Source organism: Piliocolobus tephrosceles, chromosome 14 (assembly GCF_002776525.5).
Source record: "Piliocolobus tephrosceles isolate RC106 chromosome 14, ASM277652v3, whole genome shotgun sequence".
Taxonomy (NCBI): domain Eukaryota; kingdom Metazoa; phylum Chordata; class Mammalia; order Primates; family Cercopithecidae; genus Piliocolobus; species Piliocolobus tephrosceles.
In genome coordinates, this window is record NC_045447.1 from 84,286,594 (window position 1) to 84,415,682 (window position 129,089).

At 37.5% G+C, this 129,089-nt stretch overlaps 1 protein-coding gene across 4 annotated transcripts; it reads left to right on the forward strand.

Annotated features, from left to right (window-relative positions):
- The first annotated feature begins 3,313 nt into the window (after positions 1-3,313).
- On the forward strand, positions 3,314-111,359 carry SMC5 (structural maintenance of chromosomes 5). 4 transcript variants are annotated; one of them, XR_002731819.3, is made up of 25 exons: positions 3,314-3,644; positions 8,735-8,876; positions 12,624-12,676; positions 21,761-21,923; positions 23,271-23,405; positions 25,568-25,708; positions 33,520-33,681; positions 37,301-37,372; positions 51,198-51,453; positions 53,249-53,403; positions 58,512-58,625; positions 68,003-68,097; positions 68,716-68,848; positions 71,803-71,976; positions 72,080-72,249; positions 77,267-77,390; positions 77,796-77,918; positions 97,258-97,383; positions 99,681-99,760; positions 100,182-100,277; positions 100,733-100,837; positions 101,043-101,162; positions 103,689-103,868; positions 103,951-104,046; positions 105,770-106,008. XR_002731819.3 is itself a non-coding variant. In XM_023213253.3 (25 exons), exons 1-25 carry the CDS (start codon positions 3,460-3,462, stop codon positions 111,039-111,041), a joined length of 3,204 nt encoding a protein of 1,067 aa, XP_023069021.1. In that variant the 5' UTR covers positions 3,315-3,459; the 3' UTR covers positions 111,042-111,359. The 4 variants fall into 4 exon arrangements, 3 of the variants coding, with proteins under 3 accessions (XP_023069021.1, XP_023069019.1, XP_023069020.1); XM_023213253.3 differs by lacking the exon at positions 105,770-106,008 and adding an exon at positions 111,003-111,359 and having other exon boundaries at positions 3,315-3,644; positions 99,716-99,760; XM_023213251.3 differs by having other exon boundaries at positions 3,318-3,644; positions 99,716-99,760; positions 105,770-108,443.
- The last annotated feature ends 17,730 nt before the right edge of the window (positions 111,360-129,089 follow it).

Genomic DNA, 129,089 nt, shown 5'->3' on the forward strand with positions numbered 1-129,089 from the left:
CTCCTTACCCCTCTCCTGGGGGATCTAGGAAATAAATGTTGCTATTAATTGCCAAAAAAAGGAAGAAAAAAAAGGGCTGACCATTGTACAAAACTGATGAATAGCTCCCTGCCCTCAGCTCCCATTACTAATGTCTATAATTCTTATTTATCAGGGTAGACTCCCCTAAATGTAATTACTTCATCAAACAATCTGACTTTTCTAGTTCTTGAAACAATCTTTACTTTCCAAAAAATTCATGCTAGCAATGCAGTGAAGGACAGTATTGTGCTCTCCTGAGCACTGAGTTTTTTCATTACTGCCCGCCATTTGAACAGTTTAAAAATTATTCTTTATTTTTGTTGCAGTCTCACTAATGCACCTTAACGTAGCAGTTTCTCATTGTCTGAATTAGTACCCTGGGTTCTTTGTCCTTATGTCCAAGAAAATTAAGGAACATAGACACAAAGGTGGTGTTGGAGCAAAAGTTATTAGAGTGAAAGAAAGAAAAGCTCCTCTCCGCATTGGAGAGGGCAGTCTGAGTGGACTACCAAGTTGTTGTAAAAACGTCAGGGTTTTTATAAACGGACTAGTGAGGAGAGGGTGTCTTATTTTCCTAGGGCCTAAAGATTTAGTTGGGACCAGGTGTGCTATCAGCATAGAGCAGAGTTTCTATCAGCCTTTACCCAATTCCTTGATCACATAAGCAGGCTTTTAGTTTGTGTTGCTCTGTGCTGCTTTGTGTTGCTTAAGTTTCTGTGTCTGTTCCCAAACATTTTTTTGCAGCTGCAGGCCTCCCCCCACCCTCCCTGCATAAGTTTCTAGCTTCCCTATCTTAGTGTGCCTAAAGGGAAAGGAATGTACTTATTAAGGCCCACAGTTTTTACTGGGGCCCATTGTATGAGTATGAAGTCGAGACTCCCCCACTCCTTCTGTGCTTGTTTATCTGTGTTTAAAGCTGTTTATCTGTCCAGGTGCACCCTGAGGTTTTCCCAAGTTTGTTTTATTTTTTTGCCTGTTGCTGTGACTTTTCAGGCAGGCTGCTTCTGCAGTCTGAATTTTTTCAATGATTTTCCTTTCCGTCTCTCTCATTTTCATTTGCATTTAAGAAAATTTCCAGTAACTACAAGTTCATGTGCTTTTTACTTACTCTATCTTTTTCTGTTATAACTTTTGGAGAGAGCAGAGTCCTTGTGTGAGAGGAAGGAGCAGGGACCTGGAAAAGGAGCTTTGTTGTAGGAGTCAGGAATCAGGGTTCTACAGTAATAGCTTTCTAAGTGGCCTTCCACTTCCACATTCGGTCCCCTCTAATCCATTTTCCACGCAGCAACCAGAATGATTATTTTAAAAGTTTAAAGCCAGGCACTGTGGTTCATGCCTGTAATGCCAGCACTTCGGGACGCTGAGGAGGGCGGATCACTCAAGGTCAGGAGTTATAGACCAGCCTGGTCAAAATGGTGAAACCCCCGTCTCTACTGAAAATACAAAAATTAGCCAGACATGGTAGCATGCACCTATAATCCCAGCTACTCAGGAAGTTGAGGCAGGTGAATCGCTTGAACCAGGGAGGCAGTGGTTGCAGTGAGCTGAGGTGGCACTACTGCACTCCAGCCTGGGCAACTGGGTGAGACTGTCTCAAAAAAATCAAATAAAAAAAAAATAAATTAAAAGCTTTAATCAGATCATGGCCCTCTCCTGCTTAAAACTATGCAATGGCTTTCCACTGCTTTAAAAATAAAATTCAGGCTTTTCCACGATGGACAAGGTTCTGCTATGCAACCTTGTTCACTGCTCTGCAGCCACACGGGCCTTCCCACCTCAGAGCTTTCGTCCTTACTGGAATGTTCCAGCAAAATTCTTTTGCCTAGGGTGCTCTTTTCTCAGATGTCACAGTTCTCTCTTGTCATTCAGGGTTTATAAACATCACCACCACCTCTAAGAGACCTTCTGTACCTCCCACCCATCAGGTTCATTTTGTTTTCTTCCTAACACCTGTTACAGTCTGACATTATCCTAATCATTTGTTGTGTCAACCTTAAGTAGTGAAATTTATAAAATAACATTAAGTATAGAGTTTATTCTAACGCAAAGCTTGAGGACAGCCACCTGGAAACACCAACTCCAAACAAGGTCAATGTTCCAAAGTGAAGTTAAGGTTTCATTTACGTAGGCAGAAAGAGAGAAGGTTCAGCAGGAGTACATTTTCAATACAAGACCAATGCATCAAACACAGTGATTAGATTAGTTATAAATATCTACATTCCAAGGAGGATAACTATATTAATTTATGAAGAGGGGTAGTGATCTGAGGGGGTCTTACCTCTGTCTCTGTTTGGTCTTCCTGATTATTTATAGGAAAAAACAAGGCAGACATTGCAGTTGTACGCCATAGGACTCAGGCCCCGTAGCCACATTCTTCGCAAGGCTCAGAATAATATAAAGTTCCAACAGCTTTAAGTTTGAATTTTTTAATTTCAGTTGATTCATTTGTTCTTTTCCTGTCTCCCACAACAGAAAATAAGTTCCCAGCAACCTTGGCAGGCTCCTAAACTGCCACGGCTCCAGTTTCTTGTAATTTAGACACTCATTATTAGTTGAATGAAAGAAGATCCAGGCAGGCCTCGGTGCGCCGCCTCCTCTTTAATGCGAGGGCTTACTAGATGAATGTGAGCAGATGGAAGCAGAACCACCCTGTTAATGAAGGCTGCACATTCTAGCTCAGGGGTTTCTAGAAACCTCGGGGGCGGAAATTTAACCAGAGAATTAGGAGGCAAGGAGCAGAGAAGCAATGAGGATAACCTGTGCAGTGTAGTCGTTTCACGAGTTTGAGAACGCCTAGCACGATGCCTTCACGGAGCCTCGGGCAGAGTCATTGGAGAGTATTTCTTTTTAGGGGTTTTTGAGACAGGGACCTGATTAGAAGCAACGGGGAAGAAAACCAAGAGGACGAAGAGCCAAGAATGGGCGTGCCCGGGAGCTCTCAGGCGGGCACCTGGAAGGGGTGGGAGCAAGCAGGGCCTAACGTACCCCTGGCCTTGGCGGCCCAGGACTCCCCAGGTGCCCCCCACAGCAGCCTCCCACCACACATGACTGAGGCTCAGGAAGCAATAAAGTGGCTTTCAAAATACTAAATGTAATTGACATCTTTTCCTGAGTGAAAAAAACAAAAAAGGATCTGAATGCTGAAATACACAGAGAAGAAACTCCCGTTGCCACGTCCCCCGAGGTCCCCACTCAGCCCCGTCTGCTGCTCAGCCCTCAGTCGGGCCCTAGTTCTGCGCCGCGGAGCGCTGGAGGCGCGGGGTGGGCCTGCTGACGCTGCCGGACCTGAACTGCGCAGGCGCGACGCGAGATCGCGGGAGCGAGGGCGCGGGAGCAGTTCGCGGCAGTTCGCGCGGGAGCCTGGCGCTGGGGCGCTTGGGCGCCTGGGCTGCTGGACGGTGGGAACGGAAGTCGCTGTGGGGCGCTGAGGCAGCCAGGATGGCGACTCCAAGCAAGAAGACGTCAACTCCAACCCCCCAGGCTTCCAAGAGAGCTCTCCCGAGAGACTCTTCGTCGGAGGTCCCGAGCAAGAGGAAGAATCCGGCCCCGCAGCTGCCGCTGGTGCAGTCGTCCGGGCCTTTCGTGGAGGGCTCTATAGTCCGTATCTCGATGGAGAACTTCCTGTGAGTGGCCGGGAGGCCGCGCCGCGGGTGTGGAGGCGTGCGGTCCAGCAGGCCCCGGGGCGCCGGCTGCGCGCGGGCGTGGGCGTGTGGGTGTGTACCTGGCTTGTGGGTCTGGCCTTGAATTCGTGCGGGGGTTCCCATGAGGATTTTTCTACGAAGGCTGTGGAGATTGACGTGTATGATGTAGGAGATGTGTGCCTTATGTGATGTGGTTTTTAAATTTAGTCCGCCAAGGTTTTCCAAAAGCGTCATGTAGCAGGTAGTGGTTGTACGAGGGAGTAGGTCTCTGCCCGCTGGGAGTCGCGATCCATAGCGGCCCTGGTCTGTAATTCACAGAAGTATTGTCCCCGGGAATTTACGAGGAGGCAACAGTTAATTCGGCGTGGTAGTGATGCTGTGGCAGATTCTTAGGGTAGGCATTTGCCACAGAGGAGTAGGTAAGACGGTAAAGGTTGTTTGAGATGGGAGGTTACAGGTACAAAAAAATTAAACCTTACTGGCAGTTGTTAAATCTCCCTAAAAACCCTTGACTCCTCTAAACCCAGCTTTCTTCTCTGGTTCCTCCCTCTCTCCTTCAGACAACTAGTTACCACTTTAGAATTTAGTAAGTTTAAATATATCATGTATTTGCCTAGCACCTCACAGTGTATCTGTTCCAAGTCCTCTTTTTTTTTTTTTTTTTTGAGACGGAGTTTCGCTCTTGTCGCCCACGCTGAATGGAGTGCTGTGGCACTACTTCGGCCCACTGCAATTTCCGCCTCTCGGTTTCACGCTCCTGGGTCAGCCTCCCGAATAGCTGGGACTACAGGTGCGCGCCACCACGCCCGGCTAATTTTTGTTTTTTGAGACGGAATCTCATACTGTCGTCCGGGCTGGAGGGTAATGGCGCAATCTTGGCCCACTGCAACCTCCGCCTCCCAGTTTCAAGCGATTCTCCTGCCTTAGCTTACCGAGTAGCTGGGATTACAGGCACCCGCCACCACGCCCAGCTTTTTTTTTTTTTTTTTTTTTGTATTTTTAGTAGACACGGGGTTTCACCATGCTGACCAGGCTGATCTGGAACTTTTGACCTCAGGGGATCTGCCGCCTCGGCCTCCCGTCGTGCTGTGATTATAGGCGTGAGCCACCGTGTCCTGCAGGAAGTCTTTTTTAAACTTCCACATAGTGGCATAAAGATAACAGAATTGTATTTTAACAATGCTACTTTTTTGTTTTCAAGCACCTATTGTGTGCTGGGTACACAGTGCACTTATTCTTTCTTCATAACAACTCTATCTTGATAATTTCCATTGTGGAAAGAAGCTCAGTAGGTTGTTTTGCCCAGTTTTACACAGCTGTTAAGTAGTTGCATTGCTATTTGAATCCAGATCAGGAAAGATAAATGTAATCAAATGAGTTAGATACCATAACAACATATATATCAGGATCCTTCACAAAGGATGAAGTGGTTAGTTTTGTCCACGAGTATGAGAAAGGGCTTTGTAAAGAAGATATGAAAGTCTTTGTTCTTGCTCTGTTGCCCACTCTGGAGCTCAGTGGCATGATCAGGGCTCAGTGAAGCCTGTACCTTCCCTTCTCAAGTGATCCTCCTACCTCAGCCTTTCAAGCAGCTGGGACTATAGGCACGTACCATACCTGGCTAATGTTTTAAAAATTTTTTGTAGAGATGGGATTTCACCATGTTGCCCAGACTTGTCTCGAACTTCTGGGCTCAAGCAACTCACCTCGGCCTCCCAAAGTGCTGGGGTTACAGGCATGAGCCACTGCACCCGCCTAAGAAGATAGGAAAGTCTTAAAAGAAGTGAAGAGCATTGAAGACAGAAGGAACTGTCTGAAATAGTTTGGTATATTTAGAAAGTGTCAAGTGTTTTAGTAAGGCAAGAGTATAGGATGTGAGTGAGTATTTGGACAGCGGGTAAGCAACCATTGAGAGACCTGTATGTTTACTATGCTAAGAAGTTCCAGCATCATCCTGTAGGCAGCCACGGTGTGTTTTCAACAGGGAATGACATGTGTTTTATGTTATTCTGGAAGCACTGTGGAGGATGATTTAGAAAGGGTGCAAGATTGAAAGCAAAAAGACAATACGAAGGCAAGAGATGATCAGAGTGTGAAGGAATGAGATTTGACAGGATCCAGCTACAGAGTAATTGAGGCATGGGGGAAAGGAAGGAATGCAGCATTTTTCCCAAGTGTTTGCCTTAGCTTATTGGTCAGACGCTATTCAGAAGAGAGAGCAGTTTGAGGAGAATAATAAATGCCTCTTAGATCCTGTGATTTGAAGTTTCCTTTGGAGTATCTAAGAGAGATGTTCTATAGGCAGAATGTAAGAGTCTGGAGCTTAGAGGAAAGTGTGAACAGATGAGAGATTTGGGAGTCATGCACACAGGTGATTGATGAAGTTGCAGAACTGGTTATGATTGCTCAATAGGAATTATAAATTGAAGGACTAGAAGACCATGTACAGGGTCTTGGGAGAATGCCTGCTTTTAAGGGTGAAGCGAAGAAATACTCAAAGTCAGAAGGAACTATTCAGGGAGGTAAGATGAAAACAGTGGGAGACAATTATCAGAGAAGCCAAGGAAAAAGAATGTTTCAAAAATATCACCTGCTACATTGAAGTCAGATAGTGGGGTTGAAAAGAGCCCACTGTATTTAGCAATTGGGGAATCTTTGACCTTTTAATGAAGCAGTGGAAGCAGAAAACTTTGCAGGCCATGGAAGAATGAATGAGGGTGAGAAAGTAGAACTTGGATGCTAGAAGAAAGAAAAAGTAGCTGGAAGTGCAGAGGTTGGTGAGATATTATTGTTTATTTTAATGAGGGGCCTTTGAGTTTTAGGCAAGAGGTAGAGAAAGGTGGGCTTAGAGAATTAGCAAGGAAATAAGAGGGGTAGTCAGATAATTTAAATGGCCTGGAAGAGAGTAGTGAGTGAACCAAGTCAAATGGAGTTGGGAGTGGAGGGAGAGACTTGGAGGCTGAAGGAATAACACACGCAAAGACTTAAGAGAAGTAAGGAATTACAGTCACAAAACTGAAAGAAGTACATTATAGGTAAAATTTAGAGGTCTGAGTAGAAAATAGGGAAGGGAGATAAAAAGATGAAACTCGACTATGATAGGTCCTCCTTTTTCTTTAATTTTTCTTTTTTAACAAGTGACATCAGATTTACAGTTCTACCAGCATTACTTAGTGATTGATTGGATGATGGAGTGGTGGTTTGCGTGGAGTCAAAAGCAATGAAAGAACCAAAGATGATGCAAAACTAATGCCGAGGTTTCTGATTTGGGCAATGGTGCCAATGATAATACCATTCACTAAGAGACCGCAAGAGTGGTTTTGGATAGGAAAGATGGTGGGTTTAGTTTTAAATGTGTTAAGTATAAGTTGACTGTTGTGGGACATTCAGATAGCGTTATTGAGGTGATCATTGCATATAGAGGTCATCTGGACTACTTTCAGCATGTAGATAGTATGCAAAGACTTGGAGAAAGAAGGAATCATTGAGGCCATAGAGAATACATGAGATATCTCGTGAAGTATATGGAATGATAAGAGGGTGGGGCTTTACCAATAGCTCTTTCAGAGGGAGCTCAGAGGAAAGGAAGCTCATAATAAGGGAATTCCCAATAAATACATCATAGAGTCAGAAGAACGATTGTAAACAGTGCAGAGGCTTGATTTGGGTAGCTGAAGGCAAGAAAAATGCCCCCGCCCACCCCTGCCAAAAAAAAAAAAAAAATACAGGAGCTTTGTTTTTGGCTACTCTCCCTATTTATAATATTGATGCATATTTTATAGGCCAGAAATTCTCATGCTTTTTCCTGTTCAGTTTTCTTAAATACCAGTTACATCGTTGTTTTAGTATAACATTCACACAGAGATTTCACAACAGGAAATCCAAGTGTTAAAGAATGGGGCTTCATGTATTGAGAGTAAGAAGTTCTATGTCAGGTAATTTTCTACATTTCTGAAGTTCCCAGACTGGTTTTATTGTAACCATTATAAAGGGCTCTTTTGAGACCCAGGTACTAGCAGAACAAAATGGCTAAAAAGATATAGCACATGCTGTGTAGAGGTGTGGGATTAGCAAACCTACCAGAAAATACTTCTTTTCTACCTGTATTTTGATTACCACCTGACATTTCAAAACCATTAAGTTCTTAAAATATTAATGTGTGCTTGGTTAAGTTATTTATATACTTAGCAGGTGAATAGCAGGCTAAGCATTTATTCATGAGGAATTAGTTGGCAGCTTCCTGAGAGTTAACTGAAATGCTGTGGACAAAGGACACTTTTTATGGGTTCAAATTAAGAGTATTCAAAAGCGAGTTAAAAGAATGTCTGAGTCAGAGTTTGTTTCACATTTTGTCATAATTGTCAATAGTAACTAATGAAGATTAGATGCTAACTGTAATTAGAGTACTAGACAACTTTCAAATTTTGTTTGTTTTGTAGGGCGGTGTGTCTCTATGATACCTAGGCTGGCCTTGACCTCCCAGGCTCAACTGGTCCTCTGACCTCAGCCTCCCTCATAGCTGGGACTGTAGGCACATACCATGGTGCCTGGCTTGGAAAATAATTTTTAAAAGTTAATAAAATGAAACCTTTGGGTTGAGATATGTCTTCAGTTTTGTAATTAAAAATTTGCTTAGATTGTTTGAAATATTAAAATATGAATAACCATTAAGCATTATAATTTAAAAGAAATATGAATGTAAAATTCAGATTTAAGGTAAGCCATGGCCTCTCCTATAAAATTTGTTTTAAAGTTATTTTGTGTAATATCTTTTGATATAGTGTCCAGTGTTTTGTAATTATTAAAAAAGAACAAAGATCAAACTTCACTTTTTTCAGCAAACTTTTGAAGAAACTATATGAAATTATATTCTTTAGTTATGCATTACTGCCTTTTCATTTCTTCTGTTGATAGATTTTCTTTCTAAAGTTGTTCGTTAAAAACCTACTAAAAAATTAAATTTGCAAGGTTAGCTAGTTTTTAAAGGAATTTGAGGAATCTCATAGATAATGTAAAGCAAGGAAAAGTGGTTTTGTATCTCTCCTTAGTAATTTCATCTCTTTATAATTCAGAACATATGATATTTGTGAAGTATCTCCTGGACCCCACTTGAATATGATCATTGGAGCCAATGGAACAGGGAAGTCGAGCATTGTGTGTGCCATTTGCCTTGGTTTAGCTGGGAAACCTGCTTTCATGGGACGAGCGGATAAGGTGAGTTAACATAACTACTTTTTAAGAAAATTCAGAACTATTAATTGCTTTTAGTAACATCAGTTTCTATACCTCAGTTCCTTGGGTATAGCAAACTTAATAGTGCATGAATGTAAGGAATAAATTTGGCAGGTAAAGAAGCTGGAAGGAGATTTTCATTTCTAGAAGTATTTTGGACGATAATACTAGAGGATTCTCCAAGTCCCTTACACCTAAAATGCTAGAAATTATGTAATATGCCTTTTTTTTTTTAATGCAGCACTTGGCTTGTGGAACCGTGGAGTAAATTTAGAAAGGGCAGAAACAAAATCCAGTCATACGTTGCTTAATGATGGGGATATGTTCTGAGAAAATGCATCTTTAGACAATTTTGTCATTGTGTGAGCGTAATAGAGAGTACTTACACAAACCTAGATGGTATAGCCTACTATTCACTTAGGCTATATGGTGTAGCCTATTGCCCTAGACTACACTCCTGTAGAGCATGTTACTGTACTGGATACTGTGGACAGTTGTAACACAATGGCCTACATTGTACTTATGTAAACATCTCTAAATATAGAAAAGGTACAGTAAAAATACAGTGTAAAAGATAAAAATGGTACACCTGTGTAGGGCACTTAATCATATTCATGAGAGTGGGTGGCAGAAAAATATAGGGAGGGAGTCTTGAGAAAGGAGGAGAAGGAGGAGATAAGAAACAGATACAAAAAATGAGATCATTAAAAATGACAAAATGTTGGCTGGGTGTGGTAGCTCATGCCTATAATCCCAGCACTTTGTGAGGCCATGGTCAGGATCTGGCCAACATGGTGAAACCCTGTCTCTACTAAAACTGCAAAAATTAGCCAGGCATGGTGGCGGGTGCCTGTAATTCCAGCTACTTGGGAGGCTGAGGCGAGAGAATTACTTGAACCCAGGAGGCGGAGGTTATAGTGAGCCAAGATCACGCTGTTGCACTCCAGCCTGGGCAACAAGAGCGAGACTCTGTCTCAAGAAAAATAAAATAAAAATCACAAAATGAGATGGTAGAAATACGTGCTGATATAATCACACTAATTATAAATGATCTAAACTCATTACATTATAAAGTCTGTTAGAATGGAGAAATGAAACAATGTTTAGTTCTCTTTTGTTTTTAATAAGCATATCTAAAATAAAGTGTTACAGAAAAATTAAGAGTGAAAGGATGAAAAAAAATACATGCCAGGCAAATATACAAAAGAAAGTAGGTGTAGCTGGATTAATACTAGGCAAGATAGACTTTAGAGCAAAAAGTCTTTTTAGAGATAATAGTGGTCATTAAACACTGACGAAAGTTTTAATTCATTAGAAGATAATTGAGTTCCCAACTCACATTATAATCTAGCTCCAAAATGTGTAGGCAGAATCTGCAGAATGCTAACAAGCAGTTAACATATCCATAACTGTACTGGGAGAGCTATCAATAATAGTAGATCAATCAGATAAAAAGATTAGACTACAAAAGATTTGAACAATAAAGTTAAGCTTGAACTAATGGCTATATTATAAAAAGTATGCCCAACAATTGAAGACTATGCATTCTTTTCAAGCACAAGTTAACATTTCTAAAAATTAATTGTATACTGAGTCATAAAGCAAGTATCAAAAAATTTCAAAAATTGGACACCACATAGACCATATCCTGACTACAATGCTATTAAGATAGAAATAATAACCAAAAAAATAAAATTTAATGGACGGTTACAAAATGGAAGCAAATTCCCCTAAAGATTATAAATTATTTAAAATGTGTATGTGTGTTTAGTGCTATATGGGAGACATTTATTAGGTAGAAGATACTTTTCTCTGTTAATAACTAGCCTTGTGACCTTGAGCAATTATCTGGACTCCAGTTTTTCTTCATTTCAAAAACGGGAGAGTTGGAACAGATAGCATCCAAGGATCAACTGAGATTTTTATGAATATTGTTACATAGTTTTTTAATTGTCAGATCATTTAATCCCTATCTCTTTGTAATGGTCTGTTGGATTGTACTCCAGGGGCTGTACAGTAGGAATGAATTGGCTATAACAATTTTTACTAACTTTTTCATGTTGATTTTTGTCATGAAAACACACCTCTTCTCATCCTTAAGTGATAGGATTTTTTTTTTTTTTTTTTTTGAGATGGAGTCTCGCTCTGTCACCCAGGCTGGAGTGCAGTGGCCTGATCTCAGCTCACTGCAAGCTCCGCCTCCCGGGTTTAGGCCATTCTCCCACCTCAGCCTCCCAAGTAGCTGGGACTATAGGCGACCGCCACCTCGCCCGGCTAGTTTTTTGTATTTTTTTAGTAGAGACGGGGTTTCACTGTGTTTACCAGGATGGCCTCGATCTCCTGACCTCGTGATCTGCCCGTCTCAGCCTCCCAAAGTGCTGGGATTACAGGCTTGAGCCACCGCGCCTGGCTGAGTGATAGGATTTTTAAGGAGGCGGTGGAGTGCAGTGTTTCCTAGATGACAGGTTGCAGCCCTTTGAGTGCACGGATGTATTTATGGGATGCCCAAGTTCTCAGCAAGAATATTTAATGTATTTTTGTTTAAATGCTAATATAAAAATATAACAAAAACATACTCTACACCATCTGTATGGATACTTTATAATAAGAACTGCCTCCTGACTTTTTTTTTTCCTCCTCATTGGTACCAAGTATTTTAATTCTTGCAAGCTAACAGGCAGATAGCATTCCTACATAGATGTCCTTGTTTCCCTGTGAGGAAACAGGCAGGTTCAGCAACTGTTGAATGTCTAGCAACTTGTATGTGATGGAGTTGAGATTTGAACCTAGATAAGTAGATGTTAAAATCTGTACTTTTAAGCATTAGGCTATACCCGGTGGTTAGAAGATAAGGCTTTTTTTTTTTTCTTCATCTTTCTGGAACTCAGCTTTATCATCTATAAAATGAATGTATACTTTAAGGTTGCTTATGAGTGTTAAATGAGAAAATACATGTTTATTGCTTAGCACAACAGTATATAGTAAATGCTTGATAAATGCTAGCTCTTGTCATCACTGTCATCACTACTAAAAAGGTTACTTGCAAGGTGTATTTTCTACCTTTTTAAATATTTATCACTTATTTATAGACTGATTTAAGATCCAGTCTGATTTTTTTAGGCTCAGACTTTGTTTTCGGGCTTAGACTCATAAGCATATAGAAACTGGCACAGATATGTCTACTTTATCATGTAAATTTCAATTATATTGCTCCTTTTAAAACGATGCATGGTGGCAATTATATCATTAAGAGGATAGGTAATATTAGCATGGTTGTTAATATTTAACCTGTGCGACTGTAGGAAGTCTTCAATGGCAATAAGAAGGTTTGAGTGCTCAGTGGTTATACTATAGGACCTGTTTTCCCACAGGCATTTTCTCTTCTCTCTGGGCATTTAATATAGTGGCCAAGTACCCAGGCTGTGGAGCCAGATTTCCTGGGTTCAAATCCTTTTTCTGGCACTTACTGGCTTTGTCACGAAGTTTGTAAGAGGCTATGGAGTGCATAGGAGTTCAATAAATTTTACCTAATATTATTATTGTTGTTATTTGTGGGAGGGAACAATGGAGGAACCCAGATCTGGGAGGGATACCTTAGAAAGTGACAGGAGTGCACATATAAGTGGTACCTGAAAAAATCTTGATTTGACAAATAATAATGACTGCTAAATCTCGGATTGTTAACCTGGGAATGTCATTACACAGCTCACTTTCCTTTTTATGTCTTAGGTTGGTTTTTTTGTGAAGAGAGGATGTTCCAGAGGCATGGTTGAAATTGAATTGTAAGTGTTAAAAGTGCTAAAACTTCTTTTTCCTATAAAATTCTTAGTTTATATTCATATTTTTCTGATGATTAGAAAAGAGTATTAATATAGTATTATGGCATAAATATTGGAAATAATATTTAAAGAATACTTAATCCAGATAAGTAAGTGGTTTAAAAAATATATTTTTAAAACTTAAATTGTAGGCCATCTGTGGTGGCTCACTCCTGTAATCTGAGCACTTTGGGGAGGCTGAGGTGGGTAGATCACCTGAGATTAGGAGTTGGAGACCAGCCTGGCCAACATGAGGAAGCCCCGTTTCTCCTAAAAATAGAAAAATTATCTAGGCATGGTGGTGCATGCCTGTAATCCCAGCTACTGGGGAGTCTGAGGCAGGAGAATTGCTGGAACCTGGGCGGCAAAGGTTACAGTGAGCTGAGATGGTGCCATTGCACTCCAGCCTGGGAGACAGAGCTAGACTCTGCCCCCCCTAAAAAAAACAAAAACAAAAACAAAAAAAACTTGTGAGAGTTTTATTTAAAAAATATTATCAGGGAAATAAGTTTATAGCAGGTAATGAAATAGAACTATACTTCTATTAAGTAGTCATGATGAAGTTGCAATGTTTTTCACAAATTTAAAGTATCTGGGTTTTGTTTTTTGTTTTTTGGCTTTTTTTTTTGGCTGATCTTGAAAGTAATAGTTGCTTGTTTTTAAAAAATGCGAACAATGTAGAAGTGTATAATGTTGAAAATAAAAGCCGCCTTGCCATTATTCCTAATTCTGTAAATAACTACTGTTAATAGTTTGGTGAATCTTATGTATGACAAGGACTTGGTACTTGTGCCACCATTTTTTATTTTCTCCCTTATGACACCAGTAATTCGTCATGGTATTCTTTTCCCTTGAGCTTGGATATTCTCAATTGGCCATTCTAGGCAGCTATTTTTGATGGACTAGAATTGATGTTTATGATGAAACCAGTTGACCGTCCTTGGTATATGTAATTTTAATCCTTTACACGTAAATATGCACATTGTTTAGGTGATTTTTTAGAGACTGTTGCTTTTGGAATATTAGTGGAAAGTTGTGGCATTTTTGAGCTGAAAAGCCTTTAAAGATTATCTGATAGCCCTACCATTTGATATGAGATGAGGAAACGATCTTTTATAAAAATTCACTCAGAAAGTGTTTATTTTTATAGAGATGGGAAAGATACACATGGAAGTAAAAAGAAAATTTTAAAATACCCAACTTATTAAAATATGATAAAATTTTACTGAAGAATATAAAATCAAGACCTGAAGAAATGGAGATGAGTGATATGTTCCTAGAAACATAAAGTTAATGTCATTATTAACATTATTAACATTATTCATATGTTAACATTATTAACATATTATTATTAACATGTCAGACCAGGTGCAGTGGCTCATACATGTAATCCCAGCACTGTGGGTAGCCAAGGCAAGTGATTGTTTGAGTCCAGCAGTTGGAGACCAGCCTGAGCAACATGGCAAAACCCCATCTCTACAAAAAATACAAAAATTAGCCAGGCCTAGTGATGCGCATCTATAGACTCAGGAAACTGAGGTGAGAGAATCACCTGTGCCTGGGGAGGTAGAGGATGTAGTGAGCCATGATTGTGCCACCGCACTCCAGTCTGAGTGTCCGAGTGAGACTTCGTCTGCAAAAAAACAACAAAAAAAAAGGTCAATCCTTTCTAAATTAATACATACATTTGATACAATGAGAGTCTCAACAGGTAAGTTTACAGGTTGATTCTCAACTTCATCTTGAAGAATAAATGTGCCAGAAAACCCAAGGAGATTTTTAAAAAGCAAAGTTGTAAATAAGATTTTTGTCTACCACATGTTGAAGTATACGGTAAAGTTGTTGATTTAAAATAAGTGTGATACTGGTATAGAAGATGAGAGGAGTAGAATGTAGAAACCAGGAACAGATCTAAATGTACATGAGAACTTATTATAAAAGTGGCAGTTTAATTAAGTGTGGGATATTTTAAGAGACAGGAAAAACCAAACTTGTTTTTGCTGTTCTCAAACTCAACACAGTACAGAACACTTCTGCACCAGATGTGTCGGTTTTTTCCCCACACCCTGCAATTCAGTTCAATTCTGACACTAACCAAAAATTAGTGCAGGAGCCATAGTTAGGGGCTCAGTCATACAGGACTGCCCTCCACTTCATAAGCAATTTGCAAGTCTTAGGTTGTGCCCTGTACTTTTGACCAACTAGCTGTAAATTGAGGTTCTCAGGACCCCTTTCTTGGTTCAGTTATTTGCTAGGATGGCTCATGAAACTCAGGGAAGCACTTAGGTTTACCCATATATTATAAAGGATTCTACAGAAGGTGCAGATGATTAGCAAAATACGGGGCGAGGTCTGGAAAAGTCCAGAGTGCAGGAGCTTCTTTCCAGACTTTCCCAGCATATGGATGTGTTCCTCAACCTGGGAGCTCTCTGAAACCCGTGGTTCAGGGAATTTTATGGAGACTTCATCGCATGGGTATAAGAAACTCAATCTCTAGTCCTGCTTCCCTTCCCAGAGGTTTGGGGGTAGGTTGGTGGGGCTGAAGGTTCTAAGCTTCTGTTCATGGCTTTATCTTTCTGGTGACCAGCCTGCATCCAGAAGCCCACCAAGAGTTGCCTCATTAGAAAAAGACACATTTGTCACCTAGGAAATTCCAAGGGATTAGGAGTTATGTGTCAGGAATTGAGGACAGAGACTAACTACATTTTTTTTCTTTTTTTTTTTTGAGATGGAGTGTCACTGTCGCCCAGGCTAGAGTGCAGTGGCGCCATCTCGGCTCACTGCAACCTCTGTTTCCCGGGCTCAAGCGATTCTTCCACTTCAGCCTTCCAGGTAGCTAGGATTACAGGCACCCACCACCACGCCTGGCTACTTTTTGTATTTTTAGTAGAGACGGGGTTTTGCCCTGTTGGCCAGGCTGATCTTGAACTCCTGACCTCAAGTGATCTGCCCGCCTTGGCCTCCCAAAGTGCTAGGATTACAGGCATGAGCCACCATACCCGGCCTACATATTTCTTTATACAGGTTGAGTATCCCTTATCTGCAATGCTTGGGACCAGAAGTGTTTTGGATTTTGGATTTGTTTTGAGTTTAGAATATTTGTGTTACACGTATCGGTTCAACATCCCCAATCTGAAAATCTGAAATATGAAACACCCCAATGACCGTTACCGTTGAATGTCATGTTGGCACGCAGGAAGCTTTGTATTTTGGAGCATTTCAGATTTTTGGACTAGGGATACTCAACCTGTATATCACAGTATCATAGTGTAAATTATTCAAATTGAGCTGTGATAATTATCTGTTAATTTTTTAAAGATAAATTTAGAGCTTTACCTAACACCCTACACTTAAATAAAATTTAAGTATATAAATGTCAAGCACTTTTTCCACGAAGGTTCACATGGCCTTGAGAGTACCAAATGTAAAACAGCTCATCATTAGTTGTTGAAATTATTGCTATTAAACAAATGTACTAACTGGCCATGTATTCCTTGAGTAGAATGGTGGCTAGAATAATCTCTGGCATGTATTTATGTAGTCATTTTCCAGATATTTATTGAGTACCTATACATTGGGGATACGCTTCCCTCATGGAATTTATAGTTGGGGCATAAGGACGGACAGATAGATAAGTAAAATACATATTATGTTAGGTGGTGATAAGTGCTACATAGAAAAATAAAGCAGAAAAGGAGGATAGGAGTGACAGAGTGGAGTTTTACAATTTCGAATAGCCTGATCAGGAAAGATCTCACTGAGAAGATAGCATTTAAGCAAAGACCTGAAGGAAGGAAGGTAATGAGCATGGAGATAAATGGGGAAATAGTGTTTCAGGTATGGAGATTTGCAAATGCCAGGGCTCTAAAGTGGTACCCACAGTGACTGGATCACATTGAAGGAGGAGAATAGTAAAAGATAAGCTGTGAAAATATCAGGAAGTAAAGCCTGTATTCATTGTAAGGACTTGGCATTTATTTTGCATAAGCCATAAAGCCACCTGGTTTTTAGCAGAGGAATGATGTGATGTAACTTAAAAAGTTCAACCAGATTGGGTTGCTGTATGGAAAGTAAACTTTAAGAGAGCAAAGGCAAAAGCAAGAATATCAGTTAAGTGACTAATAGAACAACCCCATGAGAGATGATGGTAGCTTATGATTTGCTTATGAATTATATTATGATTCGCTTATGAATTATATACAGGGTATGGGAGAAGGAGCAAGGCATCAGGGAGGACTCCAAGGTGTCTGGCATGATTAAGGGTAGAGTTTCCATTAACTGAGGTGGACAGACCTACTGTACAAGGTTTTGGCGGTAGATCATACATCGTTGAACTAAGATGCCACCACTGGTAGCTTCCAATTAAAATTAAACTAGCACAGATAGTTTGAAATGTGCATCCCAATTTCAGATATGTTAAAATGTTTTTTAAAAAAAGGAACTTTTCATAATCAAACATGGTAAAGTTTGAGATGCCTAGTAGATACTCGGGCAGAGCTGGGCACGGTGGCTCATACCTGTAATCCCAACACTTAGGGAGGCAGAGGCGGGAGGATTGCTTGAACTCAGGAATTCGACCAACCTGGGCAACATAGCGAGACTCCATCTCCACATACATACAAAAAGGTCTGAGATTCAGGTAGAAATGTTTTTAGTGGGCAGTTAGATATATAAACCTGTCATTCCTGGAGAAGTCTGGGCTGAAGATAACACATTTGGGAAATCATTAGTATTATGATGGATTAAATCACCAGTGAAGCAGAGATAGATAAAACAAGAGTTCTAAGAACATATCTGCTACAGTGCACCGTTTAGAGATAGAACATAGGGAAACCTAGGAAACGAAACTGAGAATTGGCTGGTGAGTCAGGAGAATACAGTACTTAGAAACCAGTACTTGAAACAACTTCAGGAGGAGTCAGTTGTCTATCACCTGTGTGTGATACTGCTGATAGGTCAAGTAAATTGAGAACAAAGAGTTTATTATCAGTATTTATTGAGTTGGTTATATCATTTAAGTTGAAGAATTAATTAATTCCCTGATGTTTGCTCAATTTTGCATTCTTAGAATAACTCAGTTTGGTCGTAGTTTTTTTGATGCGTTGCTAGATTGGTTTTCTAGTATTTTTATTTAGGATTTTGACATCTGTATTTTGTTTGTGAAAGATACTGGTGGTTTGAATGTTTGGTTAATCTTACTGTTAAAAATAATCTGATGTGAATTGTAGGGGGTCTTGCAAAAAAAAATCATCTAGCTTTTTTTTCTAACTATACTGATTTAATTTTTTTCTAACTGCTGATTTCATTTATTTATAGCAATCGGTTGCTTAGATTTTTCTGTTTATTCTTGTATCACTGTGATTATTTATACTTCATAAAGGATTTTCCCATTCTTCTTAGTTTTAAATTTTATAGACATGAATATCATCCTCTTATGAGTTTATTATATGTGTATTATTTTATATAAAACAGTATTTGTCTTCTAAAAATTGAATTGTCAATTTTAGTAGTTTTTTTCGATGAACCAACTTCTGCATTTGTCTTATATCATGGTTTTATATTTCATTAATTTCTATTCGTTACTGATTCTCATTTTTTGAAGTGAATATTTATTGCACTAATTTTAGTCTTTTGTTTACCTTAATATGAACAGTTAAGGTTAAAAATATCCCATTTACTGCTTTAGCTCTATCTCTCAAATTTTAGTATATAGTATTTACTGTTTTTCAGTTCTGAATATTTTCTTTATGAGTTCATAATTACAAGTTGTTTCTAATTCTAATGTAGTGATTTTCTTATTTTTTAGTATTGGTTTCCACTTTGATTGTAGTGAAGTTACATATATAGAGATACTGGTTTTATGTTACTAATCCTTTGAAATTTCTTTCTTTTTGTAGTGAACTTTTGTAATTGTTCTTTGACTGAAAGAATAAGTTTTCTTTTGCAGATACCTGCAGTGTTCTGTATTTGTCCATTAGTGCAAGTTTATTAGTTATATTGTCACATCTTCTATATTTTTGCTGATTTCAGTTGTCCGGTTGATACCTTGATTACTGACAAAGGTGTATTACACTATTCCTCTATGCAGATTTGTTAATTATCCTTGCCCTGTCAATTTTTGCCTTATGTATTTCTAGGACATTATTAGTTGCATCTAAGATTAAAATTGTTTATCTTCCTGGTGAATTCAACTTTCTATTGTTAGATACTGACCTCTTTCTTTTGCCTTAAAGTCCATTTAGTTTACCATTAATGTAGTTAGCAGTTTTTCCCCCCCCCAGTATTTTTCTAGTTGTCTTTTTTCATTCTTTTCATGTTTTTAATATCTTTTGTTATCTCATTTAAACTGGTAGAGCTGTGTTATTTTTTCTGGAATCTTTAAAGCATATAATCAATTTACAAATATATGTTTGAACTTATTTTTACTGTCTTATTCTCTGCTTTTTATTTTTCACACTCTTAAGCATTTCTTTTCTTTCTTATTTTTGTTGGATATTTGTTTCATTTTTCCTTCTCTTTTGTCTTGGAAATTATGCAATCTTTTGTTTTAGTGGTTACTGGAATTTTAGCAGGAATACTTATTGGAGTTCAGACTTAATATCTGTCTTGCTGCTAAACAAAGATTTTACAGTACTTTCTTAATAACTTCTCTGAACTTATATGCTTTTAAATTTCTATCTTTTTAAAACTCCTCAAAACATTATTATTAATATAATATATTAATTATGCTGTCAATGTTTATTTAGAATTACCTCAGATATTTCTGTTTGTTTTGCTTTTCATTCCTTCTTCCATTTCTGATTTTCTTTCTGGGATCACTTTCTGCCAAAAGGATATTCTGTAAAGTTTTCTTTTATGAGAGTTTTCTGTTGGAACACTCAGTTTTTAATCTGAAAATGATATTATTTTGCTCTAAATCTTGAAAGATGTGTTTCATGGACATAACATTCTATATTGACAGGTCTCTTTTCTCATATTCACAGTATAGTATAATATCATTGTTGTCTTGTTGTTTTTGTTTTGGTGACAGGGTCTCACCCTGTCATGATCATGACTTACTGCATCTTTGACCTCCCTGGTTCAAGTGATCCTCCTGCCTCAGCCTACAGACACTCACCACCATGCCCGGCTTTTTTTATTATTACTATTTTTTGTAGAGAATGGGGTCTCACTCACTATGTTGCTTAGACAGCTCTAGAACTCCTAGGCTCAGGTGATCCTCCCACCTTGACCTTCCAGAATACTGAGATTACAGGCATGAGCCACCACATCTGGCCCCATTGTTGTCTTCTGATGTGAATCTAATCTCAGTTTATTTGATAGCAATCATTCTCTTTTTCTCATTGTTGTCTTCTGATGTGAATCTGATCTTAGTTTATTTGATAGTAATCATTCACTTTTTCTGAGATGCTTGTAAACTCATTTCTTTTTTTTAAGTGTTTTAGTTTCATATATATTTAGGTGTGGGTTTATTTTTTATTTACTTTTCTTGGTTTTAATGACACTCTTAAACCTATGGTTTGGTGTCTTTCATCAGTTTTGGAAAGTTCTTATTTATTATTTCTTTAAATATTGCCATTGACCCATTCTCTGTCTCCTGTCCTAGAATTCTTATTAGACATATTATGCTTTCTTAGTCATCCAAATACCTTTCAAATTTTTCATTTATGATTCTGCATTATGTTATTTCTGCTAGTGTTCTTGATGCTTTGTTTTCTTGTGTGTGTGTTTGTAGTGAACTACTCTTATTAGAACTTTATCTGTGTTAATTATTTTAAGATAGCATAGATTCCGGCAGAGTAAATTATTAACTTCTGCCAGAGACCATTGAATACTTTCAATTCAGAATCACAATGTACAGAATTCTCAGCTTGTGGTGGTAGCAATGAAGTATGTCTAGTTTACCCTGACAGCGAGGGTGTATCGCTTAGGTATGGCTTTCTACTGGACTCTCCACTTTGGATAGCTGTGGGCTTTGTCTGTTTTTGTCCTCTACCAGCAGATCATGAAAATGAATCCTCAAGATCACTTGATGAGCGAATGCCTTCAAGATGAAAGCCAATTTTATTTTTCCACTCTTTGAGTTTTCACCTATACTAGGATGTTAGCCAGAATTCCTTACTTTCATGCTAACTGATAAATTGATTTATGAAGATATTTTAATATTTTATTATTTTTAGTTTTTTACAGCAGGAGGATCAGTAAGGGTACTTTATTAGTCATTCTGCTGGAAATGAAAGTTTAAAACTACTTCCTGTAAAGTCCTACAATCTTACTGTTTCAAGTGGTCTGATTACAATGTAATCTGTGTATACAACATTTATAAGTTATTGTCATTTAGCGATTGGATACCAATAATTTATCTTTCTACTACATGCTGCTGAATCCCAGTGAAGAAGATGAATAGATGGGAGGTGTGGAGCAGTAGTACTTCTAAAAGCAAGAAATAAGTAAATACCCTTCTTTCAGATTCTATATTGCTTAATGTACCTTTATATCCATGTGAAGTAATCCTCTCTGAATTCAGAGTCAAGTACGTGGTGAGGAATCCATGGACTACCTGTATGGGTAGTTTTTATTTCCAGAAATGCCTAAGAGTCAGTTTTCATTCATACGTTTTCTAAGCAGGGGGAGTTTCAATGTTTAACAACTCTACCCTTTAATATACTAACACATTTTGAATTGCAGTCAACGCATGTGATTAAAGAATAGCATAATAATTGAAGGATAAACAGCTGCACATATGTGACTCCTCTAGTAGTGTTTATGAATTAGTATTCACATTTGCTTTAATTTTAACAGTTTAAATAATTTTGAATGTTGAGCAAGCAACTCATGTGGTCAATTATGGCATTATGACTAATAAAATTAGTCATAATACCATATGACTAATGTTTCCTTCTTGGAAGTGGCCAAAATATCAAAAGGAATAAAACTCATAATAATAATTCTATCTGGCACCTTTGGCGCAAGAGAATTTCGGAAATTTTATCTCTAAACTAATGTATATATTTGAATGTAAAGATTCTTAAATTATTTTTTAATTAGGTTCAGGGCTTCTGGAAATCTTGTAATCACCCGTGAGATTGATGTGGCAAAAAATCAGTCCTTTTGGTTCATCAACAAAAAATCTACAACCCAGAAAGTAGTGGAAGAGCAAGTTGCAGCCTTAAATATTCAAGTGGGGAATCTTTGCCAGTTTCTCCCTCAGGTATGACAGAAATAAATGTAAAGATGGGAAAATTTTGTATATAGTGTTTCCTTTCTATGCCATAGAAGGGATATTATTTAAATTGAATATGGCACTCTTACAGTTCTTTGTAAAGGTAGCATTTCATCACTTAGAGTATAATGTTATTAATTTGTAGTAATTTGGAAAATTTCAATTAGTAAAAAAAGTCTAAATTAGAGTGTTTTGAAGTAAAGTATTATTTTTTAAGTTCAGAGAATAGCTCAGATAGCTATGTGCTTCTATTTGTAGACCCTTAAAATGTTGTTAATGAACAACTTTTTAGTCAATGTTTTTGTTTGTAGAAGTTATACATATGTAATATTTGATATATTTGAGTCTACAAAATATTTGATATAATAAAACTCCTATAAGTATACCTTCTAAAATCATGTTATAGTTTGTTTATTAAAAATAAAAAATGCTGACAATGTATGTTAAATGTTAGTCATATTACCTCTTAAATTTGACTTTGAATGCTGTCTAGTGACAGCATTAACTAGTTAACTAGTACTTATTGGTTAATTTCTTTTTTCTTTAGAAACATAATGATGATTTCATAATGTGCAAATTAAATAAAACTTAAACATTAAAAAGCTTTTTATTTATTTTAACACTTATCAGCTGATGTCAGATTATCTACAGAAGTAGATGTTTGAAATTGCTTTTTTTTTCTTTTTAAACCCTCTAACGGCCGGGCGCGGTGGCTCAAGCCTGTAATCCCAGCACTTTGGGAGGCCGAGACGGGCGGATCACGAGGTCAGGAGATCAAGACCATCCTGGCTATCACGGTGAAACCCCGTCTCTACTAAAAATACAAAAAACTAGCCGGGCGAGGTGGCGGGCGCCTGTAGTCCCAGCTACTTGGGAGGCTGAGGCAGGAGAATGGCGTGAACCCGGGAGGCGGAGCTTGCAGTGAGCTGAGATCCGGCCACTGCACTCCAGCCTGGGCGACAGAGCAAGACTCCGTCTCAACAAAAAAAAAAATAAATAAATAAACCCTCTAACATTTCAACTGGTATGGAATAAACGGTGATCATTTTCATCTTCAGACTATGTGTTCTTTTATTCCCAAACTTTTATTATACATATGTAAACATTTCAACCTTGAAATATTGGCGCAGAAAATTTTTAAAGATGATCAAAAAGATAACAATTTATACCCTAAGTTTATCTTCATTATTCTAAAGAATAATGCACAGAAGGTTTATATCTCAAAGGTTTTTCTTAATGAGTTTCACCTTGACAAGTGTAAGCATTGGGTGAAATACATTTTGAAGATATTTGTAAATGAATGATAGTTGCTAATATTTAATTTTTGTGCTCTAGGACAAAGTTGGAGAATTTGCTAAACTCAGCAAAATTGAACTCCTCGAAGCCACTGAAAAGTCAATTGGTCCCCCAGAAATGCACAGATATCACTGTGAACTCAAAAACTTCAGGGAGAAAGAAAAACAACTCGAGGTACTTTAAAATAGGCAGCTCATTTGTATTGTTTCTTATTGATTTCTGTATCTCAAAACATGGGAGAGAGAGTAGTAGTATTGATTCATTGAGTCAATTCGCATTTGATTTATTTGCACTTAGAATTGTACTGCTAATATCAGTTAAAGTGACAGAGTGAGAATGGATCTGATAATATGAAGTTTGAAAAGGTTGACTATTTCAGCAGATACATATTATTAATTGAATTTTTAAGGAACCAATAACAATATTATTTAAAAAATTATCTCAGGAAGTTACAGTATTCTTTCATTTATTCAGTATCTATTAAACACCTACTATGTGTCAGACACTGTGTAAGGCTTTCAGTAATAGAAGAGATACCATGTGCCACTTAATATGGCACTTTTGTTGAACCAGTTCTCTCATGTATTTTTTTCAGTCATCTGAGGGTAGACTTCGGAAGAGAATTACACATTTAGTTGGAATGTCGTTGGTTATTTTCACCATTAATAAACATAAAAATGTACTTTTGTAGCATATCCTTTGTAAAGGTGTTTTATTTAATGTATCTTTTTTCTACATCCCAGCAACTAAAATAAATACAGTAAATTTTCATAATAAGAAATTATTAGTCTGGGTATGGTGGCTCAGACCTGCAATCCCAGTACTTTGGGAGACTGAGGCGGGAGAATCGCTTGAGTTCAGGAGTTTGAGACCAGCCTGGGCAACAGGGAGACCCTGTCTCTACATGAAAAGAAATAACAAAAGTTAGCCAGACATGGTGGCGCATGCCTGTATTTCCAGCACTTGGGAGGCTGAGGTGGGAAGATTGCTTGAGCCAAGGAGGTCAAGGTTGCAGTGAGCTGTGATTGCACCACTGCATTCCAGCCTGGGTGACAGAGCGAGACCCTGTCTCAAAAAAAAGGAAATCTGGCTGGGTGTGGTGGCTCACACCTGTCATCCTAGTACTTTAGGAGGCCAACGCAGGTGGATCATCTGAGGTCAGGAGTTTGAGACCAGCCTGGCCAACATGGTGAAACCCTGTCTCTACTAAAAATACAAAAATTAGCCAGGCGTGGTGGTAGGCGCCTGTAATCTGTAATCCCAGCTACTTGGGAGGCTGAGGCAAGAGAATCATTTGAACCTGGGAGACGGAGGTTGGAGTGAGCTGAGAACACCATTACACTCCAGCCTGGGCAACAAGAGCGAAACTCCCATCTCAAAAAAAAAAAAAAGGAAATGTGTTGGTTTTTTTTTTGTTTGTTTTTAACTTTAGATTCAGGGATACATGTGTAGGTTCATTATATAGGCACATTGTGTCACAGGGGTTAGCTGTGTCACCCAGGAAATAAGCATAGAAATCTTGTAACCAATTGCTTTCTCTCAAAGTGTGACTTTCTGTACTTAATAATATATATTTTACTATAATTAAATGTTATTTTTTACCTTTGTCCACCAGACAAGGAAAAACATGTTTTTATTATTCTTATTCAAAGCGAATAATCAAAGGAGTTGTTCTGAGCTTTTTATAGTTATTTTATCTTCAGATATTCTGTTCTTTTACCTTTCTCTATGTCAAGCGATCAAATACTTCCACTTGAAACACTCACCTACACTCTCGACTATCCTCTGAAAGAAAACAAGCATACAAGCATATATTCTACTAGGTTCTGAGTGCATCTTTGTATTTATTAATTCACAACATAAAGGCTAATTCTTAGCTTTCTTTCATCTCGTTTCTAAGACCTTTCAGTCATGAGTGTTCATTTAACATACTAATCCTAGTAATACTACTATTCATTTGTGTATCACTTTTACAGCTTTTGTTTAGCTTTCATCTATATTAAGTGAATTGCTTCTACCCTTCAAGTGGATGCAGCAGATATTTGGGGAAGAAGAGCCCAGGCTCAGATGTGGCAGGGCTTCATTACAGTTAGGACTAATAAATTGTAGACCCTAGACCAGAACTTGGGTGGGAATGTTCCTTTTACACAGGTTTTAGGGGTTTTGTTGAGACGGGGTCTCACTGTTGGCCAACCTGGAGTCCACATAGTTCTTAAGAACTCCTGTGAATTCTCTATTGTGAAATTTTGCTATCGTTGTTTATTTTTCATTGTTAGAAGATGTGACCTGTTGTCATTTTTCTGTTAAAATGATTGTTCAACATATATTTATTGTAGACCTCATGCAAAGAGAAAACTGAATATCTACAGAAAATGGTTCAGAGGAATGAAAGATATAAACAAGATGTGGAGAGATTCTACGAACGGAAGCGACATTTAGATTTAATTGAGATGCTTGAAGCAAAAAGGCCATGGGTGGTGAGTCATAATTTCTGGAGGAAAAATAGGTGTTTCTTTAAGTAGCAGAGTAATTATGATGACAGTATTAGTTGCTATGTATTCAAGTTAGGTGCTTCTTTTTCATTTTTGGGTTTATATGTTATACACAATAAAATTCATGTCTTTTTTTTCTTAATTTTTTATTATACTTTAAGTTCTAGGGTACATGTGCACAACCTGCAGGTTTGTTACATATGTATACATGTGCCATGTTGGTGTGCTGCACCCATTAACTCATTTACATTAGGTATATCTCCTAATGTGATCCTTCCCCTCTCCCCCCTCCCCCGACCCCATGACAAACCCCGGTGTATGACGTCTCCCTTCCTGTGTCCAGGTATTCTCATTGTTCAGTTCCCACCTACGAGTGAGAACATGCGGTGTTTGGTTTTCTGTTCTTGCAATAGTTTGCTGAGAATGATGGTTTCCAGCTGCATCCGTGTCCCCACAAAGGACTCCTTTTTTATGGCTGCATAGTATTCCATGGTGTGTATTTGCCACATTTTCTTAATCCAGTCTGTCATTGATGGACATTTGGGTTGGTTCCAAGTATTTACTGTTGTGAATAGTGCCACAATAAACATACGTGTGCATGTGTCTTTATAGCAGCATGATTTATAATCCTTTGGGTATATACCCAGTAATGGGATGGCTGGGTCAAATGGTATTTCTGGTTCTCGATCCTTGAGGAATCACCACACTGTCTTCCACGATGGTTGAACTAGTTTATAGTCCCACCAACAGTGTAAAAGTGTTTCTATTTCTCCACATCCTCTCTAGCACCTGTTGTTTCCTGACTTTTTAATGATTGCCATTCTAACTGGTGTGAGATGGTATCTCATTGTGGTTTTGATTTGCATTTCTCTAATGACCAGTGATGAGCATTTTTTCATGTGTCTGTTGGCTGCATGAATGTCTTCTTTTGAGAAGTGTCTGTTCATATCCTTTGCTCACTTTTTGATGGAGTTGTATTTTTTTTCTTGTAAATTTGTTTGACTTCTTTGTAGGTTCTGGATATTAGCCCTCTGTCAGATGAGTAGATTGCAAAAATTTTCTCCCATTCTGTAGGTTGCCTGTTCACTCTGATGGTAGTTTCTTTTGCCGTGCAGAAGCTCTTTAGTTTAATGAGATCCCATTTGTCAATTTTGGATTTTGTTGCCATTGCTTTTGGTGTTTTAGACATGAAGTCCTTGCCTATGCCTATGTCCTGAATGGTATTGCCTAGGTTTTCTTCTAGGGCTTTTATGGTTTTAGTATTACATTTAAGTCTCTAATCCATCTTGAATTAATTTTTGTATAAGATGTAAGGAAGGGATCCAGTTTTAGCTTTCTACATATGGCTAGCCAGTTTTCCCAGCACCATTTATTAAATAGGGAATCCTTTCCCCATTTCTTGTTTTCGTCAGGTTTGTCAAAGATCAGATGGCTATAGATGTGTGGTATTATTTCTGAGGCCTCTGTTCTGTTCCATTGGTCTATATCTCTGTTTTAGTACCAGGTACCATGCCGTTTTGGTTACTGGGGTTTTGTAGTATAGTTTGAAGCCAAGTAGTGTGATGCCTCCAGCTTTGTTCTTTTGGCTTAGGATTGTCTTGGCAATTCAGGGCTCTTTTTTGGTTCCATATGAACTTTAAAGTAGTTTTTTCCAATTCTGTGAAGAAAGTCATTGGTAACTTAATGGGAATGGCATTGAATCTATAAATTACTTTGGGCAATATGGCCATTTTCATGATATTGATTCTTCCTATCCATGAGCATGGAATGTTCTTCTATTTGTTTGTGTCCTCTTTTATTTCATTGAGCAGTGGTTTGTAGTTCTCCTTGAAGAGGTCCTTCACATCCCTTGTAAGTTGGATTCCTAGGTATTTTATTCTCTTTGAAGCTATTGTGAATGGGAGTTCACTCCTGATTTGGCTCTCTGTCTGTTAGTGGTGTATAAGAATGCTAGTGACTTCTGCACATTGATTTTTGTATCCTGAGACTTTGCTGAAGTTCCTTATCAGCTTAAGGAGATTTTGGGCTGAGACGATGGGATTGTCTAAATATACAATCGTCATCTGCAAACAGGGACAATTTGACTTCCTCTTTTCCTAATTGAATACCCTTTATTTCTTTCTCCTGCCTGATTGCCTGGCCAGAACTTCAAATACTGTTGAATAGGAGTGATGAGAAAGGGCATCCCTGTAATGTGCCAGTTTTCAAAGGGAATGCTTCCAGGTTTTGCCTATTCAGTGTGATACTGGCTGTGGGTTTGTCATAAATAGCTCTTACTATTTTGAGATACGTTCCATCAGTACTGAATTTATTGAGAGTTTTTAGCATGAAGGACTGTTGAATTTTGTCAAAGGCCTTTTCTCCATGTTTTGAGATCATCATGTGGTTTTTTGTCTTTGGTTCTGTTTATATGCTGGATTATGTTTATTGATTTGTGTGTGTTGAACCAGCCTTGCATCCCAGGTATGAAGCCCACTTGATCATGGTGGATAAATTTTTTGATGTGCTGCTGGATTCGATTTGCCAGTATTTTATTGAGGATTTTTGCCTCAACGTTCATCAGGGATGTTGGTCTAAAATGTTCTCTTTTTGTTGCGTTTCTGCCAGGCTTTGGCATCAGGATGATGCTGGCCTCATAAAATGAGTTAAGGAGGATTCCCTCTTTTTCTATTGATTGGAATAATTTCAGAAGGAATGGTACCAGATCTTGGTTGTAGATTCTGGTAGAATTTGGCTATGAATCCGTCTGGTCCTGAACTTTTTTGGTTGGTAGGCTCTTAATTATTGCCTCAATTTCAGAGCCTGTTATTGGTCTATTCAGGTATTCAGCTTCTTCCTGGTTTAGTCTTGGGAGAGTGTTATGTGTCCAGGAATTTATCCATTTCTTCTAGGTTTTCTAGTTTATTTGCATAGAGGTGTTTATAGTATTCTCTGATGGTAGTTTGTATTTCTGTGAGGTCGGTGGTGATATTCCCTTTATCATTTATTATTGTATCTATTTGATTCTTCTCTCTGTTCTTCTTTATTAGTCTAGCTAGCGGTATGTCAATTTTGTTGATCTGTTCAAAAAGCCAGCTCCTGGATTCATTGATTTTTTGAAGGGTTTTTTGTGTCTCTACCTCCTTCAGTTCTGCTCTGATCTTAGTTATTTCTTGCCTTCTGCTAGCTTTTGAATATGTTTTCTCTTGCTTCTCTAGTTCTTGTAATTGTGATGTTAGGGTGTCAATTTTAGATCTTTCCTGCTTTCTCTTGTGGGCATTTAGTGCTATAAATTTCCCTCTACACACTGCTTTAAATGTGTCCCAGAGATTCTGGTATGTTGTATTTTTGTTCTCATTGGTTTCAAAGAACATCTTTATTTCTGCCTTCATTTCATTATGTACCCAGTAGTCATTCAGGAGCAGGTTGTTGAGTTTCCATGTAGTTGAGTGGTTTTGAGTGAGTTTCTTAATCCTGAGTTCTAGTTTGATTGCACTGTGGTCTGAGAGACAATTTGTTACAATTTCTGTTCTTTTACATTAGCTGAGGAGTGCTTTACTTCCAACTATGTGGTCAGTTTTGGAGTAAGTGTGATGTGTTGCTGAAAAGAATGTAAATTCTGTTTATTTGGGGTGGAGAGTTCTGTAGATGTCTATTAGGTCCGCTTGGTGCAGAGCTGAGTTCAATTCCTGGATATCTTTGTTAACTTTCTGTCTCGTTGATCTGTCTAATGTTGACAGTGGGGTGTTAAAATCTCCCATTATTCTTGTGGCAGAGTCTCAGTCTCTTTGTAAGTCTCTAAGGACTTGCTTTATGAATCTGTGTGCTCCTATATTGGGTGCATATATATTTAGGATAGTTAGCTCTTCCTGTTGAATTGATCCCTTTACTATTATGTAATGACTTGTCTCTTGATTTTTGTTGATTTAAAGTCTGTTATATCAGAGACTAGGATTGCAACCCCTGCCTTTTTTTGTTTTTCATTTGCTTGGTAGATCTTCCTCCATCCCTTTATTTTGAGCCTATGTGTGTCTCTGCATGTGAGATGGGTCTCCTGAATACAGCAGACTGATGGGTCTTGACTGTTTATCCAATTTGCCTGTCTGTGTCTTTTAATTGGAACATTTAGCCCATTTACATTTAAGGTTAATATTGTTAAGTTTGAATTTGATCCTGTCATTATGATGTTAGCTGGTTATTTTGCTCATTAGTTGAAGCAGTTTCTTCCTAGCATCGATGATCTTTACATTTTGACGTGTTTTTGCAGTGACTGGTACCGGTTGTTCCTTTCCATGTTTAATGCTTCCTTCAGGAGCTCTTGTGAGGCAGGCCTGGTGATGACAAAATCTCTCAGCATTTGCTTGTCTGTAAAGGATTTTATTTCTCCTTCACTTGTGAAGCTTAGTTTGGCTGGATATGAAATTCTGGAGTGGAAATTATTTTCTTTAAGAATGTTGAAATTGGCCCCCACTCTCTTCTGGCTTGTAGAGTTTCTGCTGAGAGATTCGCTGTAAGTCTGATGGGCTTCCCTTTGTGGGTAACCTGACCTTTCCTTCTGGCTGACCTTAACATTTTTTCCTTCATTTCAACTTTGTTGAATCTGACAATTACGTGTTTTGAAGTTGCTCTTCTCCAGGAGTATCTTTGTGGCATTCTCTGTATTTCCTGAATTTGAATGTTGACCTTCCTTGCTAGGTTGAGTAAGTCCTCCTGGATAATATCCTGCAGAGTGTTTTCCAACTTGTTTCCATTCTCCCCGTCACTTTCAGGTACACCAATCAGATGTAGATTTGGTCTTTTCACATAGTCCCATATTTCTTGGAGACTTTGTTCATTTCTTTTTACTCTTTTTTCTCTAAACTTCTCTTCTCACTTTATTTCATTAATTTGATCTTCAGTCCCTGATACCGTTTCTTCCACTTGATCAAATCGGTTACTGAAGGTTGTGCATTTGTCATGTAGTTCTCGTGCCATGGTTTTCAGCTCTATCAGGTCTTTTAAGGACTTCTCTACATCTGGTTATTCTAGTTAGCCATTCCTCTAATCTTTTTTCAAGGTTTTTAGCTTCTTTGCGATGGGTTCGAACTTCTTCCTTTAGCTCAGAGAACTTTGATCTTCTGAAGCCTTCTTCTCTCAACTCATCAAAGTCATTCTCCATCCAGCTTTGTTCCATTTCTGGTGAGGAGCTACGTTCCTTTGAAGGGGGAGAGACGCTCTGATTTTTAGAATTTTCAGGTTTCTGCTCTGTTTTTTCCCCATCTTTGTGGTTTTATCTACCTTTGGTTTTTGATGATGGTGACGTACAGATGGGGTTTTGGTGTGGATGTCCTTTGTGTTTGTTAGTTTTCCGTCTAACAGTCAGGACCCTCAGCTGCAGGTCTGTTGGAGTTTACTCGAGGTCCACTCCAGACCCTGTTTGCCTGGGTGTCAGCAGCAGAGGCAGCAGAAGAGTGAATATTGCTGAACAGCAAATGTTGCTGCTCATCGTTCCTCTGGAAGCTTCGTCTTACAGGGGTACCTGGCCTTGTAAGGTGTCTGCCCCTACTGGGGGATGCCTTCTGGTTAGGCTACTCAGGGCTCAGGGACCCACTTGAGGAGGCAGTCTGTCCCTTTTCAGATCTCAAACTCCGTGCTGGAAGAACCACTACTCTCTTCTAAGCTGTCAGACAGGGAGATTTATATCTGCAGAGGTTTCTGCTGCCTTTTGTTTGGCTATGCCCTGTTCCCAGAGGTGGAGTCTACAGAGGCATGGAGGCCTCCTTGATGTGTGGTGGGCTCCACCCAGTTTGAACTTCCTGGCGGATCTGTTTACCTTCTCAAGCCTCAGCAATGGTGGGCGCCCCTCCCCCAGCCTCGCTGGTGCCTTGCAGTTAGATCTCAGACTGCTGTGCTAGCCATGAGGGAGGCCCCGTGGGTGTGGGACCTTTCAAGCCAGGCGCGGGATATAATCTCCTGGTGTGCCTTTTGCTAAGACCCTTGGAAAAGCACAGTATTAGGGTGGGAGTGACCTGATTTTCCGGGTGCTGTGTGTCACGTTTTCCCTTGGCTAGGAAAGGAAATTCCCTTACCCCTTGCGCTTCCCCGGTGAGACGATGCCTCGCCCTGCTTTGGCTCTTGCTCGGTGGCCTGCATCCACTGTCTAGCACCCACTGTCTGATACATCCCAGTGAGATGACCCTGGTACCTCAGTTGGAAATGTCAAATCACCCATCTTCTGTGTCGCTCACGCTGAAAGCGGTAGCCTGGAGTGGTTCCTATTCAGCCATCTTGGAACTGCTCACCCGTGTCTTTTTTTTGAGACGGAGTCTTGCTCTTTCTCCCATGCTGGGGTACAGTGGTGCGATCTTGGCTCGCTGCAACCTCTGCCTCCTGCGTTCAAGCAGTTATCCTGCCTCAGCCTCCCAGTAGTTGGGATTATAGGTATGTGCCACCACACCTGGCTAACTTTTTTTGTGTGTGTTTTTAGTAGAGACAGGGTCTCACCATGTTGGCCAGGCTGGTCTTGAGCTCCTTACCTCAGGTGATCTGCCTCGTTCCGCCTCCCAAAGTACTGGGATTGCAGGCATGAGCTACCACGCCAGGCTTTCTTTTACTAGTATATTACATTAGCTGTGTGCTCATTTTTATTGTTTAATAAATAATAATTAACACAGTGCTCTTAATTCTTCCAGATTTTAGTCCTCAAGAGCTAGTTCTCTGATCATTTTTTTATAGATGTTAATGATCAGAAAATTAAATCTTTGGGTGTCCTCAGTCAGGTCACTGAGAATTTACTTGGGGTTTGCCACTAATATCAGCCTCAGTTACAGATGTGGCTGAAGTGTCTTCACTGTAATTTTCTACTCATATGTTTTATAATTTTTCTGAAGCTAATCTGTTATTTCTAATCATTGTGTAATGTGTATTTTACTAAGACTACAGTTTGGGTTAAAGATTCAGTTCCCTCATTGCATTACTTTATAATTGGTAGAACAAAACAGGTAAGAAAGTTTTGTGGTGTTTGTTCTAAAGTTAGAATGGAAATAATTGTTACTTGCTTGAAAAAATATGTGGCTGTATTTGTGGCATTCTTGTTCTGTCTTCCCCCTTTTCCCTACCCTATTCCATCATCTCATGATTCTTAAATTTTCCTTTCTTCAGTTTTTCTAAATTTCATTTATCCTGTGTCCATTATTACTGCTTCTCTTACTTTGTCTGTTGATTTTCCTTTTTTTTTCTAAGATTGATTTGCTTTTTTCATTTTTCTTCTTTTTTGATTTACTCGTATGTTTGTTTATTTTTTCTTTTCTTACCATGATCCCATTCACTCATATAATGTTGTCTTAGTGTGCCACTTATTTTTTTTTTAACAGATACTCCTATGACATGACAGGCATCACTTTCACCTACATGCTGCTTTTTGTTTTTCTTTTGACCCATTTTCATTTTGTTCTTTGTTTTTTTTTCATTTTTACCCTTCATACTTGAGTTTCTTTTACTTCTTTATACATCCCTGTATCTCTTCTTTATTGACAGATTAGAGGTAAGTCACATTTTCGTAGCCATTAGGATATGTTTCAGAGAACAGGGTGGACATCCGAGAATCTGAACTAGTGATAGACATAAACGCTCAGTGATTATCAACACTGTTATTAAATCGTTACATTAGTATTTACTATTTCTGAAGTTGTCCCAGAGGACAAATTTTATATTAATAAACCTGTTTTGATATCAAAACAGTCTTTTCTTAGATTTGGTTTCTGCCTGTATCTTGATTTTTAGCATATGTGTTAGTTTAAGCTAGGGCATTAACTTCTGTTTGTTGAATTATTTGCAAGGAATATGAAAATGTTCGTCAGGAATATGAAGAAGTAAAACTAGTTCGTGACCGAGTGAAGGAAGAGGTCAGAAAACTCAAAGAAGGGCAGATTCCTATAACACGTCGAATTGAAGAAATGGAAAACGAGCGTCACAATTTGGAGGCTCGAATCAAAGAAAAGGTACTTTTCGGGTTCAATTTTGGATTATCTGAATTTTAGTTTAGCAAATATGAAAATATTTTGCAGGCGTTTGAAAATATTTTCAAGGGTTTCTTGTATCTTTCATTTCTTAAGTTTTTTAACCAGGAATTCTGCCACCATAGGACTTTCAAGGACATACTCATTACTATTGAAGTGTTGCTGCTTTATAGGACTTCCAAGATATAAAGAGAGAAAAGTGAAATACGATTTTTTTTTTTTTTTTTTTTTTAGTTACAAGAGGATTCATAGTGGTATTCCTGGAAACACTGAGCTTTTTTTGTGAATATATTATATATCTGCTTTGTAATTATACACCCTTTTGAAGGAGGGCAATATAGAAAATCTGATGTTTTTGGAATAGGTAATATAATAGAATAATATTCCCTGTATTTTAAAAGAATAGATATTTTTTATGACTGTGGCTTCTAGAAACCTTTGGTGAATTTTGAAGTTAGAGATTATTTGAGAATTGTTTACATTCCTGCTTCTGAAATAACACAATATAGGCAGATCCAAAATTGTGCATGAGATTTTGGAGATTCATGGGTGCACTGAAGTCAAGATATTGACCCCTACTTAAGAAGCTCTGATATGGCTAGGCACAGTGGCTTATGCTAATCCCAGCATTTTGGGAGGCTGAGGTGGGCAGATCATTTGAGCTCAGGAGTTCAAGACCAGCTTGGCCAACATGGTGAAATCCTGTCTCTATGAAAAATACAAAAAAGTTAGTCCAGGCATGGTAGTGCAAGCCTATAAGTCCCTGCTACTCGTGAGGCTGAGACAGGAGGATCACTTGTGCCTATGAGGCAGAGGTTGCAGTGAGCTGAGATTGTGTCACTGCTCTCCAGTGTGGGTGATAGAGCAAGGCCCTATCTCAAAACATATATATGATAAAAATTTAAAAATAAAATTAAAAAAAGAATTTCTGATATCAATTGTCAGTTGGCTCAAGTATGTGGAATTATTTGTAATTAGACCAGTGGAATTTATGCTATATATAGGTTAATTCTATGAAACCAGAAAACCATTCACTGTATACCTCGATGTGGACTGTATACCTCGATGTTGGTCACTGTGCTTGAAGATGGGTGTCAGTGATCATAAAGGGTGAATCTTAGCCTGGCAGTGCTATTGGGAAAAAATTGTGTGAAATGTGATTTCTGCTGTTGAAAGATGATTTAGGAAAGAGTGTGTTACAAACTTAGCAGTATATTTTTTTTAGGCATCTTCTCTATTTTTAAACATTGTGTTTTCTTCTCATGTGAACATGCTACTCCAGGTTTTTTATTACTGAATTTAAGATTGCCATTTATACAGGTTTGATAATATAAGTTTTATCTTTTGTTTGTAAAAAAGAAGTTATGTGGAGCTCTTTGATTTCAAGATGTGATTGTACATTCTCTTTTTAGGCTACTGAAAGTCAGAAAAATGACTTCTTGAGCTAGATTGTACCGGATACTATGTTGAGCAATGCTTACTGAGTGAGAAAGGCCGTATCTAGGAATATAAAGTAAACTTTGTAACAGAGGAAATGAATCAACAGTTTTGACTTTGCTGCTATCATGTCAGAAAAGCTCCACTATATCTTAATTCTAATACAGGTTAAAGTGAGTTAATATTATTGCACTCAAGTCCAGAAAATTAAACAGTTACTAAGATCAGATAAAGGTTTTAAGATTTGATCAAGTCTGATTCTGAAAGAGAGTTGCCATTGGTCATTTTAAATGTGAGGGGGAAAAGGACTTGTAGATATTATCTAGACAAGTCCCCTCATTTTGTTGTTAAAGATACTGAATACCAGTGATAACAAGACTTCCTCAAGGATATGAAACTAATAGTTGGCAGTCATTGTTATGTTAATGATTGTTGGTTGTAGTTAAGTTGTGAATTTGTAATTGCTTTTTTTTTGGTTCTTGAATTTTTCTGTTACTGCAAAACTACTTTTGTAGTGGAAAATATGTACATAATAAATTTCAAATCTCTTAATTAAGGAAACATATTTAACCCTTTCTTTTGTCTATTTATAACAGAAGCCCAGCTATTGTTATATTAGGCTCATTGTCAAACATCCATGAGCCTAATTTATTTATGTGAAAATCTGCATGGCCTAAGATGTTTCAGAATTATTTTCCTAAAGAAGTGATCCTGGATTCTGAAGTGGTACCTTATGTCAGTCTCTAGTAAAAGTAGTTATTAGCACCCATAGCCTTGCAACAGGAACACAATGGTTAATTTTGTTTAATATTCATGCTATTCTTCTTGTTCACTCTGTTCCAGCAGAAAACTTTTTCCAACACTTATAATTTTTTTTTTTTTTTTAATTCCAGGCAGGTGATAAAGTGTTATGGACAGGGCATATAGCCTTTTGGGTCACACAGACTTGTATTTTAAATCCTCACTCAAGTGTCTGACCTTCAGCAAATCATTTAGTCTCTCTGAGTTTTATTCTCCTCAGTCAGGTGAGGACAGTAATAGTAATCTTTATCTTACATGATTAGCATGTATGATTTAAGCATACATACATCAGTGTTACTAGCTTCAGAAAATTAGTTTTCCTCTATGGGAAGAAACTATTGTCTCTTGGCATGAGAGATCCACCAGAGATGGGATTTCCTAGGAGAACTCACAGCTAAGATTTATTACAGCAAAAGGATGCAAAACAGTCAGTAAAGGGAAAATGCCCTGAGGACAAAGTCTAGAAGAAACCAGGCACAAGCTTCTAGGGGTCCTCCTCCAGAGAAGTCACACAGAATGTGCTTAATTCTTCCATCATCAAATTGTGGCAACACTTTTAAAGTCCTGTCTACAGGGGAAGTGCATTACAGACTCGGCACCCAAGGTTTTTATGTGCGTTGGGCAACTAGGCATTCTAGCAGCACGTACTCAACTTCCAGAATGCAAGAAGGAAAGCAGATGTTCTACATCAACCACATTGTTTGTATAGACGTGCACAGTGAGCCACTCTTATCAGTTAGGAAATGGTAGAAACACTCCCAAAATCCAAGTTTCCAGACAACAACAAAGGACCGACCTTGCAAACAAACCTTTCCAAGAATAGTAGTCTTAACCTATAATGTTAATTCTTTTCTGTATAGCCCCGTTCTCTACTATGTTTGAATTACATATTATATGTGTTAATGATGTATGATGTGTCTATAATATGTCATGTATGTATTTTATGTGTTAATGAAAAATATCAAGGAGGTAACATGTGGTATGATAGAACGCTATATTTGAAATCAGACCTGATTTTTTATAATTAGTTTCCATTTTTTTAGCTATGTATACAGGTTACTTGGCCTCTTTTGATCCCTACCAGTCAGTAATATTTGTCCTAATTATCCTGTAAGGTTGTTTTTAGGATCAGATGAAATAAGACAGGAAGATAAATGTAAAGAGAAGAACATGCATGCATGTTTATTAATATTAGGAATAACCCTTTATAGACTTGCAAATAACTGTTGCTATTTTGTTGATAATTATGCATTTTGCTTGAAATAAATTGTTCTGGGTTAACTATTTGAATGGACAGGGCCATATAATTTGCTTGCATGAGTTTTTAACTAACTGTCCCTCTTCCTCTGGTTTAATTTTACAGGCAACAGATATTAAGGAGGCATCTCAAAAATGCAAACAGAAGCAAGATGTTATAGAAAGGAAAGATAAACATGTAAGGTTTCATACTACTAAAATTTTTATTACATTAAAATTTGCTCTAACTTTTGTTTTCAAATACGGATTATGGGACAGATTCTTATTGGGAAATGGCCAAGATCCTCTGCATTCTCTATTTCTTTATCTGAGGGAAAGTAAGATTTGGAAGTATAGTAGTTGCTCAGAGGATTGTGAATAATTTCTCAAAGCTGCTAGTAGCTGTGCCTTACGATCTTTGTAGCTGAGTGGCTGTACTTTTTTAATAGGATAATGGTGGATTTGGTTACCTTAATAGCAAAAATTAAGCTCTAAGGGATTTATTCTGTTTTTTTTTAAAACACAGAAATAGACCTTTTATTTTGAAAAATCCGTGATTACATTTATGTAGAAAATGCATATGTACCTTTATACATGATTGAAATTAATGAGACAAAGTATACTTAAACTATGCAACTTTTCATCTTTTTTTGTTTCGTTTTGTTTTTGTTTTTGTTTTTTGAGACAAAAACAGAGACCTGGGTCTCTGTTACCCAGGTCGGAGTACAGTGGCGTGATCTTGGCTCACTGCAGCCTCCGCCTCCCAGGCTCAAATAATCCTCCCACCTCAGCCCCCTGAGTAGCTGGGACCACAGGTGCATGCCACCACACCCAGGTACTTTTTTGAATTTTTGTAGAGATGAGTTTTTGCCGTGTTGCCCAGGCTGGCCTCGAACTCCTGAGCTCAAGCTATCCACCTGCCTCAGCTTCCCAAAGTGCTGGGATTACAGGCATGAGCCAGTGCCCCTGGCTGGAACTTTTTATTATATTTTTATTGTTGAGTTTTACTCTGTTTTGATATAATCTTGGTTTATAGCTCCAATTTCTAGAAATGAAGACACGTTGTAAAACTTTAACCTACTGCAGGTAAATTATTGCTAAGGAAAAATCTTGTTTTAATTTGTAGTATCCTGTTGTTTTTGATATATGCAGCTTCTCAATCTGAGAATATACATTAAAAGTTTTTAAAGTTTTTTTTCCTTTATAATATTGTTTTCTCTTGGTAGATTTTTGTTTCTTTTCTTATTTTGGTTTCTTGCTTTCTTCCTGGAGTCTTTCCTTGTTTACCTGGGAGTCTTTGGTTCTCTTTATAGTTAAGGGTAAGGCATTGAAAGGCTGATTACAAATTTTTTATGCATGGGTGGGCCTGATGACAAAATTATGTTAGGATATTAGGTAAGAAAGTGGGCTCTTTTGCTAACAGGTGCCCAAATATATGTGTGTTTCTGTTCTTCAGGACCATTCTGAGACTAAATTTTGAAATTACCTGCCTTGGGGTAATTTCAGGCATTTCTGGTGGTTGAAGCATTATGTTAATCTCCTAGTTTTCAGCCTCACGCGTTTTTCTATCCCTTTACTTTAAGTCCCAGGTGGCTCACTTAATTTCTCCAAAGAATCGCAGATGTTCACAGAAGCAGCTTGGTTGTCAGTGTTATGTGCTTAGGGTTGTGTATGATGGGGTAAGCGTATTGGGATAAGAAGGAGGATATAAATAATTGCATTTTATGTGATGTTGTCTGTACTTGGCATTTCCTAGTCCTAAGAATCTCTGGGGTTTTTACTTGTTTTTATTTTTTGGAAGGAATAATCAGTTCTTCACATCCCTTTCTTTTTCACTCACCCTTTACACTATGGTTCCTATAATATAATATATTGCTAAATTAATTATTTGTTTTTCATCTTCTAAGTATTTATTAAACTTTCCATTTACTGATCTCTCTTCCCTTTCTTTTGTCCTGATGGGATGGATCCCTTTTTACTCCATTTTTACTCCATTCCTATTATTTTATTAGAGTTAGGCAGAAAAATACATAAAACTCATCCTGTATCCCCAGACACAAAATACAAGGTTGGTAGATTGCCTCATGTTGAACTTCCCTTGCATTCCTGTCATAAATTTTAATTGATGTTTTAATACATTGCTGTATTCAACTATGAAATTTTGTATATAGGATGTTTTGAACTTTGTGAGATTCGCCTATAATTTTATTTTTGTTCTATTCTTAACTGGTTTTGTTTTCAGGCTTGTGCAGACCTGGTATATAATTTACTACTCCTTGGATCAGTTTCAATCATTTATATTCCTTCTCTTCCTATCACTGATATTTGTGTATCCATTTTTTTCCCCTTACCATATTTGCCAGGGCTTGTCACTTTGATAAGTCTTTTCAACCAATATTTTTTAAATCAACTTTATTTTTTGTTGACTAATAATTTCCTCTTTCTTAATTCATTTTTTCTGCTTTGAGTATTTTTTAATGTTCTCAAATTGTAAAAAGCGTGTTTCTTTTATTTTTCATCTTTCCTAATTTTTAATAAATGCATTGTAGGATATAAATTTTTTTCTGGGCATCATTTGGCTGCATCTCACATGTATTGATTAGTAGGCTCTTCGTTTCAGTTTAAGATACTATAATTTTTATTTGAATATTTTCATTCATTTGAGGTTATCTAGCAGTTGTTACTGTTTTAATTTCCATGGATATGGAATTTTTTAGGCTTTTAAAAAAATGTCTAGTTCTTATACTGCTTTATGGTCAGTAAATGTGGCCTTACGACTCTTTTAAAGAATTTTTTGAGACTTTTTTGGCTTTTATTGTATATTTGATTTTTGTACCTATTCTTCGAAAACAATGTGCATTCTGTCTTCAGTTGTGGAGATAAGTGTACACCCACATACATACATACATTAGAATAGGCTTTCTATAATTATGTATACTCATATGTTCTACTTTTTTGTTAATCTACTTGATTTAGTTTTTGTTGTTGTTGTTGTTGTTGTTATGAGATAGAGTCTTGCTCTATCTCCAAGGCTGGAGTGCAGTAGCACAGTCTCGGCTCACTGCAGTTTCCGCCTCCCTGCAGTTTCCGCCTCCCTGCAGCTTCCGCCTCCCAGGTTCAAGCAGTTCTCCTGCCTGAGCCTCCCAAGTAGCTGAGACTACAGGCATACACCACCACACCTGGCTAATTTTTGTATTTTTAATAGAGACAGAGTTTCATCATATTGGCCAGGCTGGTCTCAAACACCTGACCTCAAGTGATCCACCTGCCTTGAGTGCTGGAATCACAAGTGTGAGCCACTGCACCTGGCCTGATTTAGTTATTTTTAAGGTGTCAGTATCTCTTTCTATGAGTATAGATTTGTCTGTTTTTCCTTGTAATTATATCAGTTTTTGCTTCCTAGATTTTAAAGCTTTCTTATTTTGTTTGTATTTCTGTACCATGTTTTGGTTTATGTGCTGTAAATAATACTGGGTTTGTTTTGAAATTTTTTTCAATTTGATGGGAAATTAAGGAGTTTAAACAGATGAAGAAGTTTAAACAGTTAACATTTACTGTTATGTTTTCTACTTATTATACTTTTTACTTGATTCCTCCTCTCTTTATATTTTCTGTTTCTGTTAACCAAGGTTTTCTCATTCTATTTTTTATTCTATTGGTGGAAAGTTCTATTTAGTCCTATTCTAGTGATTATCTTAAAATTTTAAGTGACACATTTCTAACAAAAGAGTTCATCAGTATCTTTATTCTCCCACCTAATTAAGAAAAAAAATTAGCAAGCTTATATTTTCTCTTTCTTTACTCCCATGTCAGTATCATCAGAAATTTGACTTGTGGTTATTTAAAATGTTATTATTATTATTTTTTACTGCCAGTATTTACATGTTGGGTATTTCTAATATGAAATCTGAAAATACTCCAAAACCCAAAACTGTTTTGAGTGTGTTGGCATGATGCTGAAAGGAAATGCGCTTTAAAGCATTTTGGGTTTCTGAATTAGGGAAGCTGAACCTGTGAGTATAATGCAGATATTCAAAGGTCTTAAAAAATTTGAAATCCAAAACACTTCTGGTCCCAAGCATTTTGGATAAAGGATAATCAACCTGTGTTTAGATTTAATAATATGTTTTGTTGGTTCATTTGATCGTGTTGCTTTTGTATTATACTCCCTCTGGCTTGCTAGGAAAGGAGAAATAAAGAGTTCTCTTTTGACTAAAGTTCCATCCTTTTACTTTATGCCTATATGTGTCTTTGCATCTAAAATGTGCCTCCTGTAAACAGTAGTTGGACCATAATTTTTTAGTCCACATTAGCATAAAATCAGATATTGCAGAAAGGGTCTTGTTATGAATAATAAAAGACACTCCTGTCTCTCAGAAAATTCCAAGGGTTTTAAGAACTCTGTGGCAGAAACCTAGGAACAAAGACTAAATATATATATTTATACCACAACAGTTCTTTTATATTGGATAGGAAGAAAAAAAAGAGTTATAAACAACAAAATACATTTATGTTATATTTTACATTTATCTATTTAATTACCTTTACTGGTTCTCTTGATTTCTTTGTGTAGATTCAGAGTACTGTCTAGGGTCCTTTCATTTCAGCCTTGAAGATGCCTTTTAGTATTTCTTGTAGGGGAGGTCTGCTAGTGACAAATTGTTTTTTTGTTTATCTAGGGATGTCTTAAGTTTTTGTTTGTTTTTGAAGGATAGTTTTGCTGGATATAGAATTCTTGGGTTTTTTTTTTCCAGCACTTTGAATATGTCCTCCCATTGCCCTCTGGCCTCCATGGTTTCTGATAAGTCGGTTGTTAATCTTATTTGAGGATCCTGGTACATGATGAGTCACTTTTTTCTTGCTTTTAAAGTTTTCTCTTTCTTTGTTTTTCAATGGCTGATCATATTTCTAGATGGGAGTCTCCTTGAGTTTATCCTGTTTGGAATTCATTGAGCTTCTTAAATGTGCAGATTAATGTTTTTCATCAAAGTTAAGAAGTCACTTTTCAGTATTTCTTCATGTATTCTTTCTGTCTCTTTTCTTTTTTGAGACTTACATATTTTGATATGCTTGATGGTATCCCACAAATTTCAGAGACTGTTAATTTTTTTTTTTTTTTCTGAGATGGACTTTAACTCTTGTTGCCCAGGCTGGAGTGCAGTGGCGCGACCTTGGCTCACTGCAACCTCCGCTTCCCAGATTCAAGCGATTATCCTGCCTCAGCCTCCTGAGTAGCTGGGATTATAGGCACCCACGATCACACCCAGCTAATTTTTTGCATTTTTAGTAGAGACGGGGTTTCACCATGTTGGCCAGGCTGGTCTCAAACCTCCTAACCTTGGGTAATCCACCCGCCTCGGCCTCCCAAAGTGCTGGGATTGCAGGCGTGAGCCACCACACCCGGCCCTCTGTTTATTTTTCTTGATTCTTTTTTCTTCCTGTCCCTCAAGCTGGATAATGTCAGTCAGCCTGTCTTCAAGTTCACTTATTCTTTCTTCTGCCTGTTTGGATTTGCTGTTAAGACCCTCTGATTAATCTTTCATTTCAGTTACTGCATTTTTCAACTCTAGATTTTTCTAGTTGGCTCTTTTTTATAATTTCTGTACTTTAATTGATACTCCATATTCAGTGAGATACTGTTCTCTTCCTTTCCTTTAGTTTTTTTTGATATGGTTTCTTTTAGTTCATTGAACATATTTAAAATAGCTGTTTTAATCCTTTTCCTATTTAGAAAAAAAGTACATGCAGCTCACTGCCAGCATTCATTTCATTTTACATAAACACACTCTGAGACTTAAGCAAATCTGACTAATTTTCAATGTGAAAGTAAGCACCGCCAGCAAGTATTCTCAGGGCAAGCGAAAAAAGGGTTAAAGCCCCTTTGTCTTATAAATCCATTTCTGTACTTCCTCAGGGACTTTTTCTATTGACTGCTTTTTTCCTGAGTATGGGCCATACTTTTCTCCTTTATTTGAATGTGTTACAAGTTTTTGTTGAAACTGAACAGTTTAAGTCACATACTCTAGCAACTCTGGAAGTCAGTCCCATTCTCCTACCGAGGGCTTGATGTTGTTGCTGTTTCTTTGAATATGTTGTTGGTGTTTGTTTGTTTAGTGACTTTGCTAGTTCTTTAAAGTTCTTATTCTTGGTCATTTGTGGCTACTGAAGTCACTACCAGGTTAGTTTAGTGGTTAGCTAATGACTGAATCTGTATTCCCTTAAATGCCTGGAACCTATATGTTTCCCAGTCTTTGTTGAGGATCTCTGTGTGTATGTTGGGTCATGCCTTCAACATTCAGCCAGGCACTATTCGCACTTTACTGAGATTCAATCATTTTTCTTGAATAAATGCTCCTAAGATTGTTGAAAACTTTGGTTAACTCTGTCTCAACCTTCGCTTCCTATTTGCACACAACCTCAGAGTGAAACAGAGATGAGAACTTAGGGTCTTCTCAGGTGTTTCTGAATCATGTACATAGCCCTGGTCATGCACACAGTTCTGCTAATGGACATGACCTTCTAGAATCCCAGGAGCTTCCAGAACCTCGTATGGTCTGGGGAGAAGCTCATTCCCCAGCCTTTTCTTTTAAGATTTTTGGGTAGCTTATTGTTTGCTGTAACTGTTTTCTGCTTCACGCAGCTGTGTTGTTAAACAGTTGCTTCTGATTGTTTTTGACAAATGCATCCAGGGAAAAGGCTGTTTTGTAATGGTGAGCTGTGAATCAGGTCAAATACAGACAAGGCTTATACAAGTAAGTTTTCCCAGGAAACTGCCAGGTAGATGAGATAATGACATTTCTCTGAGAATGAGGATTTATTAGGTTGATGCAAAAGTAGTTGCATTTTTTGGCCTTATAAAGGAGCTCCAGACCTGTTCATATCTCTCCAGTGGCTGCTAGACTATCAGGGAACCCCACCCCCGATATTCAACGTGGGTTCTTTTCTATTTCCGTAAGTGTCAACTGGTCTGAGAAATAAAGGGAAAGAGTACAAAAGAGAGAAATTTTAAAGCTGGGTATCCAGGGAAGACATCACATGTCGGCAGGTTCCGTGATACTCCCTGAGCCATAAAACCAGCAAGCTTTTATTAGCGATTTTCAAAAGGGGAGGGAGTGCACGAATAGGGTGTGGGTCACAGGGATCACATGCGTCACAAGGTAATAAAGTATCACAAAGCAAATGGAGGCAGGGCGAGATCACAGGACCACAGGAGGGGGTGAAATTAAAAATTGCTAATGAAGTTTCGGGCACACGTTGTCATTGATAACATCTTATCAGGAGATAGGGTTTGAGAGCAGACAACCTGTCTGACCAAAATTTATTAGGCGGGAATTTCCTCGTCCTAATAAGCCTGGGAGCGCTACAGGAGACTGAGGCTTATTTCATCTCTTGGGCTTCGATTGTAAAAGATGTCCGCCCCAACAGGGGCTATTCGTAGGCCTACCCTCAGGGATGCATTCTCTTTCTCAGGGATGTTCCTTGCTGAGAAAAAGAATTCAGTGATATTTCTCCTATTTGCTTTTGAAAGAAAAGAAATATCGCTCTGTTCTGCCTGGCTCACCGGCAGTCAAAGTCCAAGGCCATCTCCCTTGTTCCCTGAACATTGCTGTTATCCTGTTCCTTTTCCAAGGTGCCCAGATTTTATATTGTTCACGCACACATGCTCTACAAACAATTTGTGTAGTTAATGCAATCATCACAGGGTCCTGAGGCCACATACATCCTCCTCAGGTTACGAAGATGATAGGATTGAGAGATTAAAGACAGGCATAGGAAATCACCAAGGTATTGATTGGGGAAGTGATAAATGTCCATGAAATCTTCACAATTTATGTTCAGAGATTGCAGTAAAGACAGGTGTAAGAAATTATAAAAGTATTAATTTGGGGAGCTAATAAATGTCCATGAAATCTTCACAATTTGTGTTCTTCTGGCACGGCTTCAATTGGTCCCTCCGTTCGGGGTGCCTGACTTCCAACACTGTACTGCAGGTTTTCACTATGATTGTGGGCTGTTGCTTTTCAGGGATACCACATGAATGGAACAAGGGGTTTAGGAATGAAGCAAGTTCAAAATTCTACAGAGCTTGCTGTTTTTAACTGAGATTCAGCCATTTTTCTTGAATAAAGGCTTCCCAGATTGTTACAAGCGTTTGGTTAAATTCCAGAGTCCTGAAAGAGTTAATTTTGACAATCTTTGTCAGTGTTCTCATCACTTTTATGGAGGAGAAGATTTCTGGAGTTCCTTACTTCATTCCTGATGACATCCAAATCTTTTCTGTATCTACAGAAAAATGTGGCTGAGATTTTAATAGGAATTTCATTAACATTTGGGAAGAATTGAAATCTTTACTATGTTGAATCTTCTGATCTATGAACATGGTATGTTTCTATTTATTTAGATTTTTGATTTCTTTCATTAGCGTTATGTGGTTTTAGCAACAAGTCCTCTGTGTGTTTTGTTAGATTCATACCTATGACTTAGTTTCTTTTTATTCTTCTTTGGTAGATATTTTGGGAGTTTCTACATAGGCACTCATGTCAGCTACAAATGGGGACAGCTTTCTTTCTGTTTCGTATGCATTTAGTTTTCTTGCCTTATTGCATTGGCTACAACTTCAGCACTCAAATAAGAGTGGTGAACACCGAAATCTTCACCTTATTCTTGATCTTAGGAAGAAAGCATTCAGTTTTTTATTATTCAGTATGTAATAATAGCAGATTTTAAAAATATATATATATGCTGTCAGATTCAGGAAATTCTTATACATATTCCTTTGTTTCTGGGAATTTTTATGTTGAGTGCATATTCAATTTTGTTGAATGCTTTTCTGCATCTATTGGTATGATTGTATACGTTTTTAGGTGGTTAATAAGTGATGGATTATATTGATTGATTTTTGACTACCAAATCAATGTTGCATCCCTCAAATAAACCCCACTTGGTTGTGGTGTATAAGTGTATAATTCTTTTTACATATTGCTGAATTCTGTATTAAAGAATTTTTGTGTCTGTATTCGTGAGTGATACTGTTTTGTAGTGTTTGTATTCTCTGTCTGCTTTGATATTAGGATAATAACTAGCTTCATAAAATGAGTTGGGAAGTGATCCTTCCTCTTCTACTTTCTGAAAGAGATTGTATAGAATTGATGTTTATATACTTTAAACATTTTGTGTAATTCTCAAGTGAAATTCTCTGGGCATAGAAATTTCTTCTTGGAGAGAGTTTTAAAATTATGTTTTCAACGTCCTTAATAGCTATTAGACTAGTCAAATAATCTATTTCTTATTAGGTGAATTGGTCCTTTTGTCTAAGTTGTCAAATTTATGTATGCATAAATTCTCTTATCCTTTGATATGTATAGAATCTGTAGTGATAACCCTATTTCATTCCTGATACTGGCAATTCCCCCTCTCCCCTCCCCACTCTTTTTTTAGTTAATCTTGCCAAAGGTTTGCTAATTGTATTGATTTTTTTCCAGGAGGCAGCTGTTGGTTTTATTGATTTTTCCCTCTGTTTTGTTTCATTGATATCTGTTGTTATCTTTATGATTCCCCTTCTGCCTGATGTAGATGGGCTCGTTTTTTATAGGTTCTTGAGGTGGAAACATAGATTATTGATTTGATGCTTTTATGTGTACACTTAGTGTCATACATTTTCCTGTTATCACTGCATTAGCTGTGCCCCACAAATTTTGATATGTGATATTTTTATTTTCATTCAGTTTATTGTATTTTTCTTTTCATTTTTCTTGAGATCACACAATTTGTTTATTCAGTAACCTGGTATTAGACATTTAGATCATTTCTAAGTTGGAGCTACTACCGGTAGATCTGTCACAGATATTCTTCTACCACTTTTTGTATGGACGTATGCTTTTATTTCTCTTGGATAATTTCCTAGGAGTAGAATATCATAGGTGTGCATTCAGTTTTTTAAGGAATTGCCAAACTTTTCCAGAATTTTTGTAAATTAATTGTAATTAATAAAAGTTGACTTGTGATGGCTTGGAATTTTTGTTTTTAATGGTCCTTCATGAAAAATTACACCTTCTTATGGTGTAATTTGAGAAACATTTCTCTGGAGTAGCCAAACATTTCTCTGGAGTAGCCTTGGAGGGGTTAGATTTAGGTAGCTAAATGGAGTCTCCATAAATTGTACAAAGTAAAACAGAATGAGTAAGGATGTAGGTAAAGTGATAGATTTAAGAGCAAGAGAAGGAGGAATTACTCTCATTATAACTTCTATTAATGGAATGAATATTAGGCAAGGTCATTAGCTGAGTGAGTAGAAGGAAGGCAGCAATAAAGGATCATAGGAGCAAAAGGTATGAACTCATCTCAGAAAGAGAGCACAAGTTTGTTAAAGAAGTGTAATAAGTTTATCTGGTAGTTTTGAGTGTCCATTTAAGTTTTGTGGCCATAGATTTAAAGTGAGACCAGTTTTTGAGGGTTTCTTTCGTTAGTTCGGTTGCTTAGATATAGTTAGAAGGCATATAGATAGGTTTAATTGGAACTGGGCTTTTTCCTGGCCAGTGTGACAAGAAAGGTCAAGGGATCTTTGCAAGGGAGTGGTTATAGTGTTGCATTGTGGAACCTCATCTGATTAAGGAAAACAAATGTAACAAGGTAGTGGGGTTAATGGATTGCACAACCTCGTGGGGTCAAAAGATAGAGTAGGAATACCAGAGTAAGTAAAATGGAAGAAAAGGAAATAGTGACCAAAGAATAGAATTATGGAAATACATTTTTCAGAAGTGATATGATTTGGAGGGCTTTATGATCTAGAACGTAACCCTCCTTAGTTCAGTAGACAGGTGGCTGAGGAAAGGTTAGGGAAAAGATGATTGAAGTTGAAGAAGTAAAGGAACACAGAGGCCAAAGAGTTAGATTGATTTTCTATACATATGTTTAAGTCACATGATGACAGGCATAATGATGGAGAGAGGAAGACAGTGAATCAGGTGCCAAAGTCACCCCTGAATGGGTAAGGTTGGGGAGGATTTTCAGGGAGGTAGTTAACATAGCAAAGGGGTAATGGGTGACAAAGTCTGACCCCATGGTCTTCAGAGGAACCAACGTGGGTATCAATTAAAGGAGGAAGGAGTACAGTGAGGATTAATGAGGACCCTTTCCCCAGCTCTGTGTCCTGAAATAATGGTTTATGGCAGGAAAAGGTCACCACTTGAGAGGGCTCTGGGGAGAACAGGTGTCTTCCAGAAATAGCCAAGTTTCCATTAGAACAAGAAGAGGGAACATTCAGGCTGGGCATGGTGGCTCAAGCCTGTAGTCCCAGCACTTTGGGAGGCCGAGGTGGGTGGATCACGAGGTCAGAAAATGGAGACCATCCTGGCCAACACAGTGAAACCCCATCTCTACTAAAAAAAATACAAAAAATTAGCCAGGCATGGTGGCAGGCGCCTGTAGTCCCAGCTACTCGGGAGGCTGAGGAAGGAGAATGGCGTGAACCCAGGAGGCGGAGCCTGCAGTGAGCTGAGATCACGCCACTGCCCTCCAGCCTGGGCAACAGAGCGAGACTCTGTCTCAAAAAAAAAAAAAAAAAAAAAAAAAAGAAGAGGGAACATTCAGAGAAATTGCAGATAGAGAGCAGTATGGAGACAGTATCCTAGTGAAAGTAGGTGATCTAAGAGGTTTAGACTGACTGTACCTGAGCTAAACATGGATATTAGAGTCGGACTAATGTGATTAGTCATGGTAGTTTCTTGGATGAAGGTGACAAATGAGGTAGTGTTCAGAAAACTTAACTGAAAGGTAAGGGGATCATTGGGCTGCTTTTCAGTTTTTCAGGTCATTATCAGACAAAGACCTTCTCTTGGTACAACTTTATATGGTAGGCCAGTGATTTTCAGTAGTTTGCTGGTCCCTGTTTTGCTGGAATTGCAGAGGTTCTATTTGTTAGTGATTCTTAATTCTGTATCGTCTTTAGTGTTTAGTGATTCTTAATTCTATATTGTCATCTGTGACATGCCCATTTATTTTCCTGAATCCTTTTAATTTCCTGTTACCTACTTTTAGGCCCATTGAACTTTGTTAATGTTCAGTGACAGACATGAATGTATCTTAATTTTTTCAGATATATTTTCTTTTACTTCTGTATGTTTGGTTATAGGAGAGAGGATCTGGGGATATGTGCATTTTGTTACTGCCAAAGCTAAATTTTTAGAAAGGAAAAATCAATACCCACATTTCAATAGGAGATGGGATAAAACGTGGTATATCTGTATCACATCATGCACGAGGTGTTAGAATTTTATTTTGCAAGGACATAAGGGATAATGAAAAATTGTTCTCAATACATTGTTAGTGATGCCATTTAGTAAAAAGAATATATATTCTACAGGCAGATATAAGGAGGCATTAAAATGTAAAAGTTTACCGAGGCAGGCAGATCACCAGCTGGCCAACATGGAGAAAACCCAGCTCTATTAAAATACAAAAATTAGCCAGGCATGGTGGCTGGCACATGCCTGTGGTCCCAGCTACTCAGGAGGCCGAGGCACAAGAATCACTTGAACCCAGGTTACAGTGAACCGAGATCGCACCACTGCACTCCAGCCTGGGCAATAGAGTGAGACTCTGTTTCAAAAAAAAGTGTAAGGACATTAAGATTATAAGTTATTTTTATTTGTTGTAAGTCTCTGTATTTTCAGTAATGAATGGATTATAACTTTTATAATGAGGAAGGAAAGGAAATAAAGCCGGCTTGGAATAAAAGCCGGCTAAAAAGGCTTGGAAATAAAGCCGGCTAAAAAAGATTACATGATGTGTTAAATGTATCTATTTTAATGCAGAATTCTAGTTGTAAAATGTAAATTGGGTGTATAAGTGTATATTTGTTTATATGTGTGAGTCTTAAAATCTTTACTCTGTCTTAGGTAGACCATGGTTTTGATAGAAATTTCACTGACATCAAGTGGCAACTTACATAGCTGGTTTTAAAAATATAATTTACCCTGAATATAAGTGAAGGAATCTAAACACATAGATTGATGATTAAAATCTCACAATATTAGTATGAAGTATTGGTAGGAAATATTTCCATTGGAAGAAAATAGTTTATTTCTGTTTCAAATTACAGGTTGAGTATCTCTTATCCAAAATACTTGAGACCAGAAGTGTTTGGATTTCAGATTTTTTCAGATTTTGGAATGTTTGCATATACATAATGAGGTATCTTGAGAATACGAACCAAGTCTAAACACAAAATTCATTTATATTTCACATATACCTTATACACATAGCCTGAAGGTAATTTTGAATGATTTTTTTACTAATTTTGTGTATAAACCAAAGGTTGTGTATGTTGAACCATCAGGAAATAAAGGTATCACTGTTTCAGCCACCCATGTGGATGATCTGTGGTTGATGGCATCACCGTCATTCCTGACTGTGTTTATATGCTACTCATAAACAATCATTTTTAAATACTTATTCACACATAAATACTTAACAGTAAAAACTGACATACAACTAATATAGTGAAAAAATAATGTGTTCTGGGTAATTTCTGGTGTCATGTCAGCACTAAAAAAATTTCAGATTTTGGAGAATTTTGGGTTTGGGATTTTTGGATTAGGGATATTCAACCTGTAATGGGATGACTTACAATCTTTATTATTTTTATTATTTATGGAAACTGTATCACATATGCCACATGACTGTTTTAATTTTGGTCTTATGGCAGGTAGTATGTACTTCCTGTAAATATTTAGAAATCCGTTAGGCTTTTAAAATATTTTGTTTATTCAGGAAATATTTAATGAGTGCTAATTATATACTGAGCACCACTTGAAGTATTTGAGATGTATTAGTGAATGTGTAAAACAAAGATACAGGTAGTCTGGTAGAACTGGTAATGTGCTAGTCTAATTCTCACAGGACACATTTTAGTGAGGAAAACACCTATGTTAGATTGTTTGCATTTTAAAAGCTATATTACTACAAAAGTCTTATAAACTAAGAGAAAAACAGTCTCAAGTACTAACGTACTTTTGTTTTATTAGATTGAGGAAATTCAGCAGGCTTTAACAGTAAAGCAAAATGAAGAGCTTGACCGACAGAGGAGAATAAGTAATACCCGCAAAATGATAGAGGATTTGCAAAATGAACTAAAGACCACGGAAAACTGCGAGAATCTTCAGCCCCAGATTGATGCCATTACAAATGATCTGAGACGGATTCAGGATGAAAAGGCATTATGTGAAGGCGAGATAATTGATAAGCGAAGAGAGAGGGAAACTCTAGAGAAGGAGAAAAAGAGTAAGTTTTCATAAAGCTAGAATGAAATGTTTATAAAATGTAGATATATCTCTGTTGATGGGCTTTCTTCTTCCGCTGGTAATTATTTCTATAAAATGTTCAAGTTGCCTTCTTGAGGAAGCTCAACTCAGTTCTTCCAGCTTCATACCTTAATTACCTGTATCTGTCGTGTACTGTAATTTGCCATGATAGCTGACCACTGTCTTCTGTCAGATTATGGCAGTTGATTTAATTCTCTATAAATGCCTAGCTTTATTTTCTTTACAAAGTCACTCACTATTACTTATATCAAATTTAAGCTCTTTATTCTAGCCTTCGTAACCTTCTGTTAGCTTAGTTCCTTGAAACCTGTCCAATTTCATCTTTGGTTTTCTTTTTTGTAGACCATGTGAATAGATCTGTGGTATTTGGATAGGGATTTTATATTCTGTCTGCTCAATATATATGACTAAGATCAGTTTAAAAAACATTTTTATATGTTTATCAAAGTGTTAGATGTGTATGGCAAACAAAAAAAAAAAAAAGAAGAACTAGAAGGATTAGAAGGGTGGCACAGCCCCCCCCTTTTTTTTTTTTTACCTCCAAAGCCTATCAAGAGTAAGCACTTTTAACTCTTGAAGCAGATTTTTTCTAGTAGTACTTCTATATATATCATGTTCTTATTTCACTATTGCTTGATTAATCAACTTTAGACACTATCTTTTTGTATTTACTCTAGATGTAGATTTTACCTTATAAAACATCTCTATTACAGTTCTTCAAATGGGATTATTAATAGTGATTTTTATTATTATAAATAATATACATATCTTTTTTTGGTCATTTAGCAATTGTCAGTATTGCTTCAATCCACCCTTCATAAGCTATACATACTCCCTCCCATCCTTGCTTCTTACTTCCCTCCCTTCTCACATTCTAAATTATCTCATTTATACTCCGGTTTTTTTATTTTCAAGGCTGAAAACATTTAGTGTTTTATGTGCTTTATTTATGGGTTAATTCTAGAAGTTTAGAAATACTAAGTATTGTTTATTAAACTTGCTCATGGTTGAACCAAGTAGTGCGTTATAATTAAATTTCGCTTCATTGATAGCTTTTAAAAAGCTTTTAATTTTTTTTTCTTTAATTTGCTTTAGCATTTTCTTAAATGGAAGAGAGGGAAAAAAAGCTGTCTTATCAGGCATTCTCTTGAGTTCTGTAGCCTTCTGTCCTTCTCCTTGCATCTAAACTGGTTGATCTTGAGGCCTGCATGCTTATCATTTGTAATTTTTCTCATGCCTTTTCTGTGTTACAAACCTATTCCTGAATTCCATTTTCTTACATCGTGGCCTTATTTTGTTGGAGTACATTTTCAGGTAACCTTCTAAGAAGACATATTTGGGAATTAACTTCAGAGTCTTTTCACCCTTTAAAATATTCTTATTTCATCATCCCCCTTTTTTAGTTTTGTTGTATATACAATTCTAGAATGAAAATACTAATTTTTCTTCCAGAATTTTGAGGGTCTATTGCTATTTGTCTTTTGATAGGAAATGTAGTGTTTTCCTTGTGGGTTTGTTTGTTTTTGTAGGTTACCTGTTTTTTATATTTGATAGTTTCAGGATTTTGTGTTTTCCCAGGTTTTTGGACATTATAGAATGATTTGTTCAGGTCACATCTTTTCCACTATGTGAAGTACTTGCTGAATGGTGTTTGTAACCTTTAGATCTAGGGTAGTCTTTTGTATTATTATTAGATTATTCCACTAATTAAAATTTTCGGAGAAACAAGACTTTGTTTTGTTTTGCAATTTTAGGTGTGGATGATCATATTGTACGTTTTGACAATCTTATGAATCAGAAGGAAGATAAGCTAAGACAGAGATTCCGTGATACATATGATGCTGTTTTATGGCTAAGAAGTAACAGAGACAAATTTAAACAAAGAGTGTGTGAGCCCATAATGCTCACGGTAAGAAACTTTGTTCATCTTGGTGGTATTTGTTTTATTATTGTAATCATTATAGATTTTTGTTTTAAGACATTTAGTCCCAATATTACCCTGGTTTTACATGCTCTGACTTGTGGCATCTGGCATACTGCTGAATCCATCCATGAGCTTTTTAAAGGTTCCCTGATTAATGAGGGTAATAACTGTCATAAAACCTGTGCTTTTTGCTAGAAAGAGGTATGAAACCAGCAACTTATTGACCTAGAATCATGTAGAAAATTAGTATGGTTAGCTGGTTCCTTTAGGCACTTGTTATTAGATTATAGCAGGGATTAGATTAAAACCTGCTAAAGAGGTAGAAAGCTACTGTAAATATGTTGATTAAAGGAAGAAATCTAAGAGGATAGGCAAGAAAATCACCTGCTACAAAGAAAGGGCATTCTTAGGATTTCGAAAATGAAACCAGTACTTTATCGACATCATAAAATATTTGATAGCTTTTATTGATGATTGTGGGTCATCAAGAATAGGTGAAGCTCTATTTAATAAATCATCTAATGAAGTGTGACCATGGATTTACTAAGATGATTGCCATCCAGACTCTTTAAAATAGTAAGTTTTGGGCACATAAAAAGATAAAATAGTAAAAAACTAACATTCTTTGGTAATGATATGTTAGAGCAAACTTAAAGCTTATCCTAAGATTACATAAGGATTATTTTTGCTAGAGAGTTTTTTTTCATTAGAAAAGAATACATCCTTTCAGGATTCTTGAAAAATTCTATTCTCTGTAACTCATGTTTGTGTTATATTTTATTAAAAATCATTTTATATAGTTTTCCATTTTTTACCATATCTTAAATTAGCAAAGTTAATATTCATAACACTCTCTTATTCACGTATTATTAGAATATTAGAATATTTTTGCTAGATCAAGAAGAGAATTTCTATTTTAGATGCAGACATCTAATATAGCAGACATTTGATTAGTCTGATGAGGATTGAAAGAAAGTTTAAGAAAAAATATTGTGACCCTTTTAAAAGTTATAATGCAGGTGTAATTGTTAACATTTTTACTAAAATGCCAGTGTCAAAATAATACTTCAGAACTGTATTAGATTTGTCTCTTCTTGTCATTTGATTTTCTAATAGTAGCATATATCACCAAGTCAGATTACTAGCTGACATATATTTCCATTTTAAATTACATTCGAATCTTTGAGATAAAGAGATATATTCTGCTTTTTACCCTTTTCAAACTAACCTTTCACCTTTCCTGCCACCTTCCTACATTCATATCTTCCATGCAGTTTACTCACCTTTCTAGGTCTAGTTGAAATACCACTACCATCGTACGCAAGTTGAGCAATACGCAAACTTAAAATGTTAGTCATATAAATGGTTATTTAGCGGTCTATTTCTATGATTTATTTTTAACAATTCCAATCTAGAATTGGAGAAGTGTACAAAGATTTACATATGAACTCCTCACAGTAGTGGTTATCATAGCAAAATGATGGAGCAAAAAAAGAAAATTTATGAAGATACTGATTAAATAAATTACTTTATATCCTTATAATGGAATACTGTGCAGCCCTTAAAATGTTGCTGTAGGTCTCTTTTTACTAATATAAAAATAAATTTGTGACATATTAGTAGATCATAAAATAGGTTATGGAATAGGATGTATGGAAAAATTTTGTTTAAAAAATCATAAAACAGAAAGCTGCCATCAACCACCAGATCATCACAGAGTGCTGCGTCTCCTATATCTACCTATCTCTATCTTGCTACTTTGATTGTGATGATATGACTGTGAGATTCTTTGGAGAACTTTGACAAATACTTTATTCACTGAACTCATGAAGAGAGGGAACATCCCAAGAAACTGGAACCTGCAGAACCAACAAGATGTCTAAATCTTCCTTAAGGGCTGGGCACGATGGCTCACGCCTGTAATCCAGCACTTTGGGAGGCCGAGGTGGGCGGATCACCTAAGGTCAGGAGTTCAAGACCAGCCTGGCTAACATGGTGAAACCTCATCTCTACTGAAAATATAAAAATAGGTCGGGCATGGTGGCTCACGCCTGTAATCCCAGCACTTTGAGAGACTGAAGGGACGGATCATGAGGTCAGAAGATCGAGACCATCCTGGCCAACGTGGTGAAACCCCATCTCTACTAAAAATCCAAAAATTAGTAGGGCATGGTGGTGCATGCCTGTAATCCCAGCTACTCGGGAGACTGAGGCAGGAGAATCGCTTGAACCAAGGAGTTGGAGGTTGCAGTGAGCTGAGATCACACCACTGCAATCCAGGCTGGTGACAGCTAGACTCCGTCTCAAGAAAAAAGAAAATATAAAAATTAGCTGGGCATGGTGGCATGTGCCTGTAGTCCCAGCTACTTGGGAGGCCGAGGCAGGAGAATAGCTTGAACCCGGGAGGCGGAGGTTGCAGTTACCCAAGATCACGCCACTGCACACCAGCCTGGGTGACAGGGTGAGACTCCATCTTATAAAAATAAATAAACAAACAAACAAATAAATAAATCTTCCTTAAGGATATCAGGGAAACCTCCAAACTGTGAATGCAATAGACTGTGTATTACACTTAGAAAAAAAGTGTAAATAAGTCACTACTGGAACCACACAAACTGGCCAGTGACCAAAACGACCCCTACTTGTGTGACTTCCTTGAGTCTTCCTGAGCAGGTAAATTCCGTCAAAGAATTGAATTGTCATGTAAACCAGTTTATATAAGCTGGGGGCCTTGGAATCTGATGTGGCAGAATATTTCTAATAAATATACCTTGGGGCCAGAAGCATTGACTCATGCCTATAATTCCAGCATTTTGGGAGGCCAAGGCAGGAGGACCACTTGAGTCCAAGAGTTTGATACCAGCCCAGGCAACATAGTGAGACCCTGTCTCTACAAAAATAAAAATTAGCTGAGCGTGGTGGCATGCACCTGTAGTCCTAGCAACTCAGGAGGCTGAGGTGAGAGGATTGCTTGAGCCTAGGAGGTCAAGGCTGCGATGAGCCGTGATCACACCACTGCACTCAGCCTGAGCAACACAGAGTGAGACCCTGTCTCAAAATAAAATAGAAAAAAAACAATATAATCTGGGAGAATGTGATCATGAGAGCTAAGTCCTAGACTGGCTTGTCTATAACTTTTTTTTTTTTTTTTTTAAAAGATGACTTTCTGTGGTCATTTTGGGGTTACTTTTACCCTTTCTATAAGTTATCGTAAACATCCACATACATTTTCTTTTATTTGTGTCATTTCTTCCAATAAAGTAATTTAGTACCTCCCGCCCCCCACCTGAAATTGTGAAACAATAGGCTCGTTGTTTATAGTGTTTATGCCTGGATGATAGTTTTCATGTGGTTTTAATTTTTGTGTGTATCTGTTCTCTCATTTTTCTATACTGATTGATATTCTGTCATTTAAAATAGCACTATTGGCCAACAATTATGTGACAAGCACTGTACTATTATTTTAATTATGTTATCTCTTAATCCATATTTAGTTCTGTGAGGTGTAGACTGTTTTACTATGTCCATCTTACAGATGAAAATAATGAACGTTTTTGAGATTTAGGTAGTACTTGAGCAAGATCAAGCATATGATTTGAAAGGACATCTGTCTGACCTCAGAGCCCAAACTCTTAGCTAGTTTGCTTTGTAATAGATTATAGTACATAAATACCTCCCCTTTTAATTATTTTTTCAAGAAAGCTGATTTCCATGTTTTGGAAATAATCAATCTCTAAAATTCCATAGATAGTACTTTTTATATTTATATGCTTCTCTTAATGGGAGTTTTATCATGCTCTGCTTTCGACATACTTATCCATCTGCAATAAATAATAGATTATGTAATTCCAGAAGTAGCTTTTTCCCTAACCTATCTTAGTGTCTTCCATCGCATTGAGCCTCACATGCAGAATTGTCTAATTCATATTTTTACTTTATTTTACTTTTTATAGACAGTTTCCCTCTGTCGCCCAGGATGGAGTGCAGTGTCACCATCATACCTCACTGTAACCTCAAACTCCTGGGCTTATGCGATCTTCCCACCTCAGCCTCTCAGGTAGAGCCATCACACCTGGCTAATTTTTTTTTTTTTTTTTTAATTTTTTTAGAGACAGGGTCTCACTTTGTTTCCTGGGCTGGTCTCAAACTCTGGCTTCCAGTGTTAGTTATCCTCCTGTCTTGGCCTCCCAAAGTGTTGGGGTTATCAGTGCTACCACACCTGACCCAGTTGATGTTTTTAAAATAAATCAATAGGTCGGGCACGGTGGCTCACGCCTGTAATTCCAGCACTTTGGGAGGCCAAGGCATGCCAATCACTTGAGGTCAGGAGTTTGAGACCAGCCTGGCCAACATGATTAAACCCTGTCTCTACTAAAAATACAAAAACTAGCTGGGCATGGTGACATATGCCTGTAGTCCCAGCTACTCAGGAGGCTAAGGCACGGGAATTGCTTGCACCCAGGAGGGAGAGGTTTCAGTGAGCTGAGATCATGCCATTGCATTCCAGCCTTGGTGGCAGAGAAAGACTCTGTCTCAAAAAAGTAAAAAAAATGAAGAAAAAAGTAAAATAGATCAATAAGATTATGTTCCGGTGATGTAAAATTCAAGTGTCTCTTGAGGGCAGTAATAGTTACAAATAAATCATAGCAAGGTTTTTTTTTTCCCATTAGTTTTATAAAGTTTAAAGTTCTTAGTGTTTTTGTACCTATCAGTTATTCCATCTATGAAGTTCTCTTGATTAAGAAAATATGAAAAGTGTAGGGAACGATAAGAAATGTTTACACTCAAGTCACAATCTAAGACTGTTTGAAATATTTTCAATGTGTTGACTAGAAAGGAACTAAAGTTATTTCTTAGATGGTATCAAAATCAATATGCACTGTTCAAATCTTGGCCTTTGTTTAACCATGTACTGTATTAATTGTTTCTGAGTAATGGATTAGATATTTTAAAATAACTCTTTGATACCAACTTCTTTTTTTTATCTTCTCTTTTCTCAAGTATTACAATCTAATTAAATCCAATTTTAATATAAACATGTTTTAATAATCAGTTGGGTTTCATGAAATTCAACCTTTTGTTTGTTTGTTTAGATCAATATGAAAGATAATAAAAATGCCAAATATATTGAAAATCATATTCCATCAAATGACTTAAGAGCCTTTGTATTTGAAAGTCAAGAAGATATGGAGGTTTTCCTCAAAGAGGCAAGTACTAACCAACATAACACTTTGATTCACTTAACTCTTATCTTTCAGCGCTGAAGTTTTAACTTCACTAGAGCAAAATGTGATAGCTAATTTTACCACCAGTTCACTCTCATGCAAAATCACTCTGTTTTGCTAATTTCTTTTCTATTTATGGCATTGTGGGTCAATTGATTTGCTTTATAAAAGGAAACCAGCCCATAATATTCCATCTGTAACGTTTTGAAATTATCATTTGAAATTAATGTGAAGAGTAATTCTGTCATGTTTTAAGAAAACAAAACATAATGGACCTTTGGTCTTGGACATCCTTTTTTTGAAAATGTACTGTAATGAACTCAGTTTTACTTTGAAAGGAAAATCTACAATGTTGCTTGTTAATATAAATAAAACTTCTTTAAAAAGAATGAGAACCCTGTATCTGTCTAGAGAAAGGCCACTGACCAAGAATCTAAGCCACTGAAAGACAGTAAGGCTTAGTAGTTAAGAATGTATACTTCATAGCTGGGCTACCAGGATTTGAATTCTGGGATTGCTTCTAACTTGGGCAAATTGCCTAAATGTTTTATGCCTCAGTTTTCTTTTCTATAAAATGAAGGATAACATTATCTACGTCAAGAGATGGTTGTAAGGATTAAGTCACTTAATAAATGTAAAGGTACTTATAGCAGTAGTTATTAACTTATCATTATTATAATGTTATATAATCCACATAACGTAGTATATCTTGTTAGCTATATATGACATTCTTATATATATAGTTAGCTATATGTTGTATTGTCTGTAAGACTTCCTACTCCTTTTGCATGTCTTCTGTTTCTTTAAAAGGCTTATATAGAAAGGTTAGGTTTAGATTCTTTGGTATATCTTGTTTAAACAATTTTGTTAATTGGTCTAAGTGAGGAGAGGATTCTGAATCAGCTCAAGTGGTCCTGTGTTTCTCTGGTACACAAGTGCTTGGAAAGAGTCTTGACTTGCTTTGGCTTTTATCATATTACCCTACTTCTGATTTGGGAGTGGCAAGTTATGTGAACATAAAGGTGACTGGATGAAAAGGCTGGCTGTATAAAATTATAAAATAGACTCCAAAAAGTTAAAAATTTGTGTATGTTAGAGCTGTTTAAGCCTAACCAGTGATTTATCAATCTGATGAAAGAGCTCAGTGGAGAAGTCAAGTTGCTTGGGTTGCATGTCTTTTAAGACATGATATGTTGTAAAGTGCATGCAGTCAGGTGTAATTAAATGATCTCTATTTTGCAAATGGCCCGCTTAGCCTGTTACTTTTCCTTGTGTCAAAAACTCATTCTGCCTCTGCACTAAGGATTTAAAACATACGTTGATACAATATAGATTCCTGATCATTTGACCTGGATTCATTTTTCTTGTATTTTAACAGTTTTCCATAGCTGCTTATCAGATAGAATCAGAACTTTCTCCTATAATTTGTGTGTATATTTTAAATTGTGAAATTTATTCTATATAACCTTCTCCTGTAATTGTATATACTAGAGTACCATTTCTCATCCTTCAGTAAATTGCAAGTCATCTTCACGATTTTGGCCATTTCTACATACTATTATGTGCAACGTAATTTTTGCCAAATCTGAGTACTACCTATAGTTTTATTTCTTGTTTTTCTTTCAGTCACCTCACTTTTTGTTACTCAAACAAAATATTCTAAAAGGAAATACATCATTACAAAGTTAAAAACAAATAATAGGCCCGGCGTGTTGGCTTATGCCTCTAATCCCAGCACTTTAGGAGGCCAGGGCAGACAGATCACTTGAGGTCAGGAGTTCAAGACCAGCCTGGCCAATGTGGTGAAATCCCATCTCTGTTACAAATACGAAAATTAACCGGGTGGGGTGGTGTGCACTGTTTTTTCCCTTTGTAATTTTTTGTGTGGAGATACTTTGAGATTGCAGATACTCTGTTCCTCATGAAATCTTACCTAGTAGGTTTAAGAGCCATTAGTGATTCTAGCTCTGTCATTCCTTCTGTGTTTATTAGTTAGCATTCTACCTATAAGAAAGAACTTTTTCTTCTCTTCCATTTATTTGTTTGTTGTATCAGTATAGATTCATAGAATTGTTTTACGTATTTTAATTCATTACTTTTTTTTTTTTTTTGAGACGGAGTTTTGCTCTTGTTGCCCAGAATGGAGTGCAATGGCATGCTCTTGGCTCACTCCAACTTCTGCTTCCCATGTTCAAGCAATTATCCTGCCTCAGCATCTCGAGTAGCTGGGATTACAGGCATCCACCACCATGTCCAGCTAATTCTTTATATTTTTAGTGGAGACAGGGTTTCGCCATGTTGTCCAGGCTGGTCTTGAACTCCTGACTTCAAGTGATCCGCCCACCTCGGCCTCCCAAAGTGCTGGAATTACAGACGTGAACCACCACGCCCGGCCAATTCATTACTGTTTTAATGCTCAAATTGCCCCATATTTGGCCAGTGAGACCATTTTCAGGTTGACTCCTGTGTCATTTTGATATGTTGCCATTGTATTTTGAGCATTTCTTTCTTTTTGCCATAGTAAGATGTTACAGCGCATCTTGAATGTATCCTTTTGGGCCTTATAATCAGCCCTTTAACCAAAAATCCTATTTTATTTTAGACACCGAGCTCTGGATACTAGGTGTTTTCATTGCTGCTGGTATCTCATTGCTTCTAGGTCCTAACATGCAAACCCTTATGTCTATATTTATTTCCGTATTTATCTAGAGACCAGATGCCATATGTGCACCATGAATTCACGCTACTGCTTACAGTTGCAGTCCAACTTTGGAGTACCTTCTAGTCTTTCTCCTTTGCATATTTGTAATTCTCTTCTGTATTAGTGAAAAACATAGCTCCCCTTACCATCAGTATATTTAGTAATTTGTTCAAGCCTAGAATCCTCTGAAAATAGTTCAAGAATTGCTCATCTGTGCTACCGTGAAATTCCTCCATCCCACATGCCTCTATTAATGTCTCTCAACATTTTTTCTTTTTCATTGTATAAGTTTTACACATCTCTTGTTAAATGTGTATTTCACTGTCTAATTTTAAAATACATTTTTAACACTATCATAAATGGGTTTCTAAAATGCATTTTCTAATTGTACATTGCTAGGACGTAGACCTATCGATTTTTTTAAACATTGACCTTATATCCTGTGGCACTATTGAATTTACATTAAATTCTAGTACAGACATACAAGAGATACAACAGATTTATAAAGCAAATATTGCTGTAAAGCAAGTCATAACAAACTTTTTGGCTTCCCAGTATATATAAAAGTTATGTTTATACTATTTATGTCTATTAAGTGTGAATAGCATTATGTCTATAAAATGTACATACTTTAAAAGCACTTTCTTGCTAAAAAATATTAACAATCATCTGAGCCTTCAGTGAGTTTAATCTTGTTGGTAGTGGAGGATTTTGCTTTCATGTTGATAGCTGCTGACTGATTAAGGTGGTGGTTACTGAAGTTTGGAGTGGCAGTGGCATTTTCTTAAATAAGATAACAATAAAGTTTACCACATTGATCAACTCTTCCTTTCACAAAAGATTTCTCTGTAGCATGCGATAGCATTTTACCCATAGCAGAATTTTTTTCCTTTTTTTTTTTTTTTTTTTTTTGTGACAGGGTCTTCCTCTGTCACGCAGACTAGAGTGGAATGGCCTCCCAAAGTGCTGGAATTATAGGCATGAGCCACTGCGCCCAGCCTAGAATTTCTTTCAAAATTGGAGTTGATCCTTTCAAACCCTGCCTCTACTTTATCACCTAAATTTATGACATATTCTAAATCATTTGTTGTAATTTCAACAGTGTTCCCAGCATCTTCACCAGAAGTAGTTTCCATCTCAAAAAACCATTTTCTTTGCTCATCCATAAGAAGCTACTCCTCCTCCATTCAAATTTTATCCTGAGATTGCAGCAATTCAGTTACATCTTTGGACTCCACTTCTAATTCTAGTTCTCTTGCTGTTTCCACCACATCTGCTGTTACTTCTTCCAAAGAAGTCTTGAACCTCTCAGAGTCATCCCTGAAGGCTGGAATCACTTTCTTTCAAACTTCTGTTAATGTTGATATCTTGAGACCTCCTCCCATGAATCAAACATGTTCTTAATGGCATCTAGAATGATGAATCTTTTTTTTTTTTTTGGAGACAGGGTCTTGCTCTGTTGCCCAGGCTGGTGTGCAGTGGCACAATCTTGGCTCCCTGCACCTCCACCTCCTGGGTACAAGCAATTCTGCCTCAGCTTCCTGAGTAGCTGGGATTACAGGTGTGCGCTACCACGCCCAGCTGATTTTTGCATTTTTTAGTAGAGATGGGGTTTTGCCATGTTGGTCAGGCTGGTCTCAAACTCCTGACTTTAGGTGATCTGCCCACCTCAGCCTCCCAAAGTGCTGGGATTACAGGTGTGAGCTACTGCACCCGGCCGATGAATCTTTTTTAGAAGGCTTTTTATTTACTTTGCCCAGATCCATCAGAGGAGTCATTATCTGGGGCAGCCATAAGTAGCCTTGTGAAATGTGTTTCTTAATAAGACTTGAAAGTCGTAATTACTCCTTGATCCATGAGCTACAGATTGGATGTTGTGTTAGCAGACATGAAAACAACATTAATCTACATGTACATCTCCATCAGACCTCTTGGGTGACTAGGTACATTGTCAGTGATCAGTAATATTTGGACAGGCGTCTTTTTTTTCTGAGGAGTAGGTCTCAACAGTGGGCTTAAAATACCCAGTAAACCATGCTGTAAATAGATGTGCTGTCATCCAGGCTTTTGTTGTTCAACTTACAGAGCACAGGCAGAGTAGATTTAGCATAATTCTAATGGGCTCTAGGATTTTTTGGAATGGTTAAATAAGCATTGGCTTCAACTTAAAAGTCAGTAGATGTATTCATCCCTAGCAAGAGTCAGCTTTACTTTGAAGTTTTGAATCCAGTCATTGATTTCTTTTCTCTAGTTATAAAGGTCCTAGATGGCATTCCCTTCCAATAGAAGGCTGTTGGTTCTACATTGAAAATCTGTCACTTAGTGTACCACCTTCATCAGTGATCTTAGCTAGATCTTCTGGATAACTTGCTGCAGCTTCTACATCAGCATTTGCTGTTTCAGCTTACACTTTTATGTTATGGAAATGGCTTCTTCCCTTAAACGTCATGAACCAACCTCTGCTAGCTTCAAGCTTTTCTTCTCTCACCTCTTTCAGCCATCAAATAATTGAAAAGAGTTCGGGCTTGCTCTGGATTAGGATTTGGCTTAAAGGGATGTTGTGACTGCTTTGATCGTCTATTCAGACCACTAAAACTTTCTTCAGATCTGCAGTAAGGCAATTTTGCTTTCTTTCTTGTATACACTTGTATACACTGGAGTAGCACTTCTAATTTTCTTCAAGAACTCTTCCTTTGCATTCACATCTTGGCTAGCTTTCAGCCTAGCTCAGCTTTTGTCATGCCTTCCTCACTAAGCTTTATTTTTAGCTTTTGATTTAAAGTGAGAGACATGTGACTCTTCTTTTCCCTTGAACACTTAGAGACCATTGTAGGGTTATTAATTGGTCTGATTTCAGTCAGGGAAATGTGTGTCAGGGAATAGGGAGACCTAAGGAGAGGGAGAGGGACTGGAGAACAGATGGTCATTGGAACAATCAGAACGTACATAGCATTTATCGATTAAGTTCACTGTCTTACCTAGGTGTGGTATGTGGCATTCCAGTTACAATGGCAGTATCAAAGATCATAGATCACTATATAACACATACAACAATAATTAAAAAGTTGGGAGAATTACCAGAATATGACACAGAGACGCAACAAGATGAGCACATCCTGTTGGAAAAATGGCACTATAGACTTTTTTTTGACACAGGGTTGCTGCAAACCTTGAATGTGTTAAAAAAAAAAAAAAAACTGTTTTTAAACCAGTCAAATTTAGTAGTGGGGGGTTGTATAGCAACTTTAATGACACTATGGTAATAACTTCTGATAACCCACTACCATTGGACCAGCCAAAAAAAAAAAATGTTTTTTAACGTGATATCTATGAAGGTCAGTAAAGCAAAGCACAATAAAATGAGGTGTGCCTGTGGTTGCTTTGTAGAGTCCATAGGACTTTCTGTGTAGAAAGTCCTGTCTTTTGCACATAGGTCATTTTACTTTTTTTTCCTAATCTTTTATTTCTTTATTATTGTGCATTATTACATTTACTCATACCTCCAGGACAGTGTTGAGGAGAAATGATGTATTAGTCCATTTTCACACTGCTACAAAGAATTGCCTGTATTAGCCGGGCACGGTGGCGGACACCTGTAATCCCAGCTACGCAAGAGGCTGAGACAGGAGAATCACTTGAACCTGGGAGGCAGAGGTTGCAGCGAGCTGAGATTGTGCTACTGCAGTCCAGCCTGGGTGACAGAGTGAAGACACTATCTTAAAAAAAAAAAAAAAAAAAAAGAACTGCCTGAGACTGGGTAATTTATAAACAAAAGAGGTTTAATTGACTCACAGTTCTGCATGGTTGAGGAGGCCTCAGGAAGCTTACAATCATGGTGGAAAGTGAAGAAGAAGTAAGGCACATCTTACATGGCAGCAGGGGAAAGAGTGTGGGCAGGGAACTGCAACAGACTTTTAAACCATCAGATTGTGTGAGAACTCACTATCACGAGAACAGCGTGGGGGAAACTGTCCCCATGATCCAATCACCTCCCACCAGGTCCCTCCCTCAGCATGTGAGATTGTACTTTGGAATGAGATTTGGATGGGAACACAGAGCCAAACTATATCAAATGACAAGATTAGACACCCTTACTTGTTTCCAGACTTAGGAGGAAAGCACTAAATATTTCATCATTAGGTATGAGGTTTGCTGTAGATTTTCCACAAATGCTCTTTGTTAGGTTGAGAAAGTTCCCTTGTCTACCTGTTTTACTGAGAATTTTTATTATAAATGGATGTCAAGTTTTGTCAGATGGTTTCCTGCATCTGCTAAGATGATCATATGGCTTTTGCATTTTATTTTGTTAATATGATAAATTAGATTGGTTGATTTTTGACTGTTACGTCAGTCTGGCATTCCTGGCATAAACTCCGCTTGGTCATGTATACTGTTCATACATTGCTGGATTCTGTTTACCAGTATTTTACAAAGGATTTTTGCTTTTGTATTCCTGAGGGATATTGGTTTATAGACTTTTTTGTAATGTTTTTGTCAAGAGTTTGGCATAAGAGTTATGTTGGTACAGGCCGGGCGCGGTGGCTCAAGCCTGTAATCCCAGCACTTTGGGAGGCTGAGACGGGCGGATCACGAGGTCAGGAGATCGAGACCATCCTGGCTAACACGGTGAAACCCCGTCTCTACTAAAAACTACAAAAAACTAGCCGGGCGACATGGCGGCGCCTGTAGTCCCAGCTACCCGGGAGGCTGAGGCAGGAGAATGGCGTGAACCCGGGAGGCGGAGCTTGCAGTGAGCTGAGATCCGGCCACACCACTCCAGCCTGGGTGACAGAGCGAGACTCCGTCTCAAAAAAAAAAGAGTTATATTGGTACATAAAATGACTTGGGAAGTGTTTCATCCTTCTGTTTTCTGCAGTCTTGGTATTATTGCTTCCTTAACTGTTTTATCAAATTTATCAGTGAAAACATCTTAGTATAGACTTTTTCTTCATTAGAATTTTTATAGCAAATTGAGTTTCTCTAATACATGTAAAGGCTATTTCAGCCTTTTTTTTTAATCTTGCTTTAAATTTGGCAAAATGTGTTTTTAAGGATTTTTTTCCAATTCATCTAAGTTATTCATGTTTTTGGCATGAAGTTTTTCATGATATTATCTTTTTAATGTTTTAGGATCTTTCATCAGTGAATTTTTCATTTCAGCTACTGCATATTTTAGTTCTAGAATTTTCATTTAATTGTCTTTATTCTGTCTGCTGAGATTCTCCACCTGTTGATGATAATAAACCATAGTTTTCTTGAACATGTGTATATATATATATATAAAATAGCTACGTTAAACTTCTTTGCTAGTTCTAACATCTAGGTCTTTGTGGAATCAGTTCCCCTTAGTTGCTTTTTCTCTTGACTATGGTGGCATTTTATTCTTATGCTTAGTAGTTGGGTTTTTTTGTTTTGTTTTTGTTTTTGTTTTGAGACAGAGTTTCACTCTTGTTGCCCAGGCTGGCGTGTAATGGCGTGATCTCGGCTCACTGCAACCGCTGCCTCCTGGGTTCAAGCAATTCTCCTGCCTCACCCTCCCAAGTCACTGAGATTACTGGCGCCCCATACCACACCCAGCTAATTTTTTTGTATTTTCAGTAGAGATGGGGTTTCACCATGTTGGTCAGGCTGATCTTGAACTCCCGACCTCAGTTGATCCACCCGCCTCAGTCTGCCAAAGTGCTGGGGTTACAGGTGTGAGCTACCGTGCCCGGCCAGTACTTTTTTATTATATTCTGGAATCATAGGTAATAACACTGTAGAGACTGGATTCAATTGTCTTCTTCCAAAGAGACTAGAAGGCAGTTAACTTAGCTGGATTTAAACTCCAAACTCTTGTCTCTCAGGCAATGGACAGCAACTGAAATCTCCGGTCAGTGGAGATGATTGTAGTTGTTGTTGTTGTTGTTTTAGTTTTAGCCTTCCACTTGTTGCTTTCCTCCAGTCCCCTGGAATTTTTGCACTCATAGTTCATGGGGCAGCCAAGGATTTAGATGGGCGTTTATAGGCAGATTTTGAGGCTTCTCACTTTGCAGCTCCCTTCCAAGAATTTACCCTCTCAGTTTACAGTCATTCTAGTCACCCCAAACTCCATCCTTCCATCCTATGATCCCTCCAGCCAGAAAGACTGCAGCTTTCTACTGGAATTCTTTCCCCACTCCTGATGCTCCAGATTGGGGAATGCCCCCAAGCCACAAGCCACAAGCCACATAAACACAAATCTCACCTAGTGCTATTCTTTCAGATGTCAGCTCCTTTCCAACTTCTTTCTTTTGTCCATCTCCAGTGCCTTAAAATAATTGTTTTTAAGATTTTGGCCAGAGTTTACAATCATTGTAGAAAAGTTAGTCCAATACAAGATAATCTACCAATAATGTAAGCATAACTATCTCCCTTCTGTATTATTTTGAAGTAATTCCCAGACATTCTATTTCACCTGTAAATATTTTGGTATGTATCTCTAAAAGAAGTGGACTCTTTTTATGAAAACACATAACTATAGTATTATCACAGGAAAAAAATTTATACTAACATCTAATATGCCATGTTTGAGTTTCTTACCCGTCCCACAAATGTCAGTAGGAATATGGTAACTATAAATCGTTTCAGTAGAGAATATATGGTAATTAAAATAATATTTTCTTTTCCCTATATTCAGGTTCGTGACAACAAAAAATTAAGAGTAAATGCTGTTATTGCTCCCAAGAGTTCATATGCAGACAAAGCACCTTCAAGATCTTTAAATGAACTTAAGTAAGTCTTGAAAAAATTTATTAAGATTTATTTAAATATTGAATTATTCAACATTTATTGTTACATAAATAAGCTATTACAAGCTGTATTATTTCCTTTTAAGATCTCTTAAGTCGAATATAAGGAAAAATTTAGGCACAAGACCATGATATAGTTAGTACACAGCGAGTGTGATGCGATATGATGTTTCAAATCTGCAGAACAATACTAAACTGTTTAATAAAAGATGCTAAAGTAGTTGGTTAGTTATTGGGAAAAATGAAATGATAAATTATCACTTCATAATGCAGAAATAATTTCCAAAAGGACTAAATGTAAAAAATTTTAATTATAAAATAATTATAAGTAAATATCTTAACTTGGAATATAAATAAGCATTCTAAACATAATGGAAGAAATTTAAAAAGAGTAGTTTGTAATCATAAAAAGCTTAAGCTTTTCTGGTAAGCGAATAAGTCATAAGTGATTTGAAAATATAAAAAAAAGAAAAAAGACTTTTCCTGTGTCATTGTTGAAATAATGTGTGTTTTACTTATTGTTTTTTGGTGGTTTATCAACTCTCAGTTTTTTTTAACGATATTTTAAAAAGAAAAATCTAATCAATACTTTTCCTTTCAGACAATACGGATTTTTCTCTTATTTGAGAGAATTATTTGATGCACCTGATCCTGTAATGAGTTACCTTTGCTGTCAGTATCATATTCACGAAGTTCCTGTAGGAACTGAAAAGACCAGAGAAAGAATTGAACGGGTAAGGAAGTAGTGAATCATGTACTGAATCATGTACCAAAAATGTAGTTTTGTTAAAACTTCTTAGCTAAAGCAAGCAAAATGTGTCAGAATTTAAGTAAGTCTGTTGTTTTTAACCATGCAGAAATTATCTTTGTATTACTTTCCATATGACATAAAACATTGACTGTTAACTAATACATTATGAGAGGAGTGATGTGGAGTTAACTAGAATAAATACTTAATGCATTTAGGGTAATTCAGTAAAGTTAAAACCTGAAAAGAGATACCTTGTACACTACCCTGATTCTGCCTTGCTACCAAACCTATGTTAAAGCATTATATTAGTAGTTTAGTCTTTTAAATTATTATATGTGAGATTATTTTTAAGACAAATTATACTTTAGAATGGCAGGCTGAGGTATTAAACTGTTTTTGGTCAACCTTCCTTTTCTTAAAACTTATAATTAAGATTATCTCACGTATGAATGGCCACTCCTCATAGGATTTGTTTGACTAGTACATACAGCCACAGAAACTCCTAGTTTCTGTATTCTGCTAGTACTGTTTGGAATTGTATTCTTTACAATCTCTGTGACTCCAAACCATATACACTTTTATCACAGGCAGAAACAGAAAGGAAATCTCTCCTGGAACAGGTTTTTCCAGTATTAATACCAAGTTGCTGTATTAATACTGCTTATAAGCATCTAATAACCAATTATAGACCTAACTACTACTTATAATATTGAATTTATTAAAAAATATGTTTTAAATTTCTAACAACCAGTATATAAATATTCCTAAGATGATTCATTTGGGGGCTATCTATACTTCATTAACAGAAGATACCATTACCAACTCATTTTGCAAAAACAAGTCACTTACAGTAAGTTGCCTGCCTTTGATTAGAATTGTATCATATTATGGTAATCATTTGTGAAAACCAAAAGTAGAAGTCTCTGTGTGGGTATACTACTTTTTTTTCTTAATTCACTGAGGTTTAGAAAAGAGGACAAGACCATATGCATAGACCAAAGCAATTTTTGTCAAAGTTTTAAAGGTAGATGGGGCTCTCTCTGAAAGTAAGATTAGTAGGACTTTTCTGCTAACGCAGAGAGACAATAAAAAGGTTGATAAGGACTTTTAAACTTCACTTTGGGGCAGAAAGGAGCAATTACTTTTTTTGGAAATTTATTTTCCTTTTTGAACATTGCTTCAAGTTGAGTTATTTTCGTGTACTTTTACTTTTAACATTTTAAGTCACCTAGGGAGCTTTGACACTGCTGTTTGTGCTAGAGAAATAGCTTTGGAATTCATATTATTTATATTAAAAGTGAAATTGTTTTCTTCCCATTTCTTTTTCAAGTGTTTTCATTAATCTTAATCTCTTTGGTGTTATATACTGTATTTTTTAAATTCTCAAACACATCAAACACCTTATTGTCCCAATGCCTAACTCAGTTCTATGTTGTATATAATTTATGATGATATACTTTTCAGACATGTGTATGTACAAGAAAACCAAGTTAGAAAGTGTTTCAAGCACCTAGTAAAGATTATCTTAGCTATCTTTCAGAAGATGAAAACCTTTATTGAGGAAATTTACTGCCTTTATATCCGCAGTCCTTCTGTTTGAGACAATAATGGCTAGATAATGGCAATAATGGCTATGTCTCTTCCTCAGGATAAAAATATATTCTTTATGTTTTCCTTTATTATTAACTCTTAACATTTTACGTTCTCTAACAGTATACCCTATTTACGGAATTGTTCTCTCATTAATTTCTAAGATTCTCCCTTTGGTTAAATTGTCTGCTGACTTATTTAGCTTGAGATGTCACTTTTATGGGAAGTGCCCTTCCTTCACTAACTCTGTCAGTTCAAATCCAGTTTAAAACTCATTTTTAGGAGACTTGGATAGGCTAAAGTCATCCAGTCTATCCCTTTATTTCAGATTAGTCGGGATTTAGGATTTACGCTTGTTGACCTAGTGTGCTTAAATATGTCTTACCTCTTCACTTAGACTATAAACTTCTGGAAGGAAACAAGCCACAGTAGTATTACAATAGTATCTAAAGGTTTTTAGAGATTGGAAACAACCTCTAAAAATGCTCTGCATTGCAGCAGCCTACTCTATAAATATACAGAAATAGATCAAATAATGGTATACTTATGGTATTTATAATATATTTTAGTTTATGAAATCCATGTATAAATTCTTGAGAGAAAAGTTCTAAAAAAACTTTAAAAATAAGAAAAGGCTTTGAAATCTATGAAAAATGTTTCATTTTATGATTCTCAAATACACAGGAACTAAACATAAGATTATGTATCTTTGAACAGTATAACTGAGAGGAGGGGAGAGTAAATGACTTACCCAAGATAACATAGTTCAATGTACTGAGCACCCTTCTCTCCTGGTATCTCTTCTTTAGATGTAACAAAGCTCCAAAACTACTTGGGAGAGTCGTATAGTAGCATAGAAGTATAGCTGACTTTGCTAGTTGTATGGGCCAACTTTTTTGAAATGTTGTTGGATAGGTTAAAAAAAAATTACTAGACTCAGTGGCTCACACCTGTAATCCCGGCACTTTGGAAGACCAAGGCGGGAGAATCTCAGAGGCAGGAATTCAAGACTAGCCCCCGTAGGAAGCATGGAAAAACTCCATTTCTACAAAAATTGTTTTTAATTAACCGGGCATGGTGGCACATGCCTCTGGTCCCAGCTACTCAGGAGGCTGAGGTGGGAGGATCACTTGAGCCTGGGAGGTTGAGTCTGGAGTAAGTTGAGATGGTGCCACTGCATTCCAGCCTGGGTGACAGAACGAGACCCTGTCTCAAAAAAAAAAAAAAAGGGTATATCTACTGTATTTTGATCCTCCAAAATTCAGTTGGTCTGTATTTCTAATTATTTAGTACTTTAAAATATATAATTTATATTAGATGTGCACTAATTGTTGTTTTACATTATAGGTAATACAAGAAACCCGATTAAAACAAATTTATACAGCAGAAGAAAAGTATGTGGTAAAAACTTCTTTTTATTCAAACAAAATTATTTCTAGTAACACATCTCTAAAAGTAGCCCAGTTTCTCACTGTCACTGTGGACCTAGAACAAAGAAGACACTTAGAAGAACAGCTAAAGGTTGGTTAATTTGATGCGAATATTAGAAAATATTAACTGGATTTCTAATACTTTCACTGGAACAGTTTTTTAAATATGTTAACAATTTTTAAATATTTTATAGGAAATTAGTAGAAAATTGCAAGCAGTGGATTCAAGGTTGATTGCCTTGCGTGAAACAAGCAGACATCTGGAGCACAAAGACAATGAACTTAGACAAAAGAAGAAGGAGCTTCTTGAGAGAAAAACCAAGAAAAGACAACTGGAACAGAAAATCAGTTCCAAACTAGGAAGGTATCTTTTAGCCTGTTCAGGGGGGAGGCACAAATTACTGTATGGGAGAATATTAATTATACACTGTAATAACAACACCATTTCCACAAGCATGCTTTGTAGTAATTTCTCTTTAATCTTTAATCTTACTACATAAAACACAATTTTAGTCTATAGGGCAAAAGGAGATGAATGTTGAGTGTTACAAATTCTTCTGTTCTTTGAGCTGTTATTCCAGTCTCTGAACTCCTTTATATGCTTAAAAATTAATGAGGACCTTGAAGAGGTTTTGTTTACCTGGATTGTATTTATTGATATTTACCATATTAGAAATTAAAACTGAGAATGTTTAAAATATTCATTAATTTATTTTTTTAGGTAGAGATGGGACAGTAATTTATTTTAAAAATAACAAGCCCATTATATGGTAACATAAAAATGTATTAAAAATAACTGTTTTCCGGCCGGGCGCGGTGGCTCAAGCCTATAATCCCAGCACTTTGGGAGGCCAAGACGGGCAGATCACGAGGTCAGGAGATCAAGACCATCTTGGCTAACACAGTGAAATCCCGTCTTTACTAAAAAAATACAAAAAACTAGCTAGGTGTGATGGTGAGCGCCTGTAGTCCCAGCTACTCGGGAGGCTGAGGGAGGAGAATGGCATAAACCCGGGAGGCGGAGCTTGCAGTGAGCTGAGATCCGGCCACTGCACTCCAGCCTGGGCAACAGAGCCAGACTCCGTCTCAAAAAAAAATAAATAAATAACTGTTTTCCAGACAGAATACATTTAGTGAGAAGAGTGGCATTGTTTAACATTTTTGCATATTTCTTTAGTTGAAGTCAGTAGGTTTTTTCCTACTTAATTCTGTATTGAGTTTGTAGTGAAATGTTTGAGTTGAAGTATATGAAGGGAATCCGGCTTCCCATAAATATGCAGTTGGAAAAGGGAGGAGTATTTTAGACTTCAGATAATTGTGGATATTCTTCTTTAATACTACATCAAAACTTGCCAAAGTGTAGTTTAGTAAGGTTTAATTGCAGTGTAGAGTCTGAAACCATGTCAGTGATCTTGCGTACTCTTGTTACATTAAAATCCATTGCACTTTAGATGGCGCTTTTACTCGTGAATGATTTAGTTATAGCATGCATTGGTCATTTGGAAAATACTGGTTCATCAAGTCACATAGATATTTCAAATGAACTTTATCATTGGCAACAAATGTTGTCAGTTATTTTCCTTGAAATGACAAGCTCCCTTTATTCCTTTTTGGAAAAAGAAAAATGACCAAATAGCCAAGTCCAAACAATTATAGTTTGTCATTTTTTAAGTAAAAATGGTATTCCATGAAAAAAGTGTCTAGTGTAACTCCAAACTTAATCACACAAGTGCTTTTCCTTGAAACAACATTTATACTTTTGAATATTCTACAGATGTGTAATAAGTACAGCCTGCCCTCCATATTCGTGGGTTCCACATCCATGGATTCAACCAACCACAGGTCAAAAATATTCAGAAGGCCAGGTGCAGTGTCTCATACTTATAATCCCAACACTTTGTGAGGCCAAGGCGGAAGGATCACTTGAGTCCAGGAGTTTGAGACCAGCCTGGGCAACATGGCAAGACCTCATCTATTCAGGCAGGGCAGGGAGGAGGGAAGAAAGAAAAATATTCAGGGTGACAAAATTGGATGGTTATGTCTGTATGGAACATGTACAGACTTTTTTCTTATTATTCCTTAAGCAATACAATATAACAACTATTTACATAGCATTTATGTTGTATTAGGTATTATGAGTAATCTAGAGATAATATAAAATATATGGGAGGGTGTGCATAGGCCATATGCAAATACTACATCATTTTACGTAAGGGACTTAAGCATCTATGGATTTTGGAATCCTTATGGAGTCCTGAAACCAATCTCTGATGGATACTGGGGGACAACTATATTATGTACTTCCTATGTCATGACATTGAATATTAAAAATATATATACTTGAGATTTTGAGGTTTAATAAAATTTATGAATTTTACTGCTTCATCAAGGATATTAAGGGAATTTGGCATTTTTAAAAATTTCAAGTGCATGGCAGTGAAGAATCTAAGGACTAGTATACTTTGGTGCACTAGTTTTGACAGACTACCTTGATTTATTCTAAAGCACTAGCATTTTTACTCTCCATTGCTTTTACACCATCAGTGCAAATGTCAGCATGGTGAGAAAGGCAAATGATGCCCTGTTATTACCATGAAAACAGTTTTTAACTCATAGACTCCTGAAATAGTTTCAGGTATCCCCAGGAGTCTGTGGACCACACTTTTGCGAACCACTGCCCTACATGATTATCCAAAACACTATGTCCATTGAGTTCTGAATGGTAGGAGAGGGGAGCGGAAGGTGTAGGCAGAAAAATTGTCAAATTGGCTATTTTCTCTCTAGTTCTGAAAGAGAGTAGTAAGGAAAGAAAAGGTTATATTGATTTTTACAGAATAGATTTGGCACCTGAGGGTTTATCTCACTCATTTAGTTGCAGTCTTCCTTGTGACAATTATGTCTGCTTGGCCTTAATGGGTCACAGAATTCTGTGCAAAATGTGAATATAATATTGTCAAATGTCTCTTTTTTTTTTTTTTTTTTTTTTTTGGAGACAGGGTCTTGCTCTGCTACCCAGGCTGGAATGCAGTGGCGTGATCACAGCTCACTGCAGCTTTGAACTCGGGCTTAAGCGATCCTCACGCCTCAGCCTCCTGAGTAGCTGGGACCACAGGTGTGCACCACTATGCCCAGCTTATTTGTAGAGATGGGGTCTTGCTGTGTTGCTGGGGCTGGTCTCAAACACCAGGCCTCAATCAATCCTCCCACCTCAGCCTCCCAAAGTGCTAGGATTACAGGCATGAGCCACCACACCCAGCCAAAAGTCTTTTCTAAATGGAAAACTACTGGCTTGTTGTGAAAACCCAGTCACCCATTCTCAGAACGATTGTAACTTTTAGATCTTTTGTAGAAACCAGAATATATAAGGTAGGATAAAAGCTATTAGGGTATCAAGTCTGGGGAAAAGGCACATGGTTTCTAGTTTCAAGGTTTTATCCATATCCTACCATAACATAGCCCACAGCTTTTTGTTGTTGTTCTGACTTCTTGTCTATAGACTAAAGGTAGATATTAGTGACATAATATTTAATAATAAGTAACAGCTCATCTTGAATAAGGTTTGTTTACCTTGACTTAATATAGTTTGTATTCCTAAACACATTTAAAAATTGAATCATATTTGAAATGTATTAGGAAGATTTGTTCTTTGTTGTTTATGTTTTTTTAAAGCAAACAATTGCCCGTTAACTTCTAGTTTTAAAATTGGTAATGTGCCTTGGTTGTTTAAAGCAAGATATATCTATTTAGTCTAGCTTCCCAGAATTTGTTTCAACTTTAAACCTTTTTTTAAAAAACTTTTAACGCTTTCCTTCATTCCTATTCAATCTTCTGCAAAACGCTCAACTTTTACTGTGCAACTGCAGTATTGAACCCATTGTCTAAAACTAAACTTTCTCCTCATAAAGTAATGTTGATTTTTCACAGTAAGATGACTTTTCATACCTGTTACTAGCCTACTATCTCCTACTTATATTCACTTTAGACTACTGCATTGGTGATCTAGTTAGTGGACTCTGCCTGACTGGTCACTTCTCTATTTAATTCATCCAAAAGACTGTTGTAAAATGTATTTTCTTTGCATGTTCCTACCCCATTCAAGAATATTCATTATGAGGCCAGGTGCTGTGGCTCACGCCTATAATCCTAGCACTTTGGGAGGCCTAGGCGGGTGGATCACTTGAGGTCCGGAGTTTGAGACCAGCCTGGCCAACATGGTGAAACCCTGTCTCTACTAAAAATACAAAAATTATCTGGGCATGGTGGTGGGCGCCTGTAATTCCAGTTACTTGGAAGGCTGAGGCAGGAGAATTACTTGAGCTGGGAAGTGGAAGTTGCAGTGAACTGAGATTGTGCCACTGCACTCCAGCCTAGGCAACAGAGTAAGACTCCTATCTCAAAAAAAAAAAAAAATTCATTATGGGTTTCTACAGTTACTACATAAAATTTAATTAAACACTACTCTCCTTTAGGCAAGCTTTTATGATTATTCAAAATCTTGTTTTGCTCTACCCATTCCAACTTAATCTCCCTCCCCTCCCCAACATACCCTTCCTTGTACCATTCTGGCCACTCTCTACAGCACTCACTGAACTTATTTATTATTGCTTCCATCCTTTGTTCTTTTCCCTTGGAGGCAACATGATGTAGTGGAAAGAACATGGACTTTGGTACCAAACACATCTTAACACTTAATATCTGTGATTTTAGGCAATTTACTTCACTTACCTGAGCCTTAGTTTCTTCATCTTAAAATTGAGAACATACTATTAACTTTTAGGATTATTGTGTTGTGTTTTATTTTTTGTTTCTGTTTTTTAGCTATTAACTCTCCCCACTTAAGCTCCTTAAGGGAAGCGACAGTTTTGTAAACAATATTAATAGCAACAGAAACAACCTATATTGATTGATCAGTTATGGGCCAGGCACTATATTTAGTGTGTTACATGTGTTACCCCCCTTCCCCCATACATAAGGAAACAATGTATTACCTTTTTTAAGCTTCACCACAGCCCTATGGAGGAAGTACTATTATTATCTATAATTTATAGATGAGGAAACTGAGGCTCAGAAGAGTAACTTGTCCAGAGTTAAACTGCTCGTTAGAGAATGGCAAAGAGGAAACAAAGCCATCTTTCTGACTCCAGATCCTAAACAATTAACACAGGCATTACCTGGACTATGCTGGGGCACATAATATATCTCAACAGGTATTTTTTAATCCTGACTGATCACGCAAAATGATTGTTTAATCTAGGAACTAGCAGTTCATATGTCTGAAAAGTATTGCTAAATATATCCCAGAAAACTGCAGGAGACCAAAGAATTTGGGCTCAATGCTTGTGTTTAACCCTGATTTCTTCATCATTATATGTGTCATACAGTTTAAAACTGATGGAACAGGATACTTGCAACCTTGAAGAGGAAGAGCGAAAAGCAAGTACTAAAATCAAAGAAATAAATGTTCAAAAAGCAAAACTTGTTACTGAATTAACAAACCTAATAAAGGTAAGGTATTGTTTTAATTTTAGTCATTTTTTTACAGAAAATAGCGGGTAGATAAGATAGTAAAACCTTTAGAGGGAGGGAAGGTTTTGATTAAGGTTTTTGACATTTTAGTTATATAAGCAAGAGATCAGTTTCAGCTTGCTTAGTTGCTTGACATTTTCTTTAGAGGTAATAAATAGGATAAAAACACTCATTAAGCTAAATGTGTTTATACCAGATGACTCCCTTAAAAACAAAGGAAAATACTTTCTAAAAAATTATTATAAGAACTGAACTGTTTGAGAGAGATGTCAGGCACAATAGGAAAATTATTTTTTCATGGTTTATAATTTTGTTGTACAAAACTTTTTTATTTCTAAAACATAGGTAACATAAAAATTAACTCTTAGGGGTTTTTGTTCCTAGATTTGTACTTCTTTGCATATACAAAAAGTAGATTTAATTCTCCAAAATACTACAGTGATCTCTGAGAAAAACAAATTAGAATCAGATTATATGGCCGCATCTTCACAACTCCGTCTTACAGAGGTAAAATGTTTGCCTTTACTTTTTATTTGGAGGTTCTAACCTCAGACTAGTTTGAAAATATGTATCATGTGTCATCACTAGCAATATATAGTTCGTTGTTTTATTCTATTTAACTTACAAATTTAATGCATCATGTTGATGAGGAAGCAATACTTAAAATACTTAAGACAGGTTGAGTAACTTCAGCAATTTAATCTTTTGTTAATATCTGACTGTGAAATGATAAACAGAAATACTGGGTGGAGGGGAGAACATGTGATATGCCACATTAACTTAAAACCTAAAGGAGAGCTGGCAATAAGATGGTAGTGACAGTGGCATAGTTTTTGAATCTCCAAAATCCCTTCCCAAAAATAGAAGAGCAGCTAGAATAATATAACAGCAAACCTATGGACACCACGTATAACAAAACTAAGTTTCAGGGTATCCATACGGGTGTACTGCAGTACTATTCTGACGCTAACCATCCTGAGTCACTATCAAACTGTATACCCTAGGGGCACGGTTCCCAAAAAGACCACCGTTACTTCAGACACCATCTTCAAGTTTAGGGGTCCCCAGGTCACTTGTATTTCTGACCAACTAGCTACAAATTCAAGAGTTCCTATGACTCCCACTCAGATTCAATAATTGGATGAAACAACTCAGAATTCGAGAAAACACTTCTTAATGATTATAATTTTATTATAAAAGATACAATCAGGACTAGCAAAATTAAGAGACACAGGGCAACCAACATCTTGGAGGGTCCTAAACTCGAAAGTTTCTTTACTCTTTTCTTGTGCAATTAGGGTGCATCACCCTCCTCACACATCTCCTGGTTCATCAAACAGGAGGCTCTACCAAGTTTCAGTACTCAGTTTTCTTATTGGGGTTTCATTGTGTAGACATGGTTGATTGAATCATTGGCCATGTGGTTGAGCTTGATCATCAGCCCCCTTCCCTGGAGTTTGAGAAGTTGGGCTGAAATCATGTGGCTCAAAGACATGTGTATTGCTCAAATCATGCAGTTGATCTTTGTGGCATTTTCTACCCTCATCCTGAGTCTTATTCTTAGCATTAACTCAGGAGTGATCCAAGGGGCTCATGAGTATTACAGACTTTCCTATTGCTCAATTCCAAGAACTTTAGAGGAACCAGCAACAAAGTCCAGTCAAATTCTTTATTATACAACACCTGTGAACTCCAGACTACAAGTGGGTAAAATAAATCAGCAGCAGCATCAAGATATCAAGCATGGTATCAGCAAGGGAGGGCTCAGAGAATCTAAATATCAGATTGCCAGCATCCTGATCATATCTAAAGGTCCCATTAGTTGTAGAACGCTTCGAGACCAATTTGAGAGCAGCTAAAACTGGGAGGCAACTTTATAGACTTCAGGAAGTCTGGATAGTGCTTGGGTGATCTAGCCTTGTGAACTCTCAAACTAACTGAAACTCCTTTGCAGAACAAAACTCCTTACTGAAGAGAACTAGAGCTACATGATAAAGGAGATCATAAAATATATATTCTATGGTTATAAGTCTGACAGTGTAACTAAAGCACATTTCTCTGAAAATGTAAGAAGGGAAATAATGCAAGTAAAATAGAATATATTTACTGATTGTCCTATAGATATTTTCAGGAAATAAAAAGTAATTGCTTCAAATTAGATGTTTTGGGAGAGGAAAATAAGGGAGAATTTCAAAATTATTTATAGTGGGGAGCCAATAGATAGTATCCCCCAAAACTATTAAGGACATAAGGATATTATGTAAGATATTTGCATAATAATAACCTTTGGAATAAAAATAAAAACCTTCCTAAATACCAAAAAAATATACAAAGACAAGAGACTGGCAGGGCAAAAAGATCACATAACTAAAGACTAGATATTTTATTTACAGATGTAAGAGACATAAAAACAAATACAACATAAAACAGTGGCAGAGCTAAGGCCAAACATCAGTCATATTATTGAATACAAATGGATATAATTCACCTATGAAAATATTTTTTGGAAATAAATTCCAACACTGTGCAGAATGTGAGAGTTACATCTAAAAGAGTTTGAGAAAGCTTTAAAATAAAAGGATGAATGGGTGCAAGGGATCTTTTCGGGTGATGGAAATGTGAAATTGGACTGTGGTGATGTTTACCTAGCTCTGTAAATTTACTAACAGTCACTGAATTGTACACTTCAAATGAGCAAATTTTATGGTATGTAAATTTTACCTCATGAAAACTTAAGTAAATGGAGGAGCAAAGGTATACCAGGCAAATGGAAATACAAATTTTAAAAAGCTTAAATATCTCAATATGCTGCTATGGAGTGATATATATATTCTTAGGTCTAAAAAAGAAAGGAGAGAAAACTTTATAGTATGTTACTATCAAAGAAAGGATCAGGGAAAGTGATTATTATGCCTTTATGTTGGCTTATTTAAAAATTACAGTGATAAACCAGAATCTTTTTTTTTTTTTTAACTGGGGGTGGGAAATGACAAGGTTAAAAGCTACACTCATCTAAATAGATCTTGTATTTTTTCCACTTTGGAACCATCTGCCAACAAAACTAAATGAAATTTTCCAAAAAGACAAGCTTAGTAAAAGCACAGTGAAACAAATGCATCTAACTTTGTTTTGTTAGCAACATAGCCTAACAGAGAAAAGTTATTCCAAATGACTATAAAACACTGTAATGATTCTAAGGGCAAAAAAAAAATTGCAAAAAAAAATCATGTACTCTTTTCAGTAATCATAATGTTAATATTTGTAATATTATTCTGAAAATATTATAGAGTAAAACAAATAAGTAGTTACGTTAATGTAATTACTGTTTTTAGCATAAGAGAAAAGGGATTCAAATATAGAAGAAGTAATAAAACCTTAAAGCTTTTAATTTGAATGTAAATATCAGAATGAACTCAATGTATTTTCTCAAAAAAACAAACATTTCCTAGCTTTGGCTATTAAAAAGACCTAGATTATGACCTCTCAATACTATTTTTCACTAAAGTGGCCCATTGGAAAAATGGCTGATTTCAGGTCCAGGAGAAGAAATGTTTATATGAGATTAGCCATGATCATCTTGTCATAACAAAAATCAAAGAAATTATCAGAGATGACTTGGTTATCAACAGGACCCAGGAGCCTACATGAAGAATCTTTTACCTGCCATACATGAAGAAATAATAGATGGAAACTTATAAAAAAAATGTCTAAATGTACAAGTTTATATAATGATGCTAAAATAAAATAATATTGGTCACTTGGGAGGATACTTGGGAACTGACTCGTGAATTTGAAAAATGGTTAGAGAATTTTGCATTTATCCTGAAAAGAAAGAAATGATGAGAAATTTCTCTTTAAAGAAGTAATTTATAAACAAGAAAGGAATTAGGCTGTTACTACTTTGCAGCTGCTAATGAATCAGATTACATTAGTTTTCAGCATCACAAAAAGATAACCAGATATTTATGTGTATCCTAATGAAAGGACACACCACCAATATGGAATAGGGTATCTCTTCTCACACTGCTAAAAAGAACTACCTGAGACTGGGTAGTTTATGAAGAGGTTTAGTTGACTCGGTTCCACAGGCTGTATAGGAAGCATGGCTGGGAGGCCTCAGGACACTTAACAATCAGGTGTAAGGTGAAGGGGAAGCAAGCACGTCTTACCATGGCAGAGGATGAGGGGGAAATGTTACACACTTTTAAACAACTGGATCTTGTGAGAACTCATTCACTATCACAAGAACTACAGGGGGAATCTGCCCCCATTATCCAGTCACCTCCCACCAAGATCCTCCCTCAACATTGGGAATTACAATTCAACATGTGATTTGGATAGGAACACAGAGCCAACCATATCATTCTGCCCCTTGCCCTTCCCAAATCTCATGTCCTTTTCACATTTCAGAACACAATCATGCCCTCCCAGCAGTCCCCCAAAGTCTTAACTCGTTCTAGCATTAACTCAAAAGTCTAAGTACAAGTTTTATCAGAGACAAGGCAAGCCCCTTCCATCTATGAACCTGTAAAATCAAAAACAAGCTAGTTGCTTCTAAGATATAATGGGGGCACAGGCATTAGGTAAATACCCACTTTCAAAAAGGGAGAAATCAGCCAAAACGAAGGAGCTACGGGCCCCACACATGTCTGAAACCCTGCAGGGCAAACATTTAAGTCTTAATGCCCCAAAAAAATCTCCTTTGACTCCATGTCTCACATCAAGGCCACACTGATGCAAGGAATGGGCTCCCAAGTCTTTGGGCAGCTCCACCCCTGTGGCTTTGCAGGGTACAGCCCCCACAGCTGCTTTCTTGGGCTGACATTGAATGCATGCAACTTTTCCAGGCATGCGGTGCAAGCTGTCAGTGGATCTACTATTCTGGGGTCTGGAGGACAGTGGCCCTCTTCTCACAGCTTCACTAGGCAGTGTCCCAGTGGGGACTCTGTGTGGGGCTCCAACCCCTCATTTCTTTTGCACACTGCCCTAGTAGAGGTTCTCCATGAGGGCTTTGCCCCTGCAGCAGACTTCTGCCTGGACATCCAGGCATTTCCATACATCCTTTGAAACCTAAGTAGTGTCTCCTTCAAACCTCAACTCTTGCCTTCTGCACACCCACAGGCCCAACACCTCGTGGAAACTGCCAAGGCTTGGGGCTTGCACCCCCTGAAGTAATGGCCCGAGCTGTATCTTGGCCCCTTTTAGCCACACCTGGAGTGGCTGGGATGTAGGGCACCACACCACAGGGCTGTACAGAGCAGCAGGGCCCTGGACCTGGCCCAGGAAACAAGTTTTCCCTCCTAGACCGCCAGGACTGTGATGGGAGGGGCTGCTTCTGACATGCCCTGGAGGCATTTTCTTCATTGTCTTGGCGGTTAACATTTGGCTCTTATTTACTTCTGCAAGTTTCTGCAGCCTTGAATTCCTTACCCAGGAAATGGGTTTTTCTTTTCTACTGCATGGTTGGGCTGCAAGTTTTCCAAACTTTCATGCTCTGCTTTCCTTTTAAAGTTCTAGTTTCAGGTCGTTTTTGTTTATGCAAATGAGCATAGGCTGTTAGAAGCAGCCAGGCCACATCTTGAGTGCTTTGCTGCTTAGAAATTTGTTCCACCAGATGCCCTAAATCATCTCTCAAGTTCAGAGTTCCACAGATCTCTTGAGCAGGGGCACAGTGCTGCCAGTCTCTTTGCAAAAACATACCAAGAGTGCCCTTTACTCCAGTTTCCAGTAAGTTCCTCATCTCCATCTGAGACCACCTCAACATGGACTTCACTGTCCATATCCTTGTCAGCATTTTGGTCACAACCACTCAACAAGTTTCGAAGTTCCAAACTTTCCCTCATCTTCCTATCTTCTGAGCCTTCCAAACTGTTCCAGCCTCTGCTTATTACCCAGTTCCAAAGTTGTTTCCACATTTTCAGATACCTTTTTCGCAGTGCCTCACTTCTCTTGTATCAATTTTCTGTATTAGTACATTCTCACACTTCTATAAGGAACTACCTGAGACTGGGTAATTTATAAAGAAAAGGTTTATTTGAATCACAATTTTTCAGGCTGTACAAGATGCATGGCTGGGAGGCCTCAGGAAACTTAAAATCATAGGGAAGGTGAAGAGGAATCAAGCGTATCTTACCATGACGGCGAGAGAGAGAGAGAGTGAATGGGGAAAGTGCTGCACACTTTTAAACATCCAGATCTTGTGAGAACTCAGTATCATGAGATCAGCAAGGGGGAAATCCACCCTCATGAGCCAATCACCTCCCACTAGATTCCTCCCCCAACATTGGGGATTATGGTTCGACATGAGATTTGAATTGGGACACAGAGCCAAACCATATCAAATAGTCTTATGAAAAATATCAAATTGCAGTGTAAGTCACTAAAACAGGGTTTCTCATCTGAGCATTATTGACATTTTAGAGTGGATACATTTTTTTGTGCTTTTTAGAATGTTTAGCAGCATCCCTAGCCTCTGCCTGTTAGATGTCAGTAGTACACACACACACACACACCTCACCCCAGTTGTTACAATCAAAAATGTCTCCAGACATTTGCCCCCTGGGGAGCAAAAGTACCTCTGGTTCAGAACCGCTGGTCTAAAACTACCAGGTTACAATAAATACAGGAGAGCAAGAAATATATTAGATGACACTGAGGAATACAGTCAGCAAAACCTAGAATATAAGGAACTCTGTAGGGCAAATAATTTACTTCAGCACTCTTCAATAGAAATACAGTGTAAGCTCTACATGTAACTTTTTTTTTTTTTTTTTTTTTTTTTTTCCTTTTTTTTGAGGCAGAATCTTCACTCTGTCGCCCAGGCTGGAGTGCAGTCTCGGCTCACTGCAACCTCCGCCTTCTGGGTTCAGGAGATTTTCCTGCCTCAGCCTCCCAAGGAGCTAGGACTACAGGCGTACCACCATGCCCTGCCAATTTTTTTGTATTTTTGGTAGAGATGATGTTTCACTATGTTGGCCAGGCTGGTTTCAAACTCCTGACCTCAGGTTATCCACCCACCTCAGCCTCCCAAAGCCTGGGTTTCTGGCATGAGCCACCACACCCAGCCTACATGTAACTTTGTAGTAGCCAGATTTTACAAATCAAAAAGAAATGGGTTAAATGAATTACAATAATATATTTTACCCAGTATATCCAAAATATTGTCATTTCAATTTATAAGCAATATTGAAAATTTACTAATAAGCTATTTTGTATCTCATATTGTCTTCAAAATACTTTATACTTAAAACACATCTCAAGTCAGTAAATTTTCATCAGAAATACTTGATCTATATTTTGATTTTCTAAAACTGATAGTTGAAAAAGTTAGGTTCACATACCCAAGCTGTTCCATTTTCCAATAGCTAGGAACAAGTATCAGTTTTTAATTTTAAATTTAAATTCAAATTTAAAATTCAGTTTCTCAGTCGATTTAGCCACATTTTAGTGCTTTATAGCCACACGTGACTAGTTTCTATTTTATTGGGCAGTACAGTTTCTGAAATATATTTCAAGGAAAAATGGAAGGGGAAACCTAAAAGTTTAAAAGGACTTAAGAAATGTATTAACCAAATATAATGTGTACACCTTATTTTGATTCTGATTTAAACAAATCAACTACTTTTTAAAGGTAGAAAAAAATAGGGAGATTTGAATACTGACTCAGTACTTGATAATAGAATTTATTGATAATATTTTTAGGTTTGATAGTAGTGTTATGGTTATGGGTTTTTTTTTTTTAAGTCTGTCTTTTAAAGATATATTGCCACAATATTTATGAAGGAAATGATAGGCTGTCTGGGATTGCTTCAAAATATTCCAGAGAGAGGGCCATTTAGGACGGGAGTATACATGAAACAATATTGGTTATGAGTTGATAATTGTTGAAGCTGGATAATAGGTATGTGAAGGTTTATACCATTCTCTCTACTTTTGTGTATGTTTGAAATTTTTCATTACAAAAAGTAAAGCTTCCATTCTTGGCGATGATGAAGTAACAGGAACTATATTTCCTGTCTCACTTGAACCCACTAAAAGATGTGGCAAACTATGTCAAATAGAGGTTTTTAGACATTGGACAACAGGCAGCACAGGACAGTGATCCTTGAGAGAAGGGGTAAAAAGCACAGTGAGCCCTATGATTGCCTCATCTTACTGCTTGGAAAGAGTTTCCACACCACAATGCAAGGAGCGTGACAGAATAGCACTACAGATCCTATAGACATTAAAGGATATTAAGAGAATATGATTAAAAACCTTACACCAATAAATTTGACAACTTTGATGAAATGGACACATTTCTTAAAAGACACAAAACTACCAAAGGTCACTCGAGAAGATAATAGGTAACTAGACTAACTTTATATTTATTTTAAAAATTGAATTTCTTATTAGAAAGTTTACCACAAGGCCGGGCGCGGTGGCTCAAGCCTGTAATCCCAGCACTTTGGGAGGCCGAGACGGGCGGATCACAAGGTCAGGAGATCGAGACCATCCTGGCTAACACGGTGAAACCCCATCTCTACTAAAAAATACAAAAAAACTAGCCGGGCGAGTTGGCTGGCGCCTGTAGTCCCAGCTACTCGGGAGGCTGAGGCAGGAGAATGGCGTAAACCCGGGAGGCGGAGCTTGCGGTGAGCTGAGATCCGGCCACCGCACTCCAGCCTGGGTGACAGAGCGAGACTCCGTCTCAAAAAAAAAAAAAAAAAAAGTTTACCACAAAGAGAACTTCAGTCCCAAAATCTTCACTGGTGAATTCTACCAAGCGTTTGTAAAAGAATTAATCCCGGCCGGGTATAATGGCTGACACTGTAATCACAGCACTTTGGGAGGCCGAGGCAGGTGGAACCTTTGAGTCAAGAGTTCAAGACCAGTCTGGGCAATGTGGAAAAACCCTGTCTCTACAAAAAAAAAACAAAAATTATCCAGGCATGGTGGAAGGTACCTGTAATCTCAGCTAGCTACTCAGGAGGCTGAGGTGGGAGGCTCACTTTAGCCTGGGAGGTCAAGGCTGCACTAAGGTATGATTGGACTGCTGTACTTCAACCTGGGCGACAGAATAAGACCCTGTCTCAAAAAAAAAATACCAGTTCTACTTAAGATTTTCCAGAAGGTGAAGAGGAGGGAATACTTCTTGAAGCATTATATGAGGCCAGCATTACCTGATACTAAAGACAGGAGAACTAAAGACTAATACCTATCATGAACATAGACCTGAAAATTCTTAATAAAATGTTGGCAGGTCAAATCCAACAATATATGAAAAGTAATACATCGTAACCAATTAAGTTTTATCTCAGAGATAGAAGGTTGGTTTAATATTTGGATATTCATCAGTATAATTCACCATATTAACAGACTGGAACTGAAAAACTAGATCATTTCAATATATACAGAAAAATTGTCAAAACTCAGCGTCCCTTCCTTATAAAAACTTTTTACAGCTAGCAATCGAAGGAGACTTCATCATTCTGATAAAAGGATATCTGAAAACCAATAGCTCATATCAATCTTAGTGGAAAACTGTAAACTGTCCCCTTATGATTGGGGATGAGGAAAATGCCCACCCTCACCACTTCTAGTCCACATTGTACTGGAAGTTCTAGTCAGTGCAGTAAGGCTAGAAAAATTAAATGTATTAAATGTTAAAAAAAAAAAAAAAAAAACCCTCCAAACATGATCATCTCTGTGGAAAATCTTAAGGAATCTACAAAAATGCTACCAGAACCATCAATGAACATTAGGAAGATTGTAGGAGATAAATTCAATATATAGAAGTTCATTGCGGCCACACCTACAATGAACAATTGGCAATTGCAATTTTAAACAGTACTATTTACAATAGCATCAAAAATGAAATACCTGACTGGGCATGGTGGCTCAAACCTATAATTCTAGCACTTTGAGAGGCCGAGGCTGGAGGATGACTTGAGCTTGGAAGGTCAAGGCTGCCACAAGCTGTGATTTTACCACTGCATTTCAGCCTGGACAAGGGAGTGAAACCCTGTCATTAAAAAGAAAGACTTTGGGAGGCCGAGATGGCCAGATAATCAGAGGTCAGGAGTTCGAGACCAGCCTGGCCAACATGGCGAAACCCCATCTTTACTAAAAATACAAAAATTAGCTGGGCATGGTGGCACACGCCTGTAATCCCAGCTACTCGGGAGGCTGATTCAGGAGGATCACTTGAACCCAGAAGGCAGAGGTTGCAGTGAGCCAAGATCATGTCACTACACTCTAGCCTGTGTGACAGAGTAAGACTCTGTCCCAAAAAAAAGAAAGGAAAAAAATACTAGGTATATATTTACAAGACTTGTATCCTGAAAACTGCGAAACTTTGATGAGAGAAAACTTTTCTGAGAGAAACTAAATACATTGTGAATCAAAAATTCAGGATTTCTTAAAATGTCATTTCTCTTCCAAATCTATAAATTCAATCAAATTCCCAGCCAGATTATAGAAATTGACTTATTCTAAAATACAGTGGACTTAGAAGAGCAAAAACAACTTTGAAAAGTAAGTTGCAAGACTCCCACTAATTTTAAAATTTATTATGATGTTACAACAATCAAGACATTGTATTAAAGTAGATATATATGGATCAATGGAACAGAATAGAGAATCTAGAAATACATCCACATAAAATTCAATAAAATTCCCAGCCAGATTATAGAAATTGACTTATTCTAAAATGCAATGGACTTAGAAGAGCAAAAACAACTTTGAAAAATAAGTTGCAGGACTCCCACTAATTTTAAAATTTATTATGACGTTACAACAATCAAGACATTGTATCTGTATTAAAGTAGATATATATGGATCAATGGAACAGAATAGAGAATCTAGAAATACATCCACATATTTATGGTCAGTTTTTTTTTTTGACAAAGATGCCCAGGGATTTCAATGGGGAAAGAGTAATCTTTATAACAAGTAGTGCTGGAACAATTGCATAGTCATATGTAAAAAATGAACCATACCTTTACCTTGTATCATATACAAATGAGTCACAGACTTAAATGTAAGAGCTAAAATTATAAAACTTCTTGAAGAAAATGTAAGAGAAAATCTTAGTGACCTTGGTTTTGGCAAGGATTTCTTGGATAAAATAGGAAAAGCACAAATTATAAGAGAAAAAGAATCATTGCATTCATCAAAATGAACAACTTTTGCTTTTCCGTAGATGCTGTTACAAAAAGGCAAGCTACAAACTGGGAGAATATATTTGCAATACACCTCACAGAGGACTTGTATGTAGACCAAGAGGACTATGCCTGTGGGCCAAACCTAGCCCAAGGTCTTGTTTTTGTAAAGTCCCTGTGAGCTAAGAATAGTTTTCATATGTTTGAGAGAGAGAGAGAGAGAGAGCGCGCGCGTGTGTGTGTGTGTAATGTGACAGAGACTTTATATGGCCCTCATGTGGCTCTCAAAGCCTAATTTCCTTATTGGCATTTAAAGTTTGCTGACCCCTGGTGGATGCTATAAAAATAATTTCAACTATCAATACAGAGAAGACCAACCCAGTCAAAAAATGGGCAAAGAACTTCACCATACTAAAGGAAGTATGTGAATAGTAAATAAGCACGTGAAAAGATTCCCCACCTGACTTTACTGGTCTTAGGTAGAAAAGAAAAAGTATATATATATATAAAAGAAAAGATGCCCAACCTTATTAGTCAGTAGGGAAGTTTATATTAAAGGCATGAGTTACACCATAAACTCACTAGAATCGCTAAAATTTTAAAAGACTGATCATACTAAATTGCTGAGAATTTGGAGCAGCTGTAACTGTCATATACTGCTGGTGGGAATTTAAAATGTATATAATCACTGTGGAAAATCATTTGGGAGTTTAAGGGCTAAATATATACCTGACATATGAAATGAAAGGGTGTGTCTGTGAAAGACTGGTACACTAATATGTAACAGCTGTCTTTGTAATAGCTAAAAACTGGAACTAAGACCGGGTGCAGTGGCTTATACCTATAATCCCAGCACTTTAGGAGGCCAAGGCAGGAGAATCATGCCCAGGAGTTTGAGACCAGCCTGGGCAACATAGCAAGACTCTGTTTCTACAAAAAATTAAAAATTTGCCTGGCATGATGGTGAATGCCTATAGTCCCAGCTACTCGGGAGGCTGAGGTTGGAGAATCACTTGAGCCTGGAAGGTTGAGGCTGCAGTGAGCTGTGATCATGTCACTGCACTCTAGCCTAGGCAGTAGAACAAGACCCTGTCTCAAAACAAAGAAACAACAACAACAACAAAAACGGAGGTTAATGCCCAGCAACACCTGAATGATTAAACAAATTATGGTATGTGGAATATTACTCTGCCACAAAAAGAAATGAATTACTGATACACACATGAATGAATCTCAGTGAAGCTGAGTGGAAGAAACCAGACCAAAAGAGAGCATGCACTATATAATTTCAAAGCTTTTGAGGGTAATAGATATGTTTATTATCTTGATGGTAATAACTTTACAGATGTGTATATTTGTCAGAATTCATCAAGTTGTCTCCTTTAAATATTGCAGTTTATGATTCCTTGGTTACACCCCAAAAGTTAGGGAGGAAAACTGAAATGAGTTACAAAAAAAATTAAGTTAGCGTTTTATCATTTATTTCACTTGTCTTTTTATTAGTATTTTTATTGTATCATTTTAAACATATACAAGATTATGAAGAGTAACATAACATCCATGTGTCCACTACCCCTCTTTAACAAATGTTAACCCTTGCCATATTTGTTGTAGATTTTTAAACCTATTCATGTATTCAGAGTCTCTTTTTACCCTTCCCCATGTATTCTCCTTCCCCAGAGTCTGGCACTCTTCAGCAGGGTTATGTATGTGATTCACTGTATGCTTAATTTAAATGTAATAAATGTATTTGTTACATAAATGTGAATTATATAGGGGTGGCTTTTTGTGAAAAGCATCCATAAAGGGTAGATTTTAGGAAATATAGACATAGGACTGCACAGGTGAATGGAAAGATTAAATCAGAGTAAAGTAGCAGCTTTATTATTCTGAAGCCAACCTCTTCAGACCCTTTGACTTAAGAAAAACAATTTTGCTAGCAGATAAGCAACTAGGAGTATGCAGGCACAAACATACATAACCAAACAAAGCTGAAGATTAGGTTTGATATGCTAGGACTGGGCAAAAGCCACAGATGTGAAAAACAGGAAAGTCCTCTCCCCACTCCCCACCTTCACCAAGAACAAAGGAAGGAAAGCATGGCAGAATGAATAGCAGTAGTATTCTAAATAGGTAGTCGGTGTCCAGCAAAAAGCAATCAAAGGTAAGTCCCAAATGGGAGTGGGGAGTGAAGAAAACGAACTAGCCACCAGAGGAGAGCCTCATCAGGGCTTATTTCCTGGGCATGTGGGGAATGTCATCTGCTACTTATTCATCTGTTCTATTGGTAAGTAATTGTAGAGTCCATGCTGAAGTTACTTCATTGATTGAGCTTATGAATGTGGTTGTTCCATATAGGAAATGTTGTTATAAAAGAGGTTTCATGAAGAAGTTGACCCATCAGGCAGATACTATTAATATGTATAGCTTTAAATCCAATAACACAGTTGTATTAGTCCGTTTTCATGCTGCTGGTAAAGACATACCAGAGACTGGGCAGTTTACAAAAGAAAGAGGTTTAATGGACTTACAGTTTCATATGGCTGGGGAGGCCTCACAATCATGGTGGAAGACGAGGAGCAAGTCACATCTTACATGGATGGTGGCAGGCAAATACAGAGCTTGTACAGGGAAGCTCCCCCTTATAGAACCATCAGATCTCATGAGACTTACTATCATGAGAACAGCATGGGAAGGACCTGCCCCCATGATTCAGTTGCCTCCCACCAGGTCCCTCCCACAACACGTGAGAATTGAAGATGAAATTTGGATGGGGACACAGCCAAACCATATCAACAATACAATATTTGATTCTGGTGCCTGAAGTTTTACCTCAGTATTAACGAGAAGAAAATGATTTGTTTGTGTCATGTTTACATAAGTATGAAATCAATGGCTTTGGAGTAAGTACACTCCTAAACTTTAACCCACTCTTGACACAGTGAGAGATACTCTTCCAATAGCCCTTATAGATGGGCTGAGATTAGTACAGATTGGCACGGTGTTCTCTTCTGATCCATTTTGTTAGTAAATAGGATAAATACTGTGTTTGGGATTTTTTTTTTGGAGACAATCTCACTCCGTCGCCCAGGCTGGAGTGCAGTAGCACAATCTCAGCTCACTGCAACCTCAGTCCCCTGGGTTCAGGTGATTCACCTGCTTCAGCCTCCCAAGTAGCTGGGACAACAGGCGAGCGCTACCACACCCGGCTAATCAGCTAATGTTTGCATTTTTAATAGAGATGGTGTTTCACCATGCCTGGCCTCAAACTCCTGACATCAAATGAACCACCCACCTTGGCCTCCCAAAGTCCTGGGATTACAGGTGTGAGCCACCACACCTGGCCAAGAAATACTGTTTTGAGTAGAGCTGACTGCTGTGTTTCTGGAAAGTAGGAAAGTTTTTTGGGGAGGGGGTTTTGTTTTTAATCAGTGAATTACTAATTTTTTTTTTTTTACAAAGACAGCCACTTTCAAAGTTAAAGTTAAAATTCCTGTAGTTGAATGCATTTTGGTTATTCAGAAAGCACAAATAGCCAACATAACTTATTATGTATTTTGATTATATTTTAATGATGTGTAATTTCTCAACACATTTGCTGTTTTGTTTTGTTTCCTTGAGAACAGGATCTTACTCTCTCACCCAGGCTGAAGTGCGGTGGCACGGTCAACAGCTTGCTGCAGCCTGGAAATCCTGGGCTCAAGCAGTCCTCCTGCCTCAGCCTTTCCAGGTATCTAGGACTACAGGTGCATGCCACACACCTGGCTAATTATTTTTTATTTGTAGAGATAGTTCTCACTGTGTTGCCCTGGCTGTTCTCAAACTCCTAACCTCAAGCAATCTTCCCACCTCAGCCTCCCAAAGTACTGGCATGTGCCACCGTACCCAGCCATTTGCATAATTTTAAAGTTAACTAGAGAAACTTAGCACATTTTGATTCTTTTTGTTCTTGTTCCTTTTCCTTGTCCTTTGCCCAAATTAGTCATTACCACATTCCTAATTCACCTCTTTCTAACTATCACGGCTACTGCCCTGTCTAGGCATTAAGTCCTAATAGCTGTGGCCTCACTTTTTACTAATTTTGTACTCATTTAACTGCCTGGGAAAAAAATTGTACTCATTTTTATATTCTGCTGCAGAAATCTACAGCTTTATAATGTTATACATGATCCAAAGCTTTACAGTAGTCTTCTAATGACTACTTCCAACTTCTAGCCTTTTTTACCTTGGTTGGCTGTTCCAATGTTCCTACCATTGTTTATAACCTCTGTGTCTTTCCTGTATCGTTTGTTCACCTTTGTCATTCTGAGTCCATTGCTGCTTGTAAAACCAGAACTCTTCCTTGACACACATAAGTAACCTTACTTAACACTACCTCTGACTTTATTTTGCATTTCCTCAGCAATATTTTATACCACTCTGTTTTTCTTATTCATATGTTGATTTGAAAGTTCTTAAATGATCTGAGTGTACCTATAGTCCCGACTACTTCAGAGGCTGAGATAGGAGGATCACTTGAGTCCAGGAGTTCAAGTCCAGCCTGGGCAACATTGTAAGACCTTATCTCTAAAAAAATAAAAAATAAAAATTTTAAATGCTTTTCATTTATAAATACTTTACCAGCCCTTTTGTAAGGTTCTTTCATTTCTTGTTGTGCATACTTAATACATGTTTGTTGCTGTCTGATCATAGTCATTTGCCACACATTTGAAAGAGTCAAGAATGATGACTAAAAGTATATAGTAGAATACGTGTATGGTACTTCACTTTCTCTTTTACCTACTCTTGTTTTCTTCTCGTGTTTGCTGCCGTTTACCTGCACATGATTTTATCTGTCTTATCTGTTCCTGCTATGCAGCTTCATTTGAACTAAAGAGAAATTTTTTTTCCTACTTGTCCCTTTGAACACATGGCAGGTTGCTCTGAGGAACTATTGCTACCATTTGGTTTTGTCCTTTTTTCTGTCATGAAAATAAATTCACAAAAGAAGATTGACAAAATTTCAGTAGAGATTGTATTCATGAGGGGACTTAGAGGTAACTAACTACCATGGAGTTTGATACTTTTTCAGATTTTTGGAAGATAAATAAGGCAACAGACCTATAAAACATCCCCTGAGAAAGGCAAATGGTTGGAAGCCTCTCTTTGGTAATGTCACTAACTTACGGACTATTTTTAGTACAAGTTAGTAAGCTGTGTGTAAATCCAAATACAGAGGTTGGTAAAAATTTCTGTTATTTTATTTTTGACCATGGGCAGGTTTCCTAACCACTCCAAGCTTAATCATCTGCAGCCATAAGTATGATACCTATCTAATTTGGAGGGATATTATGATACTCAGTTTAATAATATACATCAAGGTGCCTAGTGTGGTGCTTAGCATGAAGCCAGTGTTTCCTTTAAAAGTATAGATTTACATCAGAATTAATATTAGTTATAAAAATGGAAAGTTGTTACATTTATTTGCTTATACTAATACCAAATTTAGGAGTTCTGTGCTTTTCATACGACCTCCCTTCAGGCTACCTGCTTGCCACTCCCTCAAAAAAGAACTGAATTTCAGAGGAGACATGTTTTTTTTCACTTAAATGAGATGTGTATAATTTTGAAGAAAACATTTTACAAGGAAATAGTATTATTCCCATTATTTTATTGTTTATGTTTAAATTAGTTTAAGTAGAATTTATGGTCTTGTGTATTAAAAGTTAAGATTATTATTTTCTAAATTTCAAGTATTACATTAAAATTTAAAGTGGACTTTTTTAAAAAATGAATGAGTTTTATATTTTTAAATGTGTATTCTTTCTGGTAACTGAAACAGATGGTTAGCATTTGAATTTGAAATCAACTAAATTGGAATGAAATTTTATTAAAGGAAGAAATGTGTTAATTTACAGCTAATGTTTTAGTAAAAGTTGATGATACCTGTGACTTAATTTTACTCATATAGAAAATGGTTTTCATTTTATTTGATTCTTATCGTAATGAACTGTTACTAAAATAATAGTTTTAATGATTATAGTTTTCATAAGAAATTCTGTGAATAATTCTTACTTCTTCCACAAGAGGGCCTTCTTCGAAAAGCTTTTTCGTGTTTAATGTCGAGGTATTTCTTTACAATTTCCATGATAAATGAACTTTCACAAAAAGAATTTTAGAAAAAAAGATAACACAAATTTTTTCTAGGGTATATAACTACAAAGTAATCTTTTTTGAGATGTTAGTGGGGGATATTTTGTACATTTTATTCATTTCTTCTCTTACATCTTAAACCTATGGAGTATTTTCTATTCTCTATTAACTATTAAAGGCTAGACTCTAAGCAGAAATGTAGGTAAAGCCTTTTCACTAGTCTGACTTTACAGCATTATCTGATATAATTATATATGCCTTCCCACTTCCACTCTTAAAAAGCTCAGCAAGAATTGTGGTTTTAAAAACAAAAAGCAAAACAGGTGCTATAGGAAGATCTGTGTCACAAACACGTATGTATAGAAAGAATATTCTTTCATATAAATATTTTATTGCACATATGCCACCAAACAGAAACTATTAAATGAGGTTTTATCTTTCTAAGTCCAGCGCTTCAAATTATCAACTCATTGATATTTCTTTTCCGTAATGTTCTAATACTTTATTTTTAGCAAAGTCCAGAGAAACAAGAATCAGGAATAAAAGAATTAGGAGTATTTAGTTTCTATCCAGCTGTTCCTTGTTTTGCATTTGCCCGAGTACAATGGTCCTTAGCAGAGTAGGGGTGATTGGGAGTCTTTAACATTTTCTTTTATTTCTCTCAAGCTATAGGGACTGAGGAATTTATTCAAGGAAACCATAGTACTAAGTGGTTAGTATAAAGGATTGCTTGTATTTTCAGTTTGGTCCAGTATATATCCTTTTACTTTTCACAACTATTGTCTTGGTTTAGTTTATTTGCTATCAAACACGTGTGCATAAAAGTCACCTGAAGGCTCCCTTATTAATACAGGTGTCCAGACCTCAGCCCCGGAGATATTAATCAAATAGATCTGGAATGTGCTTAGGCCATTCCAGATCCCCCACCCCCAAGTGTTTTTTGTGCCAACCAGAGTTTGAGGGTTAGTGAAAAGAGCAAACCAGACCTGTTTTTTTTCTCAGAAATCTGCTAGTTCCGTAACCTTGGGCAAGTTTCTTAATGTGTCTGAGCCACATCTACAAATAGAGATAACACTTTTCTTTAAGATCATAATTGGGATTTGAACAATTAACAGGATAGTGGTTGTAACAGTGCTTGACCTATAGAAGACATTTAGTAAATGAGATACCTTCCCTATTACATGTGAAATTCTTGCAGTCTTGCCCTTGGCCATTTTACCAACTCTGATCTTTTACATCCTTACAAATTCCTCTCCTCCAACCACATTAGATTACTTGTTTCTTAAAATAAGCAGGTGTTTGAGGCTCATATGCCTTAAAATTCATATCATCTGCTGCTGTTCCTTATTTCATGTCATTTAAGGCTGTTAAGTTGTCATAGCTTCTGTGACCACTCTGACCTTCCCTGCATACATACTCTGTCCAATCTGCTCCTGCTGAGAGGTGCCATGCTGTAATGAAAAGAGCATGTGTCCTGTAAGCAGACAGGGATCTGAATCATGACAGTCTCTAAATGTGTGGGCTTGGGCAAGTTACTTAATTCCTTTCAATCTCTCTCTCTCTCTCTTTTTTTTTTTTAAATGCACTAAATGAGGATAATATTACTGTGCAGTGCTTGTGAGAAATAAAGGGAATAATGTATGCAAAGCACCTAGCCAAGGGCCTAGCACATAAGCATTCAGTAAAGAGTACCTGTTTCTGTTATGATAATGATCGTGTGTCTCTTTCTCCTTACTTACCTTTCTGTGACCAATGCAGATTATAATACTGGCATTTAATAGGTTCTCGGTAATTATTTGGTGAAGGAATGAATAGGTCCATGAATAAATAACCACATGGAAGGTACTTGGAACACTATCAAGCATGATTTAAAGGTTCTAACTACATTTGAGTGCTGAGTTTTAAGATATGAAGCCTGTGTACTGTGTAACTTAAATCTGATTATAATATAATTACATGATTGTGCCTGGTGGCTCACTTCTGTAATCCCAGCACTTTTGAGAGGCCAAGGCAGATGGATCACTTGAGGCCAGGAGTTGGAGACCAGCCTGGCCAACATGGTGAAACCTTGTCTCTACTAAAAACACAAAAATTAGCCAGGCATGGTGGTGCACATCTGTAATCTCAGCTGCTCGGGAGGCTGGGACGTGATAATCACTTGAATCTGGGAGGCGGAGGTTGCAGTGAACTGAGATCACGTCACTGCACTCCAGCCTGGGTGACAGAGCAAGACTGTTTCAAAATAAATAAATACATACATACATACATACATACATACATACATACAATTACCTGGAGCTAAGCTAAACTCAGAAAAAGGCAGTAAAATTTAAATTTTACACCTCTTATGGATTAGAGAAATGCCAGGTTATTGATGTGCTGATGTATTTTAAAGTTTAAGTTCAAATTTAACCTTTATAATAAAAAGAGTCATTATTTGAGAGATGGTTTCAGATAATTTGATTATCATTATAATCAGAATTCAACAATGTATTTAATATGTGGTAGTTTAATAAAACAGCCCTCTGCTTTAACAGTAACATTCAAATTTTCGAAATAAATTATTTTAATAGCAACATTTCATTGAGTTGGATGAAAACAGACAGAGATTATTGCAGAAATGCAAGGAACTTATGAAGAGAGCTAGGCAAGTATGCAACCTGGGTGCAGAGCAGACTCTTCCTCAAGAATACCAGACAGTAAGTATAAAAAGTATATAATGCTACAATTGCCATATTTAACATATTTTTAAGATTATAGGATCTTAAGCATTGTAACAGGCCATGAAAAATATGATGTGTCATAAAAAATAGGGAGTTTTTCCACATTTTTAAACTGAATAGATATATAAAATAATGTTGCTTAACAGATCAATGCTACTGGTACTATAACATTTATTCTTCCAATACAAATGCCTTTTAATGGGTACAGTTGGAACATACAGTTTTTCATGGAAACATTGTGCCAGTAATTGGTATATCAGAAATAACAAATAGGATATTTTAAAAATAAAGGGAAAATGAAAATGTTTCCCCGGAAATTGGGGTGTTTAATTAGGGTTCAATGGGAGCTGAATATTTAGGACTAACATCTGCCAATAAGAAAAGGAAAAAAGAGGTCTTGCTTCCATTATATGTTTTATGCTGACATACCACTCAGTAAAATTAGGAGATGCTGCCCTTTAGTCACATCCCACTGTTAATTTACATACCTCTGTGATAAGTGGGGATGATACTTTGCCTGCATACCTATTCAGAATAATGTCAAAATGAAATTAGAAAATAAATTTTAAAATATCTAGTATTGGTGTGTCTTTTTAAAACTCTTAATTTCAAATGTTATCTATTTCAATAGATAATGAAATGACTACTAAAGATATAAAGAACTGGAAAAAAATTAATGGATTATAATTTTCAAATCCTCAACTGATTTATTTTATGATACCAGACACAGAATCACAGAGAATGGATTCGACTATTTGGATACATACTAGGAACTCAGTAGATAACTTTAAAACAAATTGAGAAGCTTGTTTCTAAAAACAGTAGAATATCTTCAGAATACATTGTGTTGTTATAAAATAAATATAAGTACCATCTGTACTAATTTTTTCTTTCAGAAAAAGCATGATTCTGTTCTTGATAAGTCATACTGTTTTTGAATCAAAATTAGAAGATGATTAATCATTAAAATGTATTAATTACCTCCTATATGGCAAGCATTGAATAAGACAGACATACTTCCTTCTCAGCTGAAACTTATATTCTAGTCTGGAAGATTAATTAGGTAGAGGAAAACACAAATCAAAAATCAGATAATGTCAGATAACAAGAAATGCTAAGAAAAATAAAACAGGGTGAGGAGATGGAGTGACATGGATGGGAACTTGGTCAGGGAAGCCTCCTTTGAAAAGATACCATATTATAACAGTCCTGAATGAAGAGAACAGATCAGTCAAGTGAAGATGTGAGGGGAAAGTATTCCAGACAGAGAAAACAACTTAGACAAAGCCCAGAACAGAAGTATATTTGGGACGTTTCAGAATAAAAGGAATCTCATTGGGGTTAAAAATTATCCAAGCAGAGAAGAAGGCAGAAGCCAAGATTATGTGGGGCTTGTAGACCATACGAGGAATTAAGGTTGTATTCTTTTGGGATGGACTCCAATGGAGGATCTTAAACAGAAAAGTGACATTACTACTTTTATGAAAGAGCATTCTAACTTCTTCTAGATGGAGGATAAAGTAGGGATACAAGAATGGAAGCAATGAAACCATTTAGAAGGTCATGTCTTTGGACCACGCAAGAGATATATAATGGCATGAATTAGGGTGATAGCACTGAAGAGAGAGAGGGAGAAGTGGACAGATCTTAGATATCTTAAGACTTGCTGATGGATTTGACCCCTAAATGAAGGATAAGAGAGAGATAGAGAACCCCTAAATTTTTCACCCGAACAAATTACGGTGCCATTTATTGGAATGGAGAAGATTGAAGGAAAAACAGGGTTGCTTAAAGTGGTAGGTAAGGTGGGTGAAATCCAGATTCTGTTTCACCATCTTAAATTTAAGATGCCTGTTAGAGTCAAGTGAGGATATCGATAAAATAAATGTTGGACACATGAGCTTAAATCTCAGTGAGTAAGTCAGAGATTGAACAAAGGAATATTTGAATGTCTATAGAAGTTGAACTGCTTTCTAAGAGGTTAAAATAATAAGCTGAAGATATTAGATTAATATGTCAAGATCTTTTTCAGGGTTTCAGGATTCATTTTGTACCATGTAGTATACAGCCTTTGCAGGTTGTGCTAAGCCAAACAATGTACTGATTGCCTCTCCTCAAAAAAAAAAGTGTCTGTTCTGATTTGTCCCCATGGCATGGACTCAGAAGATAGTACCATGGTGAAATTCAACTGTCAAAGTCATTAGATACTAAGGATGCTTTTTTAGTTCTTCATAAGTGCAGTATAAAGTTCTAACTTCTTGCTCTCTTTCAATGCCCCACATATTCTGGACCCATTCTACCAATTCAGCAAGTACCCACCATTCCAAATGGACACAACTCCTCACTCCCCATGGTATGCAGTACTCATTCTTTTTTCCCAAGCTCCTGTCTTCCCTCTGCCTTGCTCCTCCCTAGCCATTTGCTTTAAGGCCCAGAGATGAATTCTAGGCCTTTGGATTCTCTTAACTCTGCTATAGCATGAACTGATACTTCTTTTCTCTAAATTCCCTAGCCTATAAGATATGTACTGCTTGTTTGAATACTCAACATCAATGCGTTGCCTTAAGGTCTTATCCAGTACATACATTTTGTTTTCTTTAAAATACAAGCTTTCGAAGGCAAATGACCCTGTTTATTATTCCTTTGTATCCTTGTGTACCAGCATGCTGTTGAACAGATAGTAGATAACTTATTCAGCAGATTATTTTTCTTTTAACTATTTGAATGGAACTGTTTTCATTGTATCTATAATGATGGGCAATTTTTTTCTTTAGGTTTTCCAAGACCTTCCAAACACATTGGATGAAATTGATGCTTTATTAACTGAAGAAAGATCAAGAGCTTCCTGCTTCACGGGACTGAATCCTACAGTATGCCTGTTTCTCTACTCCCATTCTGCATCCAGCCACCACCACCACCACCCTCCTCATACACACACATACACACACAGAGTTCCCTCCAGTACTTGCCTCCCACTCTGTACTAGAGCTCTTGGTAATGATAAGCTAGACAGCAGGAACAATGTGCTTTAAATGCCAGATTCTGAATCTATTAGAATTTTAAATAGATTCTTCCTAAGGAACACAATGTTCTGTGCCTTTTCTTTATAAAAAGAATAGTCAGGCTAACCTGAAATAGTGCAATGTCTATTTTTTCAAGGATAAAAAATGTCACTTTCAGTATGTAATAAGAACATCAATTATTTGCATACAACCAATGCAGCACAATTGGTATTTTCAGTTAATGTTTTAATCAATGCAGAATTGTATATACTTTTATACTTTGGTAGATTTATCTTAAAGAAGTTTTTTTTTCCCCCTGCCAGATTGTTCAGGAGTATACAAAAAGAGAAGAAGAAATAGAGCAGTTAACTGAGGAACTAAAGGGAAAGAAAGTTGAACTAGATCAATACAGGGAAAACATTTCACAGGTAATTTTTTTAGTTTTTAATCTTTACTTTTTATCATGTGATTATTAATGAAATGGGAATGTAGAATAATGGAAAATGAGATGACATGCTTAAGAGAAGTGTGTTATGCCCAGCCTGATACTGATATAAAATTTACGTTAAATTTTGTGTCACAATATAGTAATACTGCTTTTAAATTGTGTTTTTATATTGCCTTTATTTGTAGGTAAAAGAAAGGTGGCTTAATCCTTTAAGAGAGCTGGTAGAAAAAATTAATGAAAAATTCAGCAATTTTTTTAGTTCCATGCAGTGTGCTGGTGAAGTTGATCTCCATACAGAAAATGAGGTAAAATTGCATTTGAAATATATTTCTGGCAAGTAATTTTAATTATATGCTTAAAGTACATATAAATGATTTATTTACTTTAGAGTTATATCTGTGAAAAGTTTTGTTTACCAAAATGTTGAAAGAAAGGAGAAAACCACCTATGGGATTCTATTAGGGTCACTTTTTTTGGTGGGGGGTGATGTTTGGAATTAGTAACTAATACCTTGTAACTCTTTTTATACAATCTGAGTAATGGTTATTCAGTTGTATTGAATAAATACATTACTTTATAAAGCTACCACAGCTGGAGTTAGAAGACTCATAAACAGATTAGTTTGAAATATAGTATGTATCAGTGTCTTTTTTTTTTTTTTTTTTAATAATTTAAGAATTCATGGTTGGGTGTGGTGGCTCACGCCTGTAATCCCAACACTTTGTGAGGCCGAGGCAGGCAGACAGCTTGAGCTGAAGGGTTTGAGACCAGCCTGGGCAACATGGCAAAACCCCATCTCTATAAAAATACAAAAATTAGCTGGGTGTGGTGGTATGCACCTGTGGTCACAGCTACTCTGAAGGCTGAGGTGCAAGGATGGCTTGAGCCTGGAAGGTGGAGGTTCCAGTGAGCCAAAATGGTGCCACTGCACTCCAGCCTGGGCAACAAAACCAGACCTTGTCTCAAAAAAAAAAAAAATTTAAGAATTCATGAGAATGAAAATATTGGGAAATTTGCTACTAATTTCTTGTACTATAAGTTTATGCATTGCAATTTGGGCTAAAATTAATTTTTCATTAAGACAGGCAAAGGCCAGGTGCTGTGGCTCGTGCCTATTCCTGCTTTGGCAGGCCAAGGCAGGAGGATCACTTGAATTCAGGTGTTTGAGACCAGCCTGGGCAACAGAGTGAGACAGAGACTCTGTCTCAAAACAAAAGTAACTACTAGAAAATTGAAAATTACATATGTGGGTTGCATTGTATCTTTCTCTTGGTCAGTACTATCTTAGACCTTAAAGCTCTATTCAATTAATAGGTAACCTTTAATTAGTAAGTTTCATGGTTTTTGTTTTGGTTTTTTTGAGACAAAGTCTTGCTGTGTCACCCAGGCTGGAGTGCAGTGGCACGATCTTGGCTCACTGCAACCTCCACCTCCTGGGTTCAAGCTATTCTTCTGCCTCAGACTCCTAAGTAGCTGGGATTACAGACGCCCGCCACTACGCCCGGCTAATTTTTGTATTTTTAGTAGAGACGGGGTTTTCTCATGTTGGCCAGGCTGGTCTCAAACTCCTGACCTCAAGTGATCCACCCCTCTCGGCCTCCCAAATTGCTGGGATTACAGGCATGAGCCACCGCACCCAGCCTAATTAGTAAGTTATGTATCTCATTTTTAAGGTAATCTGAACCTGACATAGAAATGCCATCAATAAGAATAGTAAATAAAACTTAGAGCATCCTCAGTTTTGGCAACATTTATAAAACACTAATGTACTCATTACAACAAATATTTATTGAGCACCTATTATATGCCAGGCTTGCTTTTTGGTGAGTATTGTGTGTATGTATGACTTAAGTTTTCAAAGTATATGTGTAATTCCTACCTTGTTTTTTCCTTCTTAACCACCTGAAGAAGTTAGGGGGATTCTTGGTCCTCTGCAGTTACCATACACAGCCGCTTCTCTAGCACAAGAGAGCATGACACTCCATTACATTCTAATTGCTTTCACCTGCAGTTTAAGAACCTAGCACTTTGGAACTAGAATAGATAGTGCCTTTCCAGGACAGAGTTCCTCACTCAGTAATTTCTAAAAACTCTTGGGGAAGCCTACTAAACTTGAATAGAACGGTATAGAGTAGGAAAATGTTAATTTAATCTGAATATTTTCCTTATCTGAATAGATCCTTGAAAACCCTTAGAGCTTTTGCCTCCTGGGTTCAAGTGATTCTCCTGTCTCAGTCTCCCAAGTAGCTGGGATTATAGGTGCATGCCACCACAACCAGCTAATTTTTTTGTATTTTTAGTAGAAACGGGGTTTCACCATATTGGCCAGGCTGGTGTCGAACTCCTGACCTCGAGTGATCCGCCCGCCTCGGCCTCCCAAAGTACTGGGATTACAGGTGTGAGCAATGCACCCAGTGAAAAACAAAATTTTTTAAAAATTCTGCTTCTAAAATGTGCTTGTGCCTTCCTCCTGTGACTCATCAAGGTATGTTTTGGTCAAAGCCTTTAAAAGGACAGAGAGCTCGGACTTCATCAAGCTTAATATACTGTTTATATGAACTCTTTCGTTACCACTATGAATCAATGTTCATTTAATAAATGTTAATGTGTAAGACAAAAAAAAAAAAAAAGAAAACCCTTAGAGCTTTTATATAGTAACTGTTTGCTTAATATTATTTTTAAAAATACATATATATTTATTGTTATGTAAACTAGTGTCACTAAATGTTGAATTCTTTACTCTTACTCAGTTAATTCAATCCATTTTCAAATAATAGAATGACATTACCAGAGGAAACTCATTTTTCATCAACTTTTTAAATGTTTTATAGGAAGATTATGATAAATATGGAATTCGAATTAGAGTCAAATTTCGCAGTAGTACTCAACTGCATGAATTAACTCCTCATCATCAAAGTGGAGGTGAAAGAAGTGTTTCTACCATGTTATACTTGATGGCACTCCAGGAGCTAAATAGGTGTCCATTCAGAGTAGTTGATGAAATCAATCAGGTATGGTGATTGTTCTGTTACTTGGATCTTCTTATATCCTATAATAGAAATAAATATAATCATTATTATTGCCATTGTTTAGGGAATGGACCCAATCAATGAACGGAGAGTGTTTGAAATGGTTGTAAATACTGCCTGTAAAGAAAATACATCTCAATACTTTTTCATAACACCAAAGGTAGGTAAAAAGTAACCTAAAAGTGGTCATATACTCAGAAATTCCCTGTGACGTAATCATAGAGTTTTTGTCCCAATATGTTCGTATTAACAGGAACACTCCCATAAAAGGAATTTAAAAGGTTAACAGTAATATCTACATTATTAAAGGGACAAGTTCCAGTGTCATGCTTAATCAGAGGAAGAAGTGTAGGAGACATATTATTATGTTCTAAAATTGAGATTTTCTCATTCCTCTTCTAGAAAAGGTACTCTTTCAGCACTAAAAGATGACTGGGGAATACAACTGCTAAGACCCTGGCTCTTCATTTTCCCAAAAAAGCCTCTCTTGTCATATACTGCCCTTCCTCTTTATTTGCCACTAACACTATGCTGGCCCAGGGGAAGTTTAAGTATCCCAACATCTTCTGCTCACAGGTTAATTCTGATAAAAACAGAATTATGTTTGTAGATAATTTTTCATAATCTAGAACCATTACAATGGGAAATTTTCTTTTGTTAAATCTAGTGCTGTGAGGAAATTACAAAGCATATATATTCAAAGATGTGTTTATTAATGTAATCAGATTTTTTCCTTTTTAAGTATTCTTGAAAAATTTTGGCCACGTGCAGTGGCTCACACCTGTAATCCCACTACTTTTTGAGGCCAGGGCAGTGGATCGCTTGATCCCAGGAGTTCAAGACCAGCCTGGGCAGCATGGCAAAACCCCATCTCTACAAAAAAAAAAAAATGCAAAAATTAGCTGGGCACGGCAGCATGCGCCTATAGCCCCAGCTACATGGGAGGCTGAGGCACGAAGATCGCTTGAGCCTGGGAGGCGGAGGTTTCAGTGAGCCGAGATCACACCACTGCACTGCAGCCTGGGTGACAGAATGAGACCTTGTCCCCCCCGCACCCAAAAAAAAAAAAATTGTTTTTACCCATCCTACATTCAGATTTTTATTAAACAGTGTCATCTGTATTCTTTTTTTCAGCAGATAGTCTTGTGGAATAGTCACATCTGTTAATACTCTACTGCTTGCCAAATAGCCTACAAATGTCCCTCTTACACACTTTTCAGGATACCAGGCTGTCAAAGAAGTTGCTTGAGAAGTGTTTATAAATAAAAAGTAAAAGTATCTACCCTAGGAAAGTTATGGAGGACATACTCTTTTCCAAGGTCTGCCAAGGAAGTTGAATAATCCCAATTATCTTGTGAATCTAGAGGGCTCAATTATTCCTTATTTTAATTGTTCCTTAGGCCAGGCTATAGGTATGCTAATTTAGGTAAGGATTACAGTCTGGCAAGGTTTATACTGAGGTACCTGTTTAAGAGCTTCTTAAGGCTCTTATTGACTGGGCATAGTGGCTCACACCTGTAATCCCAGCACTTTGGGAAACCAAGGTGGGTGGATCACCTGAGGTCAGGAGTTCGAGACCAGCCTGGCCAACATGGTGAAACCCCGTCTCTACTGAAAATACAAAAAACTAGCTGGGCCAGGTGGTGCATGCCTGTAATCCCAACTACTCTGGAGGCTGGCTGAGAGGCACGAGAATCTCTTGAATCTGGGTGGTGGAGGTTGCAGCGAGCTGAGATCGCACCTCTGTACTCCGGCCTGGGCAACAGGGTGGGAAAAAAAGTTTTATTAATATTACAAATAAAATCATACTGTACACATGTAAGGTTGGAAAACTATACTTCTCAGTATGTAGCTTATATGACAATTTGTTTTAATACTTACAGCTCCTGCAAAATCTTCCTTATTCTGAAAAGATGACAGTTTTGTTTGTCTACAATGGCCCTCATATGCTGGAACCAAACAGATGGAATTTAAAGGCTTTCCAAAGGCGGCGGCGCCGTATTACATTCACTCAACCTTCTCAATAAAAGTAAAGAGAGGGAACTTGGGAATTTTTTTGTTAAATTCTGTTTATAAGTATGGCTCAACTGAATAAAAGTTAGGAGATTGATTAAAACGAAAAGCAGTTATTTTTGGAAACCTGCTTTTAAATACAAATAGGTTGATAATGGAAACCTTAATGACCTTTCCAAAATATCATCTGGTAGTAAAAGTTAAGTCTTCTTCAGTCTTGGTTGAACTTGAGTCCTTGGCATTCTGACTATGAGTCATTGAGTTCTCATGTTAAAAGATACTTAATATTACAAATCAAAGGTACAGTGGAAGAGGGGTTAATCACAAGAAGTTACTTATATGGTAGCCCTGAGCTTTAATTGCAGAGTAACTTTAATTACTTTTAGAGCCTAAAGATGACTCTAGAGCCTAAGTCCTAGTTTCTCCCAGTGTTATATTTAATTTTTAAAAATTGATATGAAAATGTCTAATGTATAGTAATAATTTATGACAGATCTATTCGTTTCTTCCTATTAAAAAAGATTACCTTATCTCCAGTAGGAAATGGAATTTTATGGGCCTTTAAAAGAAAGTTTTATGAAAGTTGATGCTATAATTTTATTGGTATTTCAAGGGGAAAAAAACACTGGGGTTCAAAAATCGTAGTAGAACTGCTTTGAAATGCTACAAGATGGCCACTAGATGATGCAAAATACAACCAAAATTTTGACAGAGAATAAAATTAGGTGACAAGTGTTTTTAAAGAATAACCTTGTGAAGTGTGGGGACAGGGGTTGCTTTTTTTTTATTTTATTTAAAGTCAATTGTATTTTACATCTTAAATTTCTAAAAGCATTTTTATAATTATTTTTAGTAAGATTTTTCTTAAAATTTCGTATACTGGTTTCTACAATTTATATTTGAAATTTCTCAGTGTTATGTAAAGAGTGACAGAAAAGCATTGATTTCTTTAAAACCATAATGTTTTTAGAACTTAAGCTTATAGGGCCTTTCTTACAATGTTGATGTACCTATTTTAGAAAATCTAGTTTAAACTGTTTTCTTTCAGCGCAAAAGAATTAAATGAGAAAGTCATTTGTTTAAGTTATACTAATTAGTAGAGCCAAACAGATTCTCTTCTGTTAAAAAATAAATCTTATAAGAAAATAGACAGTCCACGGTCATGTCTTTGAACAGTGGATTGGATCTGTGCCAGTAATGACAAAATTATTTTTTTTACTTGCTTGCCTGAATAAATTGAAGAATTGCTTTCAGTTTGGGTTTTGTATATTCTTAAGTAGCCATTGAAATTTATATTCTTATTAGGTCAAAAAATGGTGAACCATAAGTTTGTGTGTTCTCACTTAGACATTTTCTCTTCAAAAAAGTGTTTTCTTTTTTATAAAAATTTTAAAAGAGCCTTCCCTTCTTAAACTAACTCCAGTGCATGAAGTATGAAAATATTTTAAAATGACATTTTTAGTAATATGAGCAAGTCATGTAAACATTGAAGAACTTGGTAACATATTAGTAAATGGATATTACCAAATGTTTTCATTGTTAATTACTTTGCTTTCCACCAAAATATCTTTACTAAAATGTGCTTGGTGTAGTTTGTTTATTATCTAAATTAGTGCCAGTCATCTTATTTCTGCAAAATGAGTATCAATGTGAAAAAGAAGCCTCAAGATTAAGCATGCTTGAAAATAAAATGGTCAATTACATTTCAATTTACATAGACCAACAACTGTTCCATACTTTGTTTGTAAACATTTAGTTTCTCTACTGGGCAAAATTAATATTTGGCTTTACGTTGAATTTTGAGCTGTGAAGAATAAATTATGTATCATTTTAGCATATTAAACAGTAGTAAGCCTAGCACATAGTCTCAGCCACTTAAAACTTTATTTTCTGCAAAAGTTGTTTTTTGTTTGTTTGTTTTGAGATGGAGTCTCACTCTGTTGCCCAGGCTGGAGTGCAGTGACGTGATCTCAGCTCACTGCAACCTCCGCCTCCTGGGTTCCAGCGATTCTCCTGCCTCAGCCTCCCAAGTAACTGGAACAACAGGCACGTGCCACCACACCCGGCTAATTTTTTATACTTTTGGTAGAGACGGGGTTTCAGTATATTGGCCAGGCTGGTCTCGAACCCCTGACCTCATGATCCACCCACCTCGGCCTCCCAAAGTGCTGGGATTATAGGCGTGAGCCACTGCACCTGGCCAAAAGTTGATTTTTAATTACATAAAAATTGTAAAACCATCTAGTAAAAACTTGATTTGGCGAATACACTGATATTTAAAAACCTTAAGGTGACAACCATTTTCTATGCCTAAATCTTCATTGGTTTGCCTTGGAAGAGTCTCTGTTAAAAGGTTTTCCATATTCAAAGTAAAAGGAAAGACTTCTTGCTTTCTAATTGTCTCTTGGACACAGGCCTATTTTCTTTGGGGTATAAACCTTTAGATATGAAAAATGTAATTTCATTCTGTTGTGTGTGTGTGTAATTGAAAAAACTTTGTGGGAAATCCTACTTTGTTGGTAATAAATCAATATTTTCATATTCTTTTGGCGTATGTTATTTTAAGTGAGAACTATTTTTTATACTCTGAACCTTATTAAGAGTCATTTTGGTTTTCAGATTTACTAAAAAAAAGTCTGTTGAGTAACCCACATTTACAAAATAGTGTTCAGCAGTCTATTAGTGTTCAAAAGTGTTCTTGTCTGCCTGCAATGAAATCACAGTCTAATAGAAGCAATAAACACTCAAGAAAAAAAGGTTTAAACAATTTAAAGAAGTCAAGTTACAGGGCCAAGTATTCATCAGAGAGGCTGCAACATAGGTTAGCTGTTTTTAGGTTTAAACACTAAGTTTGCTAACAACATGCCCAATAGCCAATTTTCACTTATTACTCCTTACATTAAGCTACTATATAAAGTAATCTTTGTGAAATATATTTTTGAGTCAGGCAGACTTTTTCACTTACAAGTTACTTGATAGTCTCATCATTGGTGAAATGAGAATCATACCTAATTCACAGAGTTGTTGAGAAGAGCAAATGAGATCGGGGCCTATTGGGGCACATAGCATTATAGTGAGTACATTATTAATGTTTATGTATCTTCTCATATTTTAAACCTAGAAAAATGTACTGTGAATTTTATACACCCAGGTCTGAGAATTCTAAACAAAGTGAATGTAGAGATTAACTATTTTGTAGTCTATTGATAAATAGTTCAAAGGATGCCAATACCAACAGACTTTGAGCACTGGAGAGTGCTCAAAGAGTCTGTATTTTTATAGATCTTGTTACCTTGTTAAATTCAAATAGAAGTTAGACAAATGAGCTTCTTTAAGAATTTTGTATTGATACATACTTTGGAAAATTTATAATTAATAGAATTTGCACATTTGGGAGATTTGACTTTGTTGACAATTTGGGCTTTTTATTTTCACCGAAAAGCTTAGGTATGGGGGATTTTATTTATTTTTTAATGTTGAATTATAACTGTTTATTGCTGCAAAATAAATGGTGATTGGCTGGAAGATTCAGATATTTTCAAAAAAACCAGCTTTGTATAATCCCAAAGAGAGAGAGCAGGGCTCCTCTGGTTAGCTTCATTCTAAGCTCTGCTAAGAGGACTTGGTGAAGCTGAGGGCACCCTAAAAACAGCTCTGGCCCTGGCCCTGCCTTTATCAGAGAGGCTGCAACGTAGTTAGTTATTTTTAGGTAGGTCAGAAACACCTGAAAGATGTTCTCCTTCCACAAATAGTACCTTACCTGTCTGACCATGCTTTTGTTAGTAAACTTCCATTTCCTTTTGCCTGAGGAGAATGTTACGCGCTCTTGGCATTCAGGGCCATGCATTTAGAGTGAAGGTTGAGGTGACAGGGTGTCAAGAGGGTCACTTGACCATTTCTGCCAAATTTAAGGAGTGGGTTAAAAGAATTCCAGTGAAGGAAAGATTTGGGACAAGCTGCCCAATTAATGTTATGATAGAATGGTAAATTTTACATTCCTTTCATATTATTTAGAATTTCTTCTAAAAAAGAGATGAGGTCTTGGTATATTGCTGAGGCTTGTCTCAAACCAGCCTCAAACAATCCTCTCTCAGCCTCCCAAAGTGCTGGGATTACAGGTGTGAGCCACTGCACCCAACCTAGAATTTTAGTCCCAGTGATCTCTGACATTGTGAAATTCTGTACCATCAGAGATTAGTTGTTAGATTTAGGAGGGACCTTCTGAGTGATTTAGGCCATCTCCGTCTTTTCTGTCAGAAATCATGGAAAGAAGTTACTTGAAAAGTTTTTTGTCTGTCTGAGACAGAGTCTTGCTCTTGTTGCCCAAGCTGGAGTGCAGTGATGCAATCTCGGTTCACTGCAAACTCCTCCTGGGTTCAAGCAGTTCTCCTACCTCAGCCTCCCCCTCCCAAGTAGCTGGGATTACAGGTGCACACCACCACGCCCAGCTAAATTTTTGTATTTTTAGTAGAGACAGGGTTTCACTATGTTTGCCAGGCTGGTCTCGAACTCCTGAGACCAGCCTGGGATTACAGGCTTGAGCCACTGCACCCGGCCCCATTTTTTTATTTCAAAGTAAACAATTTAATTTTAAAACATAGTACAGCATTCATCAGCCCCTGTAAAGTATAGTGATTTATTGATGAAGCTTTAGAATAATAAGTAGAGAAGTACTTACATATTTGCTTATTGTTCAATAAGTGCACCATATTTTTCTGCTCAGGTCCATGAATTCTCAATGCATCCTTTCTGGCTAATATCATATCCCACCCTGAGAAAAAAGAAGCAACATTGTTACTACTTTCAATGCCATAGCTCTTGGGAATTTGTTTGTGTTGAAACAATACAGGTTATCTTGGCTATGGAGTTCTCTAGTGCTAATTATTTAATGCTGGTTACGTTATTACTCCTGACTGTACATCATACAGTGACTTCCAATGACACTGTCAAAGATTGTTACCGTGCTTCATTGATGATGAAGACAAATGCAGGTCTTAACCAGAGTATGCAGGAAGATATGAACCCTAATTCATTTTCTAGTCGTGTTAAATTTGCCATTTGAAATTTTATCACATAAAGGTGAAACAACGCATTTTCCAACAGCGCCTTCTCTTGAGCTCTTTAAGCCATAATCACTGTTGACCACCCCGCTACCTTACACATACTGCCAGGAGAAAGAAGGATAAACCAGGGGCCCACGGGCAAAGTCAGAGTGGCAGCCCCGTTCACACAAGAAATGTCTGTCCCTTGTTGGCACGACTTAAGGCCGGCCTGGGAGGACACGATGTGGCCACACGATCAGAGGTAAGATAGGACCATCAATTGATAGAGCCCGTTGGTACTGTGTAGCAAAAGTCTCCAAAGCCCTAGAAGGAGGCAGCCAGGTCACCCCTGGAGGACTGCCTGATACAGAGCACAAAGCCTGTAAAGGAGGGGGCACTGAGTCATGGGGCCCAGGACAAGTTACCCGCTTGCAAAACTGTCCAAATTGATCTGGACTAGTCACAATGGCAGTATTAAAAAGAAGAGAAATGAGCATTGTTTTTTAAGCCACTTTCTTATTTGTTCTCTGTTACAGTAGTGCAGAAATATTGTAATTAATATGCTCCCATATGTCAGATATTACCAACCTTTTTCATTGTCATACTCTGATAAAAAAAAATGGTACTTTACTTTTGCTTTTAGTAAGGTTGAGCCTGTATTTATGTTTCTTGATCAATTGTGTTTCTTCTCTCAAGTGCCTATTAATGTTCTGTGCCCACTGTTTACTACTAGGGACTTTTTGAGGCTGAGTTTTAAGAGATGTATATGATATCCCCTATAAGGTGACACTGTACAACACGCAATGAAGGAGGTAGCTGTGTGTCCGCAGTTGGTTCCTGCCCGTGGGTTCATGGTCTCGCTGACTTCAAGAATGAAGCCGTGGACCTTCGCGATGAGTGTCACAGTTCTTAAAGGTGAGCGTTACGGATCTTAAAAGATGGCGCGGACCCAACACGTGAGCGGTAGTAAGGTTTATTGTGAAGAGTGAACAAACAAAGTTCCCACAGGGTGGAAGGCAACCCGAGCAGGTTGCAGCTGCTGGCTGAAGTGGCCTGCTTTTATTCCCTTATGTGTCCTCTCCCATGTTCTGTTTCTGTCCTATCAGAATGCCCTTTTTTCAAACCTCCCCATGATTGGCTACTTTTAGAATCCTGCTGACTGGTGCATTTTACAGAGCACTGATGGATGCGTTTTACAGAGCACTGACTGGTGCATTTTGTAGAGCGCTGATTGGTGCATTTTACAGAGTGCTGATTGGTGCATTTTACAAACCTCTTGTAAGACTGGAAAGTTCCTGACTGGTATGTTTTATAAGCCTCTTATAAGATAGGAAAGTTCCCCAAGTCCCCACTGGCCCCAGGAAGTCCAGCTGGCTTCACCTCTGCCCTCCATGTCCTTGACGATGGAGATCCAGTTGGTCCTCTGTGTCTATGAGTTCTGCAACTGGGGATTCAACTAACCACAGATTAAACCAACCACAGATTATTAGTTGTTCACTGATTTATTTTACTGAATTGATAGTGTACACTGGAGCATACCATAAAAAAACTAAAACTAACTCATATGAGCTCATTCCCAGTAGTCCATTCATGAAATCCTACAGGTACCATCACACTTAATTGTGAAAATTTGAAATTTTTGTTCCTAAAATCAGGGAAAAGACAAAGATGCTCACTTTCAATGATGAAAATTCTAGGCAGTGTGTCAGGCAAGAGGAAAAAAAAAATTCATATCAGGAAAAGAAGGAATAAAGCTATCTTTTTTTTTAATGACATGAGAGAAATTTTAAAAGACCTAAGTAAATATGAGTGAGTTGTAGGGTTTTTTTTTTAATGGTATGCTCTAGTATACCTTATCACTTTGATTAAATAAGGTAGTAGAAAACTAATAACAACTCATGTAGAAAATCTGATGAAACCTATAAAAACCTTACTAGAACCAATGAGTTTACTGAGTTTGTGGGACACAAGATCAACATACAAGTATTAACTGTATGTCTATAGACTAGCAATAAATAATCAGAAATTGAACATAAAAAACATTATTTGCAATGGCCTAAAAAACATGAAATTATTAGGAAGAAACCTAACAAAAGATAGGAAAAACTTATACACTGAAACCTACAAAACAGTGAGAGAAATTAAAGACCAAAGTAAATGGAGAGAGACACCTTGCTCATAAATCAGAAATTCAATACTGTTAAAATATCAATTCTCTCAAAATGATCTCTAGATTCAACATAATCCAATCAAAATCCTAGCTTGCATTGTTGTAGAAATCAACAAGCTGATTCCAAAATTGATATGGAAATTCAAAAGTCCTAGAGTATTCAAAACAACTTTGAAAAAGAAAACAACGTTGGAGGACTAACACTATCAGATTTCAAGAATTATTATTAAAAACTCAAGTAATCAATATACCGAGGGTATTGGAATAAAAGTAGATAAATTAATAGAACAGAACCAACAGTCCAGGCCAGGCGCGGTGGCTCATGCCTGTAATACCAGTACTATGGGAGGCCAAGGGAGGTGAATCACTTGAGCCAGAAGTTCGAGATCAGCCTGGGCAATATGGCAAAACCCTGTCTCTACCAAAAGCTACAAGAATTAGCCAGACATGGTGGCACATGCCTGTGGTCCCAGTTACTCGTGAAACTGAGGAAGTAGGATTGCTTGAGCCTGGGAGGAGGAGGCAGTGAGCAGAGGTTGCAGTGAGCTTAAATCATGCCACTGCACTGCAGCCTGGACAACTGATCAAGACATTGTCTTTAAAAAAAAAAAAGAGTTCAGAAACAGGTACACACTCCTATGAGCAACTAATGTTCTTTTTTTTTTTTTTTTTTTTTTTGAGACAGAGTCTCGCTCTGTCGCCCAGGCTGGAGTGCAGTGGCCGGATCTCAGCTCACTGCAAGCTCTGCCTCCCGGGTTTATGCCATTCTCTTGCCTCAGCCTCCCAAGTAGCTGGGACTACAGGCGCCCGCCACCTTGCCTGGCTAGTTTTTTGTATTTTTTAGTAGAGATGGGGTTTCACCATGTTAGCCAGGATGGTCTTCATCTCCTGACCTCGTGATCCGCCCGTCTCGGCCTCCCAAAGTGCTGGAATTACAGGCTTGAGCCACCGCACCCGGCCGCAACTAATTTTCAAATAAACTGCCAGAACAATTTAGTGGAGAAATGACAGTCTTTTCATCTGGAACAACTGGATATCCATATGTAAAAAAATGAGCTTCAATCCAAATTTTGCAACATATGTAAACTAACTCAAGGCCAGGCATGGTGACAGGTGCCTATATTCCCAGCTACTTGGGAGTCTGAGGCAAGAGGATGGCTTGAGCTCAGGAGTTTGAAGCTATCTTGCATTATGATCATGCCTGTGAATAGCCACTGCAGTCCAGCCTGGGCAACATAGTAAGATCCCATCTCTAAGCAATAATAATAATTCAGATCATAGACCTAAATGTAGAAACCAAACTATAAAACTCTTAGAAGGAAACAGGGGAAAGTTTTTGTGACTTTGGCTTTGCAAGATTTCTTAGATGTGATGTCAAAAGCACAATTCATAAAATAGATTGTTCAATTGTATTTCATCAAAATTAAAAAACTGCTCATTGAAAGACACTATTAAGAATAATAATAATAAAAAAAGCTACAGACTGGTAGAAAATCGTTTCAAAGCATATGTCTGTATCCAGAATATATAAAGTACTCTCAAAACTCAATAATTTAGAAAATAACACAATTTTTAAATGAGCAAAATTTTCAACAAAAAATTCACCAAAGAAGATACATAGATGACAAATAAGCACAATAAGTACTCAACATCATTAGTCATTAGAAAAATGCAAATTTAAACCATAATGCAGTATTACTACACACTCCCTAAAATGTCTAAAATGTAAAAGATAAACCAAGTGTTGACAAGGATGTAAAGGAACTGGAACTCTCATACAAGGTTGGTGGGAATGTAAAATGGTACATAAAATCATTTTGGAAAACAATTTACCAGTTCCTTAAAAAGTTAAATATACACCCATCATAGGATACAGCTATTCTATTCCTAGGTATTTACTCAAGAGAATTGAATGCATAATTCTGTGCAAAGATTTTTACATGGATGTTCATATATTTTACATGGATGTTTATTTCTTAACCCCTAAATGAAAACAACCCAAATATCTGTTAATAGATGAAGAGATAAGCAAGCTATTGTAAATTCATGCAATGGAATATTGCATGGATAATCTCAAATAATTATGCTCAGTAACAGAAGTCAGACTCTTCCACCCCCCAAAACAGAATATGCTGTTTCATTTCATATATCTACAATTCTAGGAAATGCATACTAATTTAGAGTAACAAAAACTAGATCAGTGATCACTTTGGTTTGTGGCAGATGGAATGAGAAAAAATGTGGGGGAGTGGAGCTATTTTATTTTATTTATTTATTTATTTATTTATTTATTTATTTATTTATTTATTTTTGAGACGGAGTCTTGCTCTGTCACGCAGGCTGGAGTGCAGTGGCACCATCTCGGCTCACTGCAACCTCTGTCTCCCGGGCTCAAGCAATTCTCCTGCCTCAGCCTCCCGAGTTACTAGGATTACAGGCACCTGCCACCACCCCCAGCTAATTTTGTATTTTTAGTAGAAACAGGGTTTCATGTTCAGAAAAGCCTGTTCTGGGCCTTGTGTGACTGCATGGTTGCATACCCATGATGACAATGATAAATCTTCATTATGGTTCTTGGAACTAAAGAGGAAAGTTTGGGGTAACATATCATACAGAGTATCTCTTGTTGATACTACTTCCTGGGAGTCACCATAAGGCTCTTTTAATATAGAGCAAGCAAAAACCCAGACCCAAAAATCCTCTAGAAAATGTCCTCGCCTTTAAAATTCTAAATGACTCATTTGTCATCATTGTAGAGGGAGAAGAACAATTTCTCAGCTGATCACAACCCATACTTGTTGTGAGTTTAGAGCCCAAGTCTAGTCTTACAAATCATTCCTCTCTGACTATATAAACCAGGAAAGGAGAATGCTGAGATTAATGAATTAATTACCATGTGTCTCCTGATGTAGATCAGAAAGTTAATTCTGTTTCTTTTTGTCTTTCTTATCAGAATGTGGAAATATAAATCTACTCTGTATAAGACTGGATTCAGTTTACAAAAATAAGCCTGAAACCTTTGAACTCAGGGGGCCCAGGTGGAGAGATTCTGTTTGTTATCTGTCCTCCTGCCTCCAGCCTGTGCCGTAGACTCCAAATGGATAAAAGCTCGGTATAGAGAGGTTGTATTACCATGGAGTACAATATATGTCAGATTTGGGTAGAAGTGAACACAGTGGAGGAGAATAAAGAGAGAGCTGAGTTCTGTCTCAGTGAGCACAACAAAAGTCAGATGAACTTGTCGAGGGCAGAAGTGTACCCCAAAGGCACAATTGTTCCCGCGGACTTTGCTGGTTGACTGCTCTTTGCATTAATCTGGAATCATGGCGCACCATTCCTCTTTTCATGTTGTGATATTCTCTTCACATTCTCTTCCTTGCTCCTCAGTGCCAAATGTGTGACTTTTCAGAAACAAAATATTAGGAATTTAAAGTGAGAATACTGTGGCAACCTGTGAGATGCACAGAAAATCATAAACTGTTGAAAAACTGGGATTGGGATTGATTGCTGGAGGCATAAATTTTGTGTGTACATCCAAAAAATAATGCCATGCTTTGAGACTTAGAATACAGTCATGTTGTGTGAATTTATGAATTATATTGAGTAGAAAATATATATATAGTCATTTGACATTAAGAGACAATGAATACATAAGTGTTGACCCGACTGGCCAACACAATGAAACCCGTCTCTACTAAAAATACAAGAATTGGCCAGGCATGGTGGCACATGCCTGTAATCCCAGCTACTCAGGAGGCTGAGGCAGGAAAATCATTTGAACCCTGATGGCAAGGGTTGCAGTGAGCCGAGATGGCACCACTGCACTCCAGCCTGCGTGGCAGAATGGAGACTCCCGTCTCAAGAAAAGAAAAAGAAAAAAAAAAAGGAAGGGAAAAACAAAGGAAGAAAGAGAGAGAGAAAGAAAACGGAAGTATTGATAGATAAAGTAGCATCTCTGAGTGAAAAAAATATTAAGTAACTTAGACAAGAAAGTGTCTGCTTTAAAAAAAAAATTTTTTTTTTTTGACTCATATGTTGGGTGCGTTGGCTCATGCCTGTAATCCCAGAGCTTTGGGAGGCCGAAGCAGGAGAATCACTTGAGCGCAGGAGTTGAAGACCAGCCTGGGCAACATAGTGAGATCCCCTATCTACAAAAAAAAGAAAAAAAAAATTAGCCAGACATGGTGGCACACGCCTGTAGTCCCAGCTATCAGGATGCTGAGGTGGGAAGATCTTGAGCACAGGAGGCTGAGGCTGAAGTGAGCTGTGATTGTGCCACTGCACTCCAGCCTGGGTGGCAGAGCAAGAAAAAAAAATGGAAATCTGTAAAAGTGAACAGATGTTATCAATATGTGAATTAATTGTAGGAAATGTTGACTGGTTTTTTCTTACCAGTTGGCTCTTAGGCAATCTACTTGAAAACAGATTAAAATGTTAAACAATGAAAATGTTGTGGTGGGGCACAGTAGCTCATGCCTGTAATCCCAGCACTTTGGGAGGCCAAGGCGGGTGGATCACTTGAGGTCAGGAGTTCCAGACCAGCCTGGCCAACATGGTGAAACCCCGTCTCTACTAAAAAATACAAAAAAACAAAAAGTAGTTGGGCATGGTGGCAGGCACCTGTAGTCCCAGCTCGGGAGGCTGAGGCAGGAGAATTGCTTGAACCCAGGAGGCGGAGGTTTCGGTGAGCTGAGATCGTGACACTGCACTCCAGCCTGGGTGACAGAGCAAGACTTTGTCTCAAAAAAGAAAGAAAGAAAGAAGGAAAGAAGGAAAGAGAGAAAGAGAGAAAGAAGGAAGGAAAAAAAGAAAGAGAGAGAGAGAAAGGAAGGAAGGAAGGAAGGAAGGAAGGAAGGAAGGAAGGAAAGAAAGAAAGAAAAAGAAATGCATGCTGTGGGTTGATTTTTTCCTTGTGTTCATGGATCCATTATCATCATTAAGATGGCAAATTGTTTTTGCTCTCTATTCAGGATCTAAAAATTTTTTTTTTTGCAAATTGTATTGGAGTGGGGTCAGAGTGAAGGAAAGCAAAAGCACTAGGAAACTTCAATAAATGCCAGTTTCAAAAGTAAACTTTAGGCAGTCTCATTGAGAAATGCCTTTTGGAGTACATATAAAAATATCAGATGTTCAAATTGGAGAACACTTAAAAAGCAAGTATTTAAATGTTGAGACATTCCATCATAGGATTCTGAAGTGAAGCAAATACAAATGATAAATTTTTATAATAAAAATAAACACAAATGAAACATGCATAAAAGTTGGTTTGTTCAGGTAAATTCCTTGGAGGCCAATTGGCATTTCAATGGATGGTGATAACAGAAAACGATTTTTTAGTATGCTCAAAGCTGATTGCCTTAACACTAACATAGAAACACAGAAGGTGATTGCAAGCTTTTAAAAAGTTACTTTGATTTCTATAGAAAAAGAAAACATTTTTAGCCATTATCTAAGCCACTTAGGAACAACAAATTGCACATCAATGTGGATCTCAACTCAGAAAGATGGAGAAACGAGTCATTTAACATGCACTTATCCGTGGCTCCTCTAAATATGTGGAGGGTAGTTGGAATCTTAGACAGCATAAAACACGATATAATGAAATTACTAAATACATCCTAGGAAACAAAACAAAACAAAAGAGCTTGAAGAAACTACAAACAATTTAGCACTTCCTCTATGGGAAGTTTCCTGTCTATTTTAGAACGGTTCTGATTTGTCAAATGGATTTAAATATGCAAAACAGTGAAGAGTGGCCTAGGCAGGGGTATAAAATCCCTGGGAGCAGTTAAGGAAAAAGACTCCTCCAGAGAAGAGGCTCCATAACTGGAGGGGCTGCAATGAGTTAGGAAGGGCTGGAATCCGGCTGCTTTAGGAAAACGGAAATTCTGCAACATTGGCTAGATGACAGCTAGTAAAAATGCAAATATACAAGACTGTAAGGCTTTTCCTGGGATGAACAGAAAGGAAGCTAGCTCTAACAGTGGGGAAATATGACTGTTTAGAGCTGGCATCAGAAGAAAACCTGCATATCTGAGTCTCCAAGGAGTGTGGTTTTTCTGCCTGAGACAGCCCGAAAACGACATAAAGGTCTCGCTCAAAATAAGCCAATCAAGTTGGGTTTGGTGGTGATTATCAGCACTCAAAACACAGTAGAGAGGTACCACTTGTACTTCAGTGGCTCTAGCTCCTTATGTCCTCTTTTCATGTGTACTGCTTTGTTTAGAGTTAGTTGCGTTTAATAAAGACTTTTTTACTGGCCGGGCCCGGTGGCTCACACCTGTAATCCAGCACTTTGGGAAGCCAAAGTCGGCAGATCACTTGGGGTCAGCAGTTGGAGACCAGCCTGGACAACATGGTGAAACCCTGTCTCTACTAAAAATACAAAAAAGGCCGGACGCGGTGGCTCAAGCCTGTAATCCCAGCACTTTGGGAGGCCGAGACGGGCGGATCACAAGGTCAGGAGATCGAGACCATCCTGGCTAACACGGTGAAACCCCGTCTCTACTAAAAAAAAATACAAAAAACTAGCCGGGCGAGGTGGCGGGCGCCTGTAGTCCCAGCTACTCGGGAGGCTGAGGCAGGAGAATGGCGTAAACCCAGGAGGCGGAGCTTGCAGTGAGCTGAGATCCGGCCACTGCACTCCAGCCTGGGCGACAGAGCGAGACTCCATCTCAAAAAAAAAAAAAAAAAGACTCCGTCTCTAAAAATACAAAAAAATATTAGCCGGGCGTGGTGGCACGCTCCTGTAATCCCAGATACTCAGAAGCCAGAGGCACGAGAATCACGTGACCCCGGGAGGCAGAAGTTGCAGTGAGGGGAAATGGCACCCACTGCACTCCAGCCTGGGCGGCAGAGCGAGACTCTGTCTCGCGGGGAGGAAAAAAAAAAGATTTTTTACTTTTATAGAAAAAGCATAATGGAATAAATGGTGTGCTAGATTTGCCCTCCAATTATTTAAACTCAGCATAAGCCTGATTTATGCAGCTGGGCGCGGTTGCAGAGCCTCTACCAAAATACTCATTACCATAGGGGAAAGGAGAAAAAAGTAATCTTCCTACAGAGGCTCTACCTAAGGGACTCTACATCCTTGTTCCTAGGGATGCCTTTTACTGTGTTAAACAGAATACCTGCCGTTAGAATGGACCATCTTACCTACCTACAGGTAAATGAGAAGGTGAAGCCGGCCACACTTCACCAGAATCCTCGCATTACAAAAGAATCACAGGGTCTTCTCAGGTGTTTGTCTATAAATCACTAAATAGGGGAGGCTAATGACAAAAAAAAAAAAAAATTCCTACAGTACTGCTGATTAAATATTAATCAGTACAGAAGCAAATACAAAAACAAAAACAAAAATAAATCAGAACTTAGAACTGATAAGCAAATAATAAATTATTTTAAAATGGAGATAACCAACCTTAAAGCTTAACCATAAAAACATTTTAACCGTCAATGTGGTGGCTCCTAACCAATGGGCAGGCAGAGAATACAGAAGGAAACATGCAATCTTAGCTGTGCCAAGGTTTGTGAACCCAAACCTATCACAGAATTCATAGGAGTTGAAGAAATGTGATGGAAATGGAGATTTATTTATTTTTATTAAGAGACAGGGGTCTCGCTCTGTTGCCCAGGCAGGTTTTGAACTCCTGGGCTCAACTGATCCTCCCACCTCAGCCTCCCAAAGTGCTGGGATTACAGGTGTGAGTCACCGTGCCCGGCTGAGATTTCAAAAATTAAGCCTTCAAAAAATATTATTTTGTGTACTTTTAAAAAAAAATGCAATCCAATGAGCAACATCTTTCTTATCTTTGTTTTCATTTCTGAGAAGCAGAAACTTTCTTCTTTTTAATGCTGGCCTTCAAGAAACACTTATGTAATAGATTGCCGAGAGCTGAAGTTAGCTTTTTTTGTGTTTTATTGTTGTTTGTTTTCTGCAAAGGACCAGAGAGTAAATGTTTTAGACTTTGAGGGCCAAAACCTAGTGTGTGTGACTGCAGCCACAGGCAATAAGTGTATAAGAAGAGCTGCATTCCAATAGAACTTTATTCATGAATGCTGAAATTTAAATTTCACATAATCTTTATGTATTTGACAAATACATAAAATACCTTTTTATTTAAAAAATATTTTTATTTCTTCAACCATTTAAAAATGTAAAAAACATTCTTAGTTCACTAACCCTACAAAAACAGACTGTAGGCCAGATTTCACTTGGGGCTGTAGTCTGCCAACACCAACACTCATTTGTATAAGCAAAGGCTGATGTAAGAAAACTGGACCCACTCAAGAAAGAGAAAATGGGTTGAAACTGTTATTATTCATTGAGGGCCATATTCACTCTGAATGCAAGAAATGAGAAGAACAAATATTTGTTGGAAACCTAGTGTTTCAAAACTGTTAGCCTTGTGTAGGGGCATTGAACTAACAGTTTACATATTTTATTGATTTATTCTTCACAAGGATGCCATGGGATATTACACACACATCCACACAAACTGAGTCTCAGAGAAAGTAAATAACTTGCTTGGACCTGGTACCCAGCTAGGATTTGAACATGGGTCATGATATGATTTGGATCTGTGTCCTCACCCAAATCTCATGTTGAACTGTAATTCCCAGTGTGGGAGGTGGGGCCTGGTGGGAAGTGATTGGATCACAGGAGTTGATCCTTCAAGAATAGTTTAGCACCATCTGCTGCATGGTGTTCTCGTGATGGTGAGTTCTCATGAGATCTGGTTGTTTAAAAGTGTGTAGTTGGCCAGGCATGGTGGCTCATGCCTGTATTCTCAGGACTTTGGGAGGCCGAGGTGGGAGGATCACACCTGAGGTCAGGAGCTTGAGACTAACGACACAACATGGCAGAACCCCATCCCTACTAAAAATACAAAAATTAGCTGGGCATAGTGGTGGATGCCTGTAATCTCAGCTACTCAGGAGGCTGAGGCAGGAGAATCACTTGAACCTGGGAGGTGGAAGTTGCAGTAAGTCAAGACCATGCCATTGCCCTCCAGCCTGGGTGACAAGAGCGAAACTCCTTCTCAAAAAAAAAAAAAAAAAAAAGTGTAGCACCTATCCCCCCTCTCTGGTGCCTACTCTGGCCACGTGATGTGGCTGCTCCCCCTTTGCCTTCCACCATGATTGAAAATTTTCTGGCCAGGCATGGTGGCTCACATCTGTAATCCCAGCACTTTGGGAGGCCAAGGCAGGAGTGTCACTTGAGGTCAGGAGTTCGAGACCAGCCTAGCCAATGTGGCGAAACTCTGTCTCTACTAAAAAATACAAAAATTAGCCGGGTGTAGTGGTGGGCACCTGTAACCCAGTTGTTGGGAGGCTGAGACAGGAGAATTGCTTGCACCCAGGAGGTGGAGGTGGCAGTGAGCTGAGATCGTGCCACTGTACTCCAGCCTGGGCGACAGATCAAGACTCATCTCAAAAAAAAAAAAAAAAAAAAAAAAAAGTTTCTGAGCAGATGCCCCAGCACTGTGCTATAATTGGCAGACCATGAGCCAATTATACCTCTTCTTTATAAATCACCCAGTCTCAGGTATTTCTTTATAGCAATGCAATGTGAGAACGGCCTAACACAGGTTGGTCTTTTGAGAAAACCCTAAATGATACCATTTGACTTAGGAAGAATTGAGTTTGTAGTGAAAACCAGGAGTAAAAACTGCATTCAACTCTTTACTTGAGTTGAAACTCAAGAAGCAACTGTCTCATTGCCAGGGTGAACAAAGGCCACATGAACTGGAGAACAGATGAGAGATACCAAGAATTCACTGCTCTGCCAGGGCAACAGCCACAGAGGCCACCCCAAATCAACCCAAACCGACTTCTGGTTGTGACCCCATAGTTGGGCAAGTTAATCCTCATGCAAGAGCTAGGGGCTTCATGTTGCTGTTCTAAAATATGGCATTTATGCATGACTGCATTGGTATTGCAGAATAAATAAGTGAATAAAGTATCACATTTACATTGACTTCTGGGCATTTCCTTTTTTCTTCCCTCTTTTTACAAGTGTAATATATATTCTTTTTGTAGAAACCTTAGCATAATATAGATAAGGAGTATAAATTTAAAATTATCCCTACTCTTATGTGTCAAGATAATCACGGTTAACATTCTTGTATAGTATCCTTTAAATCCTTCTAGCCTTTTTTTTTCTGAGCACATACACATGTTTTAAAATGAGACTATTTTGGGTAAGCTGCTTTTTATAGAAATATATTGTGAACATATTTCTATGTCATTTCTCAAAGTCTGATTTTCATAATGTCTCTAAAAACAAACAAAGTGGGGCAAAATGACCATAGTCAAATAAGTTTGTGCAATTCTGCAAGATGCATCAGCCCCTGGGATATGAATGATGCATACTGGATCACAACAAAAACTCTGCAAAGAAATTCAGTAGAGAAACTTGGTTCACCTCACCTGGCTATCCCACACTTATCTAATCATAGGATCCTCCTATAAGGTAACATTTACAAAATTAATGTACTACAGAATATCCTTGGTGAGAAGCTATTCTACCTCAATTTGTAATGGATGCATACTATTCTACTGGTATTTATTTATGTATATATTTGAGGCAGGGCCTCGCTGTCACCGAGGCTGGAGTGCAGTGCGGGGATCTCAGCTCACTGCAACCTCCACCTCCCGGGTTCAAGCGATTCTCCTGCCTCGGCTTCCTGAGTAGCTGGGATTACAGGTGCATGCCACCATGCCCAGCTACTTTTTGTATTTTTAGTAGAGATGGGGTTTTGCCATGTTGGCCAGGCTGGTCTCAAACTCCTGACCTCAGGTGATCCACCCACCTGGGCCTCCCAAAGTGCTGGGATTACATGAGTGAGCCACCGCGCCTGGCCCCTACTGTTATTTAAACCATCCATGAGAACTGAACATTGATATTGTTTTCAAATTTTCACTATTATAAAAAATGCTGCCATGTACATTTTTTTTTTTTTTTTTTTTGCAGCTAAATCTTTGCAAACTTCGTGATAATTCCTTGGGCGTGCAATTGCTTTGAAAAGTACATGAACATTTGTGTAGTTTTTAAATTCTTATGGCCCAATTATCTCCTAGAAAAATTGTGCCAGTTTGGATCCCCACTAGCAATATGTCCTTTTCCCCCAGTTCTTAACCAAAAGGGTATTTTATATTTTTTAATCTGTACCAGCATAGGCAGATAACTGTACCTCACTATTTTATAATACATTTCTTTGAAAGCATAGCAAATATTTGAGAAAAGTTTATTGGCTGTTTTTATTTCTTATTTTATAAAATGTCAGTTTATATCATTTGCCAGATTTTTCTAAATATGTGTTCATTTTTTCATATTGACTTGTAAGTTGTAAAGATATTAATCCTATTAATGTGAATTTTTCCATATCCATACTTTTTAACTTTGTTTAGGCTAATTTTTCATTTATACTAGTTTCACATCTTTAATAGTTTCTACCTTTAGTTTTGTGCAAATCATGATTTATGAATCATGATTTATTAATCTTCACCTATATTTTAAATGCTTTTATCATTTTACTTACATCTTTAATGTATATAGGATTTTTTTGATATATAGTGTGATATAATTTGAATTATTCCTGGATAATATTTTATCTAAACAAAATTTAGTAGATAATACATGTATTTCCCCACTGATTTATGATGCCACTTTTTTTTTTCTTTAGATGGAGTCTCATTCTGTTGCCCAGGTTGGAGTATAGTAGCTCTACTATAGCTCACTGCAGCCTCATACTCCTGAGTTTAAATTATCCTCCTACCTCAGCCTCCTGAGCAGCTGGGATTACAAGCGCACACCACCAAGCCCACTTTGCTGCTTAGACTGGTCTCGAACTCCTGGCTTCAAGCCATCCTCCTACCTCAGCCTCTCAAAGTGCTGGGAGTACAGGCATGGGCCCTGCACCTGACGACCACCCTTACAAAATATATTAAATTTTTATACTTTTTTTTTTTTTTTTCTGACGTGAAGTCTCACTCTGTTGCCCAAGCTGGAGTTCTGTGGCACAGTCTTGGCTCACTGCAACCTCCACCTCCCAGGTTCAAGCAATTCTCCTGCCTCAGCCTCCTGAGTAGCTGAGACTACAGGCACGTACCACCACACCCAGCTAATTTTTGTATTTTTAGTAGAGACGGGGTTTCACCATGTTGGCCAGGCTGGTCTTGAACTCCTGACCTTGTGATCCACCTGCCTCAGTCTCCCAAAGTGCTGGGATTACAGGCGTGAGCCACTGCGCCCCGCCAATTATTATACATTCTTATGTCTTCAAAATAGACTATCATTTCTGGTAAGGCACATCCCCTAAGTTACTTTTCCTTTGTAAAATATTCTTGACTCTTCTTGTAGGTCAAGAGTTAAACTATGAATTAAGAAGGTTTTCCATTATTTGGATGAATCAAGATGTTTTCCATTACTTTCTATGGTCAGTTTTTGTTTTTGTTTTTAATTTACTTACATATATTTTTAGAAATGAAGTCTTGTTCTGTCGCCCAGGCTGGAGTGCAGTGACGTGATCACATCTCACTATAGCCTCAAGCTCCTGGACTCAGGTGATCCTCCTATCTCAGCCTCTCAAGTAGATGGAAATACAGTCATGTGCCCAGCTAATATTTTATTTTATTTTTGTAGAGAAAGGATCCCACTTTGTTGGCTAGTTTAAAACTCCCAGTCTCAAGCGATCCTCCCACCTCAGCCTCCCAAAATGCTGAGGTTACAGGTGTGAGCCACTGCACCTGGCCTCTAATAGTTTAGAGAAATTATTGGTTCCTTAAAGGCTTGAAAGATGTTGTCTATATAATCTGGGTGCTGAAGTTCTCTGATATTTGTCAATCAAAAAATTAGTTCTTAGTCTATACAACTGTACCACCCATCAAAACTCTTGTCAGTTAAAAAAGTAGTTTTCAGTCTATACAACTGTGCCACCCATGAAAAGTTTTCTAGGACATTTTATCAAGATGGCCAAAATTATTAGTTGATTTTATCTATAGTTACACCTCTCTTCTCTTTCATAATACATATTTAGATTTTCTCTTTTTTTGTTTGGCTTTATCAAAAGTGTGTCTATTTTATCGTTCTTTTCAAAGATCCACTGCTTGGGTTTCTATGTTAATTTCATTTTGTTATTTTCTCATGCTTTTCCTAGATACATTCATTTTCAAACATAAATTGATCACTTGGCTTATTTTTATTTTTTCATAGATGATAATGAAGCATATGGGGGCTCTGAATTTTTCTGTAAGTACTGCTTTAGGGTATAGGGTATATTATAGATATACTGTTTTTTTCCTATTGTTTTAAACTGATTATAATTTGTATTTTCTGTCTTGATCTAAAAATTTGACAGTATTTTAATCTCTACGACTTTTAGTCTTTCAAAATTACCCTTTTGTTATTAATTGCTCACTTTATTGTCTAGTGATAAAAAATGCAGTCTTTTTTTACAGACAGTGTCTCTCTTTGTCACTCAGGCTGGAGTGCAATGCATGATCACAGCTCATTGCAGCCTTGAACTCCTGAGTTCAAGCCATCCTTCTGCCTCAGCCTCTTGAGGTGCTGTGACTTTGCTTTTGATCCAAATTGAGAATCTAAATTTTAGTAAGGAGGTTTAAGTGGCATGTGCATTCTATTTTCCTTCGTCTTATTTTGTCTTTTTCTTGTGCCTCCTCTTTTTCCTGTCTTTTGCTGTTTATAAATAAGTCTGCTTTTGTTTTCTGCAAGCTATGCAAGAATTGACTATACTTTCTATTTATAATTTTCACCTCAAGATTACTCCTCCTCCTCCTCCTCAACCAGCTGTTTATTTCTGTCATTCTAATAAAATGGCTCTAATCAGTCACCAATAACCTCAGATTCCTAAATTCAGGGGACGCTTTTCAGCACTGGTCTTACTATACTCCTCAATGCCATGCAGCGCAATTGACTAGCCCACCCCATCCCTTACTCAACAGCCCTGCAATTTTCTGGGTTTTCCTGTTATTTCTGTTATTTCCTGAGCTACCTTTCTGCCTCCTCCTTCTCCTCCTCTTTGGTTCTAGGCTCTAACTACTTCTTCTCCCAGGTGATCTCATCCACTTCTTTGGCTCCAATTACTGTCAAATATGACTACGACATCCAAATTTCCAGTCCAGTCCTTCTTTTGAGATCTGAACTAATACATACAATCGTTCTCTTAACAATCCCACTTGACAGGTACTGCAACCTCAACATGTCCAAAGATGAACCCATGCCCTTTCCCTCATCCACCCACTTTTTCCCCCTTTCCTCCACCCTCACCACTCTGCAGTAACATCTACTTGTTGCTCAGGCCATAGACTTGAGGGTCATTACTGGACTTTTTTATGCCTTATCCCCGACATCCTAACATAACGAAGTCCAAATGACTCTGCCTCTGATGTATTTCTTGAAATCCTTCATTTCTTTCCACCTCCATTGCTAACCGCCTGGTCTGGAAAACCATTATCTTTTGCCTGGACAAATAGAAGTCTCCTGGCTAGTTTCCCAGCTTCCACTCTTGTCCCTCTAAAATCCATTTTCCTTAGCACTCAGAAAGAGCTTGCTGAAATACAAGTGGGATCGTAGCATTCTTCTGCTTTAAAACTTCCAACAGATTGCCCCTCCGCTTAGAATCAAAAGCAAACACCGTGTTACAACCTGCAATACATGGCCCTTGCGAACTGGGCCCCAGCACTTCCCTTCTCTTCTCGTCCAGTTTATATTGCAGCCACCCCACTGTCATCCTGTTCCTCCAAATGCTGGTCGCATTCCTGTCAAACTCCTTCCACACTCCCTACACATTTTCTGAGGCTAGCTCCTTCTTGTCATCTAGGTCCCAGCTTAAATGTGAAGACCCTCAGGGAGGTCTTCCCTGCCTCCTCAATCTGTAGTACCCTCTCCCCACCCTCCAAGTCACAATCACATCACCCTATTCTATTCTCGCCATTATGCTTATCCCTATCTGAGAGTACATGGATAATCTGTTTACTTGCTATGTATTTCCCTCTACTAACAGAAGCTCCCTGAACCTTGTCTGTTTTTTCACCTTTGTATCCACAGTGACAACAGTGCCTGGCATGAATAGGTGTGCTCAATAAAATGGCTCAAATGAATGGTACACTCCAGTAAATCCCTTGCTGCTGTGATGCAGGCAAAGAAAGATGGAGGGTTGGATTCAACAGATCCAAATTTAAACACTGTTAGTGCCACTTATTAGATGTGCCTCTTGGTAAGTTATCCAATCTTCAATTTCCTCATCAGAAATAGGTACATAATAATAATTACCTACTATACAGAGCTGCTATAAGGATTACACGAGAAAAACCTAAACACCCAACACCATGACTAGTTTACAATAAAAGCTTAATTAATACGTAATAGCTAGTACAGTGGCCAGGCGTGGTGGCTCACGCCTGTAATCCCAGCACTTTGGGAGGCCGAGACGGGAGGATCACAAGGTCAGGAGATCGAGGCCATCCTGGCTAACACAGTGAAACCCCGTCTCTACTAAAAATACAAAAAATTAGCCAGGTGCGGTGGCGGGCGCCTGTAGTCCCAGCTACACGGGAGGCTGAGGCAGGAGAATGGCATGAACCCGGGAGGCGGAGCTTGCAGTAAGCCAAGATCACGCCACTGCACTCCAGCCTGGGCCACAGAGCCAGACTCCGTCTCAAAAAAAAAAAAAAAAAAAATAGCTAGTACATATCTGCATAAATTACACACACGCGTGCGCGCGCGCGCGCACACACACACACACACACTTTGATGCTTGTCTTTGCTTGGTCTTAGTTTCTACTGTCGAGCCAATGAAACCTGAACTTGTGTGTTCTTATTAATATCATATCTCAGGAGGACAATCTGAGCTTACAACTTTCTCTGACCAGTTCCTAGTATACCCTGCACAATTATGAGCTCTAAAAGCCTCTTAAAGTGATTCATCTCCCAAAATATAAATATTCCCCTCCAGC

What these genes read in the sequence shown, in the direction of transcription:
- SMC5 (XM_023213251.3), top strand. Translation starts at nt 3,460, where the DNA reads ATGGCGACTCCAAGCAAGAAGACGTCAACTCCAACCCCCCAGGCTTCC. An exon ending in AAGCAAAAAGGCCATGGGTG is followed by an intron (nt 25,709 to 33,519) that starts GTGAGTCATAAT and finishes ATTATTTGCAAG; the next exon opens with GAATATGAAAATGTTCGTCA. An exon ending in CCAGAGAAAGAATTGAACGG is followed by an intron (nt 68,849 to 71,802) that starts GTAAGGAAGTAG and finishes TTTACATTATAG; the next exon opens with GTAATACAAGAAACCCGATT.